Source organism: Prinia subflava, chromosome 11 (genome assembly GCF_021018805.1).
Source record: "Prinia subflava isolate CZ2003 ecotype Zambia chromosome 11, Cam_Psub_1.2, whole genome shotgun sequence".
Lineage (NCBI taxonomy): Eukaryota > Metazoa > Chordata > Aves > Passeriformes > Cisticolidae > Prinia > Prinia subflava.
The window spans coordinates 17,462,742-17,585,644 of NC_086257.1; the positions used below are offsets into that span (position 1 = coordinate 17,462,742).

Here is a 122,903-nt window from a genome sequence, read left to right on the forward strand (position 1 = left end):
CGTGGAGAACACAGCTGGGGAAGCACAAAAGGCAGCACCTTCAGGCCCTTCCTGGAGTTCAGTCACACTGAGAACTTTGAGAGCCGTGTTTATACCATGAAAAGATTGATTTAGGGGTGAGCTGTCCATATATCACAGTTCAGACAATGACATCTAAAATCTCTAGTCTGCAGAAAATCTCCTGTCTTAGGGGACAGCTCCTAACTCTACTGAAAACATTTCAATCACTGAATTCATCGCTTGGCTGTGCTGGCCCAGTGCAGGGCCCAGTCCCTCAGGTTGTTACTCAATCAATGCAGCTATTGATTTCATCAGGAGCACTGTCTGCATCAGATCAAATGCTAAGGAGTTCACCGAGTTGCCAACCTGATAAAGAGTTTCTCCATGACAGAGTGGCTCTCTTTGTTGGAGAATATGGCTCACAGATATTAACTGTTAGTGAGCTAAAAGCAGCAGAGATCCACTTGGTGCATATGGTGTAAAGCAAGTGATTTATTAGACCAACACACTGCAGCAACAGACTGAAAGAAAACTCCAAGTGACATCAGGAGGTGATAAGTGGGCAGCAACAAGTGTAGTTTTGCTACCGTCTGCAGCCCTGCAGTGAGTCCACTTGTACCAGTTCAGAGCCTAATCTTACATTCTGTTCTGGCCTGAACCCTGCAGATCTTGGCACCCAAGAGTACTCTCACTGAGCACTGAGACATCACAGCCTGCAAACAGCTAATAAAGCAGAAAACGTTTTCAGCAGCAGACCTTGAACTAGAAAGCATCCATTCCACCATCCTTTCTGTATGATGCATGCATTTAAAATAACCACTCTTACACTTATACAAGGAGAATTGAAAAGTCTGACTCAAATTGAGGCTATGTACTCCTCAGGCAAAAAATGTGTCAATGGGGAACTGATTCCTCGACTAAGATTTTGTACCCTCTCAATCTGTTTTGTGTTGCAGTCTTCATTTTTAACAAAATCCTAAAGTGTAAGAGAGACATTAGTAGACTGCTGTCAGCTTTGACCATTTTCAATTCCAGCATCTGAAAAACACGGAGAGGCTATTATTTTGTTGCAGGGATTTCTCTTTCCCATCTCATATTTTGAATTCTTTGGGGTAGGGACCAGTCCTCTGAAGATTTCAGAAAGCATATACTGATTTTGAGACAGCAGTTGCAATGAGTATCATTGGGATATTTCTGAAACTTGATTAATCTTTCTCTGAAATAGTCTTTCCAAATTATTCATAAGACTAAAGTATATTTAATGCTAGCAATATTTAACTGATTTGAAATGCATAGTTATTTTTTTTTCCTTCAAAAAGTATTTTATGCCTAAAAGAATGTTTCTGTAGTATTTATAATAATGAAGGACCACTCACACTTTCACAATATAGAAGACTTGTCCTTGCACTGATTTATACAGGTTTGAGATTGACCATGAAATGAAATTCTGGCTGCACACAAGCCAATGGCAAAATTTTCATGAAGCTCAGACTTGAGCCATGCCACACAGGGCACATCCCTCTGAAATGTGAATGGTCTTTTGGATGGTATTGCATGAAGTAGGACAAGGGTATATTTAGAATAAATATGTGTCGTTATTTAATACTAATACTAGTACTAATAGTATTTGGTAATGTAATTGCATTCTGCCCCCAGGAGCTCGGATCTCCTCCTGCTCACATTCCTGAATTAAGTGGCACAGCACAATTACATATTCTCCCTCCTTTTCAGGTGAGGAAACTGAAGCTTACAGAGAGGTTAAGCAACTTGCCCAAGGCTAAAAAAGAAGTCTGGAATATGATCTTCAGACATTTAAATATCTTACCCAGTGGCTTAAGGGGTCTAATTTCTGAGAATTATAATTTTGGTGAGGCCCAAAAGCACCAACAGAGATCAGATCTGGGGAATGTTCAAGAACGTCTCTCTGAAGCACGAGGCAGAGCAGCACAGTGATTATAAATCTCTCAAACTGTGCAGAGGTCCAGAGCCAGTGGATACCTTCTGAAAACTCTGGTCTAAGGCATCTAGAAAAGTGAATGATCTGATGAAGAAAGAACAGCCTTTTGTCATTCTAAAAATACCAAGCCTGTACATCATGTGCACTGAGAGAAAAGTTCCTGTGTGAGACATCCTGAAGGGACAGAGAGCTTCACACACTTTGTGTGATTGCCTCTTTCACACCTAAAAGTGTTTAACAAAAATGAGTTTCACTTTAGTCACAACTATACCTACATCCAAAGCCTTAATGTAAAAGTGCTTGCATACATTCTTTTATTCTTAGCTGAACCAGGGCTGATTTCAGCTCATCAGATACAGTCTCCACTGAAATCAGCTCATTTCTTGCATTCTGCAACAGAGAAGATAATGAGGACAAAAAGAGGCTCTTCTACACATTTTACAGAATGAATTTTTATGATTTTTTTTTTGTTTGTTTTCTTAAAAGTGAGTTCAATATATTAAAAAATCCAATCTATTCTTTCTTTAACATCGCACTCCCTTCTCTGGAAAGGTCTGACTGAAAGATGCTCCTCAAGATTGAAATGAGCAGCTCCACCAGACTCCCAAATCCTATGGGACTCAGAGTGGAAATCTCCGAGTGCTCAGTGCTGCTTGCTGAGTTAACACCCTGTGTCAAGGCTCTCAGCCCCAGCCAGCAATGCTGTGTTCCACCCATAAATGGCTTTAGAGCCAAAGCTCTCATCTTGAACAGCACCTGGCAAGGAGCTGTGAGATAGTGCAGTGCACAGAGCCTCAGCACAATATCCCTGTGCAGGCAGCTCAGAAAACCAAGTGAACACCTCATTCTGCTTGTGCTGACATTTCCACAGGCAGCATTACATACTTTCTTGAGATGGCAGCTCCCAATGAGTATAACAACATCCATATCCAAAAAGCATGGGTTAAATGTGTCCAAGAGCACTGCAAGCTGTGAGTCTTCATCAGAACAGCAGAAATTACCTCGTTCTTTTCCTCATTTTGCAGCTATTTTCTGCATTAACAGAAATCTTTTTCTTTCTATTGATTTCCTTAGACTTTCCTTAGACTGTCCTTAAGGTTCCTTTAGACTTCTAAATTACTCAGGAAATTTGGTGTTGCTAACATTACTCTGTAAGTTAGGAATCTGAGGGAGTTTATTCTTTGTGCTGGCAAGCCTTCAAACTATCTTGATTTTATCAGCTATAATTCATGTTTTGTTCACGGGACAAGCTTTTTCTTTTGTATTATTTTGAGTCATCTCTGGAAAAAATCACCTCGCACTAAGACGTAATAAAATATGAGAAGAGATTATGACTTATTAAATTAAGCCAAAGCATACACTGTATTTTGGTATAGCACCATCCCTGGAGGGAAAGCGAATACATTTTCAAATGAGTTCTGCTTCCAATTAGGCAGGAAAACAAGTACCTAAATTTTCAAAGGAAACCAACACACAAGGTGAACACAGGATACCAAAAATCCCAGCCCATAAGCAGCACAACAGAAACTGCTGGGTGCTGACAGTCTCAGCCAAGACTGGGGGCTGCACAATGTTATTTGTAATTTTTTGCTCCAGTCCTTCCCCTATAAACTCTGCTTGCTCTGCATAAATTTTGCTACATGGGTGAATCTGGAAGAAATGGTAAAGCATTTTTCATAGGCATCTTAATTCACACCTATAAACAGCTTAAGAAGAAAATGACCTTCTGCCTGTTGGATGTGTGCCTCCTATCACTATGGGTCACTTATTTCAATTATTTAAGTTTGCAACATTAAATGCTCTACCATTGGAACAAACAAGGACTTTAGTCATTGAATTTAACACTAGCAGGATCAGGCAGGTATTTACTTTCTGGCTCACGGAAAATGAAATAAGATAAAACCCCCACTCTGTTAAGTACTCAGTGCCCCAGTATTGATAACCTTTAAAAATTATGTCAAATACACATGAGATGGGAGATGACTCAGCAGCTCCTAGATTTTCAGAGCAGATGGAACGTCGATGTCCCCATATGAGAGATTTCTATTCCTCTGCTTCTCACTGAAGACACTGGTTCCAGTCATGGAAGCAAAGATTTTTACTGCAAAGCTGGCTTTGCTAATAATAAGTGTGAAATAAGGATATTTCTCAAGGGGATTTTCTAAATTTAAAACGCATTCTGCTTCTTAACACCTCCTGTCCTATGGAGTGCTTTAGCCTACCACAGTCTAAATGCAGTAATTAAGTGTAAGTGTAATTGTTACAACTGTCTATGGCAGGGCAAAAGTTATTGTCAGGGGACCGTCACATCTCCAGACTGTCCTGCTTCCATAAGTTATGGCTGTGGGACCAAATTATTCATCCCAATTCCCCTCTAGTTCCACTCAAGTGTATTTAACTTTACTAGTGGTACCAGGACAAATGTTAGTTACACTCCACCTGACTCTCAGTTCAAAAAAAGCAGGAATATGCCATATTTCTCATTACACAACCACAACAAAATCTCAACCAGCCCCACTGATACTTAACTTCCTTGATCCTTTCAGTCATCATATTGGTTGAGAGGAGGCACAGAGTGATGTCCTGAATGTGAAGCTGAATGTTTGATTTCCTTATGGATTTTGCATCCTCTGTCCACTCATATCAAAAGCAATGGCCACTTCTACCCTAAGAATAAAATCCATCATTCAGATTCTTTGACACTACTTATGCTCATCCATTTTGGCTCTGTAACTTTATTTTCTGAATTTTTATATGGGGACAGGGACTATAGCATACAACCAGGAATGATTTTCAGGGAGTAAATAGTAGGACTGGGAATTAATCACAGGACATTTGAGAAGGGCCACTAAGCTCTTCTCCTCTGCCATGAAAACTGTCTCTGCAGGGCTGTTCCCTCACCACACTGGTGGTACTAGGGACCAGAGACAGGGTCAGGGTTTCTTTCCTGACCTGGCCAATGCTGGGGCAGTAGCTGTTCCCTGTTTCCCACAGGAGCTGGAAGAAGGATGTGGCATTTCCCCTGTTTGGCAGAAACACGGTATGAAAGGGAGGAAGGAGGCTGGCCCATCTCAGTGCTCTCACCTTCTTTCCTTTTTCCTTCTTTCCCCATGGGCACCTGGGGGAGTAGGGCTACAGGCAATACTGGCATTTGTGCCCCTCACCTTTTTCATGAATCTTGAAATGAACCTGCCTAATAAATCTTTGAGGTAAATCCAATCATCCGGCCTTATTTCATTAGTTTTGCTGCTCTGAGAATGGCAGGCTAGTTTTTCCTGTAACCCTTCTGAATTTCACACATTCCTTTTACTCTCAGAATTTATTTTCCCTGTGGAGTCTGAAGTAATCTGAGAGAGCAACAAACCACTGCACCATTATAAGCCCCAGTTTCTCTATCAGTGTAGTCCAAATATGCTTCTTACTGTGCTTGCTTCTGTAATAGAGGTTTGTACAAGCTGCCAGGCAGAGACTGATGGGAGACAAGATAGGTATTTTCTGCCCAGAAAACAAGAAACATTATAGAGCACAGTTAAGAGAAAACTTGCTAGGATTTAACTACACTTGGGCAGTTTCCCCATTTAAGGTGAGCAGCAAAGACAAGAAATGCCCTTGCTGCAGAACTTCACCGTCACTGCTGAGGCAGCTCTGGGTGAGACAAGATAGCATACTAGGGTGAACAAAGAAATATTGGTCAAGGTTGATTTGGTACAAGTTCTTCCCTCATAAATGCACAGAAATTTCTAATGTTCACACAGATTAAATGGACGTCACTTTAAGTCACATTTGGAAACTCCCTGCCTACCAAATTGCCTGTCACTAGGGCATTAAAAGCAAAGTTCAAACACATTTTCTGTAAGTCCAGTGAAATATTATTTCAGAGCTTTGGTGCTTTACTCAACAAAAACAATTTTCTCATTTTTAAAGGCCATGCCAAGTATTCTAACAACTGTAGCTACAGATCATGTAACTGAAAACCTTCTTAATGTGAGCTTGAAAATTTTTACTAGCTCTAAAAACAGCTGGTCATGAACATACTAGTCAGAAAAGAATACAAAACAAAACTAGCATAAAGAGTGTTGATTGCTAGCTCTCTCACGGGTATTTTTAACCATTTCTTAAATGCGTTTTGCCTGTCTAGAAGTGAGAATATTCACATTATTTATTTCACATCTATCTGGGAAAAAAATCCCCTAAATTCCTAATAAAGTGCATTTGTTTTTGACCAATACTTCTAAAGTGAAGCCTGGTGTATGTACTCACACAAAAAGTTTATTAATTTTGACTGTTCTAGGATGAAGCAAAACTCCTCGAAGACGAGTCCTAACCTCAAAAATGTTTTTGAACAGGTTTCAGGGATCTGTCTTCTGTAGCTCCGTGTAAGCATGGACGTGCTGTGAGTGTAAAGGTGAGGCTGTGGATGAGAGAAGAAAGACCCTGACTCTGTTCATCCACTAAACTGGATAAGCACCCTTGCACTGATTTCAGTGCTTTTGGTGAGACTATAGCGACCTGCTTGCTCTTACAACCTACAGGAATCTTTCACCGATTTGCTGGGATCTGGACTGATTGTTAGCTTTGATTTTAATTGCTAAAATTCTTAGTAAGATGGATGTAAGTATTGATTAGGAACTAATATTTAAGCAGGGCAATACAAAAATATGATGGAAATGTCAGTTACCAGGCACTGACAAATGGACTTTTACTACATCTTTGCCAATTATTGTGCACATAAGTCATGCACCTATTCACTGTGCCAAGCTTTATTAGACAACAGTGGTAAACAGGTAAACAAAACGTGCTTTCTATTGCTATCACTGCCACAATAGAGAGAAGTGGATTTTTAATTTCCCAGACATTTCAATGACTAGTGGAAGGTTACTCTAAACTTATAAAACAGGATAAAAGAATGAATCTGACATAAAGCCATTCCTGAAAGGCAGAGACAGTCTTAGCCAAACCACCCCTGGTCAAAACTAAACCTGCTCTTTAAGATCTTCATCCCTCTCTATTTATGCTGTACATGAACTGCACAAGCTGGCAGCAATACTGCCTTCAAACCAAAACACAGCTCACCTTGTCACTAAAGAAGAGGAGTCCAGTGGTTCATAATGGTTCACAAGTATTTGATTGACCTTTCCGTGGTTGCTGAAAGGAATTGCCATATTGCAAATCTGATTGTCTCCCTGTAATCAGTCCTCATGGCAATTTCAGGGGGTATGTCTAAGGAGAGTCCCTGAATGCTTGAAATCCAATAAGGATATTGATTAGCACTAGTGACCTCTGCCAAGAAAGGTCAAAGGGAAAATTCTCTTTCAACTTCTCATCAGCTTTTAGCAAATGAGTGCCAGATCCCATGCTTGCAGCTTAGCGGCACCATGGAAACCGGTCCAGGTGAACTGCTTCCCATTACAAAAATCTGTGTTAATCACATGCATAAGGATGATAGAAACGCTCCCTGGGCTCCCCAGTGCAATGAAACAATGTGACTTAATGACATTTGCAGGATCTTATATAGAAAGGGAGGAAAGAATAGGATTTCCTTCAGAGATAATTAAGATAAGGAACAGAAACATCAGTAGGGTAAAAAAAAAAGGTTAAAATAAGGAGTAAAAATCTATGCTGCTGATCTCAAGTTTTGCACCTTGGCCTTTCATAGCTTTGCAATAATTTTCAGCTTGCTTCCCCGGTATAGGCCAGAGAGAATTTTTTATGAACTCCCGAACGGAGATTTAAAATTCACAAAGTCTCGTAACAACCGCTATGCCTCCTGCCACTCTCCTCCACGGTGGTTTTTCAGCTGAGAGCTCAGCAAAGCTCAGCAGCCTGACACGCGGCCGTGCCTGGGGTGCTGATGCCCTCTCAGTGAGGAGATGCTGTTCCCGGCCTTTGGCGGTTTTGGATTTCCAGGGCTCGGCCCGGAGCCCCCCGGCCCTGCAGCCCCCGGGAGGCGGCGGGACGGAGGAGCAGCAGCGCCACCTGCTGCCCACGGGCGGGCACTGCGCCCGGCCAGCGCCGCCTCCCCGCTGCTCATTCACCCTTCGGCTCCGCTGTTTGTCCTGTAAGAGGAATAAAAACCCGGGCCGCTTAGCAGGGGCTGTGACATCAGCACTCAGGAACTCACAGGTGGGTACACATTGCTGCAGCCAAAACGCGGCCTGGTGTTAGAGAGCAGGGGAGATGGAATAAATACATCCCCGTGCCTTGGGAACAATTTTCTCACCTCCCCAGCAAGCACTCACACAATAAATATATTTCCAGCTTGTGAAATGGGGAAAGATTTGTCTTCTATCACTAATTTAAACTCACTGAAAAATCCAACTGGCTCTTTTACATAAGGAATCGAATGGCTAAGTCAGAACATATTCTGGTAAAAATCAGCATAGCTCCAGGGACCTGTGCTCGGGTGGATCAGAGCCAATTAACTCTGCCTTGTGTACAGAGGTCTGATAAGTAAGCCTGTGCTGGGGATTAAGTCACCCAAAAGAGACAGACAAGGCCAACTTTTATCTGCTGCTGTTTGCGAGCAAAGGTGAAAAGACAGTTGGTCAAGTGAACCAAACTGGGCTGGAAGCCAACAAAACCTCAGCGACTGGGGCAGAGTCACTCCAGGTTCAGGTTTGCATAATGGGGACTGCAGCCCAGCTTCCCCCTCCAACCCCAAGTCATTTGACTTAAATATGTGTCCTAACTGGCACTCTTAATTAACACTGCCTTCCCAGAGAGGCTGCATCCACGTTCACATGAGTTTACATCCATTTGCTTTATCCACGTGTGATGGCAGATCTCAAACAAGCCTTTGCACTAGATCTTAAGATTTAGCTATCTTATCAGCATCCTCCAACTCTCCTTTTAAAAGGCTACATAGACAAATGTCTAACAGTTCTGCAGTCAGTGCACACCGACCTCCCACACAGGGGAGATGGAATTATCTCCACATTACAGTTTCTCACCTCTGCAATTTCTCCTTTATTTTTGAGACGGACCCGATTAGGCTGTCTCTGCTCTAAGGAGGGCCATTGCTGGGTCTGCAGGCACTGCCAGGAGCCTGGAGCTTCCAGATCCCTGCACAATGCAGTAAATGGAAGCACAATAGCAAGTGGAAGCTTGGGTGAGCCTCTCTGCTTCAGACAGACACACTGTTTAATCTGTCCAGGGTTTAGTGACTGATAATGACTGACAGACTGTACTGTTAAAAAACCAAAAAGGCCTGATTTGCTCTTAGCTCCCCCTAGTCTTGAATTTCCAAGAACAAAAGAACAGACTCTTACCTAGTCTGCTCCCGTGTAAGGGACTCTGCTCACCTTAGAAAGCTTTTCCTACACCCATCTCCACAGAAGGTTGTTCCTGAGCAGGGTGCCAGACAGGGGTATGGCACTGCAGATGTTCTACCAGTTCCCTGGGCAAAGGCATTCACACCTTCCTGTCCTGCTGCTCCTCACCATCAGACACTGAAATTCTTTTCCAGATGCTACATGCTAACAGTCCAATCAGCCTGAAATCAGACTAAATGCCCACATTTCCCGGTCCTCTCTTTTATACTATTGATGATTTTACAGCACAATGTTCCCAGCTACATGGCTCTGCTTTTCTCTTCTTTCCTTTGTTATGTTTCATTCCACTTCTATTACTCCACCTCTCGAGGTCAAGAAGTGTAGCCCTTTGTGTAGCATATCCTGATCCTCCTTTACTAATGGCGTCCTCTAAATGCTACCAGGAATTTGCATAAACATGTCCCTACCTGTGTGCTGAGGACATGAACCAATATATTAAAGCAGGATAAGTTTTAGGATTAACCTAAGATATCTGGGAAACATCACTATCAGTTTTCCTCCAAGCTGATATGTTTCCTATTCATAGTACATATTTTTGTGTCTCCTCTTTGCCCAGCAGAATTGTGACATGTAAGTAACATCTTTAGTAATTTCTCATATAGCAGCTATCAGATATTAAAGCCTAGGGTATCAACCACATTTTTCCTGACTATGAAAATTGATTATCTAAAAAATACTACTGTGACATAATCCAACACTAGTAAAAGCTTGCTACATTTTATTCCACTTTCCTCTCTCTGTCCCTTCTATCCTTCCTCTCATATTATTCTTCCCTCCAAAGTCTATTCATAAGTCTTACATGCTACAGTTAAAAGTCGAGCAACCCTGTTGTTACGGCTTGGAAATACAGGGCATTTTTTATTTGCTGTTCTCCAACCACAAGCCTGAGCTTGACTTGCTCGTTTCTCATGCCCAGTCCGAGAGGGTTCTAGCACAAAAAGTGCCTTGTCCCCTCCATAAAAGTGTATAGATTTTGCTGTGCAAATACAGATTTTGCTGTGACATTTTCTCTCTTCCATCTCTGCCAATGGCTTTTTAGGGAAGTGGTAAGCAGGCAGTTTGTTGCTAATTCCTGTTATGTTTGGAACAAGGCTACAGATCGTCATAAAATGAAAAGACGCAAAAGGTTTATGTACCATTGTCATCAGGCTTAAATGGATTTGGATTGTTCCTTGGATGAACCACAAACTCCTCGTGCATGTCTGCAAAGGTGTAGCTCTTTCCAAGGCTCACTCCTCTGCCTAACTCATACCCAGCCTTGAATCTGCTCAGCTGCTGGAGCGTCCTCACACAGGCCAGCAGCCTCCAGTACTGAACACAAATAAAGTGGGCTTGTTTTGGGGAGATCCCAATTCCCAGAAAGGAAATCCAGCTCTGTTTCTTCCCCAACACAGGACTTGCAGGCAAGAGCCCTGCCACAGGCTGAGGTCACAAACTTTTGGCATTTCTTACTCCTTCTCCCCTTTCTCTTGCCAGCCAGGCAGTAATTTTATAAAAAAGAACCCCACAGTACCTATCACCAGGTGCTTCCTTCCACTAGAGAGGATTTGAACGCTTTCTCCAGTCATTCTCATTTATTTATAATATTTTTATATAGTTCTCCCTCAGATTTCTCCAGTGAGATCAGGCTCACTTTAAAGTCTATATATGCATTATTTATCCCTGCCTGCAGTTAACCCCTTCAAGGCCAGTGTAGGATTTTTGCATGAGGTCCCAAAAATATAATAAAGAGTGAGCTAAAAGAGACTGACCGTGAACTTCTCCTTATTGCATCACAGTGTGATGGTCTGGGTATTTACTAGAGAAAGAAAGTGGTTTGATGTTGACTTAAATGTTGTTCATTAACTTATTTTCCATCTCCCGTGTTTCAAACTATGCTGAAACACAGTATTTGTTCCTTTGGAGAACATGTTATGTAAACTTCTGATGAAAAGTAAATATTTTCTTTGAAGGAAATGTTTATACCTGATCCAGTCTAAAACATGGAAGCTACTATAAAGGAGGCCTCTCTATTCTGACATCATTCAGTTTAGGTAAACAAATATGACAGCCAGTATCACATCAGGAATAGCTTCTAGGCAGTCACTGGTTTTAAATCTACTGGGAAACAGATGAATATTTAGGGCTGTATCATCTCCCCTTCAATGACAAATGTACCAATATGGTTGTATTTTTTTCTATAAACCGTGCTTAGAAATGTTAATATTTGAGCAAATTCAGCATCCTTGTGCCTAAAACATGGATCCATATCACAAGCCTTATACAAAGGCCAGGAAAACCAGAATTCTTATCCTTGATCACCAGCAGCTTTGAGTAGTCTCATACATCCTTCAGGCTCAGGCAGTGCTTGTCACCTGTTGATTTCCAGATGCTTCACCAGACAGGTATTCATTTTCCCCAGTGTGGTGTCCCCCCTGTTTCTCATGCACAGAAACTGAAGCTGAAACTGCTGGTGCCTCCAACCACTGCTGTAATGCCGGCGATGGTCTTGCTTTGTGTCGGCAGTTTGTCCAAATGATCTCCAGAGATCCCTTCCAAAAATGTTCTACAATTCAGTGACTCGGCTGGTTGGATCATCCAGGTTCCCCTCTGGCAGCAGTTGTTCCCCATGTGGCTGCAGAGCCACTCGCGCAGGATCCGTGTTAACCCAACTCCCGGAGTTAATCTGCCAAAGAGCCAACCTCACCACAACGAGTAATTCATTTCCTGATGGCAGGACGCCCTGCATCACCGCGCTGCGTGGCTGGGTGAGCGAAGGAGCAATGCCAGAGGAGGCTGAGAGCCAGTGGCCAGGAGCAGGGGATGGGACCTCCCCTTTCCGGGGCAGTTAGCGGCTACATCAGCGACCCGCAACGTCAACCGTGCCTTTGGGACAGACATGGGAATTGAGCCTGCTCCCTTCTCTGTGCCTGCCCCGTTCCCCCGACCTGTCACAGTGCCACAGGTGTGGTTGAGTTCCTCTGATGGACACCTGCCAGATTGCCCCAAGTCTGCTGTGGTTGGGAAGCGTTAGGCACGGATCCTGGCATTTGGACTGCAGGCACAGAGCCGTGGCTGAAAACAGTTGGCAGGGGCAGTCCCTGAGCCTCGTGATCAAAATCTGTTAGTAGCACCATCTCCTTAATTTTCTGCCAGCATGTTCACCATCTTGCTGAAGGTACAACCCCCTGCACCCAGAATATGCCTCCCTGGGACGTACCACTTTCGCACGTTTTCCACAGTTTCCTGAACACCAAAGATTTTAAGAATTAAGAGAGTCTGGCAGCAGGTAAAACGTCCTTAAGCCCATGCACAGCTCCTCCTCTAGTTTCTAGCTACTCTGAAGCATTTTTTGTTTGTAGGCTCGGGTTCTTCTGCCCTAATAGCTTATCTTCAAAAGCATGCTCTTATTTCAGATTCAGTTTCTTTGACCTTTGTTACACAGCAAACTTGAACTTCTGCTCTAAGAAAGCCTGTTCATCTCTTCCTGTCTTCTTCCATAAGCTTCCCGTAGTATTCTGCAAGTCTGCTTAACACCATCTTGTTATCTCTTTTGCTCTTGGTATAGTTTCCATTCTGTAGTCCCTCCAAAGTTGGCTAAACTGATTTCCCAGCTCAAGCTTTCCATTTGAATATCAATCACCCAAAAGGCTGAGTACAAACTTCAGTATTAAATATCCCACACTGAACCTAGTCTGAAGGGACTGGCCAGTAATGTTTTTTTTTAAATTTCTACAAAACTTTACATGCTGGCCCTTCTAACCTGATTAGTTTCAGTGGAATTTAGGGGGCTTTCCTATTTTTCCCTCCCACAATTCCTTTCACAGGCTTAGTTGCTGAGAGGTTTCAATTTGTGACATCCAAGGTCATAAATATCCAAAGATCTCCACTCCATTTCCCTGCTCTACGCAAGATACCAACCAGTCTGGCTCATTGCTCCTGTGTTTTTCCCATGGGCACTGTTGCACCTTCTCCAGTGTCTCTGGTAAATATAAACTGGATGCAGACAGAGTGGGAACTGGAGATGGAAACAGATACTTCAGAAATTATTCTTTCCCCCAAATAAGATGTTTTGTGTTCAGCTCCAACTGCAGAAAGGGCCTTTGGGCTGCAATAGGGGAATTTACTCCTGAATACAGCGCTAATCTGTTGGAACCATGTGTTTCTTCTCACAGAGATGTACTTCTCATGGAATTATTAGGGTTTATTAGGGGATATCTTTCAGTTCATTTCAGAATGCAGAAGAAGCAAAGGGCATATACTCCTTACAGAGCAAACTGTCTTTTACTGACAAACACATATTTATCCTAGCAGTGGAACCTAATTGTGACTGAGATCTAGAATCCCTATTAGTTCATTACTTAGAGATGCAAGGAAAAAGGGTTTTTCCCCTTCATTACTGTCATAATACAGCAGAGAAATTGTTCATTTCTTACTGACTTACATTTGCTTTTCAACAAAACAGAATAGAAATTATTTAATCATTCATCCTCTATTTACCTTTCATATCGAAGCAAAGTTATCATAGGCAGCTTCATGATGCATGTAAAACAAATCCCAACAGAGACCATTCCAGGATTTTAGGGGAAATTATTTGTATCATTATTATTCTACTGGGCTGCCTGCAATTTTCATCTCAAACCCAATACATTTTCCCCCCAGTATCTGCAATGACTTCCAAAATTATGCAGATGATTATTTTATTAGCATGTACCCAGATGGTAGACTGCCAGGCATAGTTACTGTCATTGCATGTAGCTCTCTGTAATGCAAGAATTACTAAGAAAACAGTGCATTTGGCCACTGGTTATATAAATTAAGACCAAAGCAACAGTTACGAACTCAATTCAAACAAAATCAATAAAAGGCATGTGAATCATCAGACTAGTAACATTAGACATAATGTTAACTCTAATATTTTCATGTCAGTCTAGCCCATCACTGAGTTGTGGGAAACGTCTGACAGGCTTCTGCCCCATAATGTAATTTCTCATTGGCTTTATTTAAAACCAGTTCTATTTAAAGCAGTTCATCACAAATCTTGCAATTTACTCTATGGATATACCTTAGATCACACTTGAGAGACAAGGACCTAGGAGCAGAGCAGACTACAGTAAACAGAGAAAAGACACACATTCACTTTAAAACATCATTTTTGTACCATGGCAATCAGATCCCTCTGTGACATTTGCCACACTAGACTGGCAGTGATGTTTATTCCAATACTGTATTTTGTATAAATGCAATGTTTGTCTCTTCCTACCTCCAAGGGATACAGTTTGTAAAATCATTTTGGATATGAAAAGCACTGTGGGGATAACGTGCCCTGTATGCTGTAAGATCACCCAGTGCAGACAAAGCCCCAGAACTTTGTGGCTGCAGAGAACGCTGTGCAGTGGGGCTGGACCAGCTGCCTGCTGTCAGCAGTGGCTGATGAGCTGCAGGAGCCAACACAGCCTCGGGTGTGTCACCACCCATCCTCACCCTGGGGGCTTTCCAATTGCTCAGTATTCCCCTCCTCCTTGCCTTGCTTTGATTTGTTCCTCTGGTGTCCATCTCATCTCTGTGGTTCCTCTCAGCAGCTGTGGACTCCTCTTTCCTAGCACTGGCACAACAGTGACCAACTAGGCCCAGGTGTGTTTGCCTTTACTTAGTCCCCACACTAAGAAGTGTTGTATCCTGTATGGGCACAAGGACCAAATATGGACTGGAGATTCCTTCCCTCACCGAATCCTGGACCTACCTCTCTTCTCTGAGAGAATTTCACATTGTGCAATGCACTCTGTCTTCCTCCACAGACAGATCACTGTGGGGAAATGTGATGGCAGCAGAAGTCACCTTCCTCTGCTGGACTGTGACTTGTAGGTAGAGAACTGTGGTAGCGTTTGCTGCTTGGGAAACTTCTCCCCATCAGGAACAGGCAGAAGGCTACCAGCTTAACCACATGGGTTAAGGCAGGCCCCAGAAGTGTGAGATCATAATCCACAAGAGCAGGAGTTAGCATATCAAGGAGACAGCAATCTGAATACACCTTACACTGTTTCAGAAATCTGTTCTCTATCTGTTCAGGCACGGGTGGGAAGATTGTACTGTTGGATCTGGACAAGCTAGAAGCCAAGTGTTATATTAAAATCTGTGTGCCACAGGAGGCTTGTGAACACAGGTCTTTTGTTGAAATATACTATATATACTATATCTGCAGATTGGGTTTAGCTTTACACCTTGATTCTTCTGGCACAGCTGTTCACATTAGGAAAGTCAAACATGATGACAGATCTGATAGCTGGCACTGTCTGATGCAAACATAGGAAGCAGGAAGCAAGAGAAATCAAAGAAGAAAAATGTGTCTCTCCTTTAATGCACAACAGCAAACACTCCAGCCATATTCTCGCTGAAAGGAATTTGATGTCTCGGTCAGTGCTTTGCCTAATGAGCTACCAACATCAATCTGTCATCATCTGTATTATTTGAAATGGCCTCTGCTGACACAAGGTATATTCATGTACTGGCCCTCCTGGGCACTTGAGAGTTCAAGTCCTGGGCAGTTTATACCACACTGAATGATAATGAAGGGTAACAGAATAATCATTGGCTTCCCTCTCTCAAGGGGAGGCAAGAATGTTGTTGCAGGGATCTCCCCCAGCCAAGAATGGCTTTTGATTACAGAGCCGGGAATATGAGTTATTTGTTTCTCTGTGCACAAATAGTCTCCAGCAATTCTTTGCAACAGTGCTTTAGCTCTCCAAAGCACATGTAGCGCATCTGTCCATCTGTCCTGGCATTTCCATCAGCCTGCCCCAAGTATCCGACTCTCAAAAACTTGAAGGGCTGTATCAAAAGCCAAGAAGGAGATGAACACTGACAATAGGTGGGAATTTCAAGCAAAGAAATCCCCTTTTAGTGCCTGTCTTTACCTGTTCTATGATACATACAAAACATTACACAGTCATCTTTAACATCTTCAGCTGTACTCAGAAAATGACTGTTTTTGGAAATATCTTCTGAGTGAGATTTTAGATTATAAGGTTTCTAACCAATACCCAGCAGTTTCAAAACCTGAATCTTTAACTTGCATCATTAGACAGAAGCTTCACACAAACGAAGTAAATCATTGTCATAAAACTTAATACGAATGACAACAACCATATTTTATTGGTCCGAAGTTTGCAAAAGGCCTTGGTTCCTTTCAGAAAGTACCTGGGAGTTGCAACACCCTAGTCCTACTTAAGCCTTTTGCTCCCATGTTCATACACACTTAAAACTCCAGGTGAGCTGCAGGTGGGTTACGTAACAAGACAAACAACAATGTTTGACACCAGTATTACCAACCTTTTTCTTAGGAACTCAAAGATTTCAAAATTTATGAACCAGGCCTCACTTCCTCTTCTATAAAATGTAAATATTATATGTACCCTTTTGTCAGTGAAGGGCTTTCTTCCAGCTACCCCAGGGACAGTCTCATTTGTGAGACTGGTGTATGAACTACAGGATGGTTTCTTTGCTCCTCACATATCCCAAAATGAAGCCAAGAGTTAGGAAGGGGCCAGATAAGATTGTTTTCAAAGAAACGTTTCGTACCAAACTGCTTTTGGTAAGGAAGAAGATAAGACTGCCCCTAGAGTGGCATTGCCATGTGTGCTCTTAAAGGCCGATTAAGAAAATATCTGTCAAAACAGAAATGTGGTAGATAAATTCACCATTTCAGGTGGTTTTCAAACATTTTGCCTTGTGAAGTCCTAAAATTTTTCAGGGTAAGTGAAACCACCCATATAACAAAAATAGGTCTAAAAGTCATGTAGCACTTTACTGCAGATAATGTGACAAGGGGCAGCTCTTGAGGCCCTGTGAGAACTCAGAGAGGTGATGGCCTCAAGGACAAGCTCAGAAGTGGGATTCTTTCTGAAGAGAGTGCAAGAGACACATCTGTCAGTGACAAGGCTGAATGGCTCAAAGAGATGTGATGGCAGAAGGGACAAGGTGAGATCCAGGTGAAAGTTGAGCGAAACGGTCTGGTCTTGACCAAGGCCTCCCAGATGTGAGGAGAAAATTGAGCTTCATGTCCTTGTGAATGGGGAACCACTTGGAGAATTGATGAAATACAGCCTTGCTTAGGGTGTAGGACCAATGGCAGAGGAAGTCACCATATGGAGATCATCGTAATATGAACATACTGAGTTACAGTGACAGCTAAAACAGAGATTTCAGATACATTTGACAGGAAGAAAATTATGCTGTAAACTCTGAGTAGTTGTGTTAGACAAGAAAACTCAAAAAGACCCAAGATCCCCTTCAAGAGACAGAAGAATGGAAATAATGAATGGAAAAATTAGAAATTTACTGAGAATTAATGATTCTCAACAGAACAGCAGAGGGGACATACCAGGGGCAAAAGCTGAGATGCCCAATACAGAATCTTGCAGCCTCACCAAAGCAGTTCTGTGAGTTCTCTTTACCTGTTTTATTCACAAATCCAGGAGTACAAAAGCCATGTTCTGCACTAGCCAGTTACACGTACAATTTCTGCCTGGCAACATTTATCACTCCTTGGTTCAGAATTTCTGGGCTGGATGTAAACAAAGCTACAGCTCTCTTTCCCCTGGCATAACAAAACTTAACAAATTCTCAGACATGTCGGGAAAAGGTGTTGACATGCACCTCTTTATAGAAATGTGACCCTGGGTGTTGTTTTTGATCAGCCCATGATGCTCACATTCACATCTTCCTTTCTCTGAGACACTGAGGAGGAGGTCACCTGGGCACTGGTGTGTCTGTTCAGAGAGCCTCGTGTTTATTGCTCTTGACAGCCTGGACTCCCTGTCTGCTGTGCATCCCAGGCTGTGTAAATTAAGCAAGGAAAGCTCTAAGTGGAGTTACTTTGTTGTCATAAAAGTCATCCGTACTTTATGTCTAACATGCAAAATTTCAACTCCTTAAGCAGGAATGTCTATATAAATTCTTTCAAACTGCACTAACTTGGAAAGACCCACTTCCCCTGTTGCAAATGTGTTATTAATATATCGCCTCCATGCTATTAAATTAAAATGTCCCCCTCATGTTTCCGATCTTACTTCCAGATTTTTAGCCATGTGGCTGGAAGGCAGCAGAGAGTTGAATTAAATGGGTGATTTAGGGACATGTAGCAGTAAAAAAAACCCCATAGGACTTAATCATCTGCCTCACTAAAAATAAATAACTTTAATTTTTTTAAGACCCTCTTGCTTGTCAGAATTATGTAAATCTCACTGGGACATTGATTGAGTTTGTCATGCCCCTGAAGGAGTGCTCCAAGGTGAGAAGGGATATCAGCTTGCCATCCTCCCACCTGCCATTCCCTAGCCCTGCCTGGAATAGTGTGGACCCTCCTGTCCCCCATGCCAATGAGCCTCCACATGGAAACACATGCACTGTTTTCAAAACAGTAGCCCAGCATAAGCAGGGGACAATTTTATGTTCTCAGACTGCCACAGCATAAGAATGAATGTGCAGTATTTTCTACAAAACTCAGTGGAAAAAGCACTTACCTACAGTGCCAAGAGTGAACTTTGTTTCTCACATCAAAAATATGTCATTGCAGCTGAGCATGTGGGAATCCAGAGAGCACAGCAGGCTTCCCTAACACTTGCTACTAAATTTCAGGATTTAACTCAGCAAGGGAAGAAAACATGTGGAGTTATCATGTGGAGTTCTCCATCACAGAGACTAACAGCGTCATAGAACATGACAGCACCCAGACAAATTGTGCACTTACATCTTTAAAGATTCCTGTAAGTAAAAGGAATTAATGTGGCATGTTTCAATTTGCATTTTTAAACTGGAGCCATGTGTTTGTGGATACCCTGGTAATGCCAAAACAGTCGCTGGCTCTCCCAGGGAGTGGAGTTGAAATTCCCTTGCTGTTCACGGAGACGAGGAGAGGTCAGTGTGACTGCAGGGCGTTTGTTTACTCAGTGTGAAATACCTTGGTTCTGCTTCTGATCCACTGTTTGCTCCTGTGGCTGAGCCCTGCAGTCTCTTCCCAGGTATCCTGCTCTGTTTGTTCTAGGTTCTGGCGTGAAGCAATGATCAGGGGAACACCCACAGAAGCTGGAAGAACAAACCATAGCCAAAACCCCCCGAATCCTTCCGCAGCCGCTAATCTCTGATTTCACAGTTGCCACCTATCCATCTCCAACACAACTTTCCCACACCCATCAAATTGCACAGGAATGATACCGAGAGAACCATGACATCCCTGCAGGGCTGAAGCAAAAATATCCCACTGTTTAGAGTTGCATGGCAACATAAATAACTTTGACCTCGATAAAAGGGTAAAAAAGTATAACAAATTTAAGAAGGGTGGGTCTCCCATACCAGGGTAAGTCAATCAGGGGCTTGAAAACCCTCAACTCATAAAACTGCTCTTGTTACTGATTGCAACATCAAAACACAAAGCAGGGAAAATGCGGAAATGGGGAGGAAAATTTAAATCAATCAAAAACTTCACTAAGACAAAACATCTTATATAATCTTCCCACTGGGAAGAGAAGGAGAATAGATTTTCCTGTAACAAATGCTAGTTTTGTCAGTTGATGTACTTCTGGAAGGCACTCAAGTATTTCAGTATAGACAATAGAAGAGCAAAATAGAACAAGAGAGAACAGAACAGAAATAGACTTGGTTGGCTTTGTCTGGGAGAGCTGGTCAAAAATTAAAATTTCCATTTCAGCAAAAATTTCAAAATTCTTGACAACTTTTTATGCTCTTTTAAATGAAAAAAATGAAAGCAGTACAGTTTTTTATAAGAAACTCTAACCAGTGAAAAATGTCTCTGAAATAATAAATACTAAATCTGGAAGACCAAATTTCAACCCTCTCAAATCTTCTTACATTTCTGATAATTCCAGGAAATAGTCTTATCTAAGGTTTTACTGACTGGCATCTGGTTTGCCTGACTCTTGGATTCCTCTGATGGTTTGAATACATCCTTCTACCCACTGATACCAAACATTTTTACAAAATTCATTGAGTTACTTCAGATCACAGAATTAAAAAGGAACATAGTTGTTAAAAGAAAATAAAGATTAACAGATTGAGATCAACAAAGTTGACTTAAAAGAAATCTCTAGCTGGACACTCAGGACTAGAGGCTCTGAAATTGGATGCCATGTCTGCACACTTTTATATCTTACAGCAAGAAATTGCTCAACTGCAAATAACACAGCAAACTAGGGCACATGGTCAGCCTTCCTTCTCTTAAAGACTTTCATATTTAATAAAAACAAATTATTTGCATATAATATTCTACTATTATACTCTTGTAAAACTGTTCTGACTTCACAGTTTTTCTTCGGCCTGAAATTCCTGTTATAGGGACAATGGGGGACTTGGACTCAGGTGATTCTGAGCCAATTTACATCTGCTGAAGATTTGCCCATGTAGTGGAAAGGGGCCAATAAGACTATGCAAATCAATTAGTCTAATTTGTCTTGAGGTTTTTCTCAGACCTCTATGGGTTTTCACACACTTTATTTTTAAATGGTGATTATACTGTCATTTAAGGGAGCAATATGCTGCCTTGACAAGACTGGTGACTTTAACTTTCTGACATTTTCCCTGCAGACATTTTCTTGCCTTCGCGTGCAGGTTTCTGAGTAGGTGATGGCTATATAGAAGACAGCCCTGATGTTCCAATATCTTGTGAACTCGATGATCCAAAAGTAATGTACTTAATCAAGTGTAAAGCAAAAGGTGATTAAGTTTTGCAGTACTGTACAATGCCTGACTGCTCAGAAATGCATCTTTTGATGTGGTGCAGAGAATTGGACCAGTTCTGTCTGCTTTACCAAAAAATGACATTTTAGTAATCTGAAAAGAGAGCCTCAGAAATCCCCACAAGTGTTTAACTTTGATGCGAAGCTTTAAAAAGATGATATTTATCTGTTTGCTTGGTTAATTTGCTTGAATTTTAAGCTCAGGAAGGTGTCAATTTGACATCAAGGGAAGTGGTTCTTTGCTTTTTTTCTAAAAGAGGTTGAGCAGGGGCACAACTTTCCAATCATCACTAGTTGTTCCAAGCATCCAACCAAAAAAAAGAGAGAAAGCAAAAAAGAAAACCATCAACTCACCTTTCCATTGTGGTTTATATGAATTATTAAGAACTGAGATTCAGTGGAGCCTCAATTTTTGAGCATAGAATCAATACTATATTTTATATAACAAGGGCAGTAAACCCAGCTTGTTCTGCTTCCATTGCAGCGAAGCCTTGTCAAGTCTCTCAGGCAACCTAATTCACCAGGGCCAAAGTCTCACCCCACTGGTGGGAAAGGTGGATTGAAAACTGGCTGAGAGCTGAGCCTGGAGGTGCTGATCATGGCACAAAGTCCAGATGGAGGCCAGTGAGCAGTGGTGCACCACAGGGGGAAATACTGGGGTCCAGTCCTGTTAACTTCTTCATCAGTGATCTGGATGATGAGCAAAACTGGGAGAGGTGACTGATATGTCACAGGGTTATGCTGTCCTTGAGAGGGACCATGACAGGCTGCAGAAATGGGCTGACAGAAGCCTCATGGAGTTCAGTGAGAGCTCTGAACTCCTGCCCCTGGGGGAGCACATGTAGGAAAATATGCTGGCCCCACACAGCTGGAAAGCAGCTTGGCAGAAAAGGACCTGGGGGTCCTGGCAGGCACTGAGCTGAGCCAGTTATGTCCCTTTGCTGCACAGAGAGTTAACAGTACCCTGAGATGCACTGGGCAAAGCACACCAGCAGCTTTAGGGAGGTGATCCTGCCCCTGCTTCAGCACTGGTGAGGCCACACCTGGCTTCTGTGCCCAGTTCTGGGCTCCTCAGTACAGAAGGGATAGCATGGCAAAAGGCCACAAAGGTAACTAAATACTGGAGCATCTCCTGTGAGGACAGGCTGAGAGAGCTGGGACTAGCTAGCACAGAGAAGAGAAGGCTTGGAAGGGCTTAGTGGATATAAATACCAGAAGGGAAGGTGCAAAGGGGTGGAGCAAGGCTCTTTTCAGTGGTATCCTGAAGGTCTGGATAGGGGACCAGGACCAGGGGCAATGAGCACAAGGTTCTGTCTGAACATCAGGAAACACACCTTTACTGTGAGGGCGACCAAGCACGGGCACAGGTTGCCCAGAGAGGTTGAGGAGTTTCCTTTCCTGGAGATAATCAAAAGCCACCTGGACATGGCTGTTTCAAGGTGGGCCTCCCTACTTGTGCAGTGGGGTTCGACCCGGTGACCCCCAGCTGTCCTTTCCACAGTCAGCTGTTCTGTGATACTGTGATGCTGTGAAAGTCTTCTTCACTTCAGTGGGGTTGAGATGTCACCTTCTGTGCAGGAGCCCATGGGATTCAGCTCCCTTCCTTGTGCTGTAAGAACTATTTGCAGCCACTACTGCAAATACAGGACAATGTGTTACTGTCTCAGGCATGAAAGAGAGAGAATAGATCTGCCCTGAGTTGAGTGAGAAGTTATTTCTGCAATTATTGACTCTTGTGTGAGGGTGCTGTAAAAAGGCCACTCATGATGGGCCACAGGCCACAGGGAACTGACACCAGCAATCACACTTTCAGAGGGAATAATTAGGCAGATATGTGTGAGTCTGCACCCAAAAGGTGAAAGGGTCCTTTGTCATATTACCTGTACCCAAACTACCTGACTGTATTTTGAACTCCTTTCCCAAACATAGAAACCAAACACAAATTTCCTCACACATATCACAAGTCACCCAAAACCTGCTAAGTGCAAACATTCCACATGGCACTGAGCATTAATAAACATGTGGGCACATTTCTGATCCTCATTTCTGATGCCCACAAAGAAAGTTCACACAGTCACCAAGAGGTGAAGGGCTTGAGTAAGCCTGTAGAGAAACCAAGGAGAGGTACAGCAGGCTTCAAAGTATTTCCTTTTTGTCCTGCTTGGTAAATGGAATATGGAATGTGAGTGACAATGAAGAGGGAAGAAAGAAGATGATAAATCCTGTTTGCTATTTGAGGTTTTAAGTTGTTCTTTGAAACTGGAACCTGAAGTTGACTGAACTGGGTTATATATTGTATTTAGGAATATGTAGAACTTGACTACAGAAATGTTATACATCCTACAGTCTTTGCAATTATGAAGTAGAAAAGATGTAACCTAAGAGACTGAGTAATGACTACATGACATTTATAAATAATATTCTAAGTCCTTCACTGGGACAATTGTATGTCACTCAGGTGAAAAACAACTTTCACCTGCACCTGGTGGAAGTTCATCTCAATGTTTCATACCAAAAAAGGAAAAGGAGAATTAAAAGATATACAGGTGAGAAACTGAACTGTGCGTTAACAGTAAAGAGTAAAATACTATCTTTCTAAATAAATTTGCTGTGATTCAAAAGATGTCCACAAGGAACACTTCAAATGTGTTTCTGGGACACCAAACCTTCATTCTTGAATTGTTCCAGGCCAAAGTCAGGAAAACAAATCGTCATCCACACAAAAGAACAAATGGCAAATAACACCTGCTTCAAGTCATGGAGAAGAAACAAATCATGCTCACATCAATTTTTTAATGTGACAGAGAGAAAAAGCCTTTCTTTTCCCCACAGTTCTCTTCAATTTGCAAATACTAGCATCCAAAACACACCTCATGCCACACAACTGAAACAAATAATCCAATCCTTTTAGTCTCTTCCCATTCTCCTTCTTTATCCCGTAATCTGTCCAATTGAACCATTTCTACTCATAGTGTTTTCTGTATTCACAGATTCTAGAAGAGAGAGGCACAACTCAAGACTACTTCTTTCCCCAAAACTTTTACTCTCTCTCATAATATCATGTAAGCAGAGGAGAAATACTTATCACCTTAAGTATTCAAACTTCTAAGTATGCCAAAATCATTCTATTCATCTCAAATCTGCAGCTAGTTCCTCAACCCTAAAAATGACAACAGAGATTCAGATTTGTTAAAGCCAAAAGGGACCTTTACAGTTCTGCAGCCTGGTCACCGCCCTAACACCGATGGTGGAAACCTGCTCTGAAACCCCTGCAGGAAAATAATTTCTATTGGTTGAGCCAGACTGCCTAGCTAGAATTTATCTAGCCAAAGTCATCTCACCTTAAATTAAAGATTGTAAATGCTGGACACATCATAGATGCTTTATTCTGCTATAGAGATTTTTTTTTTATCCTGTTACTCTTTTGTAAATATGTACACTGTGAATGTAAATATAAGATTAGATCCAACATTTCTAAGCATTTAAGCAGCTAATTTTCCTCTATATTCTCCTTAAATCACTTTGTGTTCTTTAGGATCTTCTGCCAAATCCTCAAATCTGTACAACATATTCCAAAAACATTCCTACAAGATGCCTGCTTTGCAAAATAAAACTCCAAGAACTATTGGACATATTCAGATTATTCAGAGAAAGAATGAGCTGATGCAAAGGATTTAGGAACTATGCCTCATTTCCTATTTCAAATAAATTCAGTAGCAAAATTGCTATTCAATTACATTTGCTATTGAATGTGATCCTTAGAACTAGTTAAAATTCCATTTTTTAAATTATCATGCTACTGATCTCACAATTTAGATTGGTGTCTGGTGAGATTTGGGCCCCAACAGAATGTGTCCTGTTTACAAGAAAGCTTAATTAGCACTAGCATCTCTACACATTTAACAGAAGGGATCACATTCCTTTTATATGGACAGTATTTGGTTGGTAGAAGTGTCTAAAAATTGTGTTACATTTTTGCTGACGCTTTCTTCTTAAGCTGCTTTAGCAGACTTCGCAATATCCTACCTGATAAAATTTACTTTGGCCAAAATTAATCAGTCAGCTTGATGTCCTAACATTTACTTATCTCTTTTGCTGTTTGCAATGCTTCTTGGAACTGGGACAAACATCAGGCGTGTGCTCATGTAAATCTGAGGTATGTACTATATAAATGAGGCCCCAGTTCTCGCTACCTAGCTACCATCTGAGAGCTGTATTCTTAGATCTTTATTTCTGAAAGGGATCAGTTTTCCTCAGGTGCCATGAAGGCACTAGTAGCTTTAATACTGCTTGTTCAGCTTCCAATTCACAAAGCTGTACCAGCAGCTCCCCCTGCTCCCTTGGGCTGTGATGACCCAGAATCTGAGGCAGCAGCTGAAGTTGCTGTGAATTATATTAATGGCCACAGTCATCATGGATACAAGTTTGCCTTGAACAGAATCGAGGATATCCGCGTGGTACCCCAGGTAAGCGAGGAGCTTGCAGGCAGAACACTCTGTTCACCTGGGGATGCTTGGAAATCACCAGAGCAAGGCTCTGTATCCTCACATGGGGAAATCAGCAGGGCTCTGTTGATTTAAACGGGGCAAGGACACCCGGTAGCAGTGGAGAATCCAGGTCACTGGAATGTATCTCTCAAAGAGCAGAACAGAGGGAGAGAGAGAGAAATGTTCAGATGGTTTTCGTACAGTGCTAGAAAGGGCTTGGTTTACAAAGGCAGCACATTTGCAAGAGCAGATCATTCCAGGTGCTGATTCACAAGCCCAGTAGCTAATCTGGAGAAAAACTGAGGATAATCTTTGAGATGCAGGTAATTACTTATTGGATAAATACATACCTATCAAAACTCCATGCTATTAGTGATTTTGTAGTAGGCATTTATTTTATGTAATGTCCCATTGAGCTGCCAAGGGATCTAAATGGAAATAGCAGTGGCTTATTTTCCCTAAGATCTATTTCCATCATTGTAGGCATCTAGAAGGGCCATAGAAATGGTCATGAATACAATGTATGTGCCAATTCAGAACCTTTGATTCTCTTAAAACATGGAAAATAGTCCCAAACAATGACATGAGTGAAACTCTATGGCTGTTTTCTACTTGTTATGAGAGAGAAGATACCAAATGATACTTTTGGAAAAGACTACAACAGACATGAATGAGGTTACAAGCATGTCCAGAGTTATCCACACAAAAACACTGGTGACATTGCTTTGCTCATATTAATGCTTTTACACTAAAACAACTTTATTGGTTTGAATGGAATCACTCCTGACTTGAACATCAGAATCAATCTTGGACCTAGGGAACACAAGGAACTCTGTCTTATATTACAGATGCAAAGGAACTGGTGCAATTCAATGTAATTCCAATGGACTAAACAAGACAGGTCAATGCTCACTGGTGTTTCTTGGGTATCTGGTTATAGAAACATGAAGTTTTTTCATCAAAAAGAAAGCTGATGATTTTTTAAAACTACCCAACAACATAAAATTAATCTAACTTAAGAGAATTGGCTCACTACATACAAGCTTGACTTTCCAAAATTTATGAGTCTGTTCCTTATTAGCTGGAATAAAATCAGTGTAATTATCTTGACTTACTCCAGATTTGGAGTCCTGTTTTTTTATGAGGTTAAAAGTAAGGGCCTTTTCAGTTACTCTGGTGTATACCTGGAGCTACCCATGATAGTCAGCAACAGAGACCCCAGTGCAGCCCCAGGGAAGAAATCTGGTGATGTTTTGTGAAGAAATTACATCTACTCCAATGGTTTATTTTTTTTTCTTTTAGGGGCCAAATAATGACCTCATATTTCTTGAACTTGACTTACTGGAGACCAAGTGCCCTATTCTCAGCCCTACACCTCTTGCAAATTGCACAGTGAGGAGCTTTGCAGAACATGTGAGTACCTGAACACTACCAGCTGGGTCCAAAGGTGCATGTTGGATGTGTTGATGCCAGAGGCCAGGCTATCACCACATTCCCAAGCAAATGTCATATCCCTGTAACAGCCTATAACCACCCAGTCACTTGTAACCTCCTTGTTGACTCCACTGCCCTCATGTCATGAAGGACTTCACTCCTGGATTTGTTTCATCTCCTGCTATCTGAAGAGGACAGCTCTCTGCTGAGAGAGACATCCTCTGTGTAACATCCCACACACAGTCCATGAATGCCATGAGGCCTTCTTTAGGGGCTCCAGGTTCAGTCCCTTTGCTCAGATGTCACTGCCTCACTGCAAAGCACGGACAGGGCAGGGTGTGAATCTGTGCAAAAATACCCTTCCCTTGCCTATATGTGGGTTGTTACCTGGTGCAATTCCACCAAGCCATCTCTTCCTAGTTACAACTGCACATGAGCTATTCCCTTCAGAGAGGGCTCTGCCTTTGAAGTAATGCTCAGCTGGAGTTTACTGGCCTCAGATATTTTGTTCTTATGCAAGTGTGACCCAGTCGTGGGATGCTTTCCCTGACCAAAGCAGTGGAAATGTTGTCTGAGCCTGCTGTTCCTACAATGGGGCCCAATTCACAGAGCTCACTAAATATGAATCATGATCCACGCCTGTATTCATCAGGGCTCAGATTCTATTTTCCATCGGGGGGGAGGTAACTCTAACTGTTCCCTCTTCCCAGTGACTCCAGCTTTGCCTTTGACATCTCCTCCCTGCTGGATCAGGTTGCTCACACACGGCAGCACTCTCTGCTGTTACCATGGCCACTGCCCAGCTGAGATTAGTCAGAATGCTATCAAACAGCTCTGTGGAAGGTCTTAATTCAGAAGTATTCATATTCTTTGCTCTATATGAGAGATGAAGCTGTACTCGATGTCCACAATCTTGCTACCCTGGTACTTTTGATACTTTTGAGATCCCAGTTTGGATCCAGATTTTGTAGCTCTGCTCTGCCTTTTACAAAATCTCAGCCACCAGGACATGCCTAGCACTGCCTTTGCCATCAGACCGATGTTGCCAGGAATGGTCAGCCAGGATCTGTTCTTTTGAATTTAGTGGCCCTTTATGAGAAAATCCAATTTATCTGAACAATGTAACCCTTTGATTTTTGTCTCTCTCTAGGCAGTTGAGGGTGACTGTGATGTTAAACTGCAGAAGGTGGATGGGATATTATCTGTACTTGCTAGCAAATGCCACTCACATGAAGGTAAAGGCTTTGTTCTGTAGGTTTGAATCTAGAGGCTGGAGTATTTTTACAGCAGTGGTTCCATTTCAGTAGCTTCTCTGATTCTAAACTGCTGGGTATAAATATGGCATAAAGGACAACAGTTAATGGATTTTCTAAATCCAGCCCCCATTTCTGGTTTCATTCCCTTGCAAACCCATTGTTTCTCTTTGCTCCTCTTTACTGTGACAATTAAGATACTGTAAGAGTAACTGGGGAGCAAGTCCCAGATTTGAGTCTTTTCAGTCAGCAGTTTAACATTAAGAATTTGATCCTTTGTTGGTCTGAGCTTACATGTCCATGTTGGTCATCAGAGTCCCATTGGCAGATGCAGTTTCTTTTTCTAAATCCAGCATTTTCAATACTGCCATGGGAAAGCAGAATGTCTATTCTCCATGCTCAGTGTGAGATCTCTTTGCTCTGTACAAGATGTCTTCAGTACTACTGTCAAAATTGATAACTGAAATAGCACACAAACACAACTCCAATAAGTTAAGATATCTTCATTTTTCTACGATTCCTTGTGTGAGCACCTTTTCACTCGTGTTACAGAGAGGTTTCTAGAAAGAAAATTTACTAAAAACTGAGTAAGAACATATAAAATGTGCTACTGAAGTCCACAGCCTTTTTCCTTGCAGAAAGATTTGAATGGCCAAGTGGTGTGACACACTGCCATCTATAGCCTGCACTGGAAAAATTCCTGCCACTTCAATTTGGGACAGACTTTGAAACATTGTTTTGTATTACTGATTATGTCTATAATGCCTTTCTAAACAATTTACAATCTGAACAAAACACGATCTGTTGCTTCTGCAGACTCCAGTGAAGACATTCGCAAAGTCTGCCCTGACTGTCCAGTGCTGGTAAAAATGAACAACACAGAGGTGTTAGAGGCAGTGTCAGCGGCGCTCAATGACTACAACAGCAAATCCACTGACCCTTACCTCAGACTCCTCGAGATCGGGAGAGCCAAAATACAGGTAATTTCTACAACTATGTCTAGCCTCTCATGCAAACATAATATTTCATCTACAGTGATTGTGCACTGCTACCTAGTTATGTTTGCAAATAGACACAATTCGCTTGCTCTAATTCACCCTTCCTGATTTGCTTTTAATTTCCCAGCTATTATGTGACATTTTAGCCACAGGATTCCCTTTCACTCCAGTGGGAGATGAAGCCACAACATTTGCCTTTTATTTTTTCTCAGCAGCTCCGCAGTTTCCAAGTGCAAAGTCAGTTAAACAATTCTCCTGTTTTATCAGTATCACCCAGGGCACATTATTATTACTGAGTTTGCTGTGGGTGCCACGAATTGCTCTGCAGAAGAAGCTAAAGCCAACGTGGGGGCTTGTCAGCTGCTGCCCGAGGATCAGTCTGTGAGTATGACAGCACATCAGCCCCAATCTCCCCAGCTCTGAGGTAGAAAAGCAGCGTCATGCTGGGATGTGCTTGCACTGCAGCAGGAATAGACCCCTGTGTACAAAAATACCCTTCCCCGTGGGGATCAAAGTGCAAGAGATGTGTACATCGTGATATGTTTTTCAATATATCATTCTTAAAGCTATATCACACCTTTCTCTTTTCTCTGAGGTATCTGCCTAATGGATTTGAATATATTTGAAAAAGGCTTGAGGACCAGAGACAGAATAATTTTTATCAACAGAATATATATTATTGTTTATTCTTAAAATGAGCGACTGAGAAAATCAGGCTCTTTGTACTGGGCAGTACACAGTCATATTAAAAAAAAAAAAAAGCAGACTGTTTTCCCCTCCTAGAATTCCAGTGCACTCAGTTCTGATGTCTGTGCTCTTGAGAATTACACCGTATACTTTACCATGTTAAAATTCTTCTGTTTCTGATGAAACTGGAGTTCTAAGTTTAGGGGGTGGGAGCTCTTTACCTAGATTGTTATATATTCTTTCCCTCCCTCATATCCGCACATACAAAGGATCTTACTATAAAAGAATACAGGATTTTCCCTTATTTGTTGCTTATGCATTTAAAGACCTTGTCTTTTGAGCCCAGCAGGCTAAAAAGCGAGCACTTTACTGCTCAGATAAAACATGAGAACAAGTGGCCATTTCTAAATGTGCTGAAATTTAAAATTCTAATGCAGTCTCCCTCTATTTTCTAACTATTTTTTCTTGACTTTGTTCTGCTTTGCCAGAATTTTGGTTTCTGCACGGCTGTGATGGTAAAAAGTCCCTCACAAGACCTTCAGGTGGACTGCCAGTTGTATGGCCATCAGGTACCAGCTCCAGATATTCCCTTGCTCTCCAGGGTATCCTAGCCTACTTGTACTGTTACAAGCCATCACCTTGAGTTTACTTCTTTCACTGTAAACTGCATTAGCCACCTGTGATAACTTAACTTTGTATCCTAAAAGCCAAGGTAAGGTAGCTCCTGATTATCCTATGGATTTCTGTGTTGGGAATTGTCATGTCTGCCATCCATGCTTGACACAATTTGCTCTCCTGACCATCTGGGATATTCAGATGTCTAGCAGGGCGAAGGGAACCAAACTCTGCTCAGCTAAAGGGATGGGACAGATAAATGTAAAACAGAAATCAGCATTGTGAGGCTGGAGGCCTTGAGTCCTTAGACATGACTGAATTCAGTTACTTGGTCCTGCACTGCTGTAGCAAGGGGAGGGAAACATGAACTTGACCTGAGCACTCTCCAGGTATTTGAGCCTGCATTTGGTCTCAGAAGGACCAGACAGTGGTTGAATACTTCCTATGGACAGCAGCTCCTGGTAATTCAACAGTAATTAGCTGTCTATGAGGTATATGAAAGAGAAAAGGAGACAGCTGCTCTTGAATGTTTCACCAGCTGTGCAGGTGGCCCTGAAAGATCATATAGCACAGAATTTGGTCCTAATGATTCACTGGCTATAATAAATGTGTTCCTGGGTTCCTGTGCATGTGTTCCAATGCAAATCAGACTTCTGTGATAGTCAGGAACTAACTCTAGCTAGTTAGGAACAGGGTAGCTAGTGAGGTATCAATTGCCTGTATGTCACAAGCCCCAGATCACTGAAAACCAACATGACCTGTTTTTCTTTTCCAGCCCGGAGTTACCTACATTCATCCAGGTCAAGACACATCAGCAGGACTGCCACCCAGTGCTGTAGGCATCACAAACCATAATCTTGGGCTTGCCCACAATAACCCTGTTGCATCTGAATCCAGCTCTTCAGAAATTTTGCGCTCCATGCTCTCAGCAAAATCAGTAACAAAGAGAGCAGTTGCAGAGGCCGCTCAGCATGACAAAGTACCTCGCCCAGTTGGCTTTGTGCCTCCTCCTCCTCCCTGCCCTGGGAAGATTCGCCATTTCGATATCTAGGCTGTGTTTCAAACATGCAATACAGCCAAACTGAGTGATCAGTGCAGCAGCAGCAGCAGCAGCAACGTAGACCATAACATCGAGTACAAATAGGTGAGAACGCTTGACTCTGAGCCCAAATGAGTTTTACCCTCCAGAGAGCTGAATCATGGTCAGAGTCTTGCAAAGGCCTGCTCCAAAGTATAGATGATTACAACATATATCAGTAGTTTACTTTACATACAGGGATTCTCTAGTTAAAATACAGAAAATATTGTTTCAGTGAAACTGTTGTAAGAGCTGTACAACAGTTGTAGCTTTGTGATAGAAACACCATCTGAAAGGTTAGTTCACAATAAAATCTTCAACGCTTTGCTACCTTCTATCTGTATATATTTTCATTTAGTTGTCAAGTATCTCCTTCACAGCATTATGAGTCATATTCTGGGCTTGATTTCAAAAACACTAAGCTCCTGCACTTCTCATCAGCTTCACTGGGATGTGTGGGTGCTGAGAACTGCGGAAAATCAGGTCAGTCCTCCCTTTTGATCACACACCAATAACACTAAAGAAGTGGCAGGAAAAAAGGTATTTTTCCCTTCCACCTATAATATTTCCTACCATGTATCTACTTTTGATATCCACCAGAAGTACCTCAAAACTTTTGGACATGGCACAAGAACATCCATGTCTATGAAAAGAGCAGGGAGTCAGGACACTCATTTCTGGCAGGCTGAAAGCATCAATCCCTGCAGCCAAATACTGCATAGTCTGACTTCCAGAAGACACACAGGAGCAGTACAATTCTGGGGTCCTGCATGGTCTGTGTGCATATGAGGAAATGCCAGTTCAAGGGAATAAAAAACATATGACTGGCACATATCTCATATAACAGGACCCAGACAGTGATGGCAATTTACCATTGTCCTGGCAGTCAAATCTTCCCTGAATTTCTGGCACATGTTAGAGGCAGGATCTATTCTAGGTAGAGAATTAATAAGGGGCTGGGGCCAGAAGGATCTTTACTGCCAGCCAGACTGGAATTCTGCAGGCCCTGGGGAGCAGTCTCAAAGACAGTCATGAATGTTTAACCAGGAACAGCACTTGCTACAAGATAATTATCATGCAGGCAGCAAAAAAAATTGCAAAACACATGTCATTTCTGAGCTGTTTCAAATAACCTGTCCTGTTCTAGTTACAACCATCCAGTACTCAGTAAGCAACACAACTAACTTGCTCTTGGTGAAAGTGCAACAGCTCACAATACAGAAAGGTTCTGCTTTGCTGTGTCAATGGGCAAGGGACAGGTCAGTGCTTCAGCTGGGTGTGTAAAGAAAAGGCAAATCAGCTCAGACTCCACAAAGCACAGTCTATGTGATGGCAGCACACTGAGGGCAAGCTCTGCCTGTGAAGGTAGCTGCTCTCACATTTCAAGCAAATGCTGAGTTTTGCAGGAAGGGTGTTGGGGGCAATTGCACCAGCCACAGCCAGTCAGTGGTTCAGGGAGTTTTTGCTTCTCTGTAGAGCAGTGACTCCTGTATATCCTGCATGCAGCCATTCCTTCAAAAAGTGCTAGTATTAAGTTATAGAAATCTCTTAATGCAGTAAGATAGGTGGTCTTCCCATCTCACTGCATGAGACACAGTCCAGGATTTAATGAAATGGTAACTATTCTGTTCTGCATCACTGTGACACCAGACCCATGAGACTCTCCAAAACTAGGAATCACCATAACTGATAGGAATTGTCTTTTATATAATGAAATAGGAACTAATTTATAGAAGAGAGAGTGTTTTCCAGGCTTAGAAAATTTTCTGATAGCAGAAACAATGTTTATAGAAGGGAATCCTGCCCCTGGGGATCCCTGAAATCCAGAAATGCTGCATTTTCTTGTTGCTTTTTCAAACCGAACAAAGCAAAGATATGTAGCAGAAACATCTGCAGGCTCTATACCTCACAGATGTTCTCCTATACCTGATTAAACCACTCCCTTGTTTTCTAAAACAGGAAGAAAAAAAAATTCTCTGTACATTCCATTTTGGTAGCTGCACTTCATCTTCTTTCTCCTTAACATCTGTGCTCTTAAGGACAAATGCCCCCTTACAGATCTGTTTTCCATGACTGCTTTGAAGCAATCACTTTGTCTCCCACCAGTATAGCCCCATTTTCATGCACCTGGGACTTAATAACAGATTCAGTATTTAACAATTGATTCTCTGGGCATTGAGACATATGAAATGGTGGTAGATGAAATACGAATGCCTCTTCCCTTGAAATGCAGCATGAAGACTTTTGCCAGGTCTGCATCACTGGCCGACAATGTTTTTCAGCTTTTTCAGACCCTGTTTTGCAAAAGCCCATGTACTTCATGTGCTGGTCTGGCTGGACATGCTCATATTTCCCAGCTGTGTCCATGTTTTGAGGTCAGCTACTTCAACAGAGAAATTTTTCCTTTCCAGCCAGAGGAAGAGTACAAAGAACAGACTCAGGGATATAACAATCCCCTATTATAAGAAGCACTGACACAGCCAGTACTAACTGGCACCCATCTCCATAGAAATGCCACGCACTGTAAGGATAAAGAAAATGAGTTATTATCCCGTAGCCGCAGGGGAAGCATCCCCAGGCACAAGGAACAATGTCAGCGAGTCTGCATTGCTGCTTCTGCGGTTCCTGTACTATGGCTACAGCAGTGTCTCTCAACATTCACCCCTTCTATTCCATCCCTCTGGGACACAGTCTGTGCTTTATCCCTCACCCAACACGTGAGGGGCTCATTCCAGCAGCCATGTGTCCCTTCTGTCCTGCTATCGGAGTTTTGCACCTCTGCTACCAAAGTCTTCTTAGAAGAGTTTCAGCTCCAGTGCTGTTGCAGGTCTTCTGGCTGCATCTACAATCCCAGCTTTCTGTGGACATTCCCTGGGACACATTCTGCTGTCTCCCAGGTGCTTTAAACACTTCTGGGCTAAGCTTCTTTACACAGCCAGTAAAAAAAGTGACAATATAGAAGTTTTTAACTACTCCCAACATCACAGCAGTATTGAAGAGACAATAATGCCCTTCATTTACACTTTTTCTTCCTCATTCAATAGAACTTTCAAACCTAAAGGTACTTGGTGTCCTCCAGCAGAAAGCTGCAATCACAGAGTTCCATGATAAAAAATACGAGACAGGGATGTGGTAACCCAGCTTCTAGTAGCCTTCAAGGTGAAATGCTGCAGAATTGCCCCTTAGATGAAAACCAGTGACATTGACTGGGATCCTCCCCAAGTAATGGTCACTGTCACTTCTCCAGATCTTCAAGACAGAAGCTACTTGTAAAGTTATTCCCCCTTGTCTCCAGCATGGAGTTCCTGACAGGTTATTCACAAGGCACACTGCTGTCATTTCAAACTAAAGTTTCTCCAGGAAGAATTTTCCATGACTCTTGAGGAGTCTCAGTGCCTCCAGGGCTAAGGGTTAGCATTCAACTGTGGGTATACAGATGAGTAGAAATGCTCACAGAATGAAGCCAAGCTGAGCTTTCTATCACAACCACACTGACTGCATAAAATAGAGTCAATATATGTGTTTAAAACTGGCATTTAACAAATATAAATTGCAAATCAGTCAACCTTATGGCCTTTAACCATTTTCTGTTCAAATTACCAAGATCTTTGTTATTGTTTTATTTGGGAGAACTGGATCACTGACAGAACAGAATTGGAGCCACACCTCTTCTGCACATAGATTTATTCAAGCAAATCTGGTTTCATAAGGAAGCAGCTTTGTGTGTGTATTCTTATCCCTTGCCATGAGGTCAAAATTGCATGATCTGCCCAGTGAAGTCCAAATTAGAGATAGAAAGCCAGGAGGAAAAAGTGCTCTCTGGTTTCAGATGAAGCTTTTGTAAAACCTTGTAATCATTGACTTAGTGTTTACTGTTGCAGGTTTAAAGGTGATGGTCAGTATGCAATAAAAAAGGGGCACAAGTTTATAAAGAGACACGGCTCCTCTATAAACGTCTGTGATCTCACTCAGTTCTCAGCCCCTCCATCCTCACTGACAGCCCTGACCGGCAGCACCGGCTCTGTAAGCAGAATGGTCTGGCTTGTTTGGATGCTCTTTGGCATCCAGGTGCTTTGCCCCTGCATTGCTGCCCCTGCAGCCCAGGGAGCAGGGGCTGCCCTACTGTCCCCCCGCTGCGATGATGCTGCAGTGGAGGAGGCTGCAGACCTGGCTCTCCGCCAGATCAACGCCGACCGGGAAGAGGGCTACGTGCTCAGCCTCTACAGGATCGTCAGCGCCCGAGAACAGCCGCAGGTGAGTCACCCTCTTGCTCAATGTATGCTTCTCCCTGTGCCTGTTTCTTAGAAATATCTTTTGAATGAAGAAACATTTCAAAAGGCTAAGCTCTGTTCACAGGACTCCAGAGGCCATGTCAACCTTATGCACAGACTAGAAACAATTTCATCACACTGTGGGCAATTAGAGAGCAAATCTCAGTCATGACTCTCTGCTGCAGGCCCTTGGAATAGCTCCAGGCATCAGTTCAAATTTGATATGAAACACCATTACTCTGATTTAATTTCATTTTACACCTTCCTCCCACTGCCTTGAGCAGTTGGAGTGCACAGGCTAGTAAGTCATCGTGTGTTTTGCACAAAAGATATGAGCACTAACAGGTGTAAACACATCCTGCTTGGGACCAAGGAATTCCTTTACAGCCCTCTAAAAGATGACTCATTCTCCAGAAGAAACCTGAAACCAGTTCAAGGGCAAAAAATACACTGAAAATACCGATAGAATATCACTCCCATTTCCTCAAGTATTGTGTTTCTCTGTGTGCACTTAATTTATGATGATTTTGTGCTACAATACCTGAATCTACTGGCACTAACTAGGGACAGCCTGAAATGAATTCACAAGGGCCTGCAGCAGTCTGGGCACAGTGGAAGCCTGCTGCTAGCATTCCCTGCAATGCCTGGTCACATCCCATAAGCTTACCTGAAAGGCTGAGCTCTAAACTCTAAAGAAAATTAGGCTCATTGCCAGACGCCTAAAGATCTGTGCTGGCAAGGATGTGACACTTCCTCCTGCTGCTCTTACAAGGACATGGTTCCTGCAGACACACTGTGGACTCCAGCAACCTGAGATCTCACAGCTAAAGATGCTCTGCTGTGTTTTGCGCTCTGTTCTCTCTATTGCCTTGCTCAGGTGACAGAATGCGCCCACTAAGCAACTACATCAGGTCTCTTCAGAATTTTTCCACATGATGCATGAGAGCTGGCCCAGAATCCACATCACCAGGCCTGGAGTTAGGTGCTCAGACCCCTTCCTGGGGCTATTTCCTAATGACAATAATTAGAGCCCCCTGTGACCACCCTAGAGTGCAGCATGGTGGGTGCAGACGTGCTGTAAAACTCCTCAGTTATCTTCCTACTTCTCCCTTCACCTGTGCCAGACATCTCAGCACAGGAGACTTTTGGTCCTTGGTTGTGATTTCTCTGTCACTCAATTGCCTAAAGATTTAACCTTTTGCTTTAGAACAAGCATACTTTGTTCATCTGGGGGTTTAATTTACTTATTTACTTTTATTATTTCTTCTTCTTTTTTTCATCTATTATTGTATCCTGTAAATAAGATGTTTCAAGACATTGCAATAACAAACTAGACATTCTAAGCCCTTTGTCCCATTGTTGCTGCGGTTGGGACTTAGTACATAAGGAGCAGTCAGCAATGTCAAAGGGGTTCACAGACAGTAATAGCCTTATGCCACCTCCCATTCCTCTCAAAGAAATTAAGGAGTCTTCTTTTCCCCCCACACCAGTCAGTGGTCCTTCCTCTCACTTTCTGAAGCACCACTGAGGATAAAAACATTTTCAAAGTTACTTCAAATTCAAATCTGCCCTTAAGCAACCTGTGGTTCAGCTTTGCTCTAATTGAAACTAATGAGCCATCTGCTATTAACTTATATGCAAGTAGGACAGAGCTTGCTTTCATACAAGATACTCATGATTAGCTTCACTGATAGGCACTTAACCAAAATTACAAAACATGCCAAAATATTTTACTTCTTTCACTTGCATCAGGTCACCCTACTGCCACATCTCCACTGGCTCCCAGGCTGCCCAGCACACACTGCAGCCTGGCACCAGCAGTGCTGAGGAGGAGATCTTTTTGGCAATGGAAAGATATACAACTTCTTATTCAGTACTAAGCAGATATCAAAAGGCCTTTGCATAACGGTCTTTTAATGAAAATTAAAATAAGGATGATTAAACCTTCAGTGATCTGCTGAGCTCTGAATAAGCCTCAAATTATTCTTTCCCCAGTGGAGGATGATGCATACAGAAGCAGGTAGACCAAAAGATGTGTAGATTTTGTAATAACCTTATCTGCTTATTAGAGCTGGTATTATACAAGACACCTATGGGCAACAAGAAATACAGTTTGGTCTGCCCTGGTTACATTTAATGTTTCTAAGATCACCACCCTTTATAATCAATATTCATGATTCAGCTGAGGAAACCCATCTAACACCAAACACATTTCATTAGAAGAACATTTCTTTAATGAGGTATTTGTGTGCTTTTGCCTCTAGAATACCTTAAAAACCAATTTGAAAGCTCAAGTCACCAATTCCAAATATGAGACTCCTTGAAGATGCACATTTTTCTTGGCTGTTTCTTCTTCATATGGATAGTCTTAGTGATTTTTTTTTTCTTACAGAAGCCATATTTAAAGTTACAAACTTGTACCAAATGCTGCACTACTCAAAAACACATTTTCAGCAAATAGCAATTACTCTTTCACTGGTCTTACTTTGTGTTTGCTGATTTAAGCTGTATTCGTTATCATATTAAAGAGAGTTATCATCATGGTATTTATATATCTTGTATACAAACAGAAAATTATGATTAGTCCTTTCCACAGAAGTATCTCTGCAGCCAGGTGTGGGGATATTGCTGTGCCACTGCACAAACAGCACCGCTGCACCTCAGCGTCACTCTTTGTCAAAATAACTTTTGATCTTTTCACAGCCTTCAAAATGAAACTCATAATTAAACCTCAGGATTAGTGTAAGCAAGTCCGGAAATCTCAGTGCAAGGTATTACCAGATGACTTTATAGAGCATTTAGAAAAAAAGATGAAAATACAAAAAACAGTAGAAAGTATGAGAAATTGCATATGTAAGAATAGAACTATGAGACAATGATAACAAAACAATTTAATCATCCTTTATATTTATTTTCTATTAGTTTTGCCCTTTCATGTTTAAAGGGTTTAGCATTACCAGTTTATATGGTAGAGCTCACATAAAATCACTATCCCACAAATCTCTATTGGGTGTGATCAGAGTAGTTTCTACCTCTTGATCTGCTCAGAAATCCAGAGCAGATGCCACTTACTGGTTTTCTAAGCAGTATGAAGACAAAAATGTCAGCAGTACTCCAGCTTTATAGGCCTTATGGACTGTATCAAGTCACTGTTAAACAGAAGCCAGAACTAAAGCCAAAATGATACAGATATCACCCCAGACTTCCATAAGACTGCTGCCCCATTTAGTGTTTTCTTCACAAAACCAATGAAATCAAGCAGAGATGAATGAACACTGCTGTCATTCAGTTTTGGTTTTTCTCCCCCTTCAGCAAAGACATAATCTCAGTCTAAACATGCAGCTAATGCTCACATCTAAATTCTTTAGGTTGTATAAATGACAGCTGCCCTCTTTCCAGCTTTCCACTATGGATATAAATAAAACATGATCCAACTAAGCTGTATCCTTGATAAATATGCTGGAAAGGTGCTAACCTGTATCTGCAGTGGAAGCAGAATGAAAAGCTGCATCTCATCTTCCTGCACTACTTGATGTAAGCACTGGATACATAGAGCCCTACTTTTAGTCCTTCCTTGTACCTCTTACCTGGAAAAATGTTTGGCCAAAAGCTGAGCCTGCGTTGCTTTGTGCACCTTGTGCTGCAGTGAACTGAATAAAGGTTTCTGAATTTAAGCACAGGTCAGAACTCAAGCACTGGACTGAGGTTTTGAGTCTGAGACATCCATGGGACTCTGCAAGGTCTCTCACAGCACTCCCTGAGAGCTGAGAGAATATTGAAGCTTCTCTATCAACGCAGCCTTTGCCTTGTTACAGCAAGTGCAAAGCATCCACACTTGAAGAAGACACTGCCCTAAGAAATAAGATATTTCTCTTTCTAATGCCTACTGGCAATGGTCCATGTTAGCAGTTTTTTATTAGTTGTAGTATTTATAATCTCATTCTTGTTTCAGGCAAAATAACCTATCTTACAAATCTGATAATAAAATGCAGTTGACAGTGAAAACATAAACATGTTTAGTCTTTATTCTTGGGTTCTGGTTGGTACCAGAATCAGAAGAATAAAACTGACCAAAGGACTTTTTGTTATATAAAGCCGGCTAGCTGCATGACCAAGCCTGTTCTAACAGGACCTGAATTTCACCTGATTTGCCACTTATGTCACAGGGAGTACTCAATTTTCAGGATATCTGTGCATTCCACCTGTGTGTTTTCCATTTCTCCATCTCTCCTTTTTATGAGTCCCTACCTTGTTTGATACAAAACTGGGATGTGACCCTTCTGTTTCTTGTTTTCAGGAGATCACTGGTTCTGTCTTCTATCTCATCTTGGATGTAGTAGATACTGAATGCCATGTACTCAGCAAAAAGCTGTGGAAGAACTGTAACACCAGACCTGCTCATTCAACTGTAAGGATTTTATTCTTCTATTTAATCTCACATATGATGAGTTACTCAGGTACTACTGATGACTGCAAAATCCCTACACTTGTATTTTTAGTGGGCAACAAAGCTTAGAAAAAAATCAAAGCCCATTTTATAATATCCACCATTTTACTCTGTACCTTCTAATCAGTTTACAGACTGGTAAGATTTATTTTACAAAGTGAAAATTAAAAGAAAGTTTTTGATGAGAGCTAATAAAGAGACCACACTAAATAGCCAAGCTAGGACACTATTTAGAATATATAGAATATTAGAATATTTAGAATAATGGTTTACTTTTTATAGCAACCCCATAAGAGTTTATTTTAAAGACAGCCTGTCAAGGAGGGAATAAAAGAAACACACTTTTATATAACATGTGATTTTTGGTTTAGTTTAATTCCACTTTTATTCTGACAACTTTGCAAAAATTGTACTGGAATAGGAGAAAAAGGAAAGCTCAGCAATATAAGCTGCAAAGACAGAAAGTGGTTCAAGACTGTTGCTACAGGTGACCAAAACTGTTCTGAACAAGTGAAAAAAAGCTCTTAGAAAATGAAGAATGACAAGAAATAAGGTTCACATTAAAAAACAAACAAACAAAAAAGTTATGATTAAATTGTCCTGGACTGCTTCTAAGGCAAATCAATTTTATTTTTTCAATAAAAAACTAGAAAAAATTAAAAGTAATTCTGCTGACTTCTCATTACAGTGTTTTCAGCAGAAAAAGGGTACAAAGCTTATATGGTTGATACGGCTTCTGTGAAGTTAAGAAATGCATGTCCAGAGACCTTGTGCAAACATGTAGAAATATCTAAGAAGCTCTCAGAGAATAGATTTTCTCTTAAATATAAAAGCATAATGAATATTAATAAGTCAGTATTTTTTCGGCCACAAATTCAGAGGTTTTGTGTGCAAGGATGACCCTACTATGCCACAAAACTGATTTAGGGTCCTTCCTGCCACTCTCACTATGATTAAAAGGGGGAAAGTGGAGGACAGGTGACTGGATCCAGACACTCTGAATTGTCTCTGGGTTTAAACTCTCTGGGTTCCAGACACAGACCCAGCCCAGGACAGAGACCCAGGAGCTCTCAGTGACACTGGGGCACTTCTCAGCTGCCAGAAGCCTGGGCCTGGGCAGGCCACCCAGGAGTGAATATTACATCTGTATAGCTCAGAATCACACCAGGGGATGATTTATTTTTATTTTATTTTTATTTTTATTTTTATTTTTATTTTTATTTTATTTTTATTTTTATTTTTATTTTTATTTTTATTTTTATTTTTATTTTTATTTTTATTTTTATTTTTATTTTTATTTTTATTTTTATTTTTATTTTTATTTTTATTTTTAAATGAGATGCTTAGAAATGTGCTTCATTGTCATTTGAGTTTTAACAAAACTTTTGTCTTGAAAAGAATTGCATTATTGCGAGAAGAAAATGAACCACTCCTGTCTAGGTACTAGAAAATCAGTAACAGGTGCAATATTAATTGTTTCTAAATGTTTATATTGTTTTAGGTTTACGGTCAATGCAAAGCAATTATCTATATTAATCAGGCAAGAAATATTGCTCACCTGAATACTTATGAGTGCACTTTACAACCAGGTATGTCTTTAACATACTGTTTATAAAAGAACTGGAAAAAAATCTTTGCCAAATAGCATTATTTTAAAATTTAAATGTAATTACGACACCGCAGTATCGCCATTAGCTTCAGCTGCCCTGATTTTCTCAAGTCAGTGATCACAAGGGCAGGGAGGTGCTGCAGCTCAAAAGAGTTCAGTAATAACTGTTTTAACCTCTGGGACACTCAGCAGAGTCTCTGTATGGGCTTTTACCCTCTGAACCAAAAAACATTTTTGTGGTTTTGTGAAAGGCAATGAAAAACAGCAAGCCCACTGTCAATAGGTTGATTTTTTCCTTCAGTGTCTTCCTCCACTGCAACATATTTATGGGTCTGTGAATACATAAAGATTCAAAATTATTGAGGGGTGCAAACCCCATATTCTTACTCCAGAGGAGTGGAGGATAAGCGGGCAGATTTGGGGGCATAGATGCATTTACAGTGACCTACACTGTCAATATGCTTTTATGGTTATGCCTTCCCTAACGCCACTGTTGTGCTTGAATAAAAAGTTCCACGCAGATATATTTCGTCAGCTTGTCCCGACTGCCCAGTTGACGCACCTCCAGATCAGCCTCAGTACTTGGAGGCTGCTGTTGCACTTCTTGCCAAGTTCAATGCAGAGAGTGAACAAACTCATTACTTCTCTGTCCTCAATGTCACAAGAGCTTCAATGCAGGTAAGCCAGGGCTCATCTGACTTATTTTAGCCCTCAAGAATCCTTCTATTCAGAATACTCCGGATCTTCTTGATCCAAGACTCTGATTCCATTTCTTGCAAAAAGAAAGGCTTTATGCAGAAGTCAAGGCATAGACTTGCTTCCAAAGTTCAGAAAAGTTTCACTTTTAACTCCTTCCACCACCATGAATTCGCAATAGAATAACTCGTTAATAGAAAGTATTTAATAAAGCACAATCATGCCTTCCAAAACATACCTGTAATTCACTGAATGAGTCTAAGCATGGTTTAGAACTAATTTTAGACTAACAGAGAGCTCATGATCTCATGGCTAAGTCCTCTTTGTTTACCACAGTATTATCTAGTCTCTCTAAAATTCAGTATTTGTAGATAGTAAAGTGGTTTTTCTTCTTTGTCTAAACCATCAGATGTTACTACAATATACTACTTAATCACTTCCATTTCCTAACTCCAATTTCAGAAATAGTAAAATGATCCTGGTCATTAAAACAACCAGAAATTGTCAACAAGATGCTGAAGAGGGTCTTTGGCTATGTAGTTCTACATGAATGGTAATTTATGACAAAATCTAAACCCATTTCCATGATGCCAATCCATAAGTTTTTAAGACTGTACATATCTAAGAAGTAAAAAACGACCAGGCAATAAAGCAGCACTGGCAAAAAACCACTGTAACACAACTAACAGTAATGCCCCAAGTATCACCTGTTCCTTCCAGACTTAGCAGGAGTTTTTAACATATTTCAAGGTCAGTAGAATTCTTTATCCTTCCTGACACATGCACAAGTTCTAATTGCCACTGGCCTCTCATTTACAGTGGGTCATTGGTCCTGCATATTTTGTGGAGTTTTTAATTCAGGAGACATCTTGCTCCAAAGATGAGCAGGTTGCTGACATCTCGATGTGTGAGCCACTTCCACCAGAAGTCGCTGTAAGTACTTTTCCTTCCATAACACCAGTCTTCCAGATACTACGATTTCTCAGTGAAATAGTGACATTTAGTATTTATCTCCTTGGCTTTTTACAGACAAGAACCAAAACCTACAGTCATCTTTTTATGGATCATATCTCTATAGCATCTTGAAACTCTACAGAATGCTTTAGAATAGAGAAACATTTCAGCAAAAGTTGTGAATCCTTACCAGAAGTCCATAAGCAAAGAAAACAAAAAAAATACCATCCAGAAAAAAGGTGGAGTAGCCACCACCTTACAAAACTGAATGAGTGTAAAGGATTTCTTCCAAAGAAACAGTCACAGACAATAAATCACAAACAATGCATGAAGTCTATATTCGTACTACAATCAGGTCAGCTAAGGAAAACATTTAGGAATTAAGGAAAAAATTGTAAGGAAAACTGGAACTTTTAAAGTCCCATCTTAGGTGAGATCCAAGCCATGATACCTACAGCCCAGTACAAACACAACTACTAGAAACAGCATTTTTTCATGGTTTCTTTCACTAGTATGGCATGAAATTGATTCTGTGTGGAAAATTATACTCTGTTCCACACACAACTTGCCTGCATAGGGATATTCTGCTGCAGGAGAACTTAAGCAAGCTGTTGTAGTTTGGCCTTAAGTAGCCAGCTTATTTTTGCTATTGTGTTACCTAACCCTTCTTTGCAAACACAAGGCCTTTATCTAAACACTGCCTGCCTTTGTGAGGTTGCCAATCCCAAAATAAAAGTTTGCCCAAGATGTTTATCCCTACAAATACACTTAGAAGCTATAACTATTCAGCCTTTCATAATCACTTATTTTACAAGATAGGAGCTTAGTATTAGGGTTCCATGTGAAAAAATGCTTGTATTTTCTTCTTACAGAAAATAGGTTTCTGCAAAGGCTCTGTAGTAAAAAGTCGTGTGGAACAGTTTGTCACACTTTCACGATGTGAAATCTACAGTCAGCAGGTATTTCTTAATCTAATCTTAATATTGCAAGAGTAATACTATGTTACAAAACAAGTACTGAACTTTTGAAAGCCTAGCCATTTTAAAGTTTCCTTATTCACAAAGACATGTGCTTCAAGGAAGTGATAAGGCCAGATCAGGAAGAAATCTCTCTTGTGATAAAACAGCCTATTGTTGGGTGGGTAAAAAGGCAATAGATTGAGTATAGAGACAATCCTGCAGAATGTGTTCAGAATGCTCTACAATGAAATTGTAAATCACAACGGGAATGCAAGGGGATATTACTGTATTCACCCAAGTTTCATGCACCCATCTCCACCGGCACAAGGAGTAGTGACATCCTTTTATCCTTAGAGCTTCTGTTCTGTAGCTGGTCTTGGAGGAGTGGAGACACAGCAGACCCTTAGAGTGAAGGGTAATCTTCATATCTGAAGGAATTTGGAATTGCTTCAAATTAGATAATGCTTATTCCTTGTTATGTAGGATCCTGCCACTGAAGAGGAAAACCAGGAAGCTCATCAGACACCTGAAAACTCTAAGCAGGATCAACAGGCTTCCCCTTCAGATGCCAATCCTTTCTCCCCACACCTGGAAAAAACAGTGGGCTGGGTTAAAATTCTACCCCCTTCAGATGAGGACATCACTTTCTATAGCCTACGAGAAAGTCAAAATGAATATAAAGACAGAAAGCCAGTTCCTCCTAAGGTTGTAGGATCTGAGCAGAGTCGTGATGGAGAAAAGACTCAAATAAACAAACCAGACTTGAGCAAACCAGTCACTGGACCAGTTATTCTCCCTTTTCCTGAAGAACCTTCTCTGTCAGATTCATGTCCAGGAGAAGCAAAGCAGCCAGAAGGCATCCTCCATCCTTTGATAACTAGGAAGCCTACCACAGCCTAGCCAGCACCCAAGAACCTCAACTATCTCCAACAAAATACCAGCCAAAATGGCAACATGGTTTTCAATTTGTGTAACACCTTCCAATAAATAAATTGTTCATAACAGTCTTCTCCTCCACATTCTCAGTTTTATGAAAGCACAAGAACAGACTGGGAAAAAAAATTTAACTGCGGTATTTTCCAATGGAAGTATTTGGCTTTTAATTCTCAAATTCCCCCTATTAGGCAGAGCATGAAGGAGAGATAACTGTGGAGGATAAAAGAACTTGCAGGGCTGGGACAGCCCAAAAACATCAGAGAAAAATATCCTTGGTTGCAAAATCTGTCAGGGCTCAGTGTGGGATGGCTGCTCCCCAAGGGATGGGGAGATGGAGCCAATGTGACAATCAGGCTGGCGGGGCAGGGGCTGTGCTGTGGCGCCTGAGGGAGGCGAGAGGAGCACCCAGGGCACACCCAGGGCACACCCAGGGCACACCCAGGGCACACCCAGGGCTGGGGTCAGGGTGTGGGAAGGAGCCGGGTCACTGTGAGATGCAGGGGCAGGGAGGCAGGCCTGAGGCCAAGCTGTGAGCGTGAGTCAGCAAGGCATGGCCAGGGGCTGCTGTGGTTATGGTAGCCAGAGTCAGGCACAGCCCAGCAGTGTCCCAGCAAGTCTGCGGTGACCAGACACGTGTGAGGGACACCGGGCTGCAGGTCTGAACAGGTCTGAACAGGTCTGAACAGGTCTGAACCGGGTCTGAACGGGCCTGACCCTGGTCTGCATCCACAGCGTCTGGGGCCGGGCGCAGGCACAGCCACGATGCCGCAGGAGCTGCAGCTCGGACAGGGCCCCAGGCAGCCTCGGCTTAAAGCAGCTCCTGAGGGGAGCGGGGTCAGCCCTGGCCGTGGCTCCCAGCACTGCCCGGGAGCCTGTCCCCAAGGTCCCAAAGGTCCCCAAGGTCCCCAAGGTCCTCGAGGTCCCCAAGGTCCCCAAGGAACAGCCCCGGTGTGCTGAGCCTGGCACCCCGCACTAAACCCTCTTGGAGCAGGGACACTCTGAGTGTCACAGGCTGTGACAGAGCATAAGCAGGAAACAGCACTTCAGCACTGGGTAGCATTAAAAGTTAGTGAGGTTCTGTTATTTTGTGGGTAAACTTCTTAATTAGAATGTGAAGACCTTAGCCTAACTTTTTATTTCCCATAGAAGACCTCAAGAAAGATTATATTTCTTAATGCTTCATACCTGACTTAAAGCATGTGAAAGAGCCTGCACACATGTTAAGCCTATGCACATTATTCTGGCTGGTGAAGAATCAAATCCAGACTATCAAGATTGTTATGCTCTAGTGATGCTGCTGTGCAGGAAAAACAATGATTTAAAAAATCAACCTAATTCTTTCTTGAGATAGGTCATATTAACTGCTTTATAATAAAAGCCACAGGGACACTCAGCAGTCTGCAGCCAAGAAAAATCGATTTCAGTAAAGTCAGACATGGTAATTGTACTGACAAAAACAAATATAAATAAATGAGAAGACAAGAAGAGTAAGAAATAACATAGGAAAGAAATGTCATCTGTGGCCAGGAGTACACTGATATTTGCAATAATAAGGAGTTTATATGAGACCATAAAGCCTTTTTCCTGTTGCCACCAGATCTGTAAAATAATTTGTTCAAAAGAAAATCGATAAAATATTGTTTCTGAAGCTTTTATGATACTGTATCATCCCTAGAGATCCTGAATAATTTCTACCTTTAAAGAGCCTTCCAACAAAAAATTATGGTTTTGTCAAAGTATCCTGGCATTATGCATGTTGATTAAAATGTATTCTTTTATTATTATAAATAAAATATAAAGTATTATTTTATTTTGAGTGGGGCCAAAATAATATTGAAATATTGTGTGGAATTATATTCACAGAAACTATGTTTGCATTTTCAGTCTGGAAAACTCTTACAAACATAAATTTGATATAAAGAAGTATTTAATTGCTTCAAAGATTGAAATAAGCTGAAAACTGATGTATGAAACATACCAACTGTGCCCAAAATAATTCCATTTCAATCCTACATTATGAGAAATTTCAATATATTTTTTCATTCATTTCAGAGCAGAAAAACTTTCAAAATTAGATAGTTCTTGAAAAATCCTAAAATACAAATTCTAGCTAATTTTTATTGCAGTAGGAGCTCTAGGCTGTCTCAGCATTCCCTTTTTTACCAAGTCATTGAATTCCAGCATCTTGTTTTTCCCTCGGGAAGTTTCACCTTTGCCAGCTCGGGTTTCTCCAGCACAACCAGTGTGTTCTCCTTCCTTGGACAGGAGCTGCTGATCTGCCATACGCCAAAATCTGGGATCCCAGGCACTGCTCCATGCCCTCACACAGAGCACCCATGGGTGCCTTCGGGAGTCAGGGAACAGAGCACTGGGGAAACAGCCTGTCACACTTGAGGGATTTCCAAAACGCTGGGTTTGCCCCTCTTTCCAGCTAATCACCACGCTTCTCACTTCTGCTGCACAGTCCTTTCTATTAACTGTTTGCATTAATAATTAGAACTGTTGATTCTATTCTCACTGTGGCTCCATCAGTTTAATGACACTGCTGAGACTTTTATCAACATACACAACCAGATTCTTCCCCTAAAGGAGCACTGGGGAACAAATCAGCTTCATTAATTGCTAGTCACAGCCAAGAATATCCCATTCACTCAGTTCTTTTTCTTGACTATGGCTCCTTACAACAGTAACTTGAACAGCCACAGTGAGTGAAGATAAATGGAGTGGAGTTGGTGTGAACGTCAGCAGGGGAAAGTGGAAAATCTGGATGCACAGTTTTGAGCATTCCATTTGGATACTGTGTGGCCTTTTCTGCAGATGAGGCTCAGAAATTACATTTGAATCAATAATTTCCCTAACATAGATCTGAGATTTGGGTTCAAAGACTTCTCTGATTTAAAATTAACAGCAGAAGGGGTGTTTATCTGAGCAGTAACTGTACCTGCAGCATAGATCAACAAAGCACCAGTGGTCAGTGCAGTCATGAGCATTTCCTTCATTTGCTGTGGCCACTCCAGCACAAAGTCCATACCCAGTTTCAGTGTCACCTGGACCACTGCCAGTGTTTACCATAATAGAGTCCCTGTGCTGATGCCCAAGATTAAATTCTTGCATTGCAATGAGGAAGCTGAGGCTGTACAGTCTCTGTGTTTCCTTTGTCCTCAGGACATACCTGGATCCTGCGGCACTCCCATATGGCATTGATATTATTAGCAGCTGGTAGCAGTTAGTCACCAGGACTTCAAATCCTGCTGCTGATTCAGCACCTTTATGCCAATCTGTGAGCGGGCCAGCACTGCAGCATTCTCCTTCCAGCACACCCACATGGGCAGCCTGTCCCCACACAGGGACTCCCTAACACACGACTGCAGGAAATCCTCTTAAAAACACACCCAGGTCATGCTGAACCTCCATCTTCTGGCCTGGTCTCAGCTTCCAGCCTATGTGAGCACAGCAGCTGGGCAGTGCCACACCCTGTGTCCCCCAGCCACAGCCCAAGGGCTCCTCCCTCCTGCCAGGACCCTGAACTGTCACATGCTGCTTGGCCTTGGCCAGCAGAAAACAGGCCAGTGACACAAAGGAGCCCATCAATCAGTACTGGAGATGAGAAGCGGATGGATTTGGGCAGACAATTCCCAATTCAATTTTCAGTTTTGTTTTACAGTTTTTCAACACTTATTGATCTTATGATATAATATTATCCATTAATAACTTGTTATCTGGGCAATGTCCAGCTAAAATGTGGTCTGTTTATGTGAGCAAACATTCCAATTTCACATGAACAACGTTTTTTATTCAGGCACAGATAAATGATGGTCAGTGACCTCTGGGACTGTTGACATTTTTATCTGATTCAAGCCTTTACCTCAGAATATAATGAGGCACCATGAATGCAAAAATAGGAACAGTAATATTCAAAGGAAACAGATTTTAAAAAGCAAGACCCAGCCATCAAAGTTCTTAAGATGGGTTTTAAAAACAAGGTTTTTGTAAAAGAAACTAAACATAAATTCTATTTGTGTGATTTCAGAACCTACCTATTGCACACACCACACACTTCATAGTTAAGCATTTTCTGCTGTATCTGAGACAAAGAACTCTGACTCCATTCTTAACACCAAATTCTTAACCTCGCCTTTCCCCCCAGCCTCTCAAGCCCCTCTGCAAAAAGATCAGTCTTTCAACATATCCTTACAGTCATCAATTTACAATTAGACTGGTTTTTTCTGAAAAACATTTTGCAGCCAAAGACACTGAGGACAAGACAAGGAAGACTGACACCCTTTTTACACCCTGTATGAGTCCTTGAAGCCTCCTAAGCAACAAGACTTCTGTAACGACACTGTCAACCTGCTCGCTTGACAGTTTGTCTCCTCCAAATGCTTTTGAACTTAAGGTCTCTTTGAATGAAATTTGATAGACAAGGTGATGAAACTTCTACAAGTTTGATAAAAATATGGTGACTGGTAAAGAAAAACAAGCTGCAGGCAGGGAGGGGAAGCTGTAGCTGGAGTTGCTGCTCTGAAAACCATAACCAAAGCAAATTTATCTAACATTGCATTTGCATTGGGGGCATCCTGTTTACACCCAGTGGATAAAAATAAGACATGTCACATTTATACAGTTTTGTATCCTACTTGGGGGCATTCCTGTTAAGTGCAGAGCTACCCCAAGAACTGCAAATCTTTGGTGTTTGTATCGAGACCACCAGGGTCTGAAGCTCGGAGGAGTTTCAGATTGAAAAAAGGAGAGAAGCCAGCCCAGAATTAACCTCTAAGCAGCTGGAGCCACACGTGTCTGTGTTAGCTGGGCTCTGGCTTGGGAGCAGGAACAGGGGTGGCTGCAGAGCAGCACAGCATGAGATGGGAAAGGCCCTGCTGCCTGCACAGGTGACCGGGCTGTGCCATGTGGTGACACCAGCCTGGGTGTGAAGTGCTCCTGCAGAAGGCAGAGAACAGCCTGCTCAGAGCAGCTGTGCTCCCAAGAAACCAGGGATATGTGTAAATAGTTACAGCTGTACTTTAGGAAAGGAGGAATTGGTTATTGCATATCACCTCCTTTATATGTCAGCTCTCCTCTTCCTATCCCTCTAGTTTAAAGTCATATTTATTACGCATTTCATACACTGTTTTTCAAGTGGGGAAGATAAGCCTCTTTTTGATGTGTTCTCCCAGTGCTCTGGAGAGGTTTAGGATGGATGCTTATTACCATATCCTTAAAGTTTGAATGTGGATCACCTCCTACTGTTGTAAGTCAAGCCCTGGTAAAAGTCATAAACGAGGTTTTGATACACTACTCAAGAGAAATGCCATGTTTGGGTAAATATTTCTATTCCTTCCAGCAATCTATTTACAGAGATGGCTTCATTAAAGCAACACACAAAACTGAAAAGTAACAAATATAAGTTCTTAAAAAGATATCAAACTGAAGGAGAAGTGATAAAAATACATTATCCTGACTTAAGTATAACCAATATTTAATTAACTGCTCTTACTGTGCCTGGAGTTCTTGTCAATGGTGTACTTTCATAATAGAGTCCAATCTTTCTTTTCCAAAGAAATCAAGGGCAAAACTCTCTGGAGTGGGAACAGAATCTTACTTTACTTCCACAGTCAATTTTGCAGGAATTGCACATTTTCCACTGTTTATTCATACTGTTTCAATTTCATACATAAAATATACATAAGCTATGGTCAAAAAAAATGATGAGTGTCACAATGAACAACCCAGAAGAGAAGAGGAAAAAAAGAACAATCTGCAAACAACAGACGGCTGAGGGAATTATGTTATAAATCACCTAATCCAATGCCTTTCTTCAGTATCACTGCCCATTTGAAAAAATTAATCAGTATGGTAATAAATGAATTGGGGTGCAATTTGTAACATAGCACTAATGGGAATTTTATTTTTAACTGATGAGATATATTTAAAATGTCTTTGATTATTTACACAACATTTATTTCACGGGGTTTTTTTCCATCTTCTGGAAGAGATTCTGAGTAATTATAATGAAATATAAAACCAAACCAAAAGAAATGCCCTATATCATCAGAACAGTTGTACATCAAGCCCAGTATCCCTCTCTCCCAGTGGCAAAAGACAATTGTGGTTAGAAGAAGCTTCTGACCTGCCCCTCTCTGCAAACCATTCCCCTTGTGCTTTTGCAGCACCCAGAATCATTGTACCAGGAACTTTAAGGGTATTCCTCTGCTGGGTCCTTCTAGTATCCAGGTAAGGACCTGCTGCCCATGGATTTTTCTAAGCAATTTCTGCCCCCAATGACAGTATCTGCATTCAGATCTTTCTGTGGCAACAAGTTCCACAAGTGGGGGGACTATTTTTAACCATTTTAAACTTACTCATAATAATTTTGGGTACCCCTGGTTCTAATATTTTAAGATGCTCCATTTAGCTTATCTATTACCAAAAAACTGTTAAGTGTGTCCTGAACTATGAATGAAATCTACTGCTTCAGCTCAGTTCATTTTAAAACATGGTTTCTTAGACAACAGACATGCTAAGAGGTGGAATTTTTAAAAATGAAGATTAATGAAATGCAGTAATTGTTAAGGATGATTATTCATTGTATTTCTGAAGGTTTCTCAAAAAAAATCAGTAAAAAAGCCCTTCACAGTCAAACATGTAAATTCAAGTCATGGAATCATAGAATGCTTTGGGGTGGAAAGGACCTTAAAGATCACCTGGGTTCCAGCCCCCAAGTCAATTATACAGCCAGCACCTTTTCTGTGAGAAGCTAATCCAATCTTCATATCAACCTAGATTTGGAAAATTCCTCATCTGCGTCTGACCTTGTCATTTTGGACTCACTTTGCATTTTTGTATTTCCTTACTCAGTGTTTGCATTTTGTATTCCATCTTCAGCCACTCCCTGACAAGCAATTACTGCCTTTTAAGAATGTCTTAAACTATCCTGAATAAAAGATTTTGAATACAATGAGACAATATCTCATCCTATCTGCTTAGGAGAGGATATTGGCATATCCTTGAAAGGTATAAATCTTATTAGGTACTGCATTATTTTAATAAATACAAAAAGAAAAATTATCAGCAATTCTCTAAAGAAGTCTGTGAAGGCTACCACAGCCAAAAAGCACACAAAACTGCTCAGGCTGAGAATGTGAAGGCAGCTTTATGTAACTTCTTGCCACACCCAGATTACATGGGTATTAAACCAGTCAGTCCCCTTCTGAGTACCAGTCTGAAATGATGTAAAGCTGATAGAAACCTGCTCTATATTTTCTTGAGCTGAAGGAGTAGCAGGTACTCACACAGCAGCTGCAGACCACCAGCCTGCAGTGCACCTTGAGCTAGATCCCTTTTCCACATCTGAGTGAATTCCTTATTTCCCTTTCACTAGTTGCCTGGTGGTTAAGGATCTGTAAAAACAGGGATATGGATACAGCCATAATATGACCACAAATATTTCAGCATATTTTCAGTTCAATCATTTTAATAGTAAACAGAAGACCTAGATTTTATAATATCTGCACACATAAACTGGACCTTCTTACTGCCATGCTCAGCCTTGCATTGTTAGAAGTACTTTCCATGGTAAAGCACCATTGCACAATGCCTGCTTAAAGAATCACAAATAGGCCCTTTGATGGGTAGTCCAGAGAGTGTTAGAAAGCCTACTTTACTCAAAATCTGCTCAATCACTATATAATCATTTACTTGGTGTTTGCAAATGTTAATCCAGGGTCAAGGTAATGGCTGTCTGACATGACACTTAAATATATATAAAACCATGCCCTTTTAGCATTCATTTATAACTTTGGCGGGCTGCTCTGATTTAAAAGCAGGCTGGCTTCATCAGGGCATGGGCACAAGTGACCTAACACTGCAAACAAAATGCTGCTTCTAGCTCCAGCTTTTTTCCTAACACTGCTGCAGTGCTCTAATGCCCAAATTACACCTGCAGACTGTAACACCACTGAAACAGATGCAGGAGTGGCCCTGGATTTGGTCAACAGACATCGCAGAGATGGTTATGTGTTTGGTTTATTCCGTGTTGCTGATGCACAGGAACTGCACTTAGTAAGTATGAACTTAAAGGCTGATTTACACAAGACTGTGATTTTTAAATAATGAGCCAGGTCATTAACAGCTTATGTTTATTGCTTTTATGAGAACAATGTTGATGTAATCCAATGAATCAGCTGTGACTGACACCATCTCAGTATTCATTTGTGTATGATTTATTGCACGTAAGCTTGATTTCAAACAATACCCAATCTCTTCTCTGGTCAGCAGGATGTTTGCATAAGAGATGCTCTGAACAGCTTTCTACAACTCTGGAAATTCATCTGTCCTGTCTGCTATCTGGTTTCAGATGTTATACTCAGAAGGTTTCTTTAGTCCAATGTCTAACATTAATTAGACCAATGTATCCTGCAAGACTGGTATTTTGTTATTACCTTCATTTCAGAGATAGCTGAATAAACTGGTGGAAAGGGAAAAAAGCAGAGGAAGTCAAAGGAGTTGCTACCGTGCAAAACAGGGGAGGGACTGGATAGAAAATCCCTATCAGTCATTTCCCATTTCCTTCCTATTTCTATTTCTGTTTCTTAGAGAAGTTACATAAAACTTTCTCAATGACTGCCGAAATGCCAAAACAAATCAATAGCAGAAAAAGCAATAGAATAAAAATGTCTTGAACTAGTACATAAAAGAGACCAAGGACAGGCAGATTTACCAACCCACTTGGTAGCTTTTAGCTGCTTAACTATGAAATTGGTATCCAGGTATCCATGCACCATCCCAGAAGTCTCAGTGTGGTAACAGAAAGAACAGGCTAGTATTTGATGGAGCTGCTTAGTGCTGCCTGTGAGGACAATACAGACTCAGACAGTGACCCATAGCCCAGGCTGGCACAGGTCTTCAGGTACACCTGCAAAAAAAACCCTGATGGATTATTTCGCTTTTCAAAAACAAGAATGCAGCAAGTTATACCATTGGGTTTTACACAATAGCCAGGCAGTTAAAGAGCTTTGTCTGGGAAGGATCTCTTCTGAGCTAAGAGATTTGAACCCTGAAGTCCCCTGTGCTTGAAGAACTCTGCTGCCACGCAGCTATGTGTGTGCCACCCCTCTGAAGTGGTACCACCAAGGAGTAAGACATGCAAAATGCATTGGATGAATGATAAAAAGCAAAGTCATGTCTAAAAAGAAAAATCTCAGTGTTTCTAAATTTTAAACAACTATTGACTATATAAAGTATAAACGAAGTATTACTTGGAATATGGACTACTGCTGAGGATTCCCACCTCCAGATGAATACTATAAGCACATTTATGTTTTGCTTTGTAGCCTTAATGAATTTTGCCATCTTTGCATCCAGGGCTACAGCTTCAGCTGTCACACAGTGTCTGCAAGAACAGAAAAGACACTTGTACCAATCTGACTGCTCAGGAATCCTCCCTGTAAGGTCTCTGTACCTTTTCAGACCCAAAGTCAGCAGATGTGGCTGCAGATTAGTCAGCAGATTAGTCCTGCACACTAATCATGTACATTGTGCAAGAACTTTTTTTGGTTCCACTGCCAGGATAACATTAAGAATATGTGTGTGTGTATATATATATATATATATATATATGACCAGAACATTATTTTTTAGTGACCAAAATGCTCTTAAAACAACCAAGAAGGCACCATTTTTCCCCAAGAGCTACTGAGCAGATGAACAGAGGAATTTTCTACTGTGTATTTGGATGTAGACAATGAACCCCTATTTTAAAATTAGAGACAATGCTAAGATATACAAATATTGCAAACCCGGTGTTTAACATGACATTGGTAGACTCTCACTAATGAAAATATTACACTAGACTACAGCAATTCTTTCACAAGGTCTCATCCACACAGAAGCACTCTGGAAAAGGAACCTGAATGGATGGAACTTTGTAAAACCTGAGGACATTTATGCACAGGGACTCTTCAGTGCCCTGAAGAGCTTTGCATGATTTTATCTAAATGACAAAATGAAATATGTATGTGTTTATTCTGAATGTCCACACAAGGGCTGAATAAAGTTTAAAGAATACATTCCAAAACTGTTTCTATGGGCCACAGAAAATTCTTAGCACCACTTTACACTGCCATCCAACTTCAAATTTTAATTCCCCTAATCCTATTTGCTCAGGAGACAGAACATACTAGAAGAGTTTCAGAGTTAAGGGTTCTGATTTGGATTATTACAGTTTTGTTGCATCACTCCCTGAACAAACTGAAGCAAAGTTTTGAAAGAGTATCTGGTCACTAAGGTAATTTGAAATGGATGTAGATACATAATTGGCTGCCTAGACAACTGATGTCCTAATAGAACAGCATGTTCTATGGGAAAATCAGAAAGATGGAATGGCAACCTTTTAACAGTGGTATTTTCCCTGCTTGATGAATGTCAGATTAACAACAGACTCTTCTCTTATCCTCAACAAAAGGATAAGAGGCAACAGTTGTAAGTTGCAGGAAGGGAAACTCTGACTACATATAAGGCTAAAAAAATCATGGAGAAAGTTGTTAAGTACTAGAATGGCCCAGAGGGGTTGTGGAATGTCTGTCTTGGTGATACACAGAACGCAGCTGAAACTTTGAAGTTTCAGCTTTGCCTTGAGCAAGTGGCTGGGCATGATGACCTCCAAAGGCGCCTTCCAGCCTGAACCCATCCTATGCTTGTCAGCTCTGAAAAACCTTAACAGAGAACTGGAGAAGCTTTATTAAAGATTAAACATATCAACCTCAAAAAAAGTTTCTTTCAGATCAAACTTCTTGTTTACAAACTCTTTTTTACTTGCACTTTTCTTCCAGGACAATTCAACAGTCCTCTACCTGACTTTAGATGTGCTGGAAACGGAATGCTCTGTCTTATCCAGAAGACACTGGGAGTCCTGTGAATACAGTGACACCTATCCAATGGCAAGTAATGGCATCTGCACCAGGTCACACACCAATAATGCACTAACTTGATCTTCATCTGAGCTGCCCAGAAATTTGTGTCACAAAATCTCTCAGTGAAAACTGAGTTTTAATATGGCTCATTCTAAACCCAAATCTATCTAATTTTAGAATTGTTAAACATATGCTAAAGGCTTGGGAAAGGATTGAATCTTCAAATAAGTATAGCTTTATTTAACTTGTTGTCTCAAAGGAACTATACTCCACCTACCACTGCTTGTAGCAGAACTTATGTTTTAAGAGTAATTTGCTGACAAGTAAAGGGCACTAGAAATTATTTTTAAGCATGTTCCTGGTATATGAGCCAGAAATACCAGTGGTATATTTTGTCAGTTTTCTGTCATAGCATTTGTGGTATGACAATGTGAAATATTGGTAGTGTCAGTACATGAATGATATACAGCAATACTTGTCCTTTCTTTTGCACTCCAGTGATGAGAACTCCCAGTCCAAAACTTTAGTTAAATATAACAAAGGATAAAGCAGAAAGGCCAGGAGGAAAGAGAAAGCATTTTTTTTAAACAGAGAAAAAAAATGGATGACAAGGTCCATTCACTTTTGACAAAGATTTGTGTAACCTGCCATTCTAACTTTCCCTGCCATCTTGTCTTATCCTACTCTAAATTAGTATCAGGATGACTAAGAAAGCTGGTTCAGTTTTCCATTCTCCACTCAATTGTGCAAACTTTTAAAATAAAGGCTCTTGTAGACAAAGATCCCATTTTATCTGAAGACAAATTTTGAGTGGTACTTGATCAAACATTCCATTAATGACCACATTTGTTATTCTTAGAGGTACTGCACATTAAAAGGAGGTATAATTTCTATGATCACCTACATCCAATTAAATCCAGGGAAAATAACATCATAATCATGTATTCTTTCTTCCTCTCAGGACTTTGGGCAATGTAAGATTATCACATATACAAACCATCTGCTGAAGAAACCTCAACTATATGGATTTAATTGTACATTAAGTCCAGGTAAAATAACCACTGCTGTAAGCCAATGCATACCTCAAACCAGCCCTCTTCAAAAGTCTGTACTCTACCAGTGCATGGAAACCGTAACAGATTCATTCATCTGATTGTAATTCATATTCTAGATAATTCAAATGGAATGTTAAGAATGAGTAATAGAATTAAGGTTACCCTACTCCTCTAAACCAGACTTTATTGATGTCAGATGATATCACCATTCCAGCCCACCAAAATATGATAATGAATATCAGAACAAATGTAAACTTGGGAAGACTGCACTTTCAGGGTGGTAAGAGTCTAAGGTGATTTATAAGAATACTCATTTTCATGGGTTGGGTTTTTACACATTACAGGACAAACCCATATTTGTGGAGCGAGAGACAGGTTACTTCACTTCCAAGGAAATGCTGCATTTAAGTTTCTCATTATGAGTTGACATTAAAGGCATGGGCACACTCCCAACAGTATTAATATCCACTGTAATATTAGTAAATGATCTGTTTTCACAGTTCCACCTGACTTACTAGAGTGCAAAGATTGTCCTGTGAAACTTGAAGCCTTAGAAGTCATTGAGCAACATAAAGACATTGCTGAAAAGGCCCTGAAGAAATTCAATAATGAGGGTAACCACACAAACAACTTTGCAGTGGATAAAGTTGAAAGAATTTTAAAGATGGTAAGTGGCATTTTCTCCTAGAATTACTTAAAAATGACACAGTTTTGTGAGCAATGATGATATCATGGGATCAGAACTCAAACCGTTCTAGGATCAGATCTAAGTTGAAGGTCCTACTTTAGCAAAGACTTGTTATCAACTTCAATTAGGTGTGTGAAAGCAAAGGGATTTCTCATTTGCTAAAGAACTATGGCAGTGTGATGGCATTCAGAATTCAAGGCATTCTCAGTGTAGATATTTTGATTTTGGATGCCTATTTACCTATCATGACACACATGAGTTTATTTACTACTGAGCAGACTTTGAGGTGGACAGTCATGTATTATCACAGTCACATTTTGTCAGCTGCAGACAGATACATTTTTACTCTTAGAACATTTAGCACATGGGTACAACAATCAGTGAACACACTCAGCATCACTTTGACTCTTGCTGCAGAGCAAAGAAGCACTCTGAGGATGGGAGGTGAATTTGTGCTGTAACTCTTGAAGAACTTCTGGGCCTGGTAAATATCTCCATATCTACGTGATGTCAACATGAAGACGTATCCCTTGGGTGATTTGAAGTATGTTAATAACAAAATTTCTTGTTGGTAGATACTGGAGACTTTCACTTAAACAGCACGGGATCATTCCGCCACCACATGTGTCAGCTCAGGACACCTCTGTAATGAGGTCCCATGGCTCCCACCATAATACAGACTGATCCTGGGAACTGCCTAAATGACAGCATGCCAAACCCACCTCCCTGCAGCTTTTAATATTGCTCAGAAACCTGACAGTGTCCCACACTGTAGCCCTGTGCATGATGTATCCCTACTGCCCTTTAGAAAGGGATTGTTTTCACATTGCCTGGGTTCACATGTTTCTCTCCAAATACTTTGTTTTCACACTTCACCATCTTCAGCTACACCAACACTTTACATTGTACCACTGGATTTTAACGGTCAGAAACTATGAATTACAATAAAAAAAACATACCATAAAGTATGTGCATGCACTTTGAACCAATTTAGTCAAACTAGCGAAACTTGTGTGTGCACACATGCTAAGGACACCTTCAACACAGACTTGAAATAAAAGTACTGCTATAGTTGGAAATTAAAATGAAACACCTCTTTATGGATTTTAATAGGATCACAAAGGCTTTCTCCCATGTTCATATGGAGTAAGGCCTTCTCCATAACTAATGCCCTTGACAACAGAGAAAGGAACATTCTCACAGTAACTGGCAGAATTTCACCTCAAATTAACATCAGCACTGTTATTCTGTGCACTCCCATCACTGGAAAGGGGTGGTTGCCATCCAAAAGATCTCTCCACTTTCACAGGAGCAGCAGTTCAGTTTAGGGAGAAGACTCTAAGGACATTACTTCCCAAAAAAAAGTAAAAGTAATAGATTTTATAACACACACACTAAAGGAAGAATTAAAGCAAGCATTCCTGGAAGCTGTAAGGGTGTGAGATAAAAACTACCTAACCTGTTTTCCTTGCCAAATATGTGTATATGCATGAACATTTGAACAGGACAGGTAAGGAAAGCATGAGGTAGATGGGATTTTGACAATAAGATGATGTATGGTTGTTCTGAAAATTACAGGACTTTAGATACACCTAGTTACCACTTCTTCTTTGACCTCTTGGTTTCAGACTGCGTCCCGTGAAGGTCACATTTTAGGATTCTCTATAAAAGAGACCAACTGTTCCAAATCTATGCAGGAAACAGATCAGGCATTGGAATGTGATTTTCTGCATGACTGGCACGCTGTAAGTAAAGCCTTAGAATGAGAATTGATATAATAGGTGGTATCAGAAAGATTCTACCAATATATTTTCAAGTGTTTATTATAAGCATGCACTCAAACTCAAAGCTAAAATGTCCAAGCCCAGATCCTAATTTTACAGCTCCTCCTTTATCTTTTAAAAGGAAACAGTCTGAACTCTCAAATCTTAATGTAACTGGAAATTGGCATGTTAGAGGCCTAGAGTTTTTCAAGTTGTATCTGGCTTTTGCATTCAAATGGTGGCCAATCCCTAGCAAATCATTCATGCTATGTCCATAAAAACTTTTACACCAACATAAGTCATAGATCCTGAAAATATATAGGTCTTATGTCATCCCAGTGAGCTCAGGGTCACTTTTTTCTCTGCTGCAGAGGAATGAGGAGTGGAATAACTCAAGCTCATCTGCAGAAAACTATCAAAGTATTCTCTTCACCCCATTTTTCCATTACTATAATAGTCTACACCGAAGAAACAGCTAGGAAAGGTCTCATAATTTCAGAATAACTTATTCCCCTGAAACTAAATTGAAATAATGAAATAAAACATGGAAAAAATGGAATATGTAAAACTTTTGGTTTGTATACATCCATCACCTTCTCTGGCTTTTCATACTCCAGAAGACTGGAAAAGGCTGTGAATTAACTGGTAAGGGAGCCACTAGAACAAAGCACAAGGCAGATGGCTATAGAGGGTCTGAACTCTGCTCTCAGTGCTGCCATCGCTGCTGTTTGTCTGTAAAATGCCATCACCATTTGTAGTCACTGATCATAATGGGTTACTAATGGCCCAAACAAATATCAAGATAAAGCACCAGGTACAGAGAGCATACACAGAACACTTGAGCTCTGTGCTCTTTCATGTGAGCAAATCCACACACAATGACTGGACAGCAGGAGAAAGTCACAGCTGACAGGATGCTAAGGGAAGTAATGCAAAAAATTTACAACAAGTTGCTTTTTAAAAAATAAATGGAAGAAAGCTCTGCCTTGAGCTGTCTGAAGCAGCATAGCTACACAGTGCCAGGTTTTGAGAGCTTTGAGCAGAATGACAGAATATTCCAATCTGAACAGATGTTTGATAAGCAAAGATAGGGGGGAAAAAGGAAAAAAAAATAGAAAAATCAGGCACCCAAGGGTACTCATTTTGGAGGCATTAGTAGCTGGCCAATCTCTTAGACATCAAAAAGGAGAAAGGGAAGCAAGAGGCAGAGTAGTAGCCCTCTCGGTGCAAAGTGCATCTAGAGTGCATCACAGTCAAGAACCCTCAAAAATGGCACATATTTTAATCATTATAAATCACTGGCAGGCATTGGTCAGAAGGCTCAGCATCTGGCTAAGTTATGTGAACATAGGTGTCAAAGGAATAGCCCAACTTGTAAAATGTTGAACATTCAGTAGTTTGTATTAATTGCACCACAAGAACCCAGATGTTCATTGTGGGTTTTTTCCTTGTCCTTTGCTTAGCACACCGGATTCTGCAAGGCAAGAATTCTCAGTGATACAGATGAAGCTGATGGGACAGACATAAGCTGTGAAATCTACCATCCCTGGGTATGTACTCAGTTATGGACACATCTCTGGCTGTATCCTCAGGCAGGTTACAGCAACCTTGCTTGGTCCAGACTGGCACATGATTGTAACATTTATGCCAATTTTCTATTGCCTGGGTGTGATGCAGCATGTCAGGACAGACTGACTTGCAAGTCCTAGGTCAATCAAAGGATGAATCAGAATTGAGCTGTCCCTACTATTCCATCTGAGTGTCTTCATTCAGATCAATCCCTTGACTAAGTTTAAGTAGAGATTGGCAAACAAGTTCAAAGAAATTTTAGAAAGCAAGAGGAAGGGAGACTATATTTCTCATATTTGGTATTTCAGTTTATATCACAACAACTACTCCAGTGTGGATTTATTTTGATGTATCACACATATTTCTTAGCTGATTATATAATTTTGACATGGTTTCCAGCAAATTGTCAGTAACTTGGCATTTTATTATCTGCTCCTTCTACTCCATCGTGAAAAAATGCAGATTTTTTTTCCTTAAAGATCATCAGAGCTATGAATGCAAACCTACCTCCCACCTCTCTCTCTCTCATCAATTTCTTCTGCCCTATCAACACCTGATTAATACTTCCTCTGTGGTATTTTTATAAACAGCACCATGGCTGTGGGCGAAGAGGGAAATATTCAGCTCTGGGACATCCACACAGACATCCCCATTGTCATCATCATCATTTTGGTCACAGACATTGCCATAAGCATCACCACAGACATGAATATCCCTCCTCTTCTCAGTCCAGACCTGAAGACCCTGAGCATAACCCCAAATCCAGCAAGGAAGATCAAGACAGCAATGAAAGACATTCTTCTCCCCCTCCTCCCCTTGATGAACCAGATCACGACCATCCTCCTTCCCATGATCATGGACCAGACCATGACCATCCTCCTCACCACCATGGACCACCCTGTCCTCCTCACCACCATGGACCACCCTGTCCTCCTCCCCACCACCATGGACCGCTCTGTCCTCCTCCCCACCATGGACCAGACCATGACCATCCTCCTCACCACCATGGACCACCCTGTCCTCCTCACCACCATGGACCACCCTGTCCTCATCCCCACCACCATGGACCACCCTGTCCTCCTCACCACCATGGACCTCCCTGTCCTCCTCCCCACTACCATGGACCAGATCATGACCATCCTCCCCACCACCACGGACCAGAACATGACCATCCTCCCCACCACCATGGACCACCCTGTCCTCCTCCTCACCACCATGGACCTCCCTGTCCTCCTCCTCACCACCATGGACCTCCCTGTCCTCCTCCCCACCACCATGGACCAGATCATGACCATGCTCCTCACCACCATGGACCAGATCATGATCATCCTCCTGAACCCCATGGACCAGAACACGACCATCCTCCCCACCACCATGGACCAGATCATGACCATCCTCCTCACCACCATGGACCACCCTGTCCCCCTCCTCATGGACCATGTCACCACCATCCTCCTCACCATCACGGACCACACTGTCCCCCTCCTCCAGGACACCCTCCTCATCACTGTCATCACTATCACAGACATCATCACAACAAGACAAGCATATCAGGAAAGTATTTTCCATGCCATGTAACAGGAGCTGTCTATCGCATCCCACTTGTAAATCAGCAGGATTCTCTCACACCTCCCACTGCAAACTTTCCTGAACTATCCCAATGCAACCTACACTTTTCCAGCACTGGCTCAAAACTAAACGAGATGGCAGAAACTCTAGGTTTTCCAGATCACCCTACACAATCAAAATCATGCCCTGGAAAACCCAAACTTGACCTTCCAAAAATTTTGCCTTTATTTCCTCATAGCTTTGTAGCAGAAAATTCTCCTATATGACCTCAGAGAAAGATGTTCCTGGCTTGATCATTTCAGGGGCAATCAAAGTCTTACAGTCAATGAAAACAGCACATGGAGAAGTGGGAAAAGCATTCAGTTTCTAGGAAGGAGAATCACTGAAAAGAATCATTAAGTATTTCAACCTGCTTCTTCATCCTGGCTATCTCAAGCTCCCCTGTAACTGAAAATCTCAAAATACTGAGTCCCTCTGATAATGTGAATGGGCAAAAGTCTCCCCAGAAAACAATGCTCCTTCAGTTCCAACAAAAAGGAAAATTCCCTAATAGTGCAAATTACCATCTAAAATCTTTTCTTTTCCCATCATTCATAATTATAATGTGCTTCCCCAAGGAATCTGACCTAGAAGAAATTTGACTGCTTTCCATAAAGAGTAATCCCTGACACTGCACCCATGCTTTATACAGATTGAAAGAGAATAAAAACATACAAGCATTTTTTTCTTGACACAGTTGCCTGTTTTGGTTTTTTGGGTATTTTTTTACTACACATAATTAGCTATTAGATATTGAACTAGAGATTATATTAAACTCTTAAGCATTAAACATCCACAAAGCGAACTCTAGCATAAACTGACTAATGGTGTTTGGGTTAGCACTGTTATCTAGAAGAGCTCTGAGAACAGTTAATGGCTTGCTGTCTCACTGCAGGGTGGCCTGCACAGGTGCTTCCATCGCTACAGCTGCTGGTGGTGATACATGGATATATTGCAGTCAAGGACAGCCCTTCTCAAATAGTTCATAATTGCTCTCAGGGGAAGAGAAAAGCAGATGCATGTAATAACTCTTTCATGTAAATGTTTTCTTTATTGCTGAACCTTCCTCACTGGAAACTGAATGGGGAGGAGGAGGAGGAAGAAAGAATAGTGGTGCCTCTTTATACTCCAGCCCCCATCAAGGTCGAGTCCATTCAGACCAGGGACCAGCAAGCTGGTTCAAAACAGCTATGTCATAAGCAAAAATAGGGGATTAATCTCAAAAAAGTTAGTAATTTGATTGTCCAAAGAGCTTTTTAATGGCATAAAGTGGAACACAGTGCAAGGGCCACATTGAAGAAAAAGAAATAAAATGAGGACACAGTGTGACTGAGTGAAGATTGACTAATTTTTAAAAGTCTGTTCTCATGTATGAACAAACTTATTTCTGATGTAGTTTATCCACAGTCTCTAAAGTGCATTTTCTTTAATCAAAACTTGTAGCAAGTGTGATGAGTTGGCTCTGGCTGGGTGCCAGGCACTCACTAAAGCTGCTCTGTCACTGCTCTCCTCAACCAGACAGGGGTGAGAAAATATACCAGAAGGCTCATGGGTCAAGGTAAGGGCAGAGAGATCACTCACCAAATATCATCACAGGCAAAACTGACTGGACTTGGGGAAATTGGTTTAGTATTAATCAAACCAGAGTAAGAAATAAAGTCAAATTTTAAAACACCTTCTTCCCATGCTTAAATTTACTCCTAATTTTCTCTGCCTTCTCCCCCAGTTGGTGCAGGGGGATGGGAATGGGAGGTGCAGTCAGCTCATCACATGTTGCTTCTGCCCCTCCTTTTTCCTCGGGATAAGGACTCCTTACACTCTTCCCTTGCTCCAGCCAGGGATCCCTCCCACTGGAAGCAGTCCCTCATGAACTGCTCCAGTGTAGGTCCCTTTTATGATGTGCAGTCCTTCAGGAACAAACTGCTCCAGCACGGGTGCCCTCACAAGTCCTGCCAGCAAACCTGCTCCAGCACAGGCTTCCACTGGGCACAGCCTCCCCTGGGCATCCACCTCCTCTGGAGTGGGTCCCCATGAGCTGCAGGTAAATCCCTGCTCCACCACTGACCTCCAGGGGCTCTAGGGGCACAGCTGCCTCACCATGGGCTGCTCCATAGGCTGCAGGAAAATCTCTGCTCTGCACCCACAGCAGCTCCTCCCACACCTTCTTCATGGGCCATGGGGGTTGCATAGCTGTTTTTCTCACATATTCTCACTCTTCTCCCTCCTGTTCTTTTCCAGTTCCCTTTTTTCCCCCTTCTCCACTATGTTATTCCGGGGGCACTACCACCAGCACTGATGGACTCAGTCTTGGCCAGAACTGGATCTATCTTGGAGCTGACTGGCATTGGCTCTGTCAGACATAAGAGAAGCTTCCAGCAGCTTCTCACAGAAGCCACCCTTGTAATGCCCTGCTATCAAAACCTTGCCACACAAACCCATTGCAGCAAGACACAGCTGGAACACAGGAGCCGAGGCCATCCCAAGGTGTTCACAGACCCAAAGCAAAGCTATTTGGTGCCAAACACGGGAGACAAGCAGCAGTTGTTTTCAGCCAGCTCTAATCCTGGCTTGGCCAGACTCAGATGACATTGTTTAATCCTTTGTTCTTGGGTGTCACATATCTGTAATGATAACAATGCACTATGATCACTGACTAATCCATAACCCAGGCAGTCTCCATGTGGCAGCAGAGATGGACTTTCCAATAGGACCATGAAACACAAGGTTTTCAAGTGCTATTGAAGGGTTACGTGACATTCAACCATATGCATCTGTCCAAGGCCTTTTCAAACATATTCTGAGTACAATAGTTCTCAGAACTATGAGCAGCCTGAAAACTAAACAGATCTATAAAATTCACTAGGTTGTTGTCCAAAACTTCATTGCCACTGTGATCTTCTTGGGAGTTTTTTTTTAAGCCTCATAAAATTCATTCTCAGTAGCAGTTTAGGTGTTAAAAAGTCAGAAAGCTACGGACACTTCCTTCTCTTTTGTTTTGCTTTGCTTAAACTGGTCCCCAGCTGCAGCCATTTATCATTATCTTGATGGCAGGTGGATAACCTTAGTGTCATTCTGGTGAACAAACAAAGTTTATTTAGATAAACTCAGAAGTTTATTTGCAGTATAAACAGGGTATGATGAGAACCAACCAACCCCAGCAACCCCCTCGTTCTGTTTACTGAACTATCACTCCTGAAAAACAGACGAGGTGGCTAAAATCCTGTCAGGCATTCCTTTTCCATTTGGTTTTTAAAGAGCCTTCTAATTCAGGGGATCTTTTTCATGCAATTATGAAGGTCTTCATTGTACTAGCACTCTGCTGTAGTTTTTTCTCTAGCAGTGCTGTTCCTCTTGCTTTTGAGTTTTCGGACTGTGATGACCCTCATGTCTTTAAAGCTGTCGATGCAGCACTGAAGAAATACAATGAAGACAGAGCAACGGGTAACCAATTTGCTCTATACGTGGTGATGGAAGCCAAGAGAACTGTAAGTAGACTTTGCCAAAAAAAAAAGTTGGATTGTTTATGCACTCTGAATCAGCTTATCTCCATCTCGTTTATAAGGGGGTAAGCATGACAGCACAGTGTCTTCCAAAAATGTTTTTAAAAAATTAAAGTGACTTGCACAGTAAGATACTTGTTCCCATGACAAGCAGGGATGTATATTATGTTTTTATCAGCAGAACTCTGTGTGCTGGTGAATTGTTTACTAATGGAAGGACTAAAGAATAGAAAATTTCTACCACCAAAACAACTTGTCTTACTATTCCACTCTGTTCTCTTTTTTCTTTACTGGGAATTCTTCCCCTTTCCATCATCTGTAAGGTTTTCAGACCAACGGCAAAACCACACTTATTAAAAAATATTAATTTAATCTTCACTTGGAAAGAGCTGGCACTGCACATAAAAAATAATTACCTGATAAAGTTTGGCAATATTCTGAATTGTTAGTGAATATTATTTGATTGACACCAGTTCTAAGTCACAGATCTATCTAGAAGCACTAGGTGGTATTTTAGTCAAATAGGGTGACAGCTAAAATTACAGAAGAAAGAAGAATGCAACATGATCCTTTGCCTGGAGTCCTTCTATATAGCTTTAATCTAACAAAAGAGTATTTACCTCGGAGAGGCATACAAAGATGGTATTACCATAATAATGACAAGCATTATTTTACTTGAAAATAACATTAGCATTTTTTTCTACTGGATTGGATTTTCAGATGTAAACCACAAGAAATCCAGTGTTAGAGAGACTATTTTGCACTCCAAAATCACAATGCACTTTTACCCAGACAGAAATTGACCTCGGAAAGGAGCCATGCATTGCTAAACACTTACAGCAAACTACCCGCACCTCCTGGCAGCTGCCCCCTCGTGTTCCTGTTTACACACTGGGGAGATTTTAGCATGTGCAGACAAAGAGCAAAATCAGAAAACCCTTTATATAATTAATATTAAGTAAATGAATAGTCTCACTGTTCTCACTGAACTGCATACATCCTCAACAACAGCCAAATGCAAATATCTCTATATCAGAGCTGTAGTACCACCTACCCTCCTTTTGCTAGTCTTCCCAAAGGAGAGATAGGAGTTTCAGAATTTTATCTTAAACAATGTTCTATTTTAAAGAATACATATTTATTGCAATTATTATTCATCTTTCCTTCTCTAGATATCCATCTTTCCTTTACTTAAAAGATATGAAGTGGTAATCAATTATTATTTTGAAGCATTGATCTGATTATGATGTCAAGTAAAAACAGAGAAAAGGAATCTGCAATTGAAATTTCCTCATATTTGATATTCTTCTTCTAAAAAGAGTATAGATTTTACTCCTCGCTAGTCTCACAATGTTGAATGCATTAATTAAATAGCTGGTTATTACATATTCATGTACATTCATTATTGATAGGGTAATAAAACATAAAAGCTGACTAGTGAAAGACTAAACCTGCCCCACTTAAAGGCATAGATGTTCATAATAATAATGAAATAAACTAATAGAAAACACAGTTTCTGTATTATTTGCTTACTTTGTTTACTTACTGAGCTGATTGATTGCAGATTTAAAACACTGTAACAGAGAACAGAGTTTGGCTCTTTTTAAGTCCCAAATAGTATAATCTGCTGTAGTTCCATAAAAGTCAATTTCTACCTGCTGAGGATTAAGTCTATTATATTTTTAGAGCCCTTTTTTATCCTTTTTTACAACCATTTTATAAGGTACCTCTACACTTCTTCGTACCTGTAGAAATATACAACAGGAGTTGAGAGAAGGCAGAATATAATTCTGTGTCTACATCAGTGTAAGTCCAGTATATGCTAACCACATCAGCTCAGCCTCACTTTTTTGGTAGCACTAAGGCAAGAATTATCATTTAATCCTCCCAGCAGAGACACAGAACAATAACTGGCTATTTTAGAATAATCAGTTCTAAACTACAGCAGCTGCCTGTTTGTCTTTGAAAAGTCACATTGGCAGAGCATTTTTAGTGGCTGTAAAAAGTTAGTAACTTCTGACATTGTATCTTCTCTACAGGATGAACCACAAACCTTCCAGTGTTGTCACTGTGTCACCTGTAGGCACTACTTGGTTTATGGCAAGGAGAAAATGCCCACTACTGATTTATCAGCTTCTGAGTTACTTTCACTGGCCAGGCAGAACTTTGCCTAATGCTTTTTCTTTCCTCTGATGGGATTCCCGAGGCTGCCCTGCCCTGCAGCCCGGCCTTCAATGCCGCAGGAAGCCGCAGGCACTGCCGCAGGCTGTCCCCGGAGCACAGCCCTGCTCAGCCTGGCCAGTGGTGCCAGGGGCAGAGGTGTCTGGGCACTGCCAGCTGCCCCAGGGCTGCTGCCTCTGCGCTGCCAGGGGAGCTGCACAGAAGGAAAAGGGACAGATCTGGGAGGAGGCTGAGAGTGAGAGCAAGGGAGCCAGGCAGGAGCACACTCCAAGCTGGTAATTATGCTAACTATCCAAGCAGCCACCCAAAATGGCTTTTTTGGAGTACATTTGAATGAGAGTATAAAACCCAACCACTCCTCTTTGGTTCTAAACCCACTGGTACTACAAATTAAAATGAAGGTAGTTGACCTTATTGTATCTATTATATCAACACATTGTCATTGTAGGTAAGGGCTAAGTAATATAATTAAGTTAATATTTGAACTACCAAGATATGAGAGACCAGCAGCTAACAGGAAACCATCCTATAAAATTTAAAGTAACCAAAGAAAAGTATTTACTTTTTTGAAACTCTTATCTTTTTGCTTGATTTATACCATGCAAATGATACATGTATATTGTTTCAATCCAGGCAGGTCCTGACCCACAGTATTATGTGAAATACAGAATACTTGAAAGCACTTGTGCCGCTGAGGAAAATAAACACTGGCAACAGTGTCATTACAAAGTATCTGCAGAGGCTGTAAGTATCTGTTCTCTCTACAAGTTCTCTGTGCAGAAACATCAGCATAATGACCAGGATTGCAATTGCCTGGGGAAAAATCCAGTAGAAGAATTAACTTTTTTAGCTGCATTGCTTTTGAGAGCTTATATGACTACAGTAGAGAAGAAATATTTACAACGCCAAAGTTAACCATTATAATCCTGAGTTTTCCTTTATAATCCTGAATATATGCAGAAAGGAACATTTCAGTGCTTCAATATGAAGGTTCGCAATAAACCCAACATAAGATTTGTGAGAGTGTAAGGACTGTAAAAGTTGGTATTAATTATGTAAAATGGAAAATTGCACAACCGAATACTGACATGGAAGCCACTATGGCAGAAATTTTGGGCTTTCAGCAGTGCCAAGCGTGTCTGGCTGGCTCTACCAGAGGGCATCTGGGGGAGGTACAACAGGAGCACACACTGCAAGGACATCCCCAGGGATGGCACTGCTCCTTCACACAGAGCACAGGAAGGGATGATGGTGACAAAATAATTTGAATCTATGTGAAATGCCATGGCCAGTGCTGCATATCTTGTACTAGCAGAGAGGAAAATGGATAAATACATGGTTTATACAGTCTTTATTCATGGGCATGTGTTCATTTCCATTGTTCTGACTGTAGAGTCTTTAGCAAATCAGTACACATCATACAAATACAAAGCAATCCTTCAAGTTACCTGCTCAATTTGTCCCCTACTTTCCTCACCATCAACAAAACTGATCCTTTTTCAGTAACAAAACAACAAGTTAGACATTACTACAAATACACACATGAACCTCTTCCCCAGAATCAGTCTGCAACTGTCAGCTGTGTTCAATAGCTAAAGCACTGTGTTTTCCTTTAGCAAGTTTCAGACAATTGTTGCCATATGTTTTTGCAGAAAACAGGAGAATGCACAGCTCGAGTTCATATGAATGATGCTGATAAAGCAACTAATATTTCACAAGAGTGCAAAATTTTCTCAGGTATGTAACTATTTAGGACAACATTCAACAAATGCATTGACAAATAAGAATGGAATGAATATAATACTGTGACTTCATGTAATTTTAAATGTAGAAGCTCCTTATCATTCTAGTCAGATGTTTATAAATAACTTTTTGTAAGCAACTACATGTTAAAGATAAAATATGTTTATATGTTATACACATACAAACTAAGTCAGTGAAGCACAGGGAGTTTTCTCCCAGGGTAATAAAAACCAGCATGTGTGTGTAGGAAGGTCCTTCAAGCACCAGAATAATGCCAAGTTAAAATTTAGTTTGCTTAAGTCCAAAAGCATACCAATAACTTAAGAGGCTAGATACAACTTGTCACAATTTGACTTTCTGTCCTTACTTATTTAAGTATAAAATTGTCCCAGGAATTATTAGAAAAAGCTTTATACAACAAAATTGCACCTTAATGTTCTCCAATCTAAAAATGACCGAATTATTTCTGTAAAGTTTACCAAAACAAATATTTACCCTGAACAAGAAAAAAAATTAATTTACAAAATAAAAATCTGACAGGGATGTAATTATGTCAGAGATGGATCTTTTAGACCTTAAAAATAAGCAGTACTACATTTTTACCTATAATACATTTATATATGACTATTACATTGACATAGAAATTTCTCTTATTAAAAAGTGATCACATTGTTTTAAAGCTTTCAGCTGAGGTCTCTATGCCTGATGTTCTGAAAGACATACCCAAGCTTGCTTTAGTATATCCTATTAACTACTGAAATATTCACCCCAATTTCTGAGATGTTCGGCAGCTGGTATTTGTTTTTTGTTCCTAGCTATCTTGTTTAAAGCTGAAATGGTTTTACCTACAGCCAGTGTCCTTCTAGGAACTGCAGTACACAAACTCCATGTTCTGCACCTAACAAATGCTGCATTTGTAGGACAATGGTGACACCTAGTTGCCAGCAAAAGTTGTGTGAATGCCACAGAGAACACACAGGAAATTCGCATTTGAATCTTTGCTTAGAAAGCAAAAAATCCCTATATACAAATTAATCAGGTATTCAGCCTAAGGAACTCATCTCTTCTTACCAAGTTATAGCAACTCTGAAAAAAGGATTCACATTTGTTCAGCATACTCCTTATGAAGGTGCTGGGACCACAGCTGCTCTAGAAGGGAGTGTGCTGTTGGTTCATTATCTCCTTTGTGACTACTTACTGAAAATGTGGTCACACTCTTCTGTAAGGTATCTATTTGTCATTACTGAGTCAAAACAAAACATACTAGAAATATGAAGGGCCAGACTTGGGTCACACCTGACAGGTGAGGGATTGAGGGATTGGTACCACACTGTTCAGCCTCTTTGGTGGAACAGTTTGATCCAACTGACCCTGGACTGCTTTCCTGGCTGGTGCAAACTGGCATAACTCCATTTAAGCCAGTTGATGACAGCTGAAGATCAGGCACACAAATTTTACTTCAGTTCCGCAGAGACCACATATTGTCCCACTTCCATTCTCAAGCTCACTGACTCGTGAAATTAATTTATGTACTGAACTATAAAATTAATTTATGAAAATCCAATCCATGATTACTAGAAAGGAAAGAGAGTTAATAGGATTAGTAGTAGGAAACAGGAGTTTGAGCATCCCTGTCAAGCTTGTCTATCCACAGCCAATCCAGCTGGTTAAGCCTGAAGGTAGCACCAAGTGGTAACTGGCAGGCACAGTGACTGGCAGGGACAGCAGAACGCTCCAACTGCAGTCCCTGGGGCACTCAGAGTCACAGCAGCTCATGGGGTGAACCAAACACTTCTGCTCAAGTCCCCATCCTGAAAAGGGGTGAGGACAGCGAGCAGCTGCACACTGTGGGTGAGCTTTGAAGAATCTGAAAATCATCCCCTTCGTTGTAGCCTCCACTGGCTCTTCCCCAGCTGAATGAGTAATGTACCTTCCTTAATGGTGTCAAAACTACACACAGGGTTTTTCTGAAATTCAGTAACTGCTGGAATGGGGTTCACTGCCAAAACCATACCTGGACCAAGGTCATGGATGGCCCCTGCCACCACAACCAGAGCATGTTCCTAAATGTAAAAATGCCTTTGTAGGCCTTGAAACTGGAATATAGGGTTAGCTTAGTATGCCAATTAAAAGCAGGAAAGGTTCTTGCTCATTCCCACATAAGAAAAATGAAAACCTAAGGCTATTTTGCATGAAGTCCTACATTTTTTGGTTTGTTTCTTTTCCAGATGTGTCAAAGATAAGACTTACTGAGGCTCCATGTCTTGGATGCTTTCACCATATATCAAGTGATGGTTCAGAAGTGTCAGAAATTCTGAAAAGAGCCATTCAAAATTTTAACAAGCACAGCGGTGAACTTGCCCTTTTTAAACTTGTGGAAATAAAAGAAGCTAAGAGACAGGTTTGTGCATGATTTTTCTCTAAATTTTACCAAAATAATCCAACTGAAGGCAGGTACTTTGTGATATTAAAGGGGCTTATATTTAATAATAAAGAATACAAAATGCATATAGAGGGTAGACTCAATAAATAATTATCTTCATTTATAAGGAATTGTTAACAGTCACCTACTACATTTTCAGAGCTCTCAACTGATAGTACACATTTTTTTCTTTATCTGCAGTTGCTTCTAAGCAGTGTTTGGCACCAGTTTATTTGCATTCTGTGCTGGCACATGCATCCTAGATCATCTCAGATCCTCCTGGGTACTTCCTTTGGCCTTGGCCTGAGGCTCTAGCAGGAGCAGATCCCTACTAGGGGCTGAGCCAAAGCTGCCAGCCTGCACAGATGTCTCACACGCTCCCCAGCCTCTCAAACAGCAGAAGGCATCTCTGTTTTTGCAGGCAATAGGGCCCATTTGTCAGCAGCTGCTGTGTGCTATACGACAGGTAAACCCCACATTGGAAAAATGGGTAAGAGAACCCAAAAACCCAACATGCCCTTGCTGGAAGATTTCTGCTCATAGGAATATTTGTTTTGAAAGAAATGACTACTCAGGTTGCAGAAATTCTGTGTCATCTGGTATTCCATGCAAGAATTCCTTTCCTGTGATGGGTTCTCCTATGGATTGGTGTGACATTGCTAGAAAGTAAAGTTTCTTACTTGGTTTTTAACTAGTGTACAATCCAACAGCCAACACAGACCCTTTTCTTTGTACCTGTATGTATTTACTTAGCCAAAAAGCAACTTCTGGTCTCATGTCAGTTTGACTCAAGATTTAAACCAAACTGTCCTCTTTATATTTACTGATGGCAGCAATCCTCTCTGCTGAAAGACAAACTTGCACAACATTTAAGCCACGTGACAAAATGATGCAGACAGACTGCAATCCAGCAGCTGGAAAGAGAACCATCAGGTCAACTCTGGCAAACAGAGAAAAGTCAGAGCTCTCCACTTGAATTGATCTGGGATAAAAAGTTCTTATATTTGATTGTTTTTCCTTTTTAATCCAATGTTACCTGACCCAACACTATGATTTGGAGAGGTTTCATGAGTAAGAAGAAGTAGCCACTTTTAGGGAAATGGAAGAGTTTCCTGGAGAGAAAATTTTTAAAAAAGGTTATGAACCTGGACAAAACTGTGTGTGGGAAGGTAACGCCCAGGATGGACACAATTATGGGTAGATGATAAATGCAGAACACTCGACAAAAAATGATGCCAGCAGTATAAAGTTCCATTATTCAGATACTGTTTTACTGTGTCCCATGCTCAGGAATGCAGGGCTTGCCAGGCTGTATTACTGGAGTCATCTATCCAGACCAGCTTCCTGTCGTGGGCAGTAATAAGTAACAGATCTGTGGAGGAAAGCACAATAAACCCCGCAGCGTGAGGCTGCAGGCTTGCCAAGGGGGGACACCAAGCACAAAGTGCACTCCTAACAAAAGCAGGACTTAGTTTACATTTTGTACTGCAAGGACAAGATTTTTTTTGCTGTCCATGAACACACTATGGCTTAATGAGTGCAAAGGGATTTGACATATAGAAGGGACTAGATAAGTAGTTTTGCTTTCTTTTCTAATCTCATTTAATAGTTTAACTTTCAAGTTTGGATTGTTTTACATAATGTATAACCTAAATATCTCTTCCAGGTGGTAGCTGGATGGAATTACATAATTAGATATGAAATTGAGGAGACTAATTGCACCAAAGACCAGTTTCAAGATTTAACTCCAGAATGCAAAATCACTTCTAGAGGTGTAAGTAGTCTTGAAAATCTGTTTATCAAGAAAATATCACATTAACAAATAAGCATGGAGATCTGACTCAAGAAAATATTTATAGTCTTGGTTCATTTCATGAACAAAGTTTAAATCCAGTCTTATACATAACTATCTGTTTATGCAACCGGGACATCCATGTCTTCTGAATCAGTTACTAAGAGGACTACTGAAAGGTTTATAGATTACACTACAGAATTTAACCAGTCTTACCCAAATAATAAATCCCTTGAGAAGTTTCTATCCAGATATTCAAGGAGTTACTCATGTACAACCCAAAAAGTGATAATTAAAATTAGCACAATTTCCAGCCTAAGACATATTTTCTCAGAAAAGCCAGTACCTGAATTATTACTTAACCTTTACCACAGTCCAAATAATAGCTTCAAAAGAAATTTATTAACAAGTATACATAATCCAGCTAAACAGTGCTGCAAACCCAGGTACTCTTTTGGCTTCACTGACCTAGAGCTGAAGCAGCTGCACCAAAAATAGAGGCTTCCTCTCTCAACTGACCTCCCTGAACCAGCTCAGGAGGGGATCAGAAAAAAGATTTTGCAAACAGAAGGCAGAGGGCAAAAATGCAGAGTCACTATGAACAGTGGTGTTAAATGGGAGGGGACAGACTGGCATCCATTTTAGCTGTTGAGGAAATGCACCACTGAGTGTTACATTCAAGAGCCTTTCCTGTTCAAACATTACTCCTTGTATATCTCAAGAATGTTTCAGGAGTATTGATCAAGAAAGGAAAGAATGACAACACAGGTAAATAACAGAAGTGTAAGTGTCAGACTAGTTGAAGCAAATCCCTCCATGTGTCCTTAAACCTTAAGCAAGTTACTTAACCTGCTTGAGTCTGAGTTTCCCCAGCTGTCACCTCGAGCTGATGACTTCTGTCACCTCACCTACTGCAGGAGCACGGCCTCACTCACATACTGCTTTGGTCACACAGGCCTTCTGGAATTAGATCATAAGCACTTACCCCTGAACTTGCTAGTAGATTATTGTCAGAGATTATTAGAATACAATATTCCAAGAATATTCCATACCTTGGAATGACCAAATTCCAAGGAAGCTTTCTCATACCTTTATTTAGCTGTGTACTATTAAATGTTAAATGAGGGGGTCAGAGTTGCACCCTCTATTCAACACACATATGAACCACTGAGCTATACTGAGACATTATGTCAGTCCCTCTAACCTGGATAATGAGCCTTGACATTATACTTAATTAGATTTCTAAAATACTACTAAGTAGATTTTTATGAATACCTTTTCAAGTCACAGTCATAGCCCTAAGATCGTGACCCTGAATTTTAAGTCTTCCTTCTTATTCTACAGTTAACTGGGTTTCTTTAGTTTTTAATAAAGGATTTCACCAAAACTTTTCTTAAAATCTCTCTTACTTAAAATATCAAGAGGTCTCTTTACCTACATTTGTTGATGCTTTGTAGAACTTTGACAAATCTGCAAAATATGACTTGTGTTTACCACAAAACCTCAGTCTCTCCTGGATGTATTCATTACCCCTAGTTCTCTCCTTATTACCATTTTTAATAATTGGAATGGTGGAATTGGTTTTAGACTCTATAATCTTAAAAAACTCAATATCTGCTTTCTTTCAGCTTTAAGATATCAATGCAGACTGTCTGTCAGACTTGGGAGGAAGGGAGGAAGGGAGGAAGGGAGGAAGGGAGGAAGGGAGGAAGGGAGGAAGGGAGGAAGGGAGGAAGGGAGGAAGGGAGGAAGGGAGGAAGGGAGGAAGGGAGGAAGGAAGGAAGGAAGGAAGGAAGGAAGGAAGGAAGGAAGGAAGGAAGGAAGGAAGGAAGGAAGGAAGGAAGGAAGGAAGGAAGGAAGGAAGGAAGGAAGGAAGGAAGGAAGGAAGGAAGGAATTATTAGAAGCATGCTTGACTTATTCTGTTAGCAGGAAGGTATTAGGATGTAGGATGTGAGCTTGTCCATTATTTCTAAATAACAAGGAGCTCTTTTGCATTTTTGACTCCAGCGTGTAGCTAAATGTGAGGCAAAAGCATTTCAGAATCTTCAGGCAGAGATCGTGGATACTGCCAGCGACTGCAAGTTTCCAGGTATGTCTTAGGCACTATCAGTACTGAAAATTCCACAGTTTTCAGTGTCTTTTATTGTCATGTATTGTTAAATTTTCCTCCAGCCTATCTAGAGGACACAGATACTGTTCCATGTAGTAAGTGCTGCATTCTCACCCATTCAGACTAGGTTTCCTTCAACACACAAATTCACTGCCAGTTACATGCACCTCTTGTTCCACCCAAATCAGATCTTTCCATACATGTAGTTGTTCTCTCTGTATTTTCTGGCTACCTACAACTGGCACATGCAATTCTTGTTTCTATGAGAAAACTGTTGTTAAGTGTCCTGTGTGACAGTAGGTGCTGATGTTCTTTAAAATAACCAAGCTATGATATTGCTGATCATATAAAACTCAAATATATTTTGTTTCCATTTCATAGACCCAAATACAAAGAGTTCCAGAAAGCAAGGCTATATAACACTTTCTGCCAGCCTTTACCTACATTGAATCTTTTGTTCCTTACATCTGAAAGCTGTTGTTCTCTTTCAGTTCAAGAAACAGTAGTTGCTGCCATTTGCCCAGGTTGTCCAAGGGATATCCCAAACGACAGCCCAGAACTGAAGGAACTACTGAAGGTTTCTACGGAGAAGTATAATTCAGAGAGCAATAATGATTTCTACTATAAAGTTGGAGAAATACAATCAGCGACAGTCCAGGTTGGGATATATCAGAGATGAGGAACAGACATAACATTATTATCGGCCTGAGCTGAATGTTATCTTAAGTTTGTACTTAGATTTGAAATAATGTCTTTGTCTAAGTGCTGATACATGTGATAACTGAAATATTCATGCAATTTTTCCTGTAAAATCTAATCCATATTGGCTTGCCTTCAAAAATGATTCAGAAATTTCCCATCTCTCAAATTTTAGTTTTTTCTTAAATCGAAATGATTTTAAGAGGATGTGAAGAAGCTTGGCTAAGGGCATTTGATTTCTGTGTATCTACCCTACTTTTTACCTTTGTAACATACCTTTGACTTTTAAAGTATAAAAAATTTTTAGACAGGACTACTCCCTTGATCCACCACACCAATACTCTCTGTGTTAGGCAGTGTCCACCCTACAGTTGTTGTACGGTCCAAGAAATGAGGCATCTTAATTTCCCTTAGAAATCTGTTATTTTATATACTGATTGTGCTGCTAATAATACTCTAGCTAGATTCAAAAAAGGACATCTGTGCATAACTTAATACTTACAGATAAATAGAGCTTGATAAAAGACAAGGAATCAAAAGGATAATATTAGTCAGCACTTGCATAAGCCTTGTTTACTGTCCCAACACATCAAAACAGAAGTTTAGGATAGAATTGAAAATTTGACAGTGGAGTAATTCAGAAAATACTTGGTCATAACTACTCTAAGCATGAAGTGTCACTGGAAAAGGCACTAAAAGCACACCAGAATTTTTCCAAATAGGTCATATTGTCTTACTGATAATATCTGTGCCTTTTCTTCTTTCAAACTTTTTTCTTCCTTCTGACTTTCCCTATCATGACTGATATTAGCATGCATACACCTTTAAAATAGATTTCAGGGAAACAGAATTACATGTCTTGCCTGATGTCCCTGAAGAAAGATATATTATTTCAAGCTCTGTGAAAAATACTAAGGGAACTCATAGCAGGCACATTCTTGAACCCTTGCAGTTTCTCTTTTTAATGTGTTTGGCAAATAGATTCATTTTCAATTGAGACCGTTCATCACACACTTTGTTTTACTTACATTCCACTTTTCTACCATCATATTTGGCTCTCTACAGTGCTATCACTAATTATATCATCTGTTACTAATGAAATTACTACAGACATTTAATAATTGTGGGCCTGATATTATTCTGACTTTTTCTGTTTCCTTCAGCTTCAATGCTAGAATTTTTGAGAATAGGAACTGGACTAAATAAGTTACTTGATTAGAAACAGATAAGTTTACCATCAAAATATTTTAATATTGTTCTTCATATATGTTGGCCAAATGGTTAGGACTTGTAGAATACAAGTAATATAAGCTTGTAGGAATTCATCTTTCCTGTGAAACCTTCTCAATAAAATGCCTTTAGCACAGAAAGTCTTCTTGCTAATTTTTCAGGTGGTTGCAGGAAAAAAGTACCAAGTAAAATTTACAGTTTGGAAGACAAACTGCTCTAAGAGTGAGTTTGAAAAACTTAATGAAGCCTGTACAGCCACATCAAACAGTGTAAGTAATTATAATCTTGACAACTGTAATGTTTGTAATGGACAAATTCATTTGCATCAGAAACTGTAAATGCTTAAGTAAAATCCTGGGTTCTGCTACGTTTTCAGTAAACTTTTGTTCCAAGAAGAAGGGCAGCTTTCACTGTTTGTAATCCAAGTTAAGAAACCCTGAAACTTAAACTGCAGCTGCAGGATCAGTGCTCACTGCAAAACCAAAGGAACTTCCTTTAGATAATAATCAATCTAAGAAAGGAGAGGAGAAGGCTGCTGCCAAATGAAATAGTTGCAATACTCCTGACTCTGTGGACTTGCAGCAAAGGAAAACATGAGACTGGATTGTTACTTGTGTGCAAAGGAATGACATTTCTGGAGTGTGTGTCATGCTGTTGATAGTGGGAAAATGTGTTCTGGACACAGGAAAGGAATGATGATAGGGCCAGAAACCATTGGTAAAGGAGTTGTTTGGGGAAAGGGCTTTTATCTCCCATCTCTTTTCCCACTATGTGAACAGTGCTTACCTGTGAGATTTTAACATTTGTTAGTGCAGCAGGCACTAAAAAGAAAAAATAAGGTTTTACTTCAATTTCCCAATTTCCCTAAGATAGATTTCATAAATATTTGATTAAAGTTCCAAGGATTTTAAAGTATTATTAAAAAAATAGTTTCTTTTTCAGGCCCAAGTCTCTTCCTTTGTGTCTGAAGTTTTGTTGCCTTAACGTGTTGGTTTTTGTTTTGTTAACAGGAATTACTGTCGTGTGACGCGCAGATTCACGTGATCCCGTGGCAGGGTAAAATCTATCCCCAGGTGAACTGCTCTGAATACCTGGGAGTGGTAAGATATTTCTTCATTACCCATCCTATTAAGCAGAGCATAGGACAAAGGCAGTCAATAAATTCTTTATCCATTCCAAATTATCCCATATTTTGTCCCAAAAATAAAGGAACATGGTTCTTTTAACAGTCTCATTAATGTCACACAACCTGTTACATCAAAGCAGTTTCACCACTGGGTGAGACAATGGCCAACAAGGTGATCACATAAACAACGACACTGGGACAGGGAGAAGTTCTGCCTGGTGGCTGCTCTTCTGCATTGTCAGTTAAGCTCTGGAGTATCAAGCCCTATCAAATCCCTCAAGTTTCTACTCATGCTAAGTTTAAAAGTCGAAATAAAAATGTATTTGCTGACACAATAATTATACCCCACAGATTTCCAAAGCATCTGTGAGCCTTTCCATATTAGTTGAGTGGCACCTGCCACAGCTGTCAGTCTCTGCACAAGGATCTTCCAATTTCTTCCTACTCAGCTCCACTAGGAACTAGTCCTGAATGCAAGTCACTTTGAAAATCTCACAATGGAATACAAACATTTTTCATTATCAGGTATTTCTGAGGACTGCAGAGACTCCAGTGTGACACTGAATAAAGACAGATTACCCTGCCCTCATAACTAATAACTTCACTGTGCTCAGCACCTTCATAACGATATACTCATTTGTTATATATCAACTAATGTCTCTCCTCTCTATTTTCACTACAATATTTTATCCATATCAACTTTCAAACTTAGCTTCAATCCAAATAACTCTGATTTGCAGCTAGATAATGATCAGAGACTTTAGTGGAGAGAAATGAAACTCGTGTTGGACGGTGACTGTACACCATGTATTCAGGCTTTGTCTTCCAGTTGCACACTGATGAGGGAGTAGAGATGACTCAATAACAACAGAATGTTTGATATTATCAGCTTTAATCTCTGTGTGTTATTTCCTGGCAGTATTCTGAAATGCATATGTCAAATCTAGAAGTAAAACATTGAATAGTTATATTTTATATAACAAGATAACACAGATCTGTATATTCTGCCATTTATGCTACTCAGAGATGTGTTAACCTATAAATTGGTTCTTTACATGGGAGTGTAATATTTTAACATTTGCTGGGACATTTAGCCCTAGAATCCAACTGTATTGTTCATAAATTAAAACCAGCACATGTTTTGCTCTCCGTAGTAGAATTCCTCTCTTACACTGACAAAATTTCAGTGATACAGAAATTTTTCTTTCACACATATAGCTGCTGAGATACTCCAAAATTATTTGGGAGGATGTTTATGTTTGTGTGCTTATCACAGAAGAGAGAATTATTTAGCTTAGATTTTAGTTTAAACATCTGCTAAATGATTCATGTACTGCAATGAGCCAGCTTCTGAATTTCCCACATCTGAAGCAATTGTTGTGTTTTATGTAACAAATGTGGCTACTGTTGCAATGTTTTTAGCTACTCTACGCCAGGCGGCCTCCTGGATTCACACCTTTCCGGAGCACTCCTGGACTCACACCTTTCCGGAGCACTCTCGATCTAAGCGAGGAAGTTTCACATGCTGATAAAAATGAAGGAGAAAGTCAAAGCCCTAGCACGGACACGGGGAAAGACGATGGACAGGAACCTGAAGGCAAAGGTGAACCTGAGCATAAACACAGGCACAAACACAGGCATGGAGTTAAAAAGAATCGTGACAATGACAAAAGGCATAGGCACGACAGTGGTTGTGGGCACAGAAATGGCCATGGGTGTGGGCATAAAAAACACAGTAAAAAGAATAAGCATAAACATCCAACCCCCAAGTCTTCTGATGAGTCAAATGAAAGGGGTTTTAATCAGAACAAAACCCTCCCATCATCCAGTGCTGAAGCTGCACTGGAGCTGGTTACTACAGGGGGTGCAAGGGAGGAAGCCAGTAGACCTGCAGAGCCACTAACTCTTCCTGACACTTCTTTATTTAATGGATTGCCAGATCGCCCAGAATCTCCCCACCCCAGATGTCCTGGAAAACCATGGAAACAACTTGTGGGCTTTCCAGCCCCTCCTAGTTTTCCCAGAGAATTCACAAATGAGGATCTCTTGCCTTCTGCAGCAGAAAACATCGATCCAGCTACAGAACACGATGAGGAAGACTTTGATCTCACAGGTGCTGTGGGCTTTCCAGCCCCTCCTAGTTTTCCCAGAAAATTCACAAATGAGGATCTCTTGCCTTCTGCAGCAGAAAACATCGATCCAGCTACAGAACACGATGAGGAAGACTTTGATCTCACAGGTGCTTTAGCATAATTCAAACACTGTAGGATCCTTTTCAGAAATGTTACATAGAAAATAAGAAGAATACTGCCTTTTGAAATGTATAAAACACAAAGAGGCAAAAGCTCATATTCTGTTAACTGAAATACTCAAGTAGGTCACCAGCACTTCTGGGGACCTAAGACCATATGGCAATACTGTGTATTTGCATATATTTGCAAATATGTAAATCAGTGTAACTCATCTGCCTCAATTTTCTATAAGCACAAACTGAATCACTGCGTCAAATCTTACTGTATTATATTTAAAACAATGGCAGAAAGAATTTTGCAGATTACATGAAGAATCTCAACCAAATATGGGTAAAACGGAAGACAGTATAGAACAAGAGAGTGTCTCTTAGATATATGAAATAATTGTTCTCTAATTTACTGGAGTGGATCATTTAAAGAACAAAATAAAACAAAGTAACCTTTTTATCTGTTCATTTCTTTAAACAAATCAATATTGCCACAAGTCTATCACTAATGGTTGTTGTGTTGGATGAGATAACAGGGACAGCTGAGAGAATCCTAAATAAAGCAGGTTTATTATTGCCTATACATATTATGTTAACTACCTAGAGATGTACATTGATTGGCAGATTTTCATTCAGCAGAGATGCATGAATACCACAGATCAGATGACAAAATGATGAACTCTTGAGACACCTAAAATTTGTGTGCCTTCTTCGATCATTAGGTTGTGTGTAATTTTGAGACTGGACTGATTTTTCTATTCTGGGTCTCTTCCAAAGGTTGAGTTTTTGGTGCAATGCATTAGCTAAAAAGCACCAACTATTTCTTGCAAAATAAAATATGTTTCCCCTCTGTATGGATGTGATACTTTACTCAGCTGAAAAAAAAAAACCACATAGCAATAAATAAATAAATATTTTAATGCCAGATCAGCTCAGCAGTTTGAAATGCTACTCCATCCAACCCATTAAAGGGTTATTGACAGGGTGAGGTCCTACAAATGGTAACACTTCACTGATTTTGTTGTAAAAGACCACATTACTTGAATCCACAGTGGAAGTGCCCTCTACCACAGCTGCAATTCTGTCATCCCAGCTGCTAAGATTGCTGTGGCATCAAGACTTTACACTCAACAGCTGGGAATGTGTCCTTTTGTGTGCTCTGCTTCTACTGCCATCACCTCCCTGGTGAGGAGGAACCAGACAGGGGAAGTCGACTCAGAGAAGGCAAAAGAGATGGGAATAGGATCAGGAGGTCTTGGCATAGGAGGCAAAGGATGATCTGCAAAGAGGAGATAGCTACCCAGAAAGGTCAGAAGACACAGAAGGGGGAACAACAGAGGCAGGGTGGCATGATACGGTTGGGGTGAGAAGAACAAAAGAAAACAGCAAATTATTGGCAAAAAAACCCCAGACTGAATGGGATGGAAAAGTGGGTGAAGGTGAATTGTCAAGGAGCTATAAAAGACAGGAACTCAAGAAGGGGGGCAAGAACAAAAATAAAAAGCACGAGAGGGATCTCTCTGATTGTGGCAGGAAAGTCCCCAACACATCACAGAACAGAACTCATGCTGCCTGAATCTAAGCATTCCCTGACAGTGCAGGCACACCTCCCGTTCTCAATGCCTGGTTCATTTGTTTCCAATTGCATTAGAAAATTCATTAGAATGTATTGAAAAAGTAACAGAAACAGTGCCTGTGAGCATAAATTCAGCATGGTTGTGTGCATCTGAACTTTTTTTTACACATCCCTATTGGCTGCCATATAGGGATGGATGGAGACAGACAGACATCTGTCATGACTGATGGTATCAGAACCATTATACTTCCTTTCTTCCTGAAAATAATCATTCAGAAGTCATATAAATTAGCCGAGCTTAATTTTAAAAAAAAGATACAATAATAATTACCCCTGGATCCATCACTAATCAAATCCAGCCTTTTAAATTAATTTCTTTCCTTGCAGCCTAATATGCAAAGGCTATCGTCTTGTTTTGACAAGAACTAAACTTACAAAGCTACACAAACTGAGAGTTGTCTTTAGTTCTCTGCTTCTTTTCTTCTGAATATTTGATCGGTATGATTTTGGCTGTAACTGGAAACTCTGTATACTGAATTTCTAACAGGAGTATAACCTCAAACCAGTTTTTCTTTAAAATACAGTAGCAATTTAAGTAATTGATGCAAAATTACAATAAAGACATAAAGATGCAAATATAAGAAAAACAAAGTTTTCTTCCCATTTCCAGTTTCCCTGATCTGAATGAAAAGACAGTCACACTTTTGATATATTTTTCCCTCAGAGCACACATACCACGAGTGGTGAGACACAGGACTGAGTGGTCGTTTACCACATGCTGTAGGGATGATGTGAGATTTCATTATTGTTTAACACAAAGATGAAAATTTCAATTTATTCATATAATTTACAAAAGTAATTACTTTAAAAAATCATTCTGGAACAAAAATCAGTGTTCCATGCCTAAGAATTCTGAAACAGATCGTTTGGATATTTTTAGAATGGAACATTTCCATTTCTCATTGATGCATTCCCACAGAAAAAGTTTCAATTATCACAAAACAGCACTTTCGAATGGAAGAATCTGCTGTGAGGAAACTCCTGACCAGGCCTGTTCCAGCTCAGCTGCTGAGGAGCTCTGTAAAACTCGCAGTTCTCCTCCTGCTGGAATCACGCTGGAGCTTCACCCAGGCCCGCAGCGCCTACCGAGCACTTTCCTCCTCGGCCAGCAGATGGCCCATTTTTTGTCACAGGGTTTATAATTGCCAAATTTTGTCAGGTTTGTCATTGCCAGGAATGGTTTAGTAGGCTTAACACTCAGCGTTTCTTCTGCGTGAGTAACACTGTAGCTAAAACCACCCCATCTGTGTAATCTGTTTTAAATATTAAGCTCTAGCAATAGAGCTACGACACTTACCAGTTACTTACTATAAGAATAGTGTATAAATAACACTCTAAATTGTAATGTCATGAATATGCAAAATAAGGGCTACTCCTGCACCAGAAAAATTGCTCTAATACAGATTATGGGAACCACAAGTCTGGGGTATGAAAATATGTCTGAATTAAACCTCTGTTTACTCAGACTGCTGACATCCACAGCCACATGATGGCCATTCTGCAGCTGTCTGAATTTAATGTTCATTCTCCCTCCCTTGTTCATTCCATCTGTGACAATGGCACAAAACATATATTTTAACTCACCATATGAAAAATTCCTCAGCTTTACTATGGATGGATTATTGGATTTTTGCCATAATTCAGACACGACCTTTTCATCACACTCAGCAGTTCCAATCATCCTCTAGTGCAATGTTCACACTGTGTAAGCCTCAGGAGAGCTGTGCAAACACCTGACATCAGAACATTGGAGTATTAATGATGAACACTGCTATTTCATAGGATGTATGAACCCATTTCTTTCCTTGTTTTCTCAGGTCTCTCAGCCAGCAAGATAATTGCTCCCAATTTAGGAATAACAGCTCTGAGGATAAATGAGTATAAGCAGATACAGAATTAAAAATGACACCACTACATGGCCATTGTCATGTAGACAGAGCTGTACCAAATCCAGAATACAAATTCCTCAATATTCTTCAAAATAACTATGTGGATACATACTTTCAATTCTGTAACCAGCTACTCACCCACAACTCCTAATTCTGCTGTGTTTACAAGACCACATTAGTGTAATGCAGCTCCCACAGTTTTAATTAGGCTTTATGTGTAAGTTCCTTTGAGAAAATGCAATTAATAAAACAATGTTTCTAGTGCATTCTAAAATAAGAGGAAGGGTACATAAAGGAGTAAAGAGTGAAGGCTTTTCTAGTTGGGTTAGGCCTCTTGCTACAATGAATACTGTAATACTGCAGCTCCTGCAATGGTTTCAATCTGCTGCCCACTGAAAACCCAACCACAACCTTCAAACGAATCTCTCCTACCGCTGTGGAATAACAGGGATTAGAAACCTCATAGTGGTTCTCTTCTGCCACGACTACTGATAGTGCTGATCTGTAGGTCGAAGATCAGGCATCAAAATACCTTAAACTGAGGCACAGAAAATCAGAATTCCTTGCAGAACCCAGAGTCATGCCAAAGGAGTATATTTGTTTTAAAAGTGCAAAGACAAAATATATTTATGAGAGGCCCTGTATGAATTTGGTGGATGCTTCTCCAGCTTGCACTGGATGCTTTTATCACAGGATCCAACGGACGACTTGGCTTGAAACAAAAGAAATACTACAATTTGAGTGAAAAACAAGTGAACAAAACAAATCTGACTAAGGCAAGACAATGAACAAGGATTTATTTTTAACTGAAACTTAGATTACTATAAGAAAACTCAAACAGTTGGGCTAGACAAGAATTGAGGATTATTGATTTCAAGCTGGGGAACATAATGCTTATCAACAGAATATCAACAGGAGCTATTGCATGTTTAAAGAAAGACTTTGACCTACGTGCCCAAAACACTACAGTGCAGTGTCTTGAAAAATCCACCAGACACATGTAAAGGAACATTGTTTTATTTCTTATTCTAACCCTTAAGCATGTCAGCAGAAGTTAATTTCTTGCCATTTAATCCAATAGAAAAAAACCGACTAATGCCATAAAACATTAGGAAGAAGTAAATCTACTATAACTGAATTCTCTTCCTTTTATGTGCCAGTTGTTCTACTAGCTGAAAGAGTAGTAATGCTCACAAAATTAATAAAAACAAAGGGGTATAATAGGACAAAACTCAGGCTTTGCAAAAGAAAAAGAAAACAGTTCCAGAAGGAATCCAGAATTCAGACTGATCATTTAAGCAGCCTTGTGACTGCTAAACTAAAATCTCCTCTTTCAGTGCAGATTTTACATTTTGCTGAGAAGTCTGTGCTCCCATTAACCTTAAATAGCATTATGAGTACTCAGCATTTCAAAAATCAGGCCTTGGACCACGACAGCCACAGCCTACCATGTGGAAAGCTGATATTACTTGGAGTGGTTGAGATGGAAATTGAGCAGTGCAACACCTCAAGAAGGTAATTATGGGCAGCATTAGCCATCAAAGTAGCTTTTATATTTTACAGTGTTTTGGGAATTGGTGTAAGTCCTGCCATTAACCACAGCAGTACTAGTGGCTTAACAGCTTTCTTTCCTCACCCAAATACAGAGATTAGAGTGTTCTGGGCAATGTTTGCCATACTTCCTTTTTCTCTTGATCACTCTCACAACATAAACCAGGTGCAAGAAGCAGGCAAACCAAGCATAAACTACAAGACCATCTCTTTCTTCAGAATTCAGTACAAACGTGTGGACAGATTATTAGATTTACAAACAACTCCTCTGTCTGGTTCAAGTTCATTAAATTGCTTTTCTATCATACCACAACCAAGATGCCTCTGAAACTTTGACTCAAGCTCATAGATCTGTGGGTGTAGCTGACAGTTTGGCATAGGAACAGCAGCAATAAGAAGGTTATAATGTGAGTGCACTCCACTCAAGACATTTCTGTATCAGCACTACTGTAGCTCTGCTCTTTTTCACTGTAAACATATTAGCCACCATGAATCCATCAACTGGAACCAATAAATATTCATACTATTTGGAAATTTATAAGAATAGCTTGCCATTTAGCAGCATTGTGCTTCTGCCCACCCCTTTGCCAATGAAAAATTACTACATTGATCTTAGACTGCAACACTAACTGTCCACTAAATATTTATATCAGGTTAGTAATTTTTTGTCTGGATAGGGCCCATCCATTCCTTGTTTAGCACTTATTCCACGAAGAGGTATTTATTATAGTCATACTTGTTTGAATAATCACCTCATGTCTCTGAAACCAAACTGGTTTGACTCAGAAGTTCAGTGATCTCTTCTGAAATGCAGCACCTAAAGCTCTGTGGAAATCAGTCCCACCACAGTTATTCACTCAGCAAGGCACTATCAATTGTTCAGAGTAGGAGACTAAACCCCTTGCTGACATTGAACTAAATCACCATCACAGGGACTGCCAGGGGATGCCTCAGTCATGGATTAGAACTTGAACTTCACGTGCACTTGCTCAGAGGACCCCCACAAACCTTAACAGGATGTTATCAACCCAAAGTGCACTGGGGAACAAAGTAGATCAAAAGAATGATTCTAAAGAATGCAGAAGAACTTTCTGTAGCTTACAAGTTTGATAAAATTAGTCTGAATCAAAAATTAGTCTGGCTAGTAAAAATACACTTGAACATCCAATTCCACACAACAAACTTTGGAAATGGAAACGTATATATTCCTGATTGATAGATCTTGCCCAGTGCCATTCATGACTGGGAAGTGTACGAGCTAAACTCTATACACTCAAACCATAACAATTTCACAGGGAGAAATGATAATACTAAAAATTAAAATCTGAATCTCTAACATTTTCAGCCTGAATTACTCAGTCTTACTACCAGGCTACTATAGAAAAAAAATTCATTCTCACCCAAACTGCAAACAGACTCCAGGAGAACAGTCAAACACTATTCAATAAATGGTGATAAAGTGCAAAACAAGGAATTGTGAGAAAGGGCTGATCCATCCAAGCACACTCAATAACACAGCAAACAGATGGTTAAGCAATATCAACACAGGAGTATCAACATAGCTAAGACAGTGTTATCACTGCCTGCACAGTTTGTTTTATTCTCCTCAAGGCCCCGCCGTGCAAACATGGCAGGTGTGCTGGGTTTGCTGTGCAGGGCACGTGGGTTCAGCTGCCTCAGAAACATCCTAATGACTGGGAGAAGGAGCAGGTAAAGGATAGCAAAAATATGTAACATGATAGACAGGTGTAGAAATGGCAGCAGCAGCTTTTGCATGAGTGTGTTGCAGATAATTCTGCAATGATATTGAAGTCTTAAACTAAAGAGCTCACCCCATTCAAGAGATCCCACAGAAAGCATGTCTGATGTTGGTTCTATAGTCAGTATGCTTGAATATCTAATATTAATTTTTATTTATTTATTATACATTTCCACTCAAATGACATCTACTTAGATAACAGAAGACAAAAGATCATTGATAAAAGGTTGATAACACATCAGCATATCACAACAATCTTACCCCAAAAAACATAATTTCACTTGCATTTTGAAAGGTTTCACAGCACTGCACAGCTGAATGTAACAACTGAGACATTTTAATACATACAAACTGCATTCATCAGCTCAAGATTATGTTGAATTTTTTACCACCGCTTCTTGTTTATCTCCCTACTGAGTTTTTTCATGGCTGTCTTTACCCAGGGTAATAACGTTAATGCCAAAGTAGTATCAAAAAGCAGCTACCTTGAAGCAGCAGTGAGTATTTTCTAAAGGAAAAAGTCACTCTTCTCCCTCCTTTCTTTGCAGCATTTCCTCCTGAAAGCATGGGAGTGTGCTTGCTTGCTCATCACTCCTGCTACCCTAAACAACTGAGATAGCTTTGTTCTTCTGCACCAGCAGTTCTGCTCATGAACACTGACACTGAATTTCCTTTTTTAGACAGCAAGGACGCAGACTTTCTTCCTCTTCTCCCTCCCTCTGCCTCGCCTCCCCTCCCCCTCCTACAGTCTTTGCTGTGCCCTCATCTTACCTTCAACAGCACAAGAAATCCGTGCTGCAGTTTTTTCCTCGGTAGCAGGCTCTATGGCAACAGCGGTTCTGAGGCAGCAGTCCTTTACAGTTCTACTTCATTCTCCTTCCCTCTGCATAAAGATACACAGCCTGTTAGCCCAGGGAATCAGCAAAGACAATTCTGATGTGATGGAAATTTGTAAACACAAGTCCACAATTATTTCAGAAAAAAAGTGTGCTCCTGGGGGTGCAAAGTTGTAGTCCCAAAAGAGATGGATATTAGCAATGCAAATAAATAATATTAAAGGAAATCAGAGAACTCCTTTTGTGTAATTAACTGTAAAATTATTTTTGTGATAACTCAGCTTTCTTGGACAGAAAGGTGAAAAAAGAGAATTCTGAGCTTAAGATATACACAGTATTACATCCAAATAAAGTCCTCTAAGAATTTGTCATTGTTTGACTGAGTCATTATTTGTTATTAGCACATAAATTAAATCAGTGCTTTGTTAAAATACTGCTGCAATAAAGGCAATAATGGCATACAAAATCTTGTAGTCTTGTAACCCATGGAAAAGTATATTTCAGAGTACATTTAGAAACGTTAACACAGACCTTAGAGAAAAAAAAAAGCAATGGAAGAAAAACTACCAGTAATTGGGTAGTTACTGAGTACTAAAGTATCTGCTTTGAAATTAGGAATTTCCTGATTTCTTACTTTGTTACTGTTAAATTAATCAGAACAATGAGCTACAAATAAATGCTGACTATGACAGCAAAAACCCCAACTACTTAAGAGTCAGAAACAATTATTATCAGACGCTCTTAAATTAAAGCACAAGATGAAAATAGTTTGAATAGAGGCACATACATTCTCTCTATATACTGCAGAAAACTGCCGGTAATTTATAATCCAATCACTTTTATCACATGCACAAAACAAATGAATCGATGTATTCCTGCGATTCAGCATGAACCCGCATTTCTGTCTCCTGCTGTGTAAAGAGCAAAGGTTTGCAGGCGCTGCCAATCGCTGTGACACGATGTGTCAAAGATGTGTCCCCAGCATGAGCAGCACCGCAGGCACCGCCGGCCGGGGTGAAGGGACCGCCCGCTCCCGGCCGTGCCTGCAGCAGTCCCTGTCCACACTCGCTGCAAAATTGGAAAACGGGGGCAGGTGTTCCTGGGCACACGTGAGAAGAAAACATTGAATTCCTTACTAATCCAGCACCTCACATGTTTATTTTGTCTTATCTGGCAATATTCAGTTGGCATATGAAATAACATAGAATAGTGTTGTGGGATGGGTTGAAGCACAAACAGCTGGGGCTGTGGACTGGCCCACAGAGGCCTCCCAGCACTAAAGAGAAGCCCCCAAAACCAGAGCAGTTAATTTAGCAGCTCACTTGGCACTTCATGGGCACACAATTCAGACTCAGCCACAAAAACATGCATCTCTAACACTGTTAGAAGAGAAAAGCCTTCAAATAGTTGTGTTTTTCATCCCAAAAAACCCTCAGAAGGATTAAGAAAACAAATAACATGATTAAACAAGTCACACTGTTGATCTTGAGTAATTTTTTAAACTTTTTTTAAACTTTTCCCCACCCTGTGCTGGCTGCTTTGCAGGCTGAAGCCCAGCTCACAAAGCAATCAGTCCCAGTTTCAGTCGGTTTACAATTGAAGAGATTCTTCAAAGAGAGATAATCATTTCCATTTTACAAAGAGATGAAAGAAGGGCACAAAGCTGAAACTACCTATCCATAGTTTCACAGTGTGAAACAGTGACAGAAACAAAACTTGGAGAATCTCAGCTATAGTTACCCAAAGAAATGAACAGTCACAATTTTCTTATGAAAAGTAAAGCTCAGTAGGAAACTTTCAGTTTGATTTACCTTGAGGCCAATACTTCTGCTCACACACCTCATTTTATTAATGACAAAGCATTTAGCTTTATTGTTAAATTTACATGTTATAACAAGCTCTATAAACTGCAAAAATACTGCTCTGAAGGTTAAAATACTCTGACAGAGAAGAAACAAGAGAATGCAGTTAATATGCAACACTGGATATAGACAGAAAGAGCTTCTGTTAGGGAAAAATGAAATTATTTCAGTGATGTCTTACTGCTTAGGGACGTACACATTAGAAATATTCTGACAATAAATCCAGAGTGCATTACAGTCTGTAATACCCTCAAAGCAGAGCTCTCTGTGCAATGCTGATAACACCAGACATTTTGTTGTCACTAATTTGAGACAGGCCCTCGTAAGTCACAGTGCTGCACACACTCTCTGGAAAGCTCAGTGTGTTTGTTCTGACGTCCAGAAGTGTGACCGGGATGGGGACACAGAGTCACACGGCTCACTGCTGTCCCCAGTCAGGACACAGGGCACCTATCCAGGTACACATATCTACAACATACATTAGAGATTACTGGTTTTTCAACCACAAATGGGTCCTGTGACTTTACCCCTGTAAAAGTCAAAGACCTGCTTTGGTGTTTTCATCTTGGCTTTGGTTCCCATGCATTATTTCCTCCTCTTAAGCACATAACACTCAAGGTTTTTACCAATAAGGAAAGGTACTCAAATTAAATACAGACATAGGTCTGCCTGTCGTGGCTGTTCCAAAACTTAACCAACTGAAATCAGCAATTAAAAAACATAAATAATGTCACTGGATTGCAAATTTGTATAATAATGAGAACAAATAATGTGCAGAGATGGTTAACCAATAGCAGAAGGAAAATGGTTTTCTTCAAAAAAAGGCACAGGCTTATATTTGCCCTTCTCTCAGAACTGGAAAAAATGTTCTTTGCAGATTGTCTCACAGAAATATATGACATATGGTATTTCATGACTTAAAAAATAAATGTAACCACAATTGTGTCAGGATGTTATCATCTGCTACCTGGTTCATCTCTCAGCTTTATTTACTTTTGTAATATAAAGAACAAACTCTACCCTGAAAGTAGCCTGCAACTTCTATCAAAGATTTCTAGGCCTCCTTCCATTACTGATGCCCACATTCTTCAAGGATTTGTCCACACATAACCTCTGAGGCAAATAATATCAGCCCCACACTACAGAGAAGAAAACCGAAGTGCAAAAAGAGCTCTCATTCCAGTAAAAGTCAATGGCAAGTCTAAAAGATATCATCTGCTCAATTTTAGTGCTAAAAATCCAGTCTGGGGTCACACTAGGAGTCCTTAACACTAGAGAGGAACAGAGCTAAGCTGATTTCATGTCCTGGGCTTGACTACAAACCTTGAAAACTTGGAAACAAAGAATCTAAGTGCTCAATCAAGAAGAACATTCAAGACACGAAACTGTAATTACTGAGTTTTATAGCTTGCAGAGGACTGGATGAATACAAAAATCATAGACAGAAAAGCATATTCCTGTTTCAAGTATTTGGATTAAGATTTTATTGTGCCAACATTCTTCTTATTACCAGAATTGTTACTAAAATTACAAGACCACCATAAGTGATTCCATATGACAGTTTTCTTATGTTACACTCATTTAAAGAATTAACAGTAATTTACATACTTCCACTAAGAAATTAAATACTGACTTTCTAGAATTAACCCTGGTTTTTTATAAGGAGACCAACCAAATGCTAACCAAAGTAAAAGGGAAATTTTTCACAAATTTAAAGTTTTGACTGAAACTATACCCACTATAAAAATAAGTAGTAATTAACTTCCCTTAGTTCTTTAGATTTTTTTGACCCCCTGGGAGAGGGCTGAGAAACCAAGGTTCCTCTGAGGGCCCAGAGCACTTCTGCTGCTTCCTTTTCAGCAGTGGTTTACAAGAACTGTCCCACTGTATAAAAGAAACATCATCTTTCTTAAAAATGCAGCAAGAACTTCATTATTCCAGAGTAAGAAATGAGAAACAATTCCAAACCTTTGAACACAGGAGGGTCACTATGAGTCTGAATTTTAAACTCTAAGAGGAGATGAATTGGATGGATGAATTCATCAAATGGATGAATAACCTGAAAGATTAAATTCAACTTTGCTGGTTCTTTAAAAAACCAACCAAACAAGTAAATTAGTCTTAAATAGTTTAACAAATTGTTATATTCAAGAAAAAATCTAACTGGGGATGAGAGAACTTAAGCTAAGAAACAAAATGATTTACAACTGAAGCAGGAACACTCCTTGGAGACCCATGCTCCAAGCAATTAGGAAGCACAAGGCACAAACCACCCCGCATGCATTTCAGACAAGTGAGTCAGCTGGCCAGCAAAAGGCCCCGTCCACTCCACATCCTCTGCACAAGCTGAATATCTTGAACAGACTGAGCATGTGGGACAATTAAATCAACCAAAGCAGTTTAAATCCCACTGGCTTTCCATAGTGCTTGGCACCTAAATAATTTAAGCATCTTTGAACACGTTCCTTATAGGCCTGGTGCACAACTATTCAGTGAGACAGAACTTGGACAGGGAGAGGAATTCTGGATGTACTTTCAATTCACTCAATAGGGACATCATTGAGATTTCCCAACACAAATCTGACTACAAAGACTAGAAATATGTCAAAGCATAACAAAGTCGTAAAATAACTTAAAAAAAAAGAAGACAAAGCAAGCCTAACAACCCAATGTACTAAAGTCATCATAATGTGCATTTCAGATTACACTGAGGTACTACAGAATACAAAGAATCCCTTCTCAATCCATTAAAAACACTGTATCTTATAAATTCTTATTGTTCAGCTTTTTTAGATTGTAATTTCAATGGAGTGACCAAAAATGCTTGCTAGCATTAATGACACCATGACTGCATTTAAATAACAAACGTGGGACTCCAGGAATTTGGACCTTCTTTCTCTCCTGGACATTTTCCAGATCCTTTCCCATCCTACATCTGAGGAAGCATGCTTTAATGATCCTTTGGGACTGATGAACTGAAAACATTACTTCTTGCTAACAACACCCTACCAAATCATCTTAACATGACCTACAGTGAGTAGACTATGTCTGTTTACCATCACCTTCCTTGCCCTGCCAGCCATCAAATCAAATAATACACAGCAAAAGAACTCTGGGATCTTGCAGGTTTTCTATGAAGTACCTGGCAGCTTCATGGCAAATTCAAATCATGCCATGAGATTATTAAAAGGAGATTTCTGAGATTTCCTAATGCAAACTGTGCCATCGCCTTTGCCAGAATATTGGTGAGCAGGGATTGCTCAACTGGTGCTCAGTTTCAGGAGGTGTCAGCTCCTACTGCTTTCTTTAGATACGTCATTCCTTACTTCAATCTGCATGAATAATCACTGGAAACCCAGCTGCTAAACCAGCTAGTCCATCTGTTACCCTGTTAATATATGTATTATTATGTTCACTCTTACTAAAGAGCTCATGATTCACTGGGATTGTCTTTTTGGGAAACATCTACCGAGGTAATTTAGGTGTACATATATATATGGCTGTGGATCCTATCTTTAGCAGCACAGACATACAATTTAGTGTCTTCTTGGTATCTCTTCTGCCTGATGATAACACGAACCTGGTCCTTGGGGAGCAAGTTTTCAGTTGAGGCTGCTCTAAAAAACTTCAGCAGATTTAAAGCCAGGGGACCACAAGAAATTCCAGAGTCAGTACAAGATTTTTGTCAGTGACAAAATCTGACCTTTTGGTACCTCTCAGTTTGATACTTCCAGTTCAGAACACAAATAATTCCAGGCAGAGTGTGGCTAGCACTGAGCCAAAAATACACAAAGTAGATATGAAATCACATGAAAAGGCTGTTTGCACTACTGTAACCAAAGAGAGATTTCTCAAACATTGTACGTGGGTTTTAAAGGGTATAAAATGAAGGATTTTTTCCTCTAGTACAGTCAGGGGTCATTGGTAATTCAAGAAGCCTGGATATCTTGTTTCACAAAAAGAGAAGACTGATTCTGTGTTTCCAACCATTTGCTTGAAATTTATGAAACAAATTTTTTTCATCTTTTCATTTGGTGAAAGAAGTCACTGATTTCCACTGGAGGAAACAATAGGTTCCTTTTCTCATATACCTTAATGTGCAACATCCATGTGAATAGATGCCTTTCACGTGGGAACTGATGATTTGTTTCTTAAATCATCATTTCATTGTTCCAGTTGTACAATACTTGAGGCAAATAGAGCATCTGCAAAGGGGCCACTGGACCCAGGAGTGTCACTGCATTAAAACAATCACAAACCCCAGCAAATAACACAACCAAATAATTCAAACTCTGCCATGACCACATGACAGCAGATACCAGTCTGCTCACAGGCTTTTCTTTATATTTGAGCATCAGGTGAATTAGAAATGAACAAAATCTTCAGAGACAGAGAAATCTCAAGCTCCTCAATAAAGGCCAGTGATCAGGAGCTTGGGGGGGACCTGTTTGACTCTGGAGTTGCCTAAGGCCAAGAAATCGTGACATCTAACCAAGAGACTCCCCATTATTTTAGCCAATAAATAACAATATAGATTTTAAAAATTGTCTCCCTTGGTTGAAGATAATAATTTAAATTTTTTTTCTATGGTTTTTCAATTTTTTTTAACAGAATGAAGTTTGGCCAAGCAGAGTAAAACAAGATTTGCAGCAAGCTGGAGCAATGAGAACAATTTCTCCTTAAAGAAACCCAGAAAAGCCTTGTTACTGGAAAACTGTTGTCAAATCTGATCTGAATACATGGATAATCTGAAATGACACTGATTTCTTTATTGGAAAAGATAGATACTTGCTTCTGACATGTCATTTCAGGTCTGTGAAGAATGATGTCTCACCTTCCTGAAATTCCCACGTCTGGAAATCTCTTCCTCTCAGATTTGCAAATGTACCAAGACTTAAATGCAGTACTTGAATAAAAATATTCATCAAATCAAATTCAACAGCTTTCTTAATAAATATTCAAGATCCTCAACAAATATTCAGTAGTGTTATTTCTCCATTTAGACTCAAATCACTTCTAATGCAGTGGAAAATCTAACTGTGCCAGCCCAACCCTGTGTTCACATTCTTTCTTCAGTCCATCCTGTTTGTTTTTCAGCCAGAGGTTAATAGTCCACACAAACTGGCATCACTCATTTAAAAGGCCTCTGGCTATTGTTGCATGTCTATCTGAACTGCAAACACAAGAAATATCCTCAATATTTTCTACCCAGCAGGAGTGGAAAGAAAGAACTTGAGGATGGGCTGACAGTGGAGCTGCATTTATATAATTTTGCTGGGATAGTGGTAGGTTGTACTATTTCTACAGATAATATTGCCCCAGAAAATGCTGCCATAGGAAGATTTAAAGTATATACAGTCTTTGGGAGGTTCCCTTTATGGATATTCTAGATGGTTCTAGACAATTTGCAGTATCTCTGACAAGGGTTGAGTTTTTCAAGCACTGCCTCCCTTTCTTCATATATAATCACTATGGAAACAGGTTGCAAAGTGATACACATAAACCATACAAAGCTGGCACAAAATTATTGCTTATAATTGATATTAGTTGCTGCCATAAGAAATACTGATGCATAGATTATTGTGAAACCTGAAAAGAGCATTAAAATGATTGATTTTTTTTTCTACCACAGTATGAAAGCGTTGGGCATAATCATGAAATCGGTTTGCACAGTAACAGTTTTCTTAGTGCCTTATTTTGGACTGCACTAACCTTTAAATCATTCCTGACAGGTTTTTTCGTGGACACCGCTGTACTGCGATCTGCAGCACATCACAGCACCGTGCTCGGGGCAGCACCCCGAGGACCACCTGACCTGTCTCCTACAAACACTCCTGCATCCCCTTCAGGAACGAGCCACCCTCAGCGCCTCGGGACAAGTGTGCGGGATTCACCACGGGCCCGCCGGCCTGCACTGGGTGTGAGCCCGGGGCCGAGGGGCCCTCAGAGACGCCTCCATCTGCCCCTCGCCTCCCGGCCTCTCCGTGAGCTCCCAGCGCTGCCCCCGCATGACCAGCGCTGCCCCGGCTGCGGGAGCGCAGGGGGAGAGCTCGGGGTGTGTTCCCCGTCAGGGAAGAGGAGGAGGCGGGAGCCATTTCTGTGTGCGGATGGGGCGGATGCGCGGCCCCCGCCCGAGGAAGCCTCTTTCTCTCTCCTGTCACTCCTCGACTCCGGGGCTTTAAAAACAATCAAGGATGTGGGGAAAACGCGGGCAAGAAAAGGGGCCGCTATGCCGCCCCAGCCGCAGGGCAGCTCGCTGTCCCCTCGGGCCGGGGGAGCCGGCGCCGCCATTGCCGCCTCCCGCCCCGCGCTGCAGCAGGGACCGGACGGGAAACCCCGTGCGCGCGGGGGGGAAGGGGAGGCAGAGGGAGGAAGGAGTGGGGCGCTGTGACGCACTCAATGGTGCAATATCCTTCCGCGATCTGAAAAAAAAAGTAGTGCCGTGTTCCACGTAACCTCGTAGACCTCAGAGGTTCGTGCACAACCTTCGGATTAACTCAAAAAGTCGCGTGACAGGAATCTCTTGGGACAGAGGGCTTAATCCGGAGGGATTCGTGCTTTTTTGCGTGTGGCAGAAGGTCTATATCCATGCGCAGAACAGAGCGCAACGAGTCCGGCAGCAGGGCGGGTATATAAGGCGGGCGCCGCGGAGGGCTTGCCTTTTCAGTTGAGGACAGAGCTGGTGATCGGAACATGTCAGGGGGCTCCGCGGATTATAGCAGGTATGGCGGGGGCCTGGGCTCTTTCCTTCTCCGGGGGCTTCGTGAGTTATGCGGGGGCAGCCGGGGAGAGAGAAGGTGGAGGGGTGGGAGCCGGAGCGCCCTGGGGGAGGCAGGGTGCCGTGCTCAGTCAGCCCTGAGCTCTGGCCCCTCCCGTTCTAGACGTTTCGGTCTCTGCGCTCCCCTTGCTCGCGGTTCAGCAACGGTTTAGCTCTGGTCCTCGGGGCTCGATTTTCGTTACTGGCTTTCTTAGCAGTCCAGTCAGCCCTGAAAAAGGCTTTTTCGAAATAAAATCGTACACAGCTGTGTTATAATTTTAATATTTCAATGCCTTTCTGTGGATTTTTTTTTTGCCTGACATTCTCCTCGCCCTCGCGCTATCGGTTCGGCCTGGGTTTTCGGGCCGCGCTAAGGGCGAGACCATTTTATTTTTTGCGGGGGGAGGGGGAGACCCCCCCGGGCGATCGCCCGGCGCCGTCCGCCCGCAGCGCCCGGTTTGCGCAATCCCAGGGGTGGAGCTCTCGCGAGAGTTCCCCGGCGGGGCGGGGCGGGGGGATCCGCTGCGGTGCCGGGAGCGCGCCCGCCCCCCCTCCCCCCCCGCGCGCCGCCGCGGGAGCGCGCGCTCGGTGCGCCCGTTCCCGCCGTGTCGGGCTCGGCCCCGGGAGCTGCCGGAGCGCCCGGGCCGCTGAGGCACAGGGGCAGGAGTTTGTCCATTGGCAGAAGCTCGGGGCACCTGCTGGAATGATCTGTCACGGGTCCCGCCGCTTTCTCAGCCGTGGGGTCAGTCCGCTTCGGCGTGGTGCTGGCTCCTGTGCTAACAGCGTGTTCTCTTTATGGCAGAGACCATGGCGGCCCAGAGGGAATGGAGCCCGATGGTGTCATCGAGGTGAGCACATACGAACTGACCTGAGAATCTAATCACTGGTGGACAAGGGTATTGGATTTAATTTTTTTATTATTCTCTCTTTATTACAGAGCAATTGGAATGAAATTGTTGACAATTTCGATGATATGAATTTAAAAGAATCCCTTCTAAGGGGCATTTATGCTTATGGTTTTGAGAAGCCTTCAGCTATTCAGCAGAGAGCTATTATTCCATGCATCAAAGGTATGCAGTAGATTTATTAATAGCAACATTGAATAATTAGGAAAGCATTGTTAAATGCATACATTGTTTCGTTCGTGACAGTAATAACTATTTTTAATCTCCATTGAACAAGTGATATGATGGTACACCATCTTTCGGGACTGACCTGAAATGGAGAGAACTCTTTAGTACTGATCACTTACTTCAAGGGGAATTAAGTAAAACTAACACGATTGACCCGTGTGAGAGCAGTAAATGTGTATCCTACTTTTTTTAGGGTATGATGTGATTGCTCAAGCTCAGTCAGGTACTGGCAAGACAGCCACATTTGCTATTTCCATCCTGCAGCAGTTGGAGATTGATCTCAAGGAGTCCCAGGCACTAGTATTGGCCCCTACCAGAGAACTGGCTCAACAGGTATTGATAGTGTAGTTTGAAAAAGAACCAAAAAACTGTGTGTTGCACAGGTTTCAGGTTTCACAACTGTGAGACAACATTACCAGACTTAAGGGGCTGTAACCAATATCCATTCAGAACCCTTTTTGTGTAAAATTATGGGGGCTACAAACTGGCTCCTGTCCCACAAGTTCTCTGCCTCCTTGAGTAGCTGAGTTGATGAACATGGAGGGTGTGCTGGTGCAGGAGGCAGCTGCTGTGCTGTGTAAAGTGAGGGAGCGTCTTCACCAGAAAAACAAAACTACTAAAGCACAGTGTTCTGAGTGGAAGCAAAAAATTCACTTGATTGGAAGCTGTTTACACTTAAATGCAGTTGTGCAACATGAAAACTGCAGTGCACGTTTGGTTACTTTTATTGGTTTTTGTATCTTTGTATGTCTTCCTGACAACATAATTGCATGTCTCTTTCACTTTCAAGGCTTGGTATTCTCTTACGCTAATGGGTGTGTGGTAATAACTTCAAAAATACTTGAATTTTTGAGTAAGTGTATCAGTAATGTGGGGTCTTAAAGTTCATGGTTGAACCAACGCTGAAGTAGAAAACTTTCTGTCATTTTCAGCTAGAGTTAACTGAAATGCCAGTGCTAGGTGACAGTTCTTCAAGGTAAAGCTAAATATACTAAATCAGACAGAAAATAATAAAAAATAGCAATGAAATAAAGGCCTTTGATCACAATGCTACACCTTTGTTCTGCTCTAAAGGTATTGGGGTGAGACTTGTTCTGAAGCCTGGCTTATAGTGGTGCCCTTGGAGAGTGTTCATGAGAGTGTCCAAGTGCTCATCATGCAGGCCTGAGCAGCTGAGAGCCTGAGCTCACTTCTGGCCCTGCTCTCAGCTCAGGAATTGGCTCATGGCAGTCACTCAGTCACTGGCAAGTTCAGCCAGTATGAACAAAAATGTAACTTAACTGTTCCTCTGCCTCGTGGTTTCTAGGTTCAACTTCTGTAAAGTTAAGCCAAGTCTCTTTAGCAGCTCTGAGTTCAAAGAGCTCCATAGTCCCTGTTTAGGGTCTTGGCTTCCAAAGTGCATAAAAGCCAGTGAAAATGGGGCTTTAGCTTTGTTGTCCTACAAATTACTAACAGAAGGCTCTATTTTAGATTCAGAAGGTGATCCTGGCCCTTGGAGACTACATGGGAGCAACATGCCACGCTTGTATTGGTGGCACAAACGTGCGCAATGAAATGCAGAAACTGCAGGCTGAGGCTCCACACATCGTGGTGGGAACTCCAGGGCGTGTGTTTGACATGTTAAACAGGCGCTACCTTTGTAAGTATCAATCTCGCTGCATTTGCTGATCAATTTCCAATGAAAGCCTCATACCCACTAAGAGCTGTATAGTGTATTTGTTGTCACCATGGAGAGTTGTGCTGGAAAGCTTAAAAGTACAGAAGCATGCTGGTTTCTAAAGGATTGTGTATTTCTGAGACTTAATGAGCTGCTTCTCTTTTTCCAATAGCACCAAAATGGATCAAAATGTTTGTTCTGGATGAAGCTGATGAAATGTTGAGCCGTGGATTTAAGGATCAAATTTATGAGATCTTTCAAAAACTAAGCACAAACATCCAGGTAAGAAAAGCTTTTACACTGTAAAATGCATGCAGATTTGGTTATAGTGTGGCTGAGAACTGAATTGTACAAATGAAAATCGTTGTACAGTGAATGTGCTAACACAGAGTAATGTATTTTAGGTTGTGTTGCTGTCAGCTACAATGCCAATGGATGTGTTGGAAGTGACCAAAAAGTTCATGAGAGATCCCATCCGTATTTTGGTGAAGAAGGAAGAACTGACTCTGGAGGGTATCAAGCAGTTCTACATTAACGTTGAGAGAGAGGTTGGTATTGGTTCAATCTGCTGTAGCAGGAGGAGTTTGGTTCTTTTACCTTCTTGTTAAAGCACTGTGCTAAAATTGCGGAAACCAAGGCTGAGCTTTGGTTTCTGCAATAATGCTAGTAGAGTAAATGCAGGAAGAAGAAAAACTGTGCACTAGATCCAAAAAGACTAGGGTGGACCTCTTTCTTAATGTCCAGTGTCCTGTGTCTGAAGATTTAGTGCAACAATTGATTGAAAAACTTGGCTTAGCTTCTAGTTTATACTGAACATAATTGTATGCCAGAGCATGCTTCATCAGTCGTTGTATTTGAGTTCTTGTTTAAAGCTTGTGTTGTGTACTGAGCTGTCTGTCACGATGTGTTTCCTGATGATCTTTGTTGTGCTCAGGAATGGAAGCTGGATACTCTCTGTGATCTGTATGAGACACTGACCATTACACAGGCTGTTATTTTCCTGAATACAAGGAGAAAAGTAGACTGGCTTACAGAGAAAATGCATGCCAGGGACTTCACAGTCTCAGCTCTGGTAAGAATTGCTATTTCCAGACACTTCTGAAATGCTGTGTATATTTACTGGAAAAGAAATGGTGGTGGGGGGGTATCAGTGAAAAGCAGGAAAGTTATAATATAGCTGTGCAGTGCTGTATTATCGTTCCCCCTGCTTACAGTAAAGTGTTACCTTTCTATCCCTGCCTGCTGCGTTCTCACAGCAGGCAGGGACGCTGGGTTTCATACATGCCTTTGTTCTTTAGAGGATTCTCTGGTTTGGAGCACTGGAACTGTAGCAATTACAGCTTTTTGTTCTAACTCTGCAGCATGGTGACATGGACCAGAAGGAGCGGGATGTTATCATGAGAGAGTTCAGATCGGGGTCCAGCCGTGTCCTGATCACTACTGACTTGCTGGTGAGCATTGAGCATGTTCCTGATCCAGCCTTGTCCCAAAAGCTCCGTAATTCAGTGATGGTTTTTGTAACCTGAACTGTTAGGAGCTGTTGGGAACAGCAAAGACCATGCTCCACTATGACTACACAGTTGTAGTTCATAACTAATGATGTGGTTGACAAAAGCCCAGGATAGATAAGTTTGAAAACAGCTCCAGACTTGCATTAAAGACTCGGTGTTGCTTTGCAGGCTCGTGGCATTGATGTGCAGCAAGTGTCCCTGGTTATCAATTACGACCTGCCGACCAATCGTGAGAATTACATTCACAGGTCAGTCAAGTCCCCGTGCTGTGCTGGCTGTGGCATTGGCACACCCTCACCTCATCCTGTAGTCCTCACCTAACCTGAGGTGTTAGCATCCGTGTGTAAACGTCTCAGAGCTAGCAGGAGATAAAGCCACTTGTGGATTGGCTTTTAAAAAGCCCTGCCTTGCACAGCAGTGCTTCTGAAACAAGGGAGGAGCAGAACTTTTAAACACTTTAAACAGTGGGAAAACTTAGATATGTGACAGGTTCAGTGGTGACTGATGAACCCTGGAGTTGTGGGGAAAGTGACAGCGACCCAAGTGCCTTTTGTCACGTAGGCTGTGACGCATGAGCGTGGCACCATTACTGGTGCATCATCCTGACAGCAGGGTCAGCCTGATGGGGGTTCTGGCTGATGTGGAGTCGTTGTTGCTCAGTGACAAGACAGGCCCTGGCTTGCAGGGCTGCCTTTGCTTGTGGAGGCTCAGCTGTGTCCATGTCGTGTGTGCCATGTTTGCTCTTGGTGGCTTCTTAGTGGGGTCCTTCTCTGTGGTGTGTGTCTCTGGTAGCAATTGGAGTTTGTTTCCCTAGGTTTAGTTAACTGCTTCTAGTGACTGTCCCTAAATTAAGTAAACTGTGCTTTGTTACTTGATGTAAAAAAATACAGGAGTCGATAGCAGCAGTTGATGACACAAGATGGTGCTCAGAAACGACGTTGACGTAATTTAGGACGTGGATTCGTAAGCGGCACAGTTTGAATAAAGAGCGAGTTGGTATTTATTTACTTATTTTGTCATGATTATCCCCTGAGTTTTGTGAGCCCTTTTCTGTGTTTTAGCTCTTGCAGGCAAGGTGCTCTATTGTGCAGTCTGTAGGAAGGTGCAGCTCACAGTGGGTGTAACTAAACCGCATGCACTGATGTGTCAGTGACTGATGTGAGCTTAAACAAAAATGTTGGAACTTCAATTTTACTCTCTTAAGAAAACCAACAAACCCTAAGTTTTCCCACTGGAAACAGGTTGAATTGAAATTCTGAAATTAAGTGTGCTGTTCCATGTTACTGGACAAAATTGGATTAACTTAGTACCAGTCTGATTGATTGTTAAACAACAGTAGGTGCTCTGTGCTTGGGAGTGGATGCATGAGGGGTGGGCACACAGTTTAACAGAGGGGAGAGAGGCTGACCAGGACTTCAGAACACAGCAGCAAGCATGAAATGAAGATCTTACTTTGCAGCCAAAGAGCAGCCGTGTGTGCCCTGCTGCCTGCCATGGAATGGACCTGCTGTGCTGCTGGTTTTTCAGGACCAGATGTGCCTTGAGTGGCAGCTGGCCCTCTTAGGGCAGCATAGACTGGCCAGTGGCAGATAGAGCAGCAGTGGAGAGTGGATCTTGCAGACATGTAAAGCAGATGAATGAGCTATGTTAACTCGGGTGTAAATGTGTTTTCTCTTTGTGCAGAATTGGCCGGGGTGGCCGCTTTGGCAGAAAAGGTGTGGCTATCAATTTTGTCACTGAAGAGGACAAGAGGATCCTGCGAGACATTGAGACTTTCTACAATACTACAGTGGAGGAGATGCCGATGAATGTGGCTGATCTCATTTAATCCCCGGGATGAGGTGGTTGTGAATCCAGTGCTCGCTGTTGCTGTAGGCGATTCACAACGCGCATTGTGCTTCTTTCCTTGGGGATACATTGAATCTTGTCTCAATGCTCATTACGGATCAGAAATACAGATTTTTGATAAGAGAAGCGACTTTCTGTCGTGAGCTCTTGTGGGGAAAGCCATTGGCTTTGTCCACTTTAGGGTTAGACTGTTGGGGTTGGGTGGAAAGTCATGGGGTCTGTAAATTTTTTCTTTATTAGAAATTTATTTCCTAGTTCCATAGAAGTGGTTGTATTAGATGTTCTTTATCGTTTAATAATTTACTTATGGACTAAAAGATATAAGTGCTGTATAAAGTCAGCCAATTATGTTAAACTAGCCTACCTTCCTTTATTGTATGTACTTACACCTCAGATTAAATTGGAAAGGCCTTTCAAAATCTCTAAACTTTTATAAGAGCATTAAAATGCATTTTTGTTTCATATGTATTTATTCAATAAAGTATTTAATTAGTGGTAAGTGTGATCTGGACCCTGTTGCTAAGCCCCAGCAAGCAAGCAATCATACTATTGTCTTAGTTAGGGTTAAACCCAGTAAAATTTGCCATATTGCACATGTCTTAATGAAGTTTGAATGTTCAATAAAATACTTCTATATTCACTTAAATTGTAAATATTTGCTTCTTGGGTTGAGGGGAGGGTGACAGCAGCCTGCTGTGTCTCAGGGCCCGAGCTTAAGGTGGCAACTGCTGCAGCCTCGTGTGCCCACGACTCCTGTCCTTTGTCATTAATGGCAGGAGTGGCTCTAGAGCAGGGTGAGCCTCAAGTGCCAGTGCGGCCCTGGGTGTGGCAAAGCTCTGGGATGCTGAGCACCCTCTCATCAGAGCAAATGACTCGCTTGATAATTGGTGCTGGCTTGATGGAATAGCTTTGCAGTGCTTCATTCTCCCAAACCATTCAGGAAGGAGGGACAGGTGCTCAAAATGGTGTCAGAAAAGGATGTCCCAAAGATGCTCCTGCAGGTCCCAGCTTTAAAATGGGCTGTGAGCAAGAATGGAGTGAGATGACATGAAAGCTTAAGTGGCATCTTCAGAACATCACCTACCCTTTGTGCTGAACATCGTTGGAGAGCTTGAATGGAATAAAAGTTGCAGTATGTTCACTAGTACAGTGATTTTTGCCGTGTTTAACCCTGGTGGAGGTGTGGGCTGTGCTGCAGTCTGGGTTCAGCCTGAAGCTGTGTTCTATAGGCCAAGTCAGTCTATTCCAAGCCAATATGGGCTACAAGCAATAACATCCCTTCTGTCCCTGCTTGCAGCTATAAGGACTTTACTATGAATATGCTCACTCCTGATGCATCTGTTTCCATGTGTGAGTAACAATGAACTGCACAGTAGGAGCATTATGTACCACTGCTCTACACCCAGTGTAAGAAAACTGAACAAAACATTCCAGCCTCGGGTTTTCAAACTGCAGTGCAGTCCCTTTATTGCAAAAAACCAGTACAAAAATACCCAGGTCCCTGCTCTGAGAGCCGCAGCCACGCCTGGAACAAAGGGCTGCTGGAGGGGTCAGGTGTTCTGTGTGAGCTGCTGCATCACAAGGGCACACAGACTCATCAGCTGCAAGAATTCATCAGCACCGTCTGCCAAGCACTTGTCCACTTCCTGCAGAGGGATCAGAGAAGGGAAAACCCTCAAAATGGCCATGCTCAAGGCAGCTGTCTTGGGGTACAGTGCAGAACAAGAAGTTTACCAGCTGTTTTCTTAATCAGCAGATTTCTCCACACCCCCTGCAACTGGACTGGGAACCCTGAGCTCCGCAGCCTCCATCTCATCTCCTACAGGAGGCCACAAAGGGCTGTGGCACTGGCCCTGCCAGGAGATCACTGCAGGGCATCCACACCACCTTCCTGCCTGCCTGGCTGCAGTGACTTCAGCAAAACTTGCACCACAGCCGGCTTTCCTTCAAAACAGAGCAAGTTAATGAATCTTCTCTTTTTTGGAAAGGTGTATTTTATGCACCAGAACAAAAACTTGCATTTTGCAGCTCCTAAACCTTCTTTAAGTGCTGACTTATCTTAATTTTCCCTCCCCATCTTATATTAAAAAACCCCAAAACAACCTAACCCACAAACCTCTTGATCGAATCCACTAGAACAACAGAATATGGATAACAATTCACTTAACTAGATTTCAATTCCTTCCCATGAAATTTCTCAGGACAAAAGTTTGCATTCTACCACGAAACACTCAGAACAAACAAATCACCATGTACTTCTTGGGAGAGGCTGTACATACAAAAATCCATCTGTGGAGATTAATCACAATCTGTGCTTTGATTTTTTTAACTCAAGCTGGACTTACTGCAAGTTTCTCAGCTATGGCAGATTTCTGCTTGTCGCTGTAATCTCCGCTCTCCACAACAGTGTCATGCAGCTGGTTTACCAGCTGAGCAACAGCAAACCCCTCATTGATGAGATTCTGCAAGGGAGAGAGGAAAATGGAAGTGATTCAGCAGCAGGAAAAACACAAACTGAACAGACAATCTTGAAAAACTCTGAACTGAGAGGCTGCAGTGCAATTCAGTGTGAAAGCTGTGCACTGTAGAGGACACTCCAGCAGCCTGTGCACTGCCCTGCCCTGCCCTGCCCAGCAATGACCCAGCGTGAGCACCTCGGGCAGGCACAGAGTGGCTCTGCCCAAACCTTCTCCCAGCTTCTGACAATTCACATCTTGGAAATTCTGTGAGACATTTAAAACATTTAACAACCTCCACTGAACCTGCCCAATCCTATTCTAAAATTAGGAGGGCTTGGCATCCACAGCATCAGATGGCACTTTCAGAGCCTTCACATTTTAAAGGGCCACCTACTTAGGATTTATTTTCTTCATCTAGTCTTTGCTAGTCTCAGGAATTGAGAGATCTGTAAGACCAAAGCTTTTTTAATAAAACTCATGGCAACTAAAGACAGGTTTTAAAATGAATCAGTAGTGCCCAGGTACAAAAATGTCAAGTATTGAGAACAATGGTCAGTGAAATCATTTAGGGAGGGCCAGATGCTTTTCAGCCATAGCCTGAACAAAGGATTCACAGGGCTTTGACTGAGAGAAACGCCCAGGGTAAGCACTAGGAGAGCTCTACCTTTGCTAGGGTTTCCAGTTTCTCAAAGGAACCACTCTGGCAGCCCAACAGCAGCTCATCAATTGTTTCTTTAGGGATGACCTGTAACAAGAAGTGCCATTCCTTAATTTCAACTTTGTAAACTTATAATCAGTGTTGATGCTTACAGTAACAAACTGTTAATGGCAGAGGCCATTTCAGGATTTCATTCCTCTACACACCCATCCACTTCTAGCAAGGATATGAGACAGACTAAATAAACCTTGAAAGTGAGAACTAGGCTGTGATATTAGTCCTACACTGATGATATTAAAACAAAAACCATATCATGACAATAGACTGTCAAAGTCACCTTCCTAAATCCAACTGCTTATTCAGGACACTGACTAAGAGGACATTCTTCAACAGTTAGATCAGCCAATGCTTTCTGTACCATTCTACACCTAAACAACACAGCAAATAGGTTTTATTTCCAGTGACACACCAACAGCACCCAAAAAAAGCTCAATGCAACAAGATCAGACAATAAATCAGAAGGAAAAGAGTTGACAGATGCCATTATGTCACTCTCTGGAGGGATGAGCTGCCCCTTTCCCCCTTCACTCATTGTCATTCCTGTCAGTTGAGCCTGGATAGTTTGGTTGCAAAGTTTCTTTATGAAGCTTTTGTACTAAGGTCACTCCAGGGTAACAGAAGTTGTGAATGACCAAGAACTTCAAGTGTTTATGAAGATGTAAAGTTGGGTTCCTTTGCTTTAAACAAGCACTATTTATTCAGTAATGGAATGTCATACCTCTCTTTCCTATCATTACAGTCAATTCCTGCCACATTTCAGATGTCTGATATCTATTCAGACACCAGCTGGTTTACAGATAGACAAAACTGAACAGTAACTTCACTGGGATGATTGTTTAAAATTGAAATGGAAAACTGCACAGCAGCAATTGCCTCTGGTTTCATCAAAGTGAGAAGCCCCCAACCCCTACAATTAGCCACGATGGCAGCACCTTCATGGGAAGTGTGTCCATCATTAAAGCCCATTTATTTTTCAGCTCCTCTATTCCTAATCTCCCATTTCCTTCTTCAGGGTTGTTTTGTTGCTATAGGAACACCTTCACACAAGTTTTATTAAATGCATTTTCTCTCAAGTTTCTCCTATTACCCATGTCATTCTAGAACAAACCACTGCTGTTTCATTAGAAAAGCAGGATCCACAGATCCTTGTCACTGTCACTGTGAACATTAAACTGAAAACGAGCTGCTACTGAGAGTCATTTCCCTGTGGTGCTTCCAAACCAATATTGCAATGATCTATACTTATACACAAACACATACAGAAAAGCACCAAAAAATGTTCTAATCTACTCTCCCACAAAACCTCCCCCCCCGAATTTGCATTTATGGGCAGATTATTTCCACTTCAGTTTGAATTATGAGACTGTTTTACAGTTTTCCATGATTTACAGAAGAAGTTGCTAGAAACCTGCTCTGTAATAAGTGCACAGAATCAGGCAGTCTTTAAAATTCTGGCAGATAGTAGCATTACCATATTGCAATACCAGTGGGTATAAAACTTTTATTAACCAAACATTGAGCAATGGCAGATAGAGGTAGGAAAATGCTCCTCAGAGTAATTCCAGAGAAACTGTAAGACACAGCTTACCCCAGCAATTTCAGTGATTATCTTCTCTGTGATCTCCTTCCCACCCATGAGGCGAGTGGCACTTTGAAGAAAAGTAATTGCTTTTCTTAAGTCCCCTTCTGACACTTTCACCAGGTATGATATGGCCTGAAAAATGTCAGAAAATGCTAAGTTAAATGTTCACTGTTAATTAAAATCTAATACACTTTTTCAGCAGTTACTTTAAAACACCAAATAGTGCATATAAAGCAGATTGTCAGAGCCAAGCACAACACACAAGTTACAAAACAACCTCTCTTCTAACACAAATGTGTGCTGGCAGTTTGAGAAAGAAGCACAGTTTAATGCCAGTACACTCAGCAGAGAACAAAAAGCCCTACAGTCTGGCTTCAGTCTTCTCTGGTGACATTTCTCTGGTTTTAGGACAACTTAAAATTCTTCTCATCTATGGAAGGAGAATCAATGAGTTTATATATTTTATTTCATACAACTGAGCAGTCTCTTTCAAAGTATGCTGACTTGGCCTCTTTTGCTGCCACACAATTATGCACTGGATTAAACAGGAAAATTACACAGCAACCACAAAGTTACCTCATTACTGATTTTCACATGTTCCTTCTCAGCCACATCCAGCAGCCTCTGCTGTTGGATACTGTCGGACAAAGGCTTGAAGCGGAATTTGGAGCAGCGAGATGTCAAAGGTTCAATTATCCTGAAAGAAAGGAAGCAGAGTGGTACATGAATGCATGGGTCAAGCTCTCACAGACAGAGATAACAAAGGCAGAAAAGGTTTAAAATACCTTAAGATTTAAATAACCCTAAAACTGCAACACTATAAAAATTAAAAGAGAAATCTAAGTATTTTTCAGGCTTATTAACTGAAAACAGTGAAAAATTAGATATCAACCAACTTTTTTTTAAAAACAGAGACTACAGACCAGCAAATCCAAATGAGCAACAAATTCCAGGTGTACCTGCTGATGTAGTTACAAATAAGACAGAAACGTGTTGTTTTAGATTCTTTTTCCATTGTACGTCTTAAGGCTGCCTGGGCTGCTGAGGTCATAGAGTCTGCTTCATCCAGGATCACAATTTTAAAAGGAGGACACATTTTACCACTGAAAAATTAGAAATCTGTTATTCAGCAGACATGAAATGTACAGACCAAGGGAAAAAAAAACCCCACCAAAAAACCAATGAAAAACATAAACACAAAAATCACTGCAAATAGCAAGTAATATTTTACTTAAGCACGTATCCTTGAAAAACAAAAGAGATTTAGAGGTTCATTTTTTAAAAATTATTTTTAGATTAAAGACTAATATTTGTAATAAAGGTGAGGACTGAGTTCCCAAGAAAGACCAACACCTGAACACTGCAGAATCCTCTAAAATACATACTTTTACTGTAAGCTGCTTCTTTTCACACCTCATGTAGTTCTTCTTATTCCAGGCTTCCCGTTTCCCTAAACTCCCAAGAATACTCAGTAGACTGATTTCAGGACACAATATTATTTTTTGCCAGGTTGTCTTGGCATGCAGTTTCTTGCTGCTGCTTTCCACAGTCCATACACGTGGCTTGACCTGTACTTGGCTTCCCACCACCTAACACCAGAATGCTTTTAGAAACCAACACTCATGTTGTAGAAATTCCTGCAGATTAGAAGGACTAGGGAAGTAACTTCTGGCACAATTTACTTAAAGAAATTTTTCTATGGCAGTCAGGCAACATCTGCAAAGGGAACAACACGTGTCCAAACCCAGAAGCCTTGACCTTGTGCAGTTTCACTGTCTGCCTCCAACGCTAACAGCAACAGTAAAAATCCCCCGGGTATTCAAACCCCCAATGTGAAATTCCATGAAGTAAAAGCCCAGCCAAAACACGGTGTGTTGCCAACTTCTGGGCAGTGCTGACCCATCATTTATATTAGAAACAAAAACCACCACATGCTTTGTCCTGAGCAGGAGGGGTTGATCCAGCACTTACTCTGAACGGCTTCCAGACGCCGTGAGCTGAGCAAAAGCCTTCACCTTCTCCCGAATCACTTGTATCCCACGCTCGTCAGAAGCATTTAACTCAAGGACTCTTTGCCGGAATAAATCAGGCCTGCAAAATGTTTATTACAGCCTGTTAGCTGCTAACCCTTGTAATGGTATGTTATAAAATATAACAACAACCCTTCTGGCTGTTTGGAATGGCAGGGAATATTTTTATCAGCATTACTACATAACATCGTTAAGAGACGGTTAAGTTGAGATCATAAAGTGTTAAGTATGAATTTCCATAAGCTATTTTTAGAATCTCCTCCCAGGCTACAGAAAACAATGAAGTATAAAATTACATCAGTTAACCAGGAAAAAACCAGTAGGAAGTTGGTTTCATATGTTCAGAGTACTGTGTTATATGCCTTTTTACTTATACCCCATGAGCAATGTGCAGTAAGTAAAAAGCCACAATACAGTCACTGGCTGTACAACCAGAATGAAATATCCAGAAAGTGTAAGACATGCAATGTTTACCTGTAAACCTCTATTTAAAAAAATAAAAAACAAAACAATTAATACACTGAATTTTAAATCCTGGGAACTAAAATGGACTCACAATGTGGAGCTGTCTTCCTCCTACTAAAGTAGAAGTGTTTCTCTCCAAAAAACAGTGAGTCAAAGATTAAAAATGACAAATAGGATGGGGGGAGGTATTAAATTCAGCATTATATTTGCTCATAACATCAAATCACCTTCTCATCCATTTTTTGCTTATAGAACACTGAGTTCACTACTCAAGAACTCCCAAGTGTTACAAGTGAGTTAATGAATGTACACATGCTGAATTTTTGTCTGAGTCCCAATACTACTTTCCATACACAATTCAATGGTGCACAACAGAGAGATTACAAGCCAGACATTTATGAAGCACTTTGAGATCTATGTGTAGCTAACAACTTACTAAATAAACCATAAAAATTGGAATTCCTTTACAAAGTTCAGTAAGGCATACCCAAGCCATATTCTTTCCATACTCTTTGTTAGGGGGTTACATGGCTGCCAATTGTCTACACTGCTAACGGGAATCAGTGACTTGTGACAGGACAAATGAGAAAGAAATTTATGTTAGAGCTGAATTAGAATATGAAGGTATTCCTGAAACAGTGCTGGGAACTACATAAGAGCAGGCAATGACCAGAGGCACTTCACCACATGACTAGGAGACATGTGACAGTTGATTACACTGAAGCAAATTGATTCCAGCTTACCCAAACAGTTCTCTAGCAGCTGCTAAAATAGTGGAAGTCTTTCCAGTTCCAGGTGGGCCATAGAACAACAGGTTGGGAAGCTGAAACAGAAAGGCATCATTTGTAAGAAAAGCAAATTAAAAATATATCTACTAACAGGAAAACCTACTGACAATCTGAGCACATAACAGAACAGAAACAATCTATTCCTCACAGTAGATAATGGCAAGTCTTTTACTTCTAAGTCTCTAAAGGAGGACAAACAGCTGCTGTTTATAGCACAGCATGAAAAAGTGTTATTTGGTGGCACCATCCCATGTTCTATCCAAACCGATATTCCAGTCTATATTTATTTTTATATATACACTTCAGGGCATGTCTGAGATCACTAAAGCCTACAGAGCTGATTGCAGTGACACCCGAATTTATCCAAGAGCGGCCTCAAACAGCCTGATCAGTGCCAGCAGTGCAGTGAATCCATCCTTTGCTGTCTCAGCTCTCTGATTTCTTAGCCAGGCTGAGGCCCTGTGCTGCCACCAGCTGCCCTGCAGGGAGCCCAGGGCGGCTCGGGAAAGCCGGGCTGAGCGAGGGCAGAGCGGGCACAGCGCCAACACCTCCCCGCACTGCACTGCACACCCTGCAAACCCCTGCACCACCCAGGGAGCCTTCAAAGGACACCCCCCGCATTTCCTAAAGAAATTAGGGTAATTGATCTCTGAAATAATTTAATTAATGACCTCAGCATGAAAAATACAACTGCATTAAGGAGATATGCTGATGCAGGAAGATCAAAGCAGCACAGCAAAGACTGCAGCAATAATTTTAGGATGACATTTAGCAGCACAAAGCAAAAAAAATCTCAATTTGAAAACATAATTAAGTATCTGCTACATATCTGAAATTCATTAGCTGGAATGAAACATAAGCTGGTTTTGTTTTGTCTGTCAGAGGAGCAGTACAAGCCTGTGTAACATGCTGATCCTAACTGTGCACTTTTCATACAGATGTAAATTATTAATACTAACAGGTAAAGAGCTGCACACAGTCCAGGTCATCCTTAGACAAGGATGATAAATCCAAACTGGGAAAAGTGATTAAAGGAGTGAAAAGCCTATCTCTTATGATAAGTGACTTTTTGAAGAGTTTGATTTAGTTAGCTCAGCAGAACAAAAGCTGAGAGGGAATGTGACTGATCTCCATAAATACATCTGATCAACACAAAGAACAAAGTTGGCATAAACAAAATTTGTATAAGCCATGACTGAATTTTGGCTAAAATCAAGAAGCTTTCCAGCTGACATAGGAGTGATAATTTTCTATATTACTATTTCAAGCAATCACTTTTATAAATTATCACTTTAAAACTGCTGTCTTTGACAATAGGGGATGTTCCACTTCTACATTCTTAAAACAAGAATCCAAAAGTTCTCTCCAACCAATAGCAAAAGGACAAACCTCTCAGTCTGACTTGATTTCTAGCCCTTAATAAGCACTCTATTTTTAAAGAGTCAACTAAAATTAAATTAGAGAATTCTTTGCTGAATATAGCATGCAATGCAGACAGATTGGGAACAGCAAAACCAAAACCATCCAAAGAGCAGAGAAAAATGCAGGAGTACACAACCCACAATCAGAAAATGAAATAGAGACAATCAGTTTGGTAACAAATACCCCATTTTAACAACTAAGGCAAGACACAGAGCACAGACTCAACTGTGCACGTACTCTAAAAGCAGAGATAGAAAAATTTCAATCTTCAATCAATTTCTAGTAAATAAATGAATTTCAAGTTTTGCCTGCTCTTTCTGCCAATCAATTGTTGCTTGTTTCCCTAATTACTAATAAGCAAACAGCATTCCCTACTAACAAACACCTTTTCAAGTTTAGATACCATAATAGAATTATCATACCCCTCTATCTTTTATGACAGCTCCAAAGATGAAAATTCACCAATCTCTGTGCGAGGCAGGCACATCGCCAGGGTAGATGTTTGTGAGGAGATTCATAATTTCATGCCTCTGTGCTAATTCACACACTACTGTTGTCAAAAAAAGCATAAGCAGGTAAAAGTTTTAATTAGAATCTATTTCCCAATTCCATTACAAGCCAACTGTATCACTGTTTTTGTTTCAACCTCATTTATGCTGGTTTGTCAGTGAAGTATTTACACCACTTTTGAGCAAGCACAACCTAATCCTTTATGTAACTGTGGCAGTATTTTTAAATAAACTGCAACCTGATCTGGTTATCCATTTTTCCACGCTTGCCAGGAGTAAGCAGGATACCTGCAGGCATCACTCTGCTACCTCATACAGTGCAAATCTCAGATAAGTTTCAGTGCAAGTGAAAATGCAAATTGCAATGATAATCCCACACTCTCTTTTCAGTTATTAAAGGTATCATGAAGCAAGTGAAAACTAAAAAATGCCACGATCGTTTTCAGTTTCTTTGCAAAAAAACAACAAATCAACAGTCCTGGCGGAAAGAAATTAATTTCTCCAGTTCAAACCCCCTGGACTCTGCTGTCCCCAGTTTATAACAGGATGTGCTCTTGGAAGGGAGGGATATTGGCTACAGGGAGTTCCAAGTCCTGTGTTAGTTACAGGGTGTTACAAGTCCTGCTCCATTTAGCAGCTCCCAGATCAAGGCCCACAAATACAGGCCAATCGACAGAGGACTGACTCTCCATTCCCAACACTGTTGTTTAAATAAAGCTCATTACTCAAACCTACAGCATTGTCACAGCTGTCTGTTTGATCTCCCCAGATCTCCAAACTCAGTAAGAACCTCTGCAGTAATGTGTACTTACTGAAGTAAGTAATAGCCACCTCAGAGTTTCAATTACGCTTTTCCATTTTTGAAAGAATGAGTCTTTTCAAGAAACTAATAAAAATGTCCAAATTAAAAAAAATCCAAATATTTTAAAGTACTTGCATGATTTTGTTCTCAAATGCCTTGCTGAGTTTGGGTATCTATGGCAAAACACAGAACCTCTAACCATAAGCTGGAATTAATTTGTCTTTTCGACTCAGGAGGCCAAAAGTCAACACAAGTGCACTAGGCTCAGAATCCAAGACCACTGCTGATCCACAAGCTGTAGGGTTTTAAATAACTGTTGCTCAAAATAGAACTTCCCAACCCATCACCTAAGCAATGTTACACAACTGATATATCCAGACAGAATAGGTGGCAGCAGCTCATTTCTCCTTTGCTGTTAGCAGTTCCTTCCTAATTACCTCAACTCTATAAATACTGTCATGCAGCAGCATTGCTGTTGAAACACAGATTTCTGGGGTACAGCATTACCTGACAAGGTCACGTTACAAGAGCAATCTCAAAGCAAACTGAACGTGGAGAAAGGAACTAAAGAAATGCAAATCTTTCGCAGTTGTGTTGTACCAGTTTGATTTCGGCTTCATGCACTCAACCAAAAAAGGTACATCTGCTTTTGCAAGCTTTGATTAAGTTATTATTTTCAGAGGGAGACAGACTCATATCACTGCAGAGGAAACCAAAGCTGCAGCCCATGGAAACAGAGAGCCTTTGAAGCATAAGTGGGATTGTCCGGGGTGAGGAGGTGAAAAAGTCTCAGTATGTACAAAAGGAATTGTTCAGATTTGGAAAAAAGCAGAGCCATCTCTAGGCTATGTACTTTATTCCTTGTATCAGCCCCTTCACTTCCACATCACCTCCTTTGGAAGAAATAACCATCAAACATACTAAATATTTACTAAATTTTTATCCAAAAGCAAATGGAAAAGTAACCAAATGCAACTAGAAATGCTCTGCTCATTTACACTCTTAAGTCATGCAAGCCAACCCTGCAACTACCATACTTAGCTTTTTAAGAGACTTACTTGGAAACTTTAACCCAAAAAGTTTGGGAATCACTATCCAAGCACTAGACTTGGCACTTATAAATTAAATTTCTCTCACTAGCCAAAATTTTTAGTGTTTAGCAGTTTCACAGAAGCACTGACAGATCACTAGAAATGTTTAGGAGAGACTGGCAATTCAGACTTCTCTATGAAAGAAAAACTTTCTCCTCTTGTCTCAAACATCAACGTCACAAGTACTGGTGGAGTAGCAGTGTGGAGACAACAAAAAGCTTTTCCAGGTTTGAAACTATTAACAATAAGTTTACTATCTGAGCTTTCCCAGAAAAATTCCAAACTGCATGATGGAGCTGACAATGCTGCAGTGTTTAAAGGACTGGAAATATAAGAAGCTTTACACATATATCACAACAGGATATATCACACCGGGATATATCACACAGGATATATCACATGGAAGTCACTTAGCCTGTTCACGAAGTACCACTGTAAAAATGATCATTGTTGAGTTGGAAAAGAGAAATTTTTGATACCACTGGCTCAAGTGAGTATCTAAAAATGCTGATTAGGTACATGTTGACATCACACTCACATCAGCACCTTCCAGGGACTTCTTCAGCACAGCTACAACTTCATCCTGGAAGGCGACTTCATCCACGTTTTTGGGCCGACTGAATAAAAAGACATTAAATAAAATTTATTAGCTAACAATGTTTCATAGGAAAGCTGAAAAACATTTCCCCTTTTGATTACATCCAGTATCGAAGAACTACAGTGAACTTTGTAGTTGAAATCAGAATCACAACAGAAAGATGGATGCCTCTGGTCTGTATTACTGAAGTGATCTAATTCCTCAGGAAGTTGTTTGTCCTTTTCTGTTGTAAACATCTGTCTGAGACGTTTTTAAAAGCTGAACTGCATTATTTTACTGCTTTGTGATAAAGGCTTCTCAAAAACCCAAAGTATTAAATACATTCATGCACAAAAACATGGTGATGAAACAACGCTGCTTGACATGACCAAGATTTCTGCTCAGTACCAGCGTCAAAGGGCACTTACAGTACCTCATAGTCCTGGAGGACTTCCCCCATAACAAGGAAAGTTAAGCTATTCTCCCTGGTGGGGACGCTCACACCTGCGATCCCCTTTTGCTATGCACCAACTACATCTCTATAGCCCCAGAGCCAACTTCCCCTCTCATGGCCAGCGCCCCCGAGCATCCCTTACTATTTCTCCACCCAGGGGATGGGTTTGGTCCTCTTGCCCTCCCCGCTGCTCCCGGCCGCGCTCTTCTCCTTGGCAGCGACGGGCTTGGTGCTGATCGAGGCGGGGCCCTTGAGGAAGGCCTGCATGGCTGCACAGGCTCTGCCGCGCTGCCCCTCAGCCCCAGATCCCCCTCAGGCCCCGCCGGCCCTTCCCGCCAACCCGGCCGCGCGCGGGGACGGGGCCGCTTCCGCCCGCCGACAGCCAATCACAGAGTGGTCCGGGGAGGGGCCGGGCGTGACGTCACGCTGCGCGCGCTCCGGCACCTGAAGGGGCGGGGGGTGAGGGGGGCAGCGCGCGCGGAGGGCGCCAGGCGGGCGGTGCCTGAGGGCGGGCGCGCGCCGCCTCACAAATGCGCGTCCCCGAGCGTGAAATAAAGAACAAAAAGATTCCCCCCAAAGGAACAAACGCTGCACGAGAGCAAGCGGAGGGACCTCACTGTGCAGTGGGGCATGCTGCGGTCCTGAGGCAGGGCATGCTCCCTTCCCCTGATGGCTGAGGTGTCTCTGGAAGCGCCCCCGAGTGATGCGAAATGAAACCCGGGAGAGCCCGAGGCTGGCCAGGGCCTGTCCCGGGACAGACATTTGAGCCTTTATGGACGTCAGTGGTCAAACCTGCTCCGGCCCTCACTGCTGCCGTGCGAGCAACTCCCCCAAGGTGTGCAGGCTCAGGGTTACTGATGCTGGAGTGAAGCCAAAGTGAATCCTTTGTATTTTCCCATTATTTCTAATGACATCCATCACAGCTAAGCCAGGCAAAAAGTAAATTCAGGAGTGTGACTGATGTGACAGATCCCTTTAAATGACGTAAAAACATCCTGGTAGATGTGGCAGTCGTGATGAACGCCCACATTTCCATGTGCTGGGTGGCTGTAGCGTATCCTTCCAATTACACACCAGCTTTGTGGGTAAAAAAGTGGAAGTATTTCTGCCACCAGCAGCTGGGTATTTATTGTGTGGCTGCAGATGTTCTGCTTTACTATTTGCCCTTGGCTGCCCGTGGGCATGAGACACAGATAGAGTGGCCTGGGAAGCTGCAGTAGTGATAGAATAGACCCTGTGGAAGTGAAAAGAGACTGGAAATGGTCTCTATGGCAACAGAAGAACAGCCTCTGGAAAAGGAGATGTAGGGAAAAAATGTAGGCTGAAAATACATAACTCTGTCAGTGAGTCAAACCTGTAATTCTCATCTGGGCGATTTTAAATAAGTTGTTTCCTCTCATCTGGCATTCTATTGAAAAATGAAATCCAGATTGTAGTCTTAGCAAGAAATGCCCACACATATAATTACTGAAGTTGTTTTGTTCTAGAGGAAAATGCAATTTTCATTCAAATCAAATGCTTTTCTCCCCCACTGTGATTATATTTGCTACTTCCAAGTCATTGTAACGAATGATTTCTGAAATCAATTTCTTTCTGCAACTGTATAAAGCTTCACTGTCTTTTTGAAGCTTTGTTCTATTTGTTGATCTCTGTTCAATTCACTTTCCTTAATCGGGCCACCTCAAATGTACCTTGCATTTCAGCATTTTGTCAACTCTGGATAGGCCTGAGGTTTGGTTCAGCAGTGGAATTTCCCTTCTACTACATTAACTGAACTTCATAATACAACTTTTAGTTTCATTACCTTAAGAAAAATTTTAAATTCCAGAAAGGAATAATGAAGCCCAAAGTTCTCTCATGTGTATAAGGACTGAAAATTATGCTTCGTCTATTCTGTTGAGTTGCATTCACTCACCATCTTAAGGTCCAGCAGATCAAACTCAGTTACCATGTCCTCTCATTTGGTTCTGTCTAGCATTTTCCATGGGAAAGATTGTGTTTTACACCAGCCTAGTCAGTGCTCCTTGAGCTGACCTAAATGGGGACCCTTCCCAGTCACTGGGGTTTAACCCCAGCCAGTAACTAAATCCATGCAGTCCTCACATACCTCTGTCCTTCTGAGGGGATGGGGAGGAGAATCAGGAAAAAAAATAAAACTTGTGGGTTGAGATAAGAACAGTTCAATAATTGAAACAATGTAAAATATAATAATAATTATAATACTGAAGATAACAAAAAATAGCAATAATAATTGTAATGTAAATGAGAGAGTGAGAAATAAAAGCCCAGACAAGATTCACACTAAGCTGACCAGTGCCCAGCCCATCCCTGCGCAGTGATCCCGTTTATACACTGGACAAAGACATTCTATGGCACAGAATATCCCTTTGGCCACTGCAGGTCAGCTGTCCCAGCCATTCTCCCTCCCAGTTTTTTGTGCCCCTCCTCACCAGCAGAACATGGGACACTGTAAAGTCATTGACTTAGGGTAAGCACTGCTTGGCTAGAACCAATGCATCACTTTCATTAGCATTATTCTCACCCTGAATCCAAAACACAGCATTGTAGCAGCTTCTAAGCAGAAAACCAAATGTGTCCCAGCTGCTACCATGACACCAGTTTTATGTGAGCCATTTGCAGATGTACAGCCACAGAGTGAGGGTTCAGGAGCTCGTCTGACAGAAAACCAATGTGTCAGGGGCTAGTGACAGTACAGGAGAGTACTGTCAGGGCAGGAGAATTGATTAGGGGGAGGACATTTGTCTTTAAAAGTTACTGTGGCTGCTGCCCTAGAGACCTCCCCATGCCTCCATCCATCTAGACCTCCAGTCAGTTGACATGAAAGCTTCTTAGGAGATCAGCTCAGGGATTTTTATGATGCAGAAAGAGGACAAGTGGCCTCTTTAAAATAAACTACACAGAGTTCATAAAAGTAAGCTGGGCCTAAAAATTACAGAATCACCTCTGTTCAGCAGCTTTGTCTAAAATCCAGGCTTTGTTTTAAAAGAGGAAAGAGTTGAAAGAAATGAATGCAATAAAAGTAGGCATATAGATTTTTGTAAAAATTTAACAGCTAACATTTATCTCCTATCTCTTAGCACTGGAAGACTTCTGCCAGAATTATGTAAGCAACACAGAACAGACGGGCACTGGAAATTTTCACTGTCCAAGCTGCATAAACAAGAGAAGCAATATGGCAAGAATGTTGAAGGTATCAATGGGCTTTTTTTCCCCCTCTTAGATATAATAACTAGGACAGCATTTGTCTCAGCTCAGGTAGCTGGGAGATATGATCACTGTATAAAAAAGTCATGGCTTAGGTGGACACAGAAAATAGGAAAATATCCATTCCTTCTCAAGGTGAAGGAATCAGGCCTGAAACTGAACTATGCAGCTTCAGATTTAAAACCAAAAGTAGCTTTTTTTCACACAATGCATATTTAAATTGCAAGTCTTGTTACTATCAAACTTTATGGCCATCAAAATTATAAGTAGATTAAAAAAATAGCTAGACAGATTTCTGAAGAAATAGAGTATTAAATATTATCAGTCATATGCAGATTTAAGCTCAGAAAGTCCCCAACCAGAGATCACTGCAATCTGACAGGGAAATCCTGGAGAGGGATAATCTCTTTAAGTGGCCTGTTTCATGTGCTCTTTCCTGAGGGTATGTTAATGGTCCTGCTCACAGTGGGACACTGCCCCAGCCTGTGTCAGGACAGTTGTTCTGGAGCACAGAAAGTGAATGATTGATCTAAATGATGGTGACAAAAAGGTTTATGATTGGGAAGGAAGACAGGGAGAGGAGCAGAGAATTTTGCTAAACCTCATGTCGTGTCTTCAGTGGCCTCTTTTACAAGGAGCTGTGCTCATTTTCAAGTAGCTGAGACAGCATCTGAGGCAAACAGGTCAGGCTTTGCAGAGCTTAGGTGAGAGGCTAAGTGTGAGGGTAAAGCCCCAGGCGTTGCCAGGGGAGCTGTGTGTGGGAAAAGGGTGTTCCTGCAGGCTTTGGCAGAGAAGCCCAGATTTGTCACAGGAGCTGACTGAGAGGCCAGAGGAAAGCCAAGCACAGCAGAGCAGCACTAGCACTGTGACTCTCTTAAAAGCCAAGCAAAAGCACTGTTGGCTGAAGTGCCCCGAATAGAATAAAGTAAAAAAACTTAGAATATGGAGTGCCATTTTCCTTCACTATGTGACTGATGTTCCAGAAAGGAAGCAGCACTCTGTGTGCCTTCTTTGTGTGTGAATCAAAGAGGTATCTGACTCACTCAGCAGTTTCTTCTACTAATGGCAATGTGCTGCAGATATGGGGTACTGCCATAGCCAGTCAGAAGTGGTGACAGTGACCTTTCCCAATTGTGCCTAAAGTGTTCTAGTTCTTCCCAGCAAAGTAAAAGAGCCACAGCCTTTGATACAGGGATCAGCCAGTCTAGAGACAAACGTCAAAGAGGAAAGGAGTATGATACCAAAGCAGAGCCAAAGTTTTCAAAGGAAGAATCCTGGTAAAGGGATTCTGAGCTTCTCTGTTATTCGATCAGCCTGCCTGTTCTTCTGCTATGGAAGCTTCTTCAGATGCACTCTGTTCACCAGAAGATTGTAACTTTGTTGTGGAAGGAGATTTTCACGAAAATCTAGAAGATGGGTGAGTTTTTAAAGGTTATGTAGGACTGGGAAAATGGAAATAATCAAAACAGTGAAGAAGATAGGCTAGTTTCAGGGATGGATCTCATTTCAATTCTCAACAGCCCTTCAGGCTCAGTTGGCCAAGTGTTTTTTAGTGACAGAAGGAAGATGTATAGCTATATAAGATGAAAAAGAAGAAAATAACGGGATTTTTTCCCCTGTGAGAGTTTCCCCTTATACTGGTCAGGCCACAGAGTCTTATAAACACTTTTTGTTAGCAGTGTGCAATTTACTGCTTATTAAAATTGCTTACAATGCTTTGGCCTCAGATGTTTGATTCAGGATCTAATAAAGAGCTGGTGATTTGTCAGGCTGTCACTCTGGTAAAATCAAATTCTCTTGCCTGTTGGCCATCGTTTTAGCAGTGGAACCATGGCATTTGCGCTGCCTGTGACTCTGCTTTCAGTAAAATCCCTGCCTGGAATGTAAATCATTATCCCCTGTACCTCTAACACATGTTTATCAGCAAGGGCTTTTATCCTTCAGAGGGGAAGTCAGTATTTGTTGTAAAAGTACTGGCTCAATTTTACAAAAAAAATTTCCAGCACTGGAAATTGTTACCATCCCATCGATGAACTCAGTTACTTCTGCATCTTTCAACCATTCCACAACAGATACAAGGCTTTCATTTCTCTGTGTCTCCAAGAGATCCTTATAGACTAGCCTCCTATTTTTCCCCTTTCTCAACTTGGGTTTTTCCCTTTCTAAACTTGGATCACCAGTGCTTTTGCAATATTTTTGACTTGGTTCAGTCCCCTGTTGCTCTTCTATTTGGGATATACACAATGAACAGTAGTCTTTTTCTATTGC

General features: G+C 41.2%; 6 protein-coding genes and 3 non-coding genes across 10 annotated transcripts; 8 read left to right on the forward strand and 1 right to left on the reverse strand.

The window, feature by feature from the left end:
- Window positions 1-25,217: 25,217 nt before the first annotated feature.
- AHSG (alpha 2-HS glycoprotein) lies at window positions 25,218-31,904 on the forward strand. Its single transcript, XM_063408183.1, has 7 exons — window positions 25,218-25,483; window positions 26,807-26,917; window positions 28,089-28,173; window positions 29,008-29,171; window positions 29,457-29,570; window positions 30,365-30,445; window positions 31,267-31,904. Exons 1-7 carry the CDS (start codon window positions 25,280-25,282, stop codon window positions 31,540-31,542), a joined length of 1,035 nt encoding a protein of 344 aa, XP_063264253.1. The 5' UTR covers window positions 25,218-25,279; the 3' UTR covers window positions 31,543-31,904.
- Window positions 31,905-35,357: 3,453 nt separating this feature from the next.
- On the forward strand, window positions 35,358-45,507 carry FETUB (fetuin B). Its single transcript, XM_063408188.1, has 7 exons — window positions 35,358-35,823; window positions 40,138-40,248; window positions 41,789-41,876; window positions 42,408-42,574; window positions 43,412-43,525; window positions 44,419-44,505; window positions 44,989-45,507. The coding sequence occupies exons 1-7, from the start codon at window positions 35,602-35,604 to the stop codon at window positions 45,403-45,405; spliced, it is 1,206 nt and encodes a 401-aa protein (XP_063264258.1). The 5' UTR covers window positions 35,358-35,601; the 3' UTR covers window positions 45,406-45,507.
- Window positions 45,508-53,313: 7,806 nt separating this feature from the next.
- HRG (histidine rich glycoprotein) lies at window positions 53,314-63,258 on the forward strand. The gene is made up of 7 exons (XM_063408123.1): window positions 53,314-53,499; window positions 56,268-56,375; window positions 57,310-57,397; window positions 57,904-58,070; window positions 59,720-59,836; window positions 61,318-61,404; window positions 62,014-63,258. The coding sequence occupies exons 1-7, from the start codon at window positions 53,314-53,316 to the stop codon at window positions 63,256-63,258; spliced, it is 1,998 nt and encodes a 665-aa protein (XP_063264193.1).
- A 2,928-nt stretch (window positions 63,259-66,186) lies between these two features.
- KNG1 (kininogen 1) lies at window positions 66,187-82,928 on the forward strand. 2 transcript variants are annotated; one of them, XM_063408384.1, is made up of 12 exons: window positions 66,188-66,516; window positions 69,346-69,456; window positions 70,365-70,449; window positions 72,684-72,856; window positions 74,544-74,651; window positions 76,678-76,759; window positions 77,272-77,438; window positions 78,871-78,978; window positions 79,720-79,809; window positions 81,258-81,438; window positions 81,775-81,948; window positions 82,075-82,928. In XM_063408384.1, the coding sequence occupies exons 1-12, from the start codon at window positions 66,322-66,324 to the stop codon at window positions 82,086-82,088; spliced, it is 1,488 nt and encodes a 495-aa protein (XP_063264454.1). In that variant the 5' UTR covers window positions 66,188-66,321; the 3' UTR covers window positions 82,089-82,928. The 2 variants fall into 2 exon arrangements, with proteins under 2 accessions (XP_063264453.1, XP_063264454.1); XM_063408383.1 differs by having other exon boundaries at window positions 66,187-66,516; window positions 81,775-82,928.
- Window positions 82,929-98,215: 15,287 nt separating this feature from the next.
- Window positions 98,216-105,153, forward strand: EIF4A2 (eukaryotic translation initiation factor 4A2). Its single transcript, XM_063407955.1, has 11 exons — window positions 98,216-98,329; window positions 99,167-99,212; window positions 99,302-99,434; window positions 99,691-99,830; window positions 100,968-101,136; window positions 101,327-101,436; window positions 101,559-101,702; window positions 102,089-102,226; window positions 102,516-102,605; window positions 102,834-102,913; window positions 104,349-105,153. Exons 1-11 carry the CDS (start codon window positions 98,301-98,303, stop codon window positions 104,491-104,493), a joined length of 1,224 nt encoding a protein of 407 aa, XP_063264025.1. The 5' UTR covers window positions 98,216-98,300; the 3' UTR covers window positions 104,494-105,153.
- LOC134556608 (small nucleolar RNA SNORD2) lies at window positions 99,544-99,614 on the forward strand. Its single transcript, XR_010081895.1, has one exon. It is a non-coding gene; the product is annotated as a small nucleolar RNA SNORD2 (small nucleolar RNA).
- On the forward strand, window positions 101,750-101,930 carry LOC134556607 (small nucleolar RNA SNORA81). Its single transcript, XR_010081894.1, has one exon. It is a non-coding gene; the product is annotated as a small nucleolar RNA SNORA81 (small nucleolar RNA).
- Window positions 102,310-102,437, forward strand: LOC134556598 (small nucleolar RNA SNORA63). The gene has a single exon (XR_010081886.1). It is a non-coding gene; the product is annotated as a small nucleolar RNA SNORA63 (small nucleolar RNA).
- A 798-nt stretch (window positions 105,154-105,951) lies between the features above and the next one.
- RFC4 (replication factor C subunit 4) lies at window positions 105,952-117,782 on the reverse strand. Its single transcript, XM_063407957.1, has 10 exons — window positions 117,553-117,782; window positions 116,918-116,996; window positions 112,511-112,590; window positions 111,244-111,363; window positions 110,232-110,375; window positions 109,849-109,969; window positions 109,279-109,404; window positions 107,637-107,717; window positions 106,859-106,975; window positions 105,952-106,159 (listed from the first exon to the last, which is right to left on the reverse strand). Exons 1-10 carry the CDS (start codon window positions 117,675-117,677, stop codon window positions 106,064-106,066), a joined length of 1,089 nt encoding a protein of 362 aa, XP_063264027.1. The 5' UTR covers window positions 117,678-117,782; the 3' UTR covers window positions 105,952-106,063.
- Between the last annotated feature and the right edge of the window lie 5,121 nt (window positions 117,783-122,903).

Excerpts from the sequence above, each read along its gene's own strand:
- EIF4A2 (XM_063407955.1), top strand. The coding sequence starts at position 98,301 with ATGTCAGGGGGCTCCGCGGATTATAGCAG. Across the intron at positions 101,703-102,088 it reads ACATTAACGTTGAGAGAGAG|GAATGGAAGCTGGATACTCT; the intron begins GTTGGTATTGGT and ends TGTTGTGCTCAG. Across the intron at positions 102,914-104,348 it reads CGTGAGAATTACATTCACAG|AATTGGCCGGGGTGGCCGCT; the intron begins GTCAGTCAAGTC and ends CTCTTTGTGCAG.
- HRG (XM_063408123.1), top strand. The coding sequence starts at position 53,314 with ATGCTGCTTCTAGCTCCAGCTTTTTTCCTAACACTGCTGCAGTGCTCT. Across the intron at positions 53,500-56,267 it reads ATGCACAGGAACTGCACTTA|GACAATTCAACAGTCCTCTA; the intron begins GTAAGTATGAAC and ends CTTTTCTTCCAG. Across the intron at positions 58,071-59,719 it reads TTGAAAGAATTTTAAAGATG|ACTGCGTCCCGTGAAGGTCA; the intron begins GTAAGTGGCATT and ends TCTTGGTTTCAG.
- RFC4 (XM_063407957.1), bottom strand. The coding sequence starts at position 117,677 with ATGCAGGCCTTCCTCAAGGGCCCCGCCTCGATCAGCACCAAGCCCGTC. Across the intron at positions 111,364-112,510 it reads GCTGCTAGAGAACTGTTTGG|GCCTGATTTATTCCGGCAAA; the intron begins GTAAGCTGGAAT and ends AACATTTTGCAG. Across the intron at positions 106,160-106,858 it reads CCATAGCTGAGAAACTTGCA|GAAGTGGACAAGTGCTTGGC; the intron begins GTAAGTCCAGCT and ends ATCCCTCTGCAG.
- FETUB (XM_063408188.1), top strand. The coding sequence starts at position 35,602 with ATGGTCTGGCTTGTTTGGATGCTCTTTGGCATCCAGGTGCTTTGCCCC. Across the intron at positions 35,824-40,137 it reads GCGCCCGAGAACAGCCGCAG|GAGATCACTGGTTCTGTCTT; the intron begins GTGAGTCACCCT and ends TCTTGTTTTCAG. Across the intron at positions 41,877-42,407 it reads TGAGTGCACTTTACAACCAG|TTCCACGCAGATATATTTCG; the intron begins GTATGTCTTTAA and ends TTGAATAAAAAG.
- AHSG (XM_063408183.1), top strand. The coding sequence starts at position 25,280 with ATGAAGGCACTAGTAGCTTTAATACTGCTTGTTCAGCTTCCAATTCAC. Across the intron at positions 26,918-28,088 it reads TGAGGAGCTTTGCAGAACAT|GCAGTTGAGGGTGACTGTGA; the intron begins GTGAGTACCTGA and ends GTCTCTCTCTAG. Across the intron at positions 29,172-29,456 it reads TCGGGAGAGCCAAAATACAG|TATCACCCAGGGCACATTAT; the intron begins GTAATTTCTACA and ends CTGTTTTATCAG.
- KNG1 (XM_063408383.1), top strand. The coding sequence starts at position 66,322 with ATGAAGGTCTTCATTGTACTAGCACTCTGCTGTAGTTTTTTCTCTAGC. Across the intron at positions 66,517-69,345 it reads TGATGGAAGCCAAGAGAACT|GCAGGTCCTGACCCACAGTA; the intron begins GTAAGTAGACTT and ends GTTTCAATCCAG. Across the intron at positions 79,810-81,257 it reads GCTCTGAATACCTGGGAGTG|CTACTCTACGCCAGGCGGCC; the intron begins GTAAGATATTTC and ends CAATGTTTTTAG.